Here is a 121,896-nt window from a genome sequence, read left to right as displayed (position 1 = left end):
GTTGTGAGTTTGAGCCCCACATTGGGTGTGGAGATTACTTAAAAATAAAACTAAAAAAAAAGAAAGAAAGAGAAAAAAGAAAAAAAATTATAACTATGTATGGTGATGGATGTTTAAACTAGATTTATTGCGGTGATCATTTTGCAATGATTTCTGTAATACGGGGATCTATGTATCCTTTGATAACAAGTTGATATTGGTGCAAAAATATGATTGTCAGGTCAGAAATTCTGTAGTACAAAGGGAAAAACTAAAACTCTTCCCTTTCACTCTATCAGAGTATATGAATTACGAGAATAATTACTCAAAGGGGAAGCTTAAGCTTCAAAGTGTTAAACCCGTGAAGTCAAGCTACTTTAATGGCGGTAGCTGTGGATAGAAGGGGAAGATCCAGAGTTCACGATCAACCAGGTGGGGGGTGAGGGGGGAGACAGGACTGTAATACAGTGTGAAAGTGACAAATCAGAAGTAATACATAAAGTACAGTGGGAACATATTCAAGGGACACTTGATCCAACTCTCTGTGTGGGTGTGAGGCAGTGGGATATGTGTAGTGTTGGGGGGCTGTCAGGGAACATACACTGGGAAAAGTAGCTTCCAAATTATGAGCTGAAATACAGGATCAAGATTTCAGCCAAGCAAAAGGTAGGAGAGGGGGTGAGCGTCCGCAGAGCGTACTAGACCTATGAACAGCAAGGATCAATTTGTTCAGAGGCTAGAGAGAATGGCCTCTTCCCATAACTAAAAGTAATTCTCTGGAGCAGGATCAGAGTAATTGTGGGAGTGGAGCTCCATCCACAACAGAAGGTTGATGCCGGGGAGGTGTGTGTTGGAGGTTGCGGGTTAGGTGGAGCAGGCCGTGCTAAGCAAAAATTGGACTTAACCCTTAGGGCAATGGAGAGCCAGCAGGAGAGTTTTTCAATTTTTTACTTCGAGATAATTTTAGATTTACAGAAGTGTTGCAAAAATAGTACATAGAGGTCTCATACACCTTTCGCTGGGCTTCACTTAATGTGAACATCTTACATAACTATGGTACAATGATCAAAGGAAGAAATACGCATCAGTACAATGGTATTAAGCAAACTAAAACTCTATTTTGCTTTCACCAATTTTTTCACTAGTGTCCTTTTTCTGTGCCAGGATCCAATCTAGCCACCCCCCCCCCCGCCACATTACATTGATTTGTGCAGCAAAGGATTATTTATTTAACTATTTATGTTAAGGATTTTATTTATTTATTTGCGCGTGCGTGAGAGAGAGATAGCAGGAGAGCACTAGCAGGGGGGAGAGGGAGAAGCAGGCTCCCCGCTGAGCAGGGAGCCCAATGCAGGGCTCCATCCCGGGACCCCAGGATCATGACCTGAGCCAAAGGCAGACACTTCACCAACTGAGCTACCCCGGTGTCCCAGCAAAGGATTTTTTAATTTTAATTTTTGTGAAAATAATCTCTACACCCAATGTGGGGCTTGAACTCATGACCCTGAGACCAAGAGTGGGATGCTCTACCAACTGAGATGGCCAGGCCCCCCTGTGCAGCAAAGGATTTTAAGGGGGAGTGTGAAATGATGAGATTTACACTACCAGTTTGAAAGAAACCTATTTAGATTTTGGGGGACCTGGGAAGGAAAAAGTGAGTCAAGGCCGGAGGCCCAAGGGATAAGCTAGACTGATGCTGTCAGGACACTATGAAAGGTATGATGTGGCCTCTGGGCTGGCACCCTGGCCTACCATGGCACATTAGTACTTTTTTTGATGTTCCAATATGCTGATTTAGAAACATGGCTTAAATAGAGCATGATTTCACTGGGTCACAGTATTCCTTTGTTCCCCTACTGAATTTTGATATGTACACGTCGGAGTGAACTGGAAAGAGGATGGGAACTGTCACTTGGATATCTTTAACTCCAAATGGTTGGAATCGAGGGGGAAAATGTCACTATGAAAGACGAACCATTAAAGACCTAGTTACTGTATTCCTCCATCTTACACATTGTCTGTAGTGCAGCCCAAAGCACCCACTTCTGTGAAGTGCCATTCCTCACATTTCTCTCCTTTTTCAGAGTTGAGTGACGCTGCATATCACAAATTTCATGGTTGAATCTCTCTGTGCACCACTGCTAAAGTTAGCTCCTAACTTCAGGTTCATATGCTTCACTCAAGCTTTTACTTGCGTGTTTCATAGTTGATGTAGCTGTCAAGTTTCCAGCTACATAAAATGAGTTTATTTCTTTTTTATTACCACTTGGTACTTCCTTTTATTATTTTTTATAAGATTTTATTTATTTATTTGAGAGACAGAGAGAGCAGAGAAGGGAGGTCCCCTCTCCCCACCCGCCCGCCACGGGGTTCGATCCCAGAACCCCGAGACCATGACCTGAGCCAAAGGCAGATGCTTTTTTTTTTTTTTTTTAAGATTTTATTTATTTATTTGACAGAGAGAGACACAGCCAGAGAGGGAACACCAGGAGGGGGAGTGGGAGAGGGAGAAGCAGGCTTCCTGCGGAGCAGGGAGCCCGATGCCGGGCTCGATCCCAGGACCCTAGGATCATGACCTGAGCCGAAGGCAGACGCTTAACGACTGAGCCACCCAGGCGCCCCTAAAGGCAGATGCCTAACCGACTGAGCCACCCAGGTGTCCCTGGCACTTCCTTTTAATTCCATTATATTTCAGAACTAAATTAGACATCAGGGGACCTGCTTCCTAGCCTTGACTTGGTCCTCTATTACTGTGTGACCTTGGACAAGCAAACTAACTACTCTTGGCCTCAGTTATCTCACATAAAATAACTACCCTGCCTACCTTACATGGGCACTGGGAGGATCTATGCAGGAACTATGCAGACTCTACTGCTGTAAATAAAGAGGGATTATCCTGGTTATCTACACTTACTCCCATCTTTTATTGCATCCTCTTTTGACTTCTAAATGAAGTAAAATATATAAAAATGCCGCGGCAGTGTAAGTTACATGGCATTCATTCTTCCATCTTTTCATTTATTCTGAATCAATGTATTGTGCTTGATGGGGAGCAAAATTTGACACCCCAAAATGTGTCTCTTAGGCATGTGGATTATTTTAGTTTGATTTTTTTCTTTTCAAAAAAATATTTTAAGTTTTATTTATTTAAATAATCTCTGCACCCAACATTATGGGGCTTGAACTCACGAGCCTGAGATCAAGAGTCGCAGGCTCCTCTGAATGAGCCAGCCAGGCACCCCTAGGCTGATTATTAAGAAACAGAAGAGGGGCTCCTGGGTGGCTAAGTCATTAAGCGTCTGCCATTCGGCTCAGGTCATGATCCCAGGGTCCTGGGATCGAGCCCCCGCATCGGGCTCCCTGCTCCACAGGAAGCCTGCTTCTCCCTCTCCCACTCCCCCTGCTTGGGTTCCTGCTCTCGCTATCTCTCTCTGTCAAATAAATAAATAATCTTTAAAAGAAACAGAAGATTGGGGAAATTTTTCTTTTCTCCTTTTTTTCAGCTTATTTATTTAAGTAATCTTTACACCAAACATGGGGCTTGAATTCAGGACCCTGAGATCAAGAGTTGCATACTCTTCCATCTGAGCCAGCCAGGAGCCCCAGGAAGTTTTTCTTTTTCTTTTTTTTATCTTCCCCTTAACTGCCTAAAAGAATCTTGGGGTGCTGGCGCGAGCCAAGCTACTCATGCTGTTTGACAAGGTCCAAGTATGGGGGACGATCCTGAAAACAGGAGACTTCACAGCTGGCTCCTGCTATTCTCTTTCATTTTGTTTATGGCAATCTTTGTAATTGTGGGAATATTTCTGGGGTTTCATGATAAAGTGACTACTCATCTTAGTTACGCCTATCTAAGCAATCATAATGAAACTAATTCCACGAAGAATTAGTTTCTATAGAACAAAATAACAAGATGGTCACGCTCTGCCTAGCACCTTTCTCTTTGCGTACTGTTTTTTAGTTTTCGCGGAAGTCAATAAAGGTCATGTTAACCATTACAAAGGAAAAATGAAAGAAGGCTATGTCTGTAGTCCAAAAAATGATCTAAGATTATCTCAATAAATTGTAAAAAAAACATAATCACATGTTACGAAAGTATGGAAAAACAAAAATATCCTAACATATAAATAAAGTTCCTCCGAGGCTGTCAGGAGGAGATGCTTGCACCCTGATCCTGTGTCTGTGTCTCCTCATTCGCTGACGCCGTCCTTTCCTACGAGAGACCCACCCCAGCTGGAGCTGGACTCCGGCAGGGTGCCTAGGTGGCTCAGGCAGTGACTCTTGGTTTTGGCTCAGGTCATGATCTCAGGGTCATGAGATAGAACCCTGCATGTTGGGCTCTGCACCTGGGTGTGGAGCCTGCTTAAGATTCTCTCTCCCTCTCCCTCTGCACCCCCCCCCAAAAGAATCTAGATAGAGGACCTGTTCTAGAAAGGGAGCTATAGCGACAGATAACTATAGTATAACAATCTAGGTGTGGCAGACAGAGGAACTTAGCAAAATCTGTTAAAATTCTTTTTTGTGTCCCATTGTTTCTGTATGGCCGGGCAAACATTTGTTTACAAAACATTTGCTCTTTTTCAATTTCTTGTGAATTGCCTGCCTTCCATTTGAATCCCCAGACCCCTACCCCCTTCTCCTTAGTCCAGAATGACATATATACGTCATTTTTCCTGTTTTTGAAATCTCTCATGTTTTGTGGATTCCCCATATGTACATAATTAAATTAGATTTTCCTCCTGTTAATCTGTCTTATGTCAGTGTAATTCTTAGACCAATTAAAAAAACCTTGAAGCATAGAGAAAATTTTTCTTCTCCAATATGCTCTTACCAAGTGCTTGGGTCTGTGCTAGGGATATGGACCTTGAGAGCTTGTTTGGAGGTTCTAGCAGGGGAGCACAGCTACTCGTATACCCTTGACGGAAGAACGGTCCTCCTCTATCGGGGAAGGTCATCCTCTTCGACGGAGCGTGCAGCTTCAGGAGGGACGCACATGGAGCGGTGAGGGAGGAAGGGGACTCCCGCCTAGCTAGCCAGATCAGCCGAATCTACCCTGGCGATCAATGGGGTGACAGATGTCGCAGCCAGATCGCCCTCACATCCTGTGCTAGGAATATGAAGACAAAAAAAGGATCCTGTGCTTAAGGAGCTTACTTTCAGTAGAGGGTGAGAGACAAGTAAGCAAATAAAATGAATAATGTATTCTTCACTTTCCACTAAAATACTCCTAATGGCATAGAAGGGAAAACCCACGTCTCCCCGGAGTTTGGGGCATAACCTACATTAAGAGATTAATTTCTTTGAATTTCATCTCTTTAAAGTTTTTAAGTCCAATTAGTTGAGTGTAATATGAGTTTCAGGTGTACAATATAGTGATGCAACACTTCCATACACCGCCAGGTGCTCATCACAAGTGCGCTCCTTAATCCCCATCACCTGTTTCCCCCGTCCCCCCCACCCACTTCCCTTATAATCATCAGTTTGTTCTCTATAGTTAAGCCTCTGTTTCTTGGTTTGCCTCTCTCTCTTGAATTTTATCTTTTAAAAGCCTTGCAAATTTTGCATTCCACACTACAATATAGCTCCACTTGTTTTTTTGTTTGTTTGTTTTTACATATCATCCAACCAAGTGGGGTTTATTCTGGAAATACATGACTGATTCAACATTTAAATATCAATGTAATGCATCATATTAATAGCCTTAATAAGAAACACTGCCAAAAAATTGGATAAAATTCAATATCTAGTCATGATAAAAACTCTCAACAAACTAGGAAGAGAAAGGAACTTCCTTAACCTGATAAAGGACAAGTATAAAAAAACCTATAGTTTGGGGCGCCTGGGTGGCTCAGTCCGTTAAGTGTCTGCCTTCGGTTCAGGTCATGATCCCAGAGTCCTGGGAATGAGCCCCTAAGCGGGCTCCTTGCTCAGCGGGGAACCTGCTTCTCCCTCTCTCTCTGCCTGTCACTCCCCCTGCTTGTGTGCTCCTGCTCTTTCTCTGTCAAATAAATAAATAAAATCTTTAAGAAAAAAAAAAAGCCTATAGGGGGTATCATACTGCATGGTTAAAAACTGAATGTTTTCCCCTTGAGAAGGAGGACAGGTAAGGATGTCTCCTCTTATTTAATATCCTATTGGAAATCCTATATAGTGCGACAAGGCAAGAACAAGAAATAAAAGGCATAAGAATTGGAAAGGAAGAAATAAAACGGTCCCTAGTTACAGGTGCCAGTCAGGCCTCCCTCTGGAAGAGGTCTTCAAATTGGAGCATGGGGGAGGGGGAGCCTTGGAGTTGGGCAAAGCCAGGCCTGCCTAGTGAATGGCTTGCACATTAGGGGGAGGGGGGGAGGTTGGGGGTGGGGAACAGAAGACAACTCCTGGAGCACAAGGAGCACAGAGAATCCACCAGAAGGAGCCGCCTCCATTTCAGGCCCAGCAGGTAGATGGAGCTGGTGACAATCACTCAGTGGGGACACCGGGAGGGCTGTGTCTTATTGCTGAGAACGGGGACGTAGCCCTCGGTGCTGCTTCGCTTCTTGAGTTTAACAGACACGGCGCGGCGGGGAGCTTTAATGGAAGACCTCAAAGTCACAGTTGGAGTTGTAGATGAGGACGGGGATGGGGGCAAAACGGATCAAGAGCCGGCTGCTCTTTCCTGCTTCTCTGTCTCCTGCGTCTGCGGAGGGGCGGAGGCCGGCGTCCTGTAGGTGACCCGGGTGGCACACCGGTCCCGGGGAGCCCCGTCGCCCACGGTCCCCACACTCGGTGAGCCGCCTGTGCTCGCTCAGTAGGGCGCCCAGTCCTCGCTGCAGTCCCCGCTGCAGTCCCCGCCCGCAGGGCCCTAGAGCAGCCGCTAGACCCCGCGCCCAGGCCTGGGAGGCTGGCCGAGCGTCCCGTTTATTTAAACATGTACACTTTTTCAGCCACAGGCTGCCTGGAGAGGGGTGGTAATGTAGTGGTAAAACGCAAGATTTGTATTCAAGCTCTGGTGACTTCTAATCGTGACCGCTCTACCGCTTCCCAGCTCCTCTTTCCTGTTCCTCTTCGCAAAAGTAGTGCCCCTTCTGATCACCTTCTCCTGTTCTCCAAATCTTTACAAGGGCTTCTCCAGTCCGCGTGGTTAAGTTCGTTCTCCCCTCTCTTACAACGCCCCGGATTCTGATCATTGGTACATTTTCTCCCTGCAACTTTTCCTGCCTCTCTAGTTCAAGAGTTAACTCGCTAAATTCTACAGGCCTCTGCTAACCGCCAGCTCTCTGCCTTTGTTCTGCCTGGAATCGCCGGCTGCCAATCAACAGAGGACGCAGACCTCTCGGAGCGAGGGAACTTGGACAGAATGGCCAGGCGCACTGGGCTCAGCGTAAACAAGTGACCTCTTGTTCTCCAAAGCTCTTGACAGACCAGGAGGAAAAAGGATCAGCTCTTCTACTATCTTTGTTGTATGATACCTACACTACTGCCTGGGTCCAAATACAAGCACTTTGCATTATAGGACAGCACAGGGAGCGGAAGGCGAGGGCGACGAGCGTTCTTACAAGAGGTCGAAAAATAAGATCCCCGCCGCTAAGTGAAACTTTCAAAGACTAAGGGCAACACTTCCCTCTCCCTCCCTCTTCTGTAGCCTTTCCCCCCTCCCCCCCTCCTTCCCCAGACCAATAGAAATGGAAGGCCTTGTGGAATCACTATGTTGTACACCTGAAATTGATGTAATATTGTGTGTCAACCACGCTTCAATGAATATATTTAGGATAAGTCCACCTGGCATTCTCTAGGATGTGATTATTGTGGTTTTCTTTTCTTTTTTTTTGTGGGTGTGTGGTTTTCTTAAGGTGATTTTTATTTTTTCAGATTATCATTGAATCATAATAAACATATTCTGCTTAAGTCATGAATGTAAAATAAAAGTTGTGTCTCCCAGGTAGGAATGATGCCAGAACTTATTTCACATTGAGCGATACATGTATCATCACAGACAACATAAAAATACCGAATAGCTGAACTGGTTAATTGGTAACACTGCATGGCTTTGTTTTGCTGTAGTATTTTTGCAGAATTTATTTATATTAAAAATTGCTTTAACGAATAAAAAAAGAAATATGATGCGAGCCACGTGTCATTTTAAATGTTCTAGTAGCCACGCTTTATTTTTATTTATGTTAAAGTAGGCTCCACGCCCAACATGGGTTTGAACTCATGATCCTGAGATCAAGAGGCCCGTGCTCTACGGACTGAACCAGCCAGGCGCCCCTAGCAGCCACACTTTAAAAAGAAACAGGTGAAATTAATTTTTTTAAAGATTTTTATTTATTTATTTGAGAGAGAGAATGAGAGACAGAGGGCACGAGAGGGAAGAGGGCAGAGGGAGAAGCAGGCCCCCTGCTGAGCAGGGAGCCCGATGTGGGACTCGATCCCGGGACTCCAGGATCATGACCTGAGCCGAAGGCAATCGCTTAACCAACTGAGCCACCCAGGCGCCCAGGTGAATTAATTTTAACAATGTTTTATTTAACGCAACTGACCCAAAATATTACAATTTCGGTATGCAATCAATATAAAAATGCAGAGGTTTGCATTCTTTTTTCCAAGCAGTCTCTGATACTGGGTGTGCATTTGACACTTACGGAACATTAATTTTGGACTGGCGGCATTTCAAGCGCCTAATACCCACCATCCTGGACAGCTTGGCCCCGGAATTCCCCCTCTTTACCCCTCTTGTCCCACCACCCCGCAGGAAGAAGTGAAGATGGTGGGGGGGCGGTAACACTGCTACTTTGGGACTGAGGCAAACTCGGGGAGGACACCTCACCCTGTGAAGTTGTGATGTTGCGATGCTGAGACCTCTTAGCCAGCCTCCCCTGCCCCCCTCCCCCGCTCAGCGAGGAAGCTCCAGCCGCAGGAAAGTACCAGGCTGCGGGTGGGGGATGGGGGGAGTGGGAGAGGTGGGGGGGGTGGAAGACGTCGCGCAGAGCCGCACGCATGCGTACTGCGCGCGCTCATAAACGCAGCCTGGCGCCCTAGCAACGGGTTCCAAGCCACTGTCTCGTCGGAATAAGTGGCTTTCCTCGGAGTTCTAGTCCCACCAGTCGGTCTCGGCTCGTCCCCGTCCACGGTTCTTTATCATTTCCGTTTCTCCCCTCCACTGGTTCGATCTCGCCCGAGCCCTGAGCCGGGCTCCCGAAATGAGTACTCGTGGTTTCCGCGTGGGAACCAACCGTTGCCGCCTCAGGCTCGCCCTCCCCGGGCTGAGGTGGCTGCTGGGGCTGGGGCTGTTCCTGGGGCTTCACGCCACCCGCAGCGCGGCCTTCTACCTCCCCGGGTTGGCTCCAGTTAACTTCTGCGAGGCGGCCCGAGAGACTGCAACCTGCAAGGTGAGGACCAGTGGGAGAGGCAGTGAGATGTGAGGGGAAGGCTTCGGGTAGGGGTATGGGGCACACCGGGGGAGACCACGGTCGCGAGCTCTTTTGCCTCCGACCCAGAATGCCAAAGTCCTCTCTGTGGGTGTGTGTCTCGGCGTCTTTATCTCTGAGCCTCGCACTTGGAGGATCCGGACCTCTCTTTTTCTCAGATTCTCTTTCCCTCTCTTTTGGCTCCTCCCCTTACTCTCCGTTCGTCCAACTCCCGCTCAGCTCTTCCTCCGTCCTCATAGCTCCTCCTTCTCCCCCATTTCTCTTGGCTCCCTCCCTTTCATCTCAGCTTTTCCTCTTCTGCTCTCTCTCCGCTCCGCCCCTCCCTTCCCCACTTCCCTCGCAGCCCCTCCCCTCCCTCTCCGTTCCGCCCCGCCCTTCCCCACTTCCCTCTCAGCTCCTCCCCTTCCCCTCAGCATCTCCCCTCCCTCTCCGTTCCGCCCCGCCCTTCCCCACTTCCCTCTCAGCCCCTCCCCTCCCTCTCGGCCCCGCCCCGGTGTCTTGGCCCCGCCCCTTCCGCCTCTCTTCCCCCTTAGCCCCGCCCCTTCGTTACGCTCTCCCCTCTAGGTCCCGCCCCTTCTGCCTGACTCCACCCCTCCCTCTTTCTCTTCCCTCTGGGCTCGCCCTCTTGCTTTCTCCTTTCTGGGCGGCTTCTCCACCGCACTTATTAGCTCCTTCTGTTCCTCCTTTCTCTGAGCGCCTCCCTTTCCTCCCTCCCTATTGGCTGCTCCTCCACCTTTCTTAGCTCCTCCTTTTCTGTCGCAGTTCCTTTCCTTCTTCCTCCTTGGCTCTTTCCTCTCCCTCTGTCCCTCCCTTTCCGATTGTCCTCCTTGTACACTCTCCCTCTCAGGACTCACTGTGTTTTTTTTTAGTTAAATTCCAGTCAGTGCACATACAGTGTTAAATTAGTTTCAGGTGTACAATTTAGTGATTGAACACTTCCATACAAAGACCGGGAGCTCATCACAAGTGCGCTGCTTAATCCGCATCAGCTCTTTCATTCGTCCCCCCACCCACCTCACTGTGGTCTTAGATACACCCCTACCATGTTTCCTTTCTGTCATTCTTCACTCCTCTGGTCTCCTGTTTTTTACCTCTTTAATTCTTGTTAATGCACTTTTGTCTCCCCTGGGCCCTTTACCTGCAAACACCAAGATATTATTTACCTCTCAGACTTGTGAGAATAAAATGAGACAATGTATGAAAAGCACTGACAACTGTACCTGGCGCTTAGTAAGCTTTCCATAAATGGTAACTATTGTCATTATTAGCTTTCTTTAGGCAGAGATTTCTTTTTTTCCTTTAAAGTTTATTTATTTAAGTCATCTCTACACCCACCTGGGGCTCGAACTCAAGACCCCAAAATCAAGAGTCGCATGCTCCTCCCACTGACGCAGCCAGTCGCCCCTGGGCAGAGATTTCTGACCCAATTCCTCTTCTGTGTGTTCTTCAACACCCAATAATTTTCTGACTCCTTTCTTTAGCAGCTTGGTTTCTGTAACTGTAAGCTGAGTCCAGAAAAGGTTTTTTTTGTGTGTGTGTGTAAGTAATCAATTCAAAATATATTAAAGAATAAGACTTGGGCGCCTGGGTGGCTCAGTCGGTTAAGCATCTGCCTTCAGCTCAGGTCATGATCTCAGAGTCCTGGGATCGAGTCCCGCATCAGGCTCCCTGCTCAGTGGGGAGCCTGCTTCTCCCTCTCCCTCTGCTGCTCTCCCCTGCTCATGCTCGCTCGCGCTCTCTCTCTCTCTCTCTCTCTCTCTCTCGCAAAAAAAAAAAACAAAACAATAAGACTTACTTTTCTGACTCCTCATTGGATGGGGGAGCGTTCTGGCATAAGGCACCACAAAGGCACTGGGAAGTTGAGAACAGTGCTGGGTGTGGTTTAACTATAGACTTAACCAACTTGAAAGTTCCAGGATTTTTTAAAGGCCAGTTTTAGGGGCAGCAAGTTTGCTCTTAAAACCTGGAACTTGCCTTTTCCTGTGTGAAGTTTTGATAGTAATGTTTTGAGCCAACATCTTGCCAAACACATGTAATGTAAGAAATGGCATTACAAAATATTTTTATGTCTGCCTTTTCTCTGGTAATACCTCATCCTGGATCTCTATATTTCATCAGGCTTCCTAGCAAAGAAACATGATCTTTAACCATAACAAATGTCTGGAACTTCTTTTCCATAAGCTCTTTTCTTTTTAGGCTGTTATTGCATCCCTACATGTGTTCTACTTTTTATTCTGAGATTTCATCTTCTGTCTTTTGGTGAGTCTCTCATTTTTAGGTTTAACACTCTAAACTTCATTTGGTAGCATCCAGCCCCTTGATTTTTTTTTTTTTTTTTTAGTTTTAAAATTTTTGCTATTACAAAAGCAGTAGCATGCATCATACATGGTTAGAAAATGCAGGTAGGCAAAAAATAAGAAAAACATTTCTAATAACTAGAGAATTACCACTCTTGCTATCCTAGCATATATTCTAGATTTTTTCCTACACATACTCATACCCGCATGTGTATTTTTAATAGACTTTTTAGATTTTTTTAGAGCAGTTTTAGGTTCACAGCAAAATCGAGCAGAAAATAGAGTTCCCATATACCCCTGCTCCCACACATGCCTAGCTTTCTTCATCAACATCCCTCACCAGAGTGTTACATTCCTTACAGTTGATGAACCTAGATTGACACATCATTCCCACCCAAAGCCCATAGTTCATATTACACTTCACCCTTGGTCATTCTGTGAGTTTGGAGGAATGTGTAATGACATGTATCCATCATTATAATATTATATAGAATAATTTCACTGCTTTATACATTCTCTATGTTCTCTGCTATTCATCCACCCCTCTCTTAATCCCTGGCAACCACTGATCTATCTACTGTCTTCATAGTTTTGTCTTTTCCAGAATGTCATATAGTTGGAATCCTACAGTATGTAGACTTTTCAGACTTGCTTCTTTCACTTAGTAATATGCATTTAGGGTTCCTCAGTGTCTTTTCATGGCTTAATAGTTCATTGCTTTTCAGTTTTGAATAATATTCCATTATCTGGATGTACCACAATTCATTTATATATTCACCTACTAAAGACATCTTGGTTGCTTCCAAGTTTTCACAATGATGAACAAAGCTGCTATAGACATTGTGCAGGTTTTTGTGTAGACTTATGTTTTCAACTCCTTTAGGAAAATACCAAGGAGTATCATTGCTAGATTGTATACTAAGAGTATGTTTAGTTTTTTAAGAAACTGCCAAGCTGTCTTCCAAAGTGGCTATATCATTTTGCATTCCCACTAGCAATGAATGAAAGTCCATATGCATTTTTTACCTACATAAAATTGTGGTATTCATGTTATTTTGTAACCTGCACTTTTCTTTCTTTTTTAATCAATATCTTGTTTCTTTCCTTTTTTAAAAAAGATTTTAAAAATTTATTTGTGAGAGAGAGAGAGCACAAGCAGAGGGAGCAGCAGGCAGAGGGAGAAGCAGGCTCCCTGCTTAGCAAGGAGCCCCATACAGGACTGGATTCCAGGATCCTGTGATCATGACCTGAGCCTGAGCCGAAGGCAGATGCTTAACCATCCCATAACCTGCACTTTTCTATTAACAACTCTATCTTTCCACATCAATACATTTTTATCTCATGTATTACCAAGTTCACAGTCAGATTTCCCTAGTTATCCCTGAAATAACCAAACCAGAATCCAATCTAGGACCACAAATTGCATCTCTTTATTGTAGTCTATGGTTCTTTGAATCAAGCACAGTCCCTGCTTTTTTTTTTTCTCATAACATTAACTTATAAAAGGGATCAGTCTGTTTTTCTTGTGCAAGTCCTCCTGGACTTGTCTCTTTGCTGCCTTTTGATGGCATGTAGATTGGTTTAATAGTTAAACTTGAACCCTTTGGAGAGTAATTTGAAATATATATCAAAGTCTACAAAAATGTTCATCCCCCTGATTGTAATGATCTCACTTAGAATAATATACAAGGATATAGACAGATAAGAGGTTTTTCTCTGTGAAGGTCTCATCTACCTGGGTCTTTTAGTCACATAGTACCCCTCCCTGGAGAGCACCAATATCATCAGTTTCTCATGTATCCTGCTAGGGATTTCATGAATAAATGAACAAATATGTATTTATATCATTTTTGCCTCCTTTTTTTTTTTTTTTTTTTTTTTACACAAATGGGAGCATACTGTTCTCATCTTCAGGTGCCTTTATCATTTAACAATATAGCTTAGAGATCATTTTATATCATTGTATAAAGAACATCCTTGTTCTTTTTTAATGGTACAGCATTCTATTATAAGGATGTGCTATACTTGATTTACATAGTCCCTTATTTATGTATTTAGCTTGTTTCTATTCTCTTGATCTTACCAAACATTGTTGCATATGAGAATATCTATAGAATAAATTCCTAGGACTGGAATTGCTGGGTCAAAGAATATATGCACTTAACAATTTTGATATCCTCAAATTGCTTTCCATGGAGGTTGCATTAATTTACACTCTTAAATCAGGAAACTAGTCCCTTGTCTGTGACATCCTTTTCCCAAGTTTGTCAGTTGTCTTTTGGTTTTGCTTATTGTGGTTTGTTTTTGCTTTTGTTTTTTCGCCATTTAGAAAAATTGGCTTTTATTCTAATATATCAAAAATTTTTTTGGTTTCTGACTTTTTTGCCCTGTTTTGAAAGGTCTTAACCAAGCCAGCCAAGATTATAAAATAATTCTCCCATGGTTTCTTCTATTATTTTTATGGTTTAAATTTTATGGTTTAAATTTTAACAAATAAGATTGATATTTCCTGGTGTAATGTATGAGGTAAGTATCCAGCTTAACTTTTTTTCCCCCCTAGATTGCTGACCAGTTGTCTTAACAGTATTATTGAAGAATTTATCTTTTCTCCACTTGATTTGTGAAACCATTAAGATTCTTTTAATTATAGTAAGCTCCAGATATGCATTTTAAAATATAGTTCAAATCTTATGTACGTTGTGTTTTGGGATTCTAGATGAGAGCTATTATCCTTAATTATCTGCTGTCCTTTTAGAAACTTTGTTCACCTTTATAAAACTCTAACTGATATATGTTGCTACTGCTAAATTTCTGATTAGATTTCATTAAGTGCAGATACAATACTCTTACAGAGTTAGAGTAAGGCTGTTTATATTTGTTGCCAAACTTGATGATTTCCTACATCCTCTTTAAAAAAAAAAACTAACCATGTGGTAAAGATGATAGCAGATGTTCAATTAAAAAAACAGTTTATGGAATTTTGAACAAGAATAAAGTGTTTACCCAAGTTCTGCTGTTCTAGTGGTTTTAAAAATCCTATCTTGGGGCACCTGGGTGGCTCAGTCAATTAGGCGTCTGACTCTTGATCTCAGCTCAGGTCTTGATCTCAGGGTTGTGAGTTCAAGTCCCGTGTTGTGCTCCACGCTGGGCATAGAGCCTACTTAAAAAAAATCCTATCTTGTAAATTATCAACAACACAGCTGAGATCCAGGGAAGTAAGCAGAAGTATTCTGTGAAAAGCCAGAATAGATGTCCTAATGTTCATGCACTAACTCTCATGCTCTCAGCCTTTTTGATATAGTTTTAACAAATCTGTGATTTATTCCACAGATTGAGGGCTTGCTCTCTAGCAGATTGGGGGTGGGGAAGAAGGGAGAAGAGGCATCTCAACAACTGACAATTGAAAAGAAAGACCTAAAATCTACACAAAGAAGTTGAAGTTCTTTGGTAGGGGTGAGAGGTGTGGGTAGTAGGGATGTGGGTAGCATCTATCGCAATGTAGTTTTGGGGCAAATAATTCTCACTTAGTTTGATACTGAGAATGTCACAGAGTCAAAGCTGGTGCAAGGATTGATGTTCAAAATGACCCTGAGCCATCAAGGAAGGTTGAATTGTGATCACCGTGTTCTGTTTAAGATAGGAAAGAGTGAAGTGTATTTTAGAATGATTCTTACAAAAACGGCTAAAATAATACAAGGAGAGCTCTTATGCAGGTAGATTTAATTATCTCAAGTTCTTAACCTGAATTCCGTGGACTCCAGGGGCCCTATGAAGCCTCCTAAACCTGAACAGAGACTTTGGTGAATATGTATGCTTTTTTGAGGAGAGGGGCCATAGCCTTCATCACATTCTCAAAGGGCTCTATAATTAAAAAAGGTTAAGAATGGCTGAGATATCTGAAAAATTTATGTATTCAGAGAATCCAGTGATGCCACCTAAATGAAATGTTATGAATTTATAGCTATACTGTGTTAAAAATTTATAACTGTATTGTTATACATTTATAACACTGTCCTAAGTTATAAATTTATAATTGCACAGTTATAAATTGATGGGAGCAGTAGACCCAATTACCTTTCAGTTACTTCATTATGTATTTTGCAAGTGCTACCTTGTTTTATTTTGTATTATTAATGAGTGTTTTCTTTCCTTTTTGTAGTCATCAATAGCACTATTTGTAAATAGATTGGACTCAGCAGAATCTGTCCTACCTTATGAGTATAATACGTAAGTTATAAGTATTATCTCTGATATAATTGCGGTTACATCATAATTATGATATTATTGTGTTAAAAGTGTGTTTTAAGCTTTTAAAGATAGTGGATGAAAGCCCTGGATATATTAAGAAATACAGTGGTAATTTTGTAATAAAGGTAACAGAACAAAATGATTAAAATAGAGAGCTTTCAGTGTGAGGCAAATGCTTAAAAATTTAGGAAGTTGCCATACTTGATTTTTCTAAGAAAAGCAGATTATAAAGTTACTATATTTTGAACTTTAAAAAAATCATTGCAGAGTTGTAGTTTATTTTTAAAACATGGGATAGGGAGGTTTCTACTAAGGTTTTTATTTTTATTTTTATTTTTTTTTAAAGATTTTATTTATTTGACAGAGAGAGACACAGCGAGAGAGGGAACACAAGCAGGGGGAGTGGGAGAGGGAGAAGCAGGCTTCCCGCAGAGCAGGGAGCCCGATGCGGGGCTTGATCCCAGGACCCCGGGACCATGACCCGAGCTGAAGGCAGACGCTCAATGACTGAGCCACCCAGGTGCCCCTCTACTAAGGTTTTTAATGGATGCCAAGTGCTTAGTTTAGTAGTGAGCTGGTATCACATAATCAAAATTAAGATCAATCATTTTGAGAATAGCAACAAATGATTGTAGCTCGCTTTGGTATTACTTTATTTCCACTAATTAAACAGAAGTAAAATCAGATCTAATTTTCATTAAAATACCAGGTTTAAATGTAGGGTGTTAGCAGGAGCATTTAAAATATTATGCAAGCCTACCATTGATTTTATCTTCTGCCATTTTATATTCAATTTTATATATTCACATTTACTTAAAGGTAGTTGTAATTCTTTTCATGTAGTAACCATTTGATTTGTGAGTGAATCTGTGGGCATGTATTTGAGGAGGGATTTTGTTGTTTAAGTTCCCCTTTGATCAGAACTGATAACAGCAGTTTCTAAATGTCTCAGGTTAGAATTAGTACAGATTTTAAACTATTCTTTGCTTATTTTATGTAATTTGAAGTTTAACCCTGAAAATACTGTTAGTTTTTTTAAGATTGTGATTACCTACATTACAAAAGCCAAGAGCAGTACCATGAGCATTTTAAATAATGAATTCTTAGTTATAAGAAGTTAAACAATTTAAAAAGAAATCTATAATGAGGTCTATAAATCATAATTAGACACCTTCTGGGTCATGTTTTTAGAAGTATCTACCATTAACAGTGGAGAGGCTTGACAAATTGCAAAGATGTATTTCTCTGCTGAGATATATATATATATGTTTTTACCTTATTGAACTTCTCCTCTAGCTTTAACTTCTGTCAAGATTCTGGAAAGAAAAACCCTTCTGAAAATCTCGGACAAGTACTATTTGGAGAACGAATAACATCATCTCCCTATAAGGTTATTCAGATCTTATTTAATATTATTTTAAATTGAATCTTCTCAGAACTGGCTACTTAAAATTGTAGCAAAGAGTCTGTTTTATTTTTTATTTATTTTTTATTTTTAAAAATTTTATTTATCTGACAGAGAGAGACATAGCGAGAGAGGGAACACAAGCAGGGGGAGTGGGAGAGGGAGAAGCAGGCTTCCCGCCGAGCAGGGAGCCTGATGCGGGGCTCGATGGGGGGCTCGATGCGGGGCTTGATCCCAGGACCCTGGGGTTATGACCTGAGCTGAAGGCAGACGCCTAATGACTGAGCCACCCAGGTGCCCCAAAGAGTGTTTTAAAAGGAGGTAGAGAAAAAAGAAAGGAGATAGGATGTGGTGTTGCCAGAAGAATGCATGAGTATGTGGTCTTTGAACTATCTGCAGTAGGGAGTGATTCCACATAAAGATTTTGCCTTTCAAATTTTATTTTTGCTTTGTAAAGAAAAAGTTTACCTTATTGTCCCTGCATATTTCGGGTAGGGTGGTATAAACAGATGTCATTGGACTGTCATTGTCTTATTGATTTTGCCTTCAATATCTTAATAGATAATGGGTATAGAGTAAGGATGTTTTCATAAGCAGTTATGATTATGAAGGCATTAACTTTTTTTCTTCTTTTTTCCAAATTCATTGACATCTACTTGAAGTACAGTAAACTGCTCATATTGAAAGTGTATAGTTTGGGGGCAGCTGGCTGGCTCAGTCGGAGGTGCATGCGACTCTTGGTCTCGGGGTCGTGAGTTTGAGCCTCACGTGGGGTATAGAGATTACTTAAAACTTTAAAAAAAAAAGTATGTAGTTTGCTCAATTTTAATTTATGTATACACTTGTGAAACCATCAGGCATTAACTTCTTTTAAAACTTTTTTTAAAGATTTTTATTCATTTATTTATTTTTTAAGATTTTATTCATTTGGGAGAGAGAGAGACAGAGCACAAGCAGGGGGAGAGGCAGAGGGAGAGGGAGAAGCAGGCTCTCCACTGAGCAAGGAACCTGATGTGGGACACGATCCCAGGACCCCGGGATTATGACCTGAGCCGAAGGCAGATGCTTAACTGACTAAGCCACCCAGGCGCCCTAAGACTTTTTATTTTGAAATAATGCTAGACAGGAAGCTACAAAACCCCCATGAACAGGGAGCTCTCATGTACCCTGTGGCCAGGTTTGCCCAATGATAGCATCTTGCATGACTGTAGTACAATAGCAAAACCCAGGAACGGACACTGGTACAGTGCACAGAGCTTATTCAGATTCCACTAGTTTTACATGCATTCACTTGTGTGTGTGTGAGAGGGAGAGGGAGAAAGAATGGGGGGAGAGGCAGAGGGAGAGAATCTTCAGACTTCTTGCTGAGTGTGCAGCCTGACCTGGGGCTCAGTCTCCCAACCCTGAGATCATGACCTAAGCCGAAACCAAGAGCCGGACGCTCAACCGACTGAGCCAGCCAGGAGCCCCTGTCTCCTCTTTTACCCATTTTCTATTTGGATTGTTTGTTCCTTTACTATTGAGTTTTCAGAATTCCTTATATATTCTAGGTGTGATTCCTTTGTTGCAACAGTAGTTTACAAATAGTTTTTTCCCAGTCTGTAGCTTTTGTTTTCATCATCTTTTTTTTTAAAAGGTTTTATTTTTAAATAATCTCTATACCTAATATGGGGCTCAAACTCATGACTCCGAGATCGAGAATAGTGTGCTCTACCAACTGAGCCAGCCAGGCACCTCTGTGTTTTCATCTTCTTAACAGAGTCTTTGACAGAGCAAACATTAATTTTTATGAGGTCCAATAATCAAATTTCTTTTTTATGGATTGTGTTTTTGGTGTCAAGTTTAAGGACACATGACATAGCCTTTAGGTCTTGAAGATTTTCTTTTATGTTTTCTTCTGAAACTTTTATAATTACTTTATATATTTAAGTCTGTGATCTCTTTTGAGTTATTTTGTATAAGGTATGAGATTTGGATTGAAATTACTGGGTTTTTTTTTGTTTTTGCTTTTTGGGGTTTTTTTTGGCCTATAGATGTCCAGTTACTTCAGCATTATCTGTTGAAAAGACTGTCCTTCCTCCACTGAATTGCTTTTGCACCTTTGTCAAAAAAATCACACGGACATAGTTGTATAGATCTATTTCTGGGTTCTCTGTTGATCTATTTCTTTGGTCTGTGTGTCAGGCATTAGCTTTTCGATGATTAAAGTTGCACAAAATACCTCTGTGGAGTACCATTGTCCTAACAGAAAAGTGAACTTTTTCAAGAAATGCTGTTCCTTGGAATGAAGAACATGACAGTATAAGAAAGAAAGAAAGAAAGAAAGAAAGGTGACAGTGTTCTCAGCTGCCAATAGGGAACTTTTTGGTTAATATTTGTATGATTTCAGGATATGAGGTGCTAACTATAACTCTTTTTCATAGTTTATTCTTGCTCATTATTTCCTGATTAGTAACACCGGTACTTTATCCTGATAGCTAGACTTTGTAAATAAGAGGTTTCATATTAAAAGTATCAAATATTTTATTAACACTTTTTTGTTAACAGCTCTATTGAGAGATATTCACATACCAAGTAACCCACTTAAAGTGTCCATTTTTTTTTAAGTAAGCTCTACACCTAACATGGGGCTTGAACTTATAGCTTGGAGATCAAGCGTTGCATGCTCTATTGACTGAGCCAGCCAGGCGCCCCTTGAAGTATCCAATTTAATGTTTTTTATTTATTTTTTATTTTTTAAAGATTTTATTTATTTGAGAGAGAGCACAAGCAGGGAGGGAGTGGGCAGAGGGAGAAGCAGACTCCCCGCTGAGCAAGGAGCCCGATGCAGGACTAGATCCCAGGACCCTGTGATCATGGACTGAGCCCAAGGCAGATGCTTAACTGACTGAGCCACCCAGGCGCCCCTCCGATGTAATGTTTTTTAGTATATTCAGAGTGTTGTGTGACCATCACTAAAATCAATTTTGTTACCACTTTTCAGTGAAGGGTTCTATATCAGGGTGGTTTTAGGAAGCTACAGTGGATATTATATCCTACCTTCTATGTTACTGAAGAAGGCAAATTCTTCTGCTTAGTGGTGAAAGCATGTTGTGTATGTGTGCGTGTGTGTGTGTGTAGTGTAATCATTTCAGGTATGAATTGAAACTCAAAGGAGATAGTGTTGAGGATGATGGCATACTGAAGTCTCTGAGGAGAAGTTTTATCTGTAAGGTAAAGTACTTATTTTGTGATACTTGTTTTTATAAAATTTAGTCAAGTCTTTTACTATTTTCTTTCTTAACAGTTTTCTTTTAACAAGACAGAAACATGTAAAAAAGTTTGTGTAAAATCCTATGATAGAGAAAATGAGGACCACATGAAAAAGCTGGCTTTTTTGAAGAAAGGAATACAACTAAATTATCAACATCACTGGTAGGTTTGAAATAACACTGAGATAACATGACTTAATTTTTTAAGTCCTTTCAGAAGTAGTTTTTTTAAAAAAGTTGTTTTAATACTTGAAATTGTATACTATTTTTGTGACTTTGATTAAAAATTTTAAGTCCTTTCAGTAGTTTTTTAAAAAAAGTAGTTTTAATAGATATTTGAAATTATATACTATTTTTTGTGACTTTGATTAAAAATTTGAACTTAAATATATGCAAGATGATGTTGCTATTGCTTCATGTGAAATGCTTAAATCTTTTATTTTTAAAATATTTTTATTTAGGATTATTGATAATATGCCAGTAATATGGTGTCACATTATTGAGGATGGAAAGTACTGCACACCAGGATTTCCGATAGGATGTTTTATTACCAAAAGTGGCATAGTGAAAGATGCTTGCACTATCCACGTAAGTGTTGAGAACTTACTGTAGAAATATAAGTTGCTTATAATTTGCTTTCTATTATAATCACTTAGCAAACATTAATGGGACACCTACCATCTCCTAGGTTTTGGGCTAGGTGTTGGGAATACAAACTCAAGTAGACATGGTCTCTATCCTCTAGAAGTTCACAGTCCTGAGTAAGGAGATAGCTCTGTAGACAAATCAATACACTAAAATGTCCTATGATAGGAGATTAAGGGACAAGGAGGATATAATGGAGGGTATGAAAAAGTATATGTGAAATGAATGGGTGGGTGAGCATTTCTAGTAGGGAGATCAGTGTGATCAAGAGCTTGGAAGCCTGAAACAGGATGCTATGATTGGGGGACTGTGAGGAGTCGAACATGTCTGTGGGCATAAGTTTTGGGGTTTGGGTGGTAACAGCTAGAGATGAAGCTAAAATGGGAGGTAGGCAGAAGCCAGGTCATGGAGGGAGGTCCTGTGTGCAGTGGTAAGGAAAATTGTATCGATTGCCTCTTATGTGCCAGGAGCAATGTTATATTACTTTATACAGTGACTAATTTCATCCTTAGAACAGCCCTGTTGCTAGGATCTACTGCTGCCATTTTACAGATGATGAAACTCAGTCTCCGAGAGGCTGTGGCATGACTAGAGACATACAGCTGGTTAAGTGGCAGAAGTAGGACTCCCAACTCGGATCTTTTTAGCTTGGAAGTCCCAGTCACACTGTTCTGCCTTGCGGTTCTCAGTCAGTGTCCTACTGGGCCCTAGACTAACAGGAGTGTCTTGGGGCTGCCATGGAGGATGACTAAGAGGCTGAATGGCCGTGAAAGAGCTCAACCAGGGCAGCACTGCCTTTAATCTGTTTTCTGTGTGGCAACTCAGTGTGGGTCAGCGATGGGGACAAAGGGGATGGGAGAAGGAAGAATATAAGATGACTGCCCAGTTTCTGGCTTGGTTGTCCAACTGATGATACTCTTAACTGTTTCTTTCCAGATAAAAGGGCAGTGCTTCTTAAATTTCACTCATTTATGCATCACCTTGGTGATTTTGGTCAAATCGGAGGCACCTATATTATTATTTATTAAATTTTTTTTGAGTTTATTTAGTTTTAGTAATCTCTACACCTACCTTGGGGCTTGAACTCAGGACTCCTAGATCAAGAGTCCACGTTCTTCTGACTGAGTCAGCCAGGTGCCCCTAAAATTTTTTTTAAAGATTTTTATTTTTAAGTAATCTCTACACCCAACGTGGGGCTCGAACTTGCAACCCCGAGATCAATAGTCATATACTCTACCAACTGAGCCAGCTAGGAGCCCCATTATTATCTATTTTTGATAATCCATAACTTAAGTTTACTTAGGAAACTATAATATCCCAGAAAGTATAGGTTTAGTGCACTACTTATATTTTTTATTCATCAATTTCAAATATATAGATACAAAAGTAGAGTACAAATTGTTTTTTCATCTGCTGCCTAAAATCATCTCCTATATCCCCAGTGATATGTATTCTTCACAATAGGAAACATTTAGGTGGGGAATATGGGAGGAGAAGCAACAAACAAATGCTTAATTGATAATTGATAATTCTTTTAAAGTAAGGGAGGAGGGGCACCTGGCTGGCTCAGGTCATGAGTTGAAGCCCCATGTTGGATGTAGAGATTACTTAAATAAATAAATAAACTTAAAAAATAAAGGAGAAGTGGCAGAAAAGAGGAGTTAATGAATAGGAGAAATTTTGATTAATATAGTCTGTGTTTGATAGCATATATGAAAGTGGGTTCTTTGGGATGATGTAAAGACCACATTTTTGAAGGCGAAGTCTGTGAAGAATAAATGGACCCATAGAATGAAAGAGCTGCAGTTGGCCAGGGTAGCAGTAACTTTTATCAACATTTGTACCTTCACATTGTGCAACCACCTCCCCCATGGTTACAAAATGATAACATGTTTATAAAAACCTCATACAACCCAGAGGTTTAAAGAGTACAAAGTGAGAATCTCTCTATAATCCACCTCAATTTTAATAGATTCTTTTTATGAATACATCATTTCTTAATCTATGTGGGATTATAAAATGTATATATATATTTCTGTAATCTGCTTTGTTTCTTTTAGAAGTTTATAATGGGCTTCTTTCCGTGGTCAATATCTATCTGCCTACCTATCTATTCATATACAGATAGAATACAAGAACAAGAAAGTGTTTATGCTTTTTAGTAGTTTTATAATATTCCATTGTGTGGATGGAACATAATTTTTTAAAGACTCTCTTTTTATTTTCATTTATTTTTAGAAGTTTATTTACTGGGGCACCTGGATGGCTCAGTCAGTTAAGTGGCCAACTCTTCATTTTGACTCAGGTCATGATCTCAGGGTGGTGAGATTGAGCCCTGCTCAGGCTCTGTGCTCAGGAGGGAGTCAGAGCCTGCTTAAGATTTTCTTCCTCTCCTTCTGCTCCTCCCCCTGCTGTGTGCTCTCTCTCTCTAAAATAAATAAATAAATCTTTAAAAAAGAGTTTATTTTTAAGTAATCTCTACACCCAATGTGGGGCTCAAATTCATGACTCTGAGATCAAGAGTAGCATGCTCTACCAACTGAGCCAGCCAGATGCCCCATTTTTTCATTTTTTTGTAAAGATATTTTTTAAGTATTTACTTATTTATTTATTTATGTAATCTCTACACCCAGTGTGACACTCAAACTCACAACCCTGAGATCAAGAGTCACATGCTCTTCCAACTGAGCCAGCCCCTGGAACGTAATTTTTTATCCACTTCACCATAATTAGGTGTTTTCAATTTTTGTTACTTAATAATGCTGCAGTGAACATTTATTTTTTAATAGCTGTTTTCTTCCTTTTTTAAGATTTTATTTATTTGAGAGAGGGGAGAGCACATAGGAACAGGGGGAGGGGTAGAGGGAGAGGGAGAAGCAGACATGGGGCTCAATCCCAGAACCCTAGGATCATAACCTGAGCTGAAGGCAGATGCTTAACTGACTGAGCCACCCAGGTGCCCCTGTTTTCTTTTTTTTTAAATTGAAGTATAGTTGATACACAATGTTAACATTCTTATGTCTCTTTGAGTCTCATCTGTAAAATGGGAATAAGAGTAGTATATACCACATAGGGTTGTTGTGAGGATAGATAGGATACTACTTATAAAGTACTCAGAGGGACGCCTGGGTGGCTCAGTTGTTTAAGCATCTGACTTTGGCTCAGGTCATGATCCCAGGGTCCTGGGATTGAGCCCCAGTCACTCCACGCACGCTCAATGGGGAGTCTGCTTCTCCCCCTACCTCTGCCCCTCCCCCCACTCTCTCCACTCCCTCTACTCTTCCACTCCTCCACTCCTGCTCTCTCTCTCAAATAAATAAATAAAATATTAAAAAGTGTTTGGAGCTGTGTCTAATACATAGTAGGCACTCGATGAATGTTATTGTACAAACATCTGTGTACTCTTGTCTAATTATTACCTTAGGATAAATTCATATAAGGGTAATTGCTGAGTCAAAGGATATGGACTTTAAAAAAAAGCCTTTTTGTTGTGAAATACAGATCTAGAAAACCACACAGAACAGATATAAAGTTTAATGAATTATTACAAGGGGAACACCTTTGTAAACCTCAAGCAAGTCAGGAAATAGAATTTGGCCAGCCACCCAGAAGGTATCAGTGTATCCCTATCCATTTACAACGTCCTTCCTTTTCCTAAAGTAAACACTCTCCTAACTTCTATCCTAATCACTTCCTTAAGTTTCTTTTCTAGTTTTAGACAATGTAGTTTAGACTTGAACATTTTATATGTCTTTTTTTTTTTTGAAGATTTTATTTATTTATTTGAGAGCGAGAGTACGAGCCAGGGGCGAGGGACAGAGGGAGAGGGAGAAGCAGACTCCCTGCTGAGCTGCGAGCTCGATGCAGGACTCAATCCCAGGACCCTGGGATCATGACCTGAGCCGAAGGCAGACGCTGAACCGACTGAGCCACCCAGGTGCCCCTATATATCTTTTTTAAATCTTTTATTATGAGCAATTTCAAATACAGAAAAGCTTAATTCATTATATAGTAGACACTCATATACCCAGCACCTAGATTCTACCATGAGCATTTTAATTTTTTTAGAGTTTTAAGTACTCTGTATACGCAACATGGGGCTCGAATTCACGACCCCAAGATCAAGAGTTGCATGCTCTTCCGACTGAGCCAGCCAGGTGCCCCCAATTAGCATTTTAAAATATTTGATTTATCACATGTTTATCCATTTGTCTGTCCCTGTATCATTCATCCAAATAGTGCTGCATGTTCTCTTTTGTTTCTTGAAAATTGGCAGATGGATCCAGTGGCTTGATCAGATTCAAGTTTGATCTCTGGTGAGATAAGGTAGTGGTGTGTTCTTTCATCAAGAGGCAAATGATGTCTCCTTTTTAACAAATGGATTTATTATTTTCAAATTTTTATTTATTTGAGAGAGAATGGGGGAGTGGGGGGGAGTAGAGAGAGAGGGACAAGCTGACTCTGTGCTGAGTGTGGAGCCTGACGTGGGGCTCAATCCCATGACCCTGAGACCATGACCTGAGCTGAAACCAAGAGTAGGACACTTAACCAACTGCACCACCCAGGCTCCCCCCCAAAATAGATTTATTATTTAGATCAGTTTTAGGCTCAAAGAAAAATTGAGAGGCAGGTACAGAGATTTTCCATGGTCCCCTTGCCCCCACACATGCATAGCCTTCCTCATGATCATCTTCGCTCACCAGACTGTGGTACATTTGTCACAATTGATAAACCTACATTCATACACCATTATCACTCAGAGAGCATAGTTTTCAGTAGAGTTCACTCTTGGTGTTGTACATTTTATAGGTTTGGACAAATGTATAATGATATGTATCTACTGTTATGGTATCATACTGAGTAGTCTCACTGTCCTACAGATCTGTGTTCTGCCTTTTGCCTATTCATCCCTCCCTCCCTCCCCCCCCAACCCTGATGTCTTTTTGTCTCTTTGTTGTGACACATGGATCCATTAATTCTTTAGAGGTTGTGTCCACTGGAGAAATAGGGGAGTGTGGAGTGAGAGCTCCCGTCAACCAGAAAACAAAACTCTCCTCCCTGGTAATGTCTGTCTAGCACCCTCTACTGGCAGCACTTCATTCAATGCCTCCTTGCAAAGAAAAACAATTTTTTTAGAAGATTTTATTTCAGGGCTCAGCTTATTTGTTGCCTTTCTCTTAGCGATCAGTCTCTTTTTTTTTAAAGATTTATTTATTCATTTGAGAGAGAGAGAGAGAGAGGAGGGGCAAAGGGAGAGGGAGAGAGAATCCCAAGCAGATTCCCCACTGAGTGCAGAGCCCAATGTGGGGATCGATCCCAGGACCCCGAGATCATGACCTGAGCCGAAACCAAGCGTCAGTTGCTCAACCAACTGAGCCACCCAGGTGTCCCAGTGAACAGTCTCTTAATGTTCTTTGTTGTCTGAGGTCTAAAAAATGTTGTCTTCCTATATTTTACCCATTTTTTTTTTAGTTGTTTAAAGTGAAAGGATAAATCTGGTCTTGCATTATTCCATCATGTCAGGAAGAGGAGGTCCAACTCCCTTGCTTTCTTTTTGCCTACCTTCCCTCAGTGTAACTTTGCCCAGCCCTTCTTACCTTTTCAGAACCTCTTTGTTTTAGATGTGTCTCTTGTGTACAACATGTTGAGTTTTGCCTTGTGGTATCTTCTGAAAGCCCTTTTCCTCTTAATAGGTGAGTCAAGCCCATTTACATTTACTGATAGACATTTGTTCTCACTTCTGTTATTTTATGCTTTGTTTATTATTTTTATAGTCCACATTTTATTGATTCTAAAACTCGTATTTTCCAATATTTTAACATTTATGAAATCAGGATGTATCCCTTTCAGTTGATGGCTTGTCACAGTTTAATTGGCAATGTTTTTTCCTAACAGCACATAAAATAATGTTTTTTTAAAAAGATTTATTTATTTATTTGAGAGAGAGAGAAAGTGGGGGTGGGGAGGGGAGGGAGGGGCAGAGGGAGAGAGATCTCCAAGCAGACTCTACTTTTTTTTTTTTTTAAAGATTTTATTTATTTATGTGACAGAGAGAGACACAGCTAGAGAGGGAACACAAGCAGGGGGTGTGGGAGAGGGAGGAGCAGGCTTCCCGCGGAGCAGGGAGCCCGATGCGGGGCTCGATCCCAGGACCCTGGGATCCTGACCTGAGCCAAAGGCAGATGCTTAACGACTAAGCCACCCAGGCACCGCAAGCAGACTCTACTGTGAGCGTGGAGCCCAACACGGGGCTCAATCCCACAACCCTGAGACCAGGACCCAAGCCGAAACCAAGAGTCAGATGCTTAACTGACTGTGCCACCCAGGCATCCCTAAAAGAATGTTTTATAATTGGTGGCATTTTAGATTACATAAAATGTAATTATTAGTCACCTCTTTCTATAAAGGGTCTCATACAGTTTCATGATTATGTGTCTAGTTATAGACTTTTGTTTTGCTTTGTTTTTAATCTTCTTTGTATTTTTTTTAGTTTCCTGGATTGGTGCCTCTTATCAGTTCTGGAATTCTCAGCCATTGTCAGATACTTTCTTCTTTCCTTTTCAGACTCCAATTAAAGCTGTGTTAAATGTTTTTATTTTCTGCTCCATGCTCTTAACCTCCCTTCTGTATTTTCCATTTTTTTGTGTGTGCTGCGTTCTGGCATATCTTCTAGTCTAAAATTTTCTTCTTTACTTGTTTCTTCTCTTATAAACATTGGCATTGAGGGCACATGTTGTGATGAGCACCAGGTGTTGTATGTAAGTGATGAATCACTAGATTCTGCTCCTGAAACCAATATTGCACTGTGTGTTAACTAATGAGAATTTAAATAAAAACTTGAAAAAAATGTGTTATTACAATAACATTTATATCAAACATATTGAAATTTTGTTCTCACATTTTCAAGCCCTTTGCCTTGGCATCTGATAATCAATTTATAAGTTATTTCATCCATAAACAGACCTCAAAAATCCTGAAAAAAACCCCATAGGCATTGAATTTTTAATTTCAGTAATTAGCTTTCTCATTTCTGCAAGTTTTATTTTGTTCTTTTGCAAATTTGCTAAGTCATTATTTTATACTTTTCTATTTTGTGCACATACTGTCATGCTTGTATTTTACTTCCTTTAAGTATAGTAAATGTAGTTAAAATTTTACTTATTTTTATTTTTTTAAAGATTTAATTATTTGACAGAGGGAGACACAGCGAGAGCAGGAACACAAGCAGGGGGAGTGGGAGAGGGAGAAACAGGCTCCCTGCCAAGAAGGGACCCTGATGTGGGGCTCGATCCCAGGACCCCGGGATCATGACTTGAGCCGAAGGCAGACGCTTAACGACTGGGCCACCCAGGCGCCCTATGTAGTTAATTTTAAATCTGCTTCTGATGGGGCACCTGGGTGGCTCAGTCAGTTAGGTGTCTGACTCGATTTCAGCTCAGGTCATGGTCTCAGGGTCATGAGATCGAGCCCCATGTCGGGCTCTGCACTGGATGTGGAGCCTGCTTAAAAATCTCCCTCTCCCTCTGCCCCCCAACCCTGCTCTCGCTCTCTCTCAGCCTCTAAAAAAAATTATTTGTGGAGTTTCTTTGAGTCCTAGGATCAAAGTAGTTTCCTCCAGAGAAGATTTTCATTTACTTCTGCAGACATCTTTGGGAAATATCAGTCTGGGACCACCTTAAAGCAAATTCACAACTTGAATTTCCTAGGGCCACTTAGGTGATGGGAATCCACACTGCAAATCTATGTTAGGGCTGGCCCGTGGCCACAACTGTTCCAGGACAGTTCCCCCACTCCCCTTTTCTGTTTACCATCAAGGCCATCTTCCTTGTAGTCCATGGGGGGCTTGTGTGGAGAAGGCTTTCTTCTGGCTCATCTTTACCCTGAGGGTATTGGTTTTGTGAGGGGTCAGTGGTCTCAGCTTAATGTGCAGAGGGTCTCATGTTAGCCTTCTCACCTGGGAGGGCCCTCCTTGAGGTCTCTCCTCCCTATCCCATGAGGCTACCCAAACTTAAGTTCAAGTTTGCCCAGATCAGCAGGTGTCCTCAGGACAATAGCAGCATCAGTGCTCCCTCACCCAGCTTACCTCTCTGGCTTCCTGCTTTCCCTTAGATTTGGCATGGCAGTTCCTTACTTTCTTGTCGGCTCACGTTTTGTTTTTGTTTTTAATTTAAAAGATTTTATTTTTTAGAGCAGGATTAGGTTCACAGCAAAATTAAGAGGAAATGTACAGAGAGTTCTCATATACCCCCAACCCCCATATATACATAGCCTCCTCCATTATCAACCTCCCCTACCAGAGAGTATATTTTATTTTATTTTTAAAAAATTTTTAAAAATATTTTTAAGATTTTATTTATTTATTTGAGAGAGGAAGCATGAGCTGGGGGAGGAGCAGAGGGAGAGGGACAAGCGGACTCTGCACTGAGCACAGAGCCCAATGTGGGGCCTGATCTCATGACCCTGAGATCATGATCTGAGCTGAAACCAAGAGTCAGACACTTAACTGACTGAATCACCCAGGCGCCCCTAAAAAGATTTTATTTTATTTTTTTATTTTTTTATTAACATACAATGTATTATTTGTTTCAGAGGTACAGGTCTGTGATTCGTCTGTCTTACACAATTCATAGCGCTCACCATAGTACATACCCTCCCCAATGTCCATCACCCAGCCACGCCATCCCTTCCACTCCCCTCCACTCCAGCAACCCTCAGTTTGTTTCCGGAGATTAGGAGTCTCGTATGGTTTGTCTCCCTCTCTGGTTTCATCTTGTTTCATTTTTTTCCTCCCTTCCCCTATGATCCTCTGTCTTGTTTCTCAAATTCCTCATATCAGTGAGATCATATGACTTGCCTTTCTCTGATTGACTTATTTCACTTAGCATAATACCCTAGTTCCATCCACGTTGTTGCAAAAGGCAAGATTTCATTTTTGATGGCTGCATAATATTCCATTGTATATATGGACCACATCTTCTTTATCCATTCATCTGTTGATGGACATCTTGGCTCGTTCCATAGTTTGGCTATTGTGGACATTGCTGCTATAAATATTGGGGTGCACGTGCCCCTTTGGATCACTACATTTGTATCTTTGGGGTAAATACCCAGTAGTGCAATTGCTGGGTCATAGGGTAGCTCTATTTTCAACTTTCTGAGGAACCTCCATACTGTTTTTCAGAGTGGTTGCACCAGCTTGCATTCCCACCAACAGTGTAGGAGGGTTCCCCTTTCTCTGCATCCTCACCAACATCTGTTGTTTCCCGACTTGTTAATTTTAGTCATTCTGACTGGTGTGAAGTGGTATCTCATTGTGGTTTTGATTTGTATTTCCCTGATGCCAAGTGATGTGGAGTATTTTTTTCATGTCTGTTGGCCATTTGTATGTCTTCTTTGCAGAAATGTCTGTTCATGTCTTCTGCCCATTTCTTAACTGGATTCTTTGTTTTTTGGGTGTTGAGTTTGATAAGTTCTTTATAGATTTTGGAGTCCATAGTCTCTCATGGTTCGTCTCCCCCTTCGATTCCCCCCCCCTTCATTTTTCCCTTCCTACTATCTTCTTTTTTTTTTTTATTAACATATAATGTATTATTTGTTTCAGGGGTACAGGTCTGTGATTCATCAGTCTTACACAATTCACAGCACTCATCATAGTGCATATCCTCCCCAATGTCCATCACCCCATCCCTCCCACCCCCGTCCCCTCCAGCAACCCTCAGTTTGTTTTCTGAGATTGAGTCTCTTATAGTTTGTCTCCCTCTCTGGTTTTGTCTTGTTTTATTTTTCCCTCCCTTCCCCTATGATCCTCTGTCTTGTTTCTCAAATTCCTCATATCAGTGAGATCATATGATACTTGTCTTTCTCTGATTGGCTTATTTCGCTTAGCATAATACCCTCTAGTTCTGTAAAAAGATTTTATTTTTAAGTAATCTCTGCACCCAACCTAGGGCTTGAACTTACGCCGAGATCAAGATTTGCATGCTCTACCAACTGAGCCAGCCAGGCACTCCAGAGTGGTACATTTTATACAATTGATGAACCTACATTGACACCCAGTGCCTGTAGTTTACATTAGGGTTTACTTTTGGTGTTGTACATTCTATGTTCATGTTGCTTTTATGAAGATATTTGTTATGTTATATTTACCATTTGTAGTTTTCAGCGGGAGATTTAGCCCAAATCGGATTGGAATTGGAAATCTAGTTGAAGTTTTAAAGCATGATTTTGACATCTAGTAGGAAGGAAACTAACATTTAATGATCTCCTTATTCTGTGCCAGGTGCTGTGCTAGTTCTTTCCCTATAATTTCTCACTTAATCCACTTAACAATTTTATGAAGTAAGTGATGGTATCCCCATTTCAAGAAAACTAAGGCCAAGAAAGACTGACATACAAAAGATTATATGTGGCAAAATCTGAATTGCATCCCAGTGTTTTTTGATCCAAATTCTGTTCTCTCTGTAACATATGAAACTACCTCTTGTATTATTTGAGCCCCTGTAGGATATTAGCTCTTAGGGCATAGTTAAGAAGTGCTTGGCACATAATAGATGTTCAAAAATATTTGCTGAATGAATGAATGAGTGAAGCAAAGTTCCTAGCCTTGTGATCTACTGGGGAACACAATTGACTAGGGGATGTAAACATGGAAATACACTGACTACAATTCGAATGAAGATAGGTACTCTTATGATCTCTACATTTTAGGTGTGGAAACTGAGACACTGAGGGGCTAAGCAACTGGTCACACAGGCTAATACATGCCATACCTGAGCTTTCAACCTGGGCAGCTTGACTGTGGAGACCACATCCTTAACCACAATGCGGGGATGCTTCTATTAGTACATACCATGGACATCCGATACCAATACATGGTATACTCCATACTAGGACATGAAAATCTGCTAGCTGCATTTTATTTCTCTATGTGGTTACACCATATTTCATTTAACTGTGTTCATAGACAGTCTTGGTGGTTTCTTGTCCTTTGCAATTATGGACAGCACTGCAGCGAGTAGTACGTACTTTCCAGCCCAAGCTGACTGTGCTGTTCCCCCATAGGATCACTCTTACCCTCTTCTCTGTTATCATTGTACTAAAGGATCTCTAAAATTCCTTCAGGGCATCACCCTCAGTTCTGAGATTTGTGAGCCATAATTCTTAATCTAGGCATACTGCATGTTGTAGATTACTCAATATGGTAATTGACAAGGTTCATTTGGATTCATTTTCTGAAGATTGAAGGGCCTGGTTGATGTAATAGCTAATATTTATTGAAGGCTTCCTATGCCAAGCACTGCACTGAATACTTTACAAACATTATTCTATTAAATCCTCAACCATTCTATGAGCAATCCTATTATAGTTCCCATTTTTTTTTAGTTAAAAAGATATTTTTATAAGTAATCTCTACACCCAACGTGGGGCTCAAACTCATGACCCCGAGATCAGGAGTCACATGCTGTACCAACTGGGCCCCTGTACAACAGAGGAAACTGAGGCTCAAAGAGGTTAAATGACTTGTCTGTGGTCAGATAGCTAGTAAACGCTGTCTGATTTCAAAGCTCATATTGCAAAGCCCTTTGTTTGCTAGGGCTGGCTAAAAATACACTACAAAATGGGTAGCTTAAAACAACAGAAGTTTGGGGCACTTGAGTGGCTCAGTCGGTTAAGCGTCTGCCTTTGGCTCAGGTCATGATCTCAGGGTCCTGGGATCGAGCCCCGCGTCGGGCTCCCTGATCAGTGGGGAGTCTGCTTGAGATTCTGTCTCTCCTTCTGCCCCTCCCCCCTTCATGCTCGCTCTCTGTCTCTGAAATAAATAAATAAATCTTAAAAAAACCAACAGAAATTTATTGTCTCATAGTTCTGGAGGCTAGAAGTCCAAGTTCAAGGTGTAGGCACGTTGGTTCCTTCTGAGGGTTCTGAGGGAGAACTGGTGGTTGCCAGAGGGGAGGGTGATGGGGGATGGGCAAAATAGGTGAAGGGGATTAAGAAGTACAAACTGCTAGCTATAAAATAAGTTATGAAGATGAAAAGCATAGGGAATATAGCCAATAATATAGTGGATCCCATTTTTATTCCATGGTCAGATTTTATATTTTTTATTTTCTGGGAAAAGTTCAAACTTCTTTAAAATTTCTGTGTCTTTTTGCAGCCTGAATTCAACAAAAGTAATACTTTCTACCTCTTCAACCACGTTGATATTATTATTACGTATCACAGGGAAAGTGAAAGAAATTGGGCTATTGCAAGATTGGTTGCTGCTAGACTTGACCCCCAAAGGTAATTATAGAATATCTTTTTAATTAGTTCCTTTAATTTAAAAATTAATTCAGAATGTAGACGTTCTCAACTAGAATTTTCATTTTTAGGGCACACATGTGATGTAACCTTAGACATACAGTTTGAAAAATTAAACAGGCAATTTATTCCCTTCTACCTATAGTTAGAGTTTGAATACCATGTAATGTGAGGAAGAATTGACATATGTGGAAGGGAAATAGACTTATTGAGGGCATCCTAACTCTCTTCTTTACTTGCTGCCATATGACAAAGAGCTTAGATTTAGATTTGTGTTTCTTCAGAGGACGGGTCTGTTACTGGAGTCTATTCGGCAGGTATCAGCTGAATATAAGGAAGAATCTACTAACAATTAGAGTTCTCTAACAAATAAGCAATCTCAAGAATTAGCAGGTACTTTATCCCTGTACATTTATAGAAAGAGCCTGGATGACCTAGCTGTAAATTAGAACTCTTCAATTAAGATAGAGATGGGAATATAGCACACAGTGTATAAAATCATGGTCCATTATGGGCAAAATATTATAAAACCTGAAATACTAAGATGGAGGGAAGAAGTTATCCCTTGAAACCTATTTGCATATATTAAAGGAGGCCCATGTGGTATAGTTTTCTGAATACAGAACAAGGAATTAGGAAATTTGGATTTTAGTCTCATCTCTCCTGGTTCCATTTTGCAAGTCAACCCTAAGTTTGTAGAAATGGATCAGACTTCATTGTTTTTAAGGCTATTGCCCCATTTGACTTCTGCCAAGGTTCCATCTGGCACAGAGATTATTCCCAAAGGGAAAGTAGAGTTAGAGACTGTATTGTGCCAAGCTTTTGACCATTGGGTAGGTTAACTTGATTTGTCATGGGCTTAATTTCCTCATCTGTGAGAGGAGAGGACTGAATTAGGAGTTTTTAATATGGTCCCTGATATATCAAACTCTGGACATTTGTATTGATGTGTATTTTTCTGGGTAAAAGGGCCTATAGATTTCATTAAACAGACCCCAAGTGGTGAGGAACACTGGTATTTTCCAACTCTGGTTTATCTTAGTAAAAGGATATTCTTTTAAAATTAATGTCTATGTTAAAAATTTTGAGGCTTATTTATCTTTGCAAGGTGTTGCAAGTAGGAAATAAAAGAAGGCTTAAAGGGATCAGAGTATATTTGTGAACAACAGGAAATAAACATAGCTACCAAGAGAGGCCAGGAAATACTAATCATTGTCAAGGGCAATCACCTATGCTTTTTGGTGTATGTCCCTTCTGATATCTGGCAAGAGAATGTTAGGAGCATGGACTGTGAGGTCTAACTCGGGATGGCTGCTCATATTCGAAGTCATTAGGTAGTAAACATACAGAGTATGATCATCCAGGCAGCTAGTCCCATCAGCTATATGAAAATCAAACTTAATGCTTTACAGTTATATCTCATATTGTCAGACTCAGAGTAAAAAAGCCAAGAAAATAATTTTTTAGACTTATATTTATTCTACACTGCACATAGCAACAGTTTATGTATGCATGCAATAAAACTTTTATCTAATCATTGTAAAGGTCATTTATGTGGGCCCCTTGAGAACAAGGACTGTGCTATAAATCATTTTTTTAGAATTAGGCAGTCTGCTCAAGGTCATAAGAAGTGAGTTAGGCCTAATGGTATTCTAGGCCTACAGTCTTGTGTTTTCTATTAGGGACTGTACCCAGCTAATTTCCCTGATGGTTACCATAGTTGATCATTTCTTTTTCCTATAATTACTTGCTTCATTTGGCTTTTGGATTACCATACTTTACTGATTTTCTCCTGTTTCACTGGTTGCTTATCAGTCTTCTCATTTCTCCAACATCTTCATATTGGAGGGCCCCAGGACTGAGTCTTTGAACTTTTTTTTTCTTTATATATACTTACACATTGGTAATCTTGTCCTGTCTCATGGCATTGGATCCTACAACGACTCTTAGATCTGTAAACTTGTATATCTAGCTGTCTACTTGACATGACTACATGGATGTCTAGTAGGCATTTGAAATTTTTAGAAAAGATTTTATTTATTTGAGAGAGAGAGAGAGAGGGCACAAACGGTGGGAGGAGGGGCAGAGGGAGAGGGAGAAGTGGGCTCTCCGCCCGGGGCTGGATCCCAAGACCCTGAGATCATGACCTGAGCCAAAGTCAGACACTTAACCCACTGAGCCACCCAGGTGCCCTGGCATTTGAAATTTAACGTGACCAAACATGAACTTGTAATCTTTCCTCCAACCTGTTTTTCCTGTTGTCTTCTCTATCTCAGCAAATGGTAACTACATCCTTCCAGTTGCTCAGGCCCCCAAACTATGGCAGCACCCTTGACTCCTCTTTATCATTTTTCACTCATACCCTGTATCTATTCCAATCCTTTGGCAGACCATGGGACTCTGTTTTTAAAATATATTTAGGATCCACCCCTTCTCATCACCTCCACCGCTATCCTCTGGTCCAAGACATCACTACATCTCACCTGCCTGATGGCAACACCCTCGCTGGTCTCCCGGTGCCATCCTTGTTTCCCAGCAGTCTGTTCTCAATACAGTGTGCAGAGCATTCCTTTTGAAATGTCAGCCCATGTCAATCCTCTGCTCAGAATCTTCCAGTGACTTCCCATCTCACTTAGAGTAAAGGCCCAAGTTTTGAAAATGGCCTAGAAGGCCTTATGCAACCCGTATGTAAGGCTGGTGGTTTAAAATAGGCCTTTTACATTGATTGGAGATCTTAATATACCTTTTGCTGCATGATCTCTCTCATATGAAATGCAGGTATTTCCTGGGCTGGATTCAAGGGCCATACTTAAACATACTTAAACAGTAAACCTTGATATGCGTTATCATTTGGTAATGTAATGTTTTTCCTGTAGATGTTAAGTTTTTATTGGTAGCCTTAACAGTGATCATTTAATTCATAGCTGTTTTATTTTATTTTTTATTTTTAAATTTTTTTTTAAAGTAGGCTCCTAGTGTGGAGCCCAACACGGGGCTTGAACTCACGACCCTGAGATCAAGACCTGAGCCGAGATTAAGAGTCAGACATTTAATTGACTGAGCCACCCAGGTGCCCCAATTCATAGCTGTTTTAAAATATATTTTGGCTTTAAATAGAATTCACCCTACAAACACTTAGTAAGGGCATATCATATGCCAGACACTAGGGTTACAAAAATGAATAGGAAGAGGGGCATGTCAATAACCCCCCTCAATTGTGAGTGAATGGTTTAATTGTGCATAGACATGTAGAAATAACCACCCCATAAGGATTGCATATTGTCCTTTACACAGAAGCCAAGGGATAATTTGTATGTTGAGTAAATAATTCAAAAGGGAAGCGCCACTGTTTCTCCTTTGATTTTTCTCTCTCCCTTTTATTCCTCTTTTATTTTTCAAGTAATATTACAGTCTCTTTATTCCTGACCAGGCACTTGTTAGCTTCATCAGTCCTTAAGTTTAGTTTCACACTTCTTTAGTTTTTGCTTTCCATCTTCTATTTTTTATAATCATCTTTTTCAAATACAAAAGGTTTGCATAGATTGTCCTCGCTACCTTTCATCACTAAGCATGGCATTTTACACACAGTAGGCCCTCAGATCTCTGGCTGCTTATAAATATGATTTCAAAACCTATTTGGTTTTCTAAGCCTACAGCTAAGAATACGAGACAGGTTGTTTAATATATTGGAGAGGGATGAGATGAAAGATGAGAAATAAAGCCATTTGCTAATAGAAGGACTTTAAAAAATCTATCCACAGCCAAAGAGAAGGTTCTTTTTTTTTTTTTTGAGATTTTATTTTTAAGTAATCTCTACATCCAACATGGGGCTTGAGCTTACAACTCCGAGATCAAGAGTTGCACGCTCTACTGACTGAGCCAGCCAGGCTTAGGAGAAGAACCATGAGAAGGTTCTTAGGGTGATATGTTTTCCCCTGCTATCCGAAAGTAGAGTGTTCCTATGAAAGCTTTTGGAAGCTGAAATGCCAAAGCCAAGAAGCAATTGCCATTAACTTATATGGAAAAATTTGTGAGCGTTCCCAGACCCTCCAAATCGCCTCTCTCAGGCTTTTCTGATACCTTAAGACACATCTTGCTAATGGATGCACAAAGTAAACCGAGATAAAGCACAGATGCTCACAGACCCAGTTCAAAGCATTGGTGGCTTGATGCCAAAATGCTGTGTGGTTCCCAGGGAAGGGGCCGGGTGGTGCCACGCTCACTGCTGGGGTGCGAGCTGCCTTTATTATGGCTCCCTGCAAAAGCGATGCTGAATCCTCTTTTTGATTTTTCATAAAAGTGAAAATCCTCTTTGCATTTCTTTCAGTTAGTTCGTGAAAACAGGCACTAATGTAGGTCTTTCGTTAAAGTGAAGTGGCATAAAGTGAGCTTCGGAAAAGCAGGGCTACCTGTATTGCATTTTGGGCAGTATGTTGACTCTCATTTGAGTGTTGGGGACATTTAGAAACAAAAGTATTTTAAGTCATAAAGAGTTTTAAATATGAAATATAACAAAAGACGTATTTTTTCAGTCTGCTATTGTTATATGCCTGAATAGCCGTGAATTGGCAATTTACAGTGGCGGTTTGGTATAAAAATTCCTTTCCCTTCCTCCCCGCCCTTTTCTTAGCTATAAGCATTCGGATGAAAACGACCTAACTTGTAATGGACCCCCTATGGAAATTCCTGGAGAACATACAGATAATTTGAGTGTCACCTACACTTATTCTGTGAGATTTGAAGTAAGTATTCCATGCCATCATCTTACTTTTGTTCCAAATCAAGTATATAAATATCATATACTTCCTTAATAGTAAAGCCTTAATTTTCATCATCAAAGTTTTATAACACAGCTAAGAGCCCAGGAAAGTAGGTTAAGTTCTTTATATTAAAACCAGTCAGAGGACAATCGTGAAAGGAATTCTGTATTAAATCTCCCACATTTCAGGTACTGTGTCAGATAACTTACTTTTTCTTATTTTACGTGGAGGTTTAAAAGAAGTATGTGGGAAACCAGAGGGGTGTCACCTGCGGTTGGCAGGCTGGCAGGCTGCTCAAGTGGGACCTTAAAGGAAGAGTATGTTGTGGAAGAGACAGAGTATATCATGTACTGAAAAGAACATCCTTTTTTTTTTTTTTTTTTTTTTTTAAAGATTTTATTTATTTGAGAGAGAGAAAGGGGGAGCGGGGGAGAGGGAGACAGGCTCAATCCCACGACCCTGAGATCATGACCTGAGCCAAAATCAAGAGTCAGATGCTTAACTGATTGAGCCACCCAGGCACTCCGAATAGAAATTCCTTATTGGGCTCAGACTGACCTGTGGTTCAAATTGAGGCTTGGCCACTTACTAGCCGGTGTGAGCTTAGGTAAGTCATGTGATCTCAGGCTCAATTTTTTTTCCTCATGTCATTTCATCCTCATTTTCAGAATATGTAAAGACCTTAGCATGACACAGAGTAGGTCCCCAACATATGGCATTCATTATTGTTTCTACATCTGTCATTTTTCTTTTGTAAGTAGCTGTTTTTATGAAGTGGTATGTATTTTGGGAAGCTAGACAGATATACAGACTGACTATTAACATTCTGGTGAATAATCTATCAGTCTCTGATGCCCATGTTTCCCAAAGGTTTTTCTGGAAACTCGTTGCTTCATATTTATTTTTGCTTTGTATTTTCAAAAGTGTTATGTGAAAAAGGGATTCTATGACAAGGTTACTTTGGATAATGCTAAGTTAAACAATGTTAAAACAATGGCATCAAGGGTACTCATTATATTAAAAAGCACTGTGAATATTCAGAAGATGATTATGATACATGGTATTTCATAGACCATGGCAGAACTCATGGGGTTATAATGTTCTGTAGAATATATCAGGGAAACACTGCATGTGGTACCAAAAAATATGCCACTTTGTACAAATGAGGTATTACATGTGCTATTTTCACTCCATGTGTACATAGAGTTACATCCTTCTTTTTATTTACTGCCTAATACATTTATTTTTTAAAGTTTTAAAAAAGATTTTATTTATTTATTTGAGAGAGAGTGAACGGAAAAGCATGAGCAGGGGCAGAGGGAGAGGAAGGAGCAGACTCCCCGCCGAGCAGGGAGCCCGATGCAGGGCTCGATCCCAGGATCCTGGGATCATGACCTGAGCTGAAGGCAGACACTTAACGACTGAGCCACCCAGGTGCCCCAAGAATTTTTTTTAAGATTTTATTTTTATTTCAGAGAGGGGTGGGGTGGGAAGGGGCAGAGGGAGAGGGAGAGTTTCAAGCAGACTCTGTGCTGAGCGCGGAGCCCCACATGGGGCTTGATCCCACGACCCTGAGATCATGACCTGAGCCGAAATCAAGAGTTGGACGCTTAACCCACTGTGCTACCTAGATGCCCCTACTACACATAATGTGTAGGCCATAGTTGATTTACTTAGTGTACTTTTGAAAAGAATGACCCAAATGTCTAATTTTTAATTACTATAAATAATGCTTTAATGAACATTCTTACTTATTTTCTTCTGTGATTATCTCCTAAATTCCTAGCAGTAGGATTATTTAGGTAAAAGGGTGTACATATTTTGATAACACATTGCCAAATTCTTGTCCAGACAAGTTGCTGGGGCTGACGATCTGCTGTTCCCTCACACACTCAGCAGTACTAGGTTTTTGTCAATTTTTAAAAATCTTGCTTCAGAATTTTAATTCTGTGACTATACCAAAGGAAGATTGATTCATACTAAGCAAACTCCTAAGGGTCCAATGTATAAACCAGAATACCAATTTATTAATTTACATGGAGAAATATAAATGCCAAGCAGACCACGCCATTCCTGTTAGCTGGTTAGCACATCTGCCTGTTATAATGATATGTGAGAAAGCAAATATAAATAGAATAGAATAAATAGAAAGTTTCTTGGTGAGCATAGGACCCCAGAGCAAAGGGAAATGGCTATTAAAAGATGATATTCATGGCATTCTAGTGCTCCGCTTGCCCATGGACCAAATGTTTATATTCATGGGTTAGGGACTCAGCCCCGCAAAGTATTAGAGGTGCTTCACCAAAAGATTAACTTTGGGGCTTTCCTTTTTTTTTTTAATTTTTTTAAAGATTTTATTTATTTGTTTGACAGAGAGAGACACAGCGAGAGAGGGAACACAAGCAGGGGGAGGGGGAGAGGGAGAAGCAGGCCTCCCACTGAGCAGGGAGCCCAAGGCAGGACTCGATCCCAGGACCTGGGATCATGACCTGAGCCGAAGGCAGACTCTTAACGACTGAGCCACCCAGGCACCCCTGGGGCTTTCCTTTTATAGGGAAAACCTTTTATGACTATATAGATCTGTGCATTTCTCTTTTTAGTTTTTTTTAAAGACTATATCTCATATTTTTGATTCTGCTTTGATCATCCTTGATTTCGTATAAAAGGCTTATTTCTTAAAGCTTTAGATGTGCTTTCTTGAGACCAAACCCTAATCACATTATTTGGGATTAGGTCTCAAATTTCTTCAAATATTTACAAATTGTGCTCAGTTTGTGTCATGTCTATAGGTGGCCTGACAGCCATTACAACATGATTTTTCCTAATCTCATTCTGAAAGCAATTCCAGGTTGGGGATGCCTTGCTTTTGTCCCTATGTATCACTTATGTGGTTATATCCATTTTATAAATGAGGATACTGAAGCCCAGCGAGGTGAACTAATTTTCTCAGGGTCATAGCTGGCCGGAGGTGGAGGTGATATTCAAACTCAGATCTGTCTGGCCCCCAGACTCATAGCTTTTCTACCTACTCTTCTGGCTTTCTTTATTAAAGCTCTGTTATATTTTCTGTCCACAGAGTTACTGTGAAGAAAATGAGAACCGTTTATGTTAGAAATGTGTATGTGTGTACTTTGGATCACCCAGCTAGAGGTCAGGATTACTTGATCCTACATCCTGCTGTTCACCCAAAGTACAGTTGGTAAAAACAGTCAATTTACTAGTCCAATAAGTATAGTCCAGTCAGCCGTCTGATCTCTGGATGAAATGCAGAAGTGTAATCTGAGGGAAGGAATGAAATACACCCTAAAGAAATTAAAATAACCTTTCCCCAGTGATTGAGAATATTATTCAGAGTCTAAGCTACTATCAGAAGTTGATCAAAGAATTGAAGCCCTTCTACATATTTATCTCTTATTCATCAGCTGTTAAAAATTTAAACGTGGCCAGTGGGTGGGGGGGCTCCTGGCTGGCTCAGTTGGTAGAGCAGGTGACTCTTAATCTCAGGGTCGTGAGTTCAAGCCCCACGTTGGGTGTGGAGCCTACTTAAAAATTAAAAAAAAATTAAATGTAGGAACTTTTATGTTTACAGTAAAAGCCAAGGGAGAACACCTCTAAATTGAAGTTCAGATTCATATCAGGAGTCTTATTTGGGGTTATGGCTCAACCCCTGTTTCTTAACAGGTCTCCATCCTGGAAACTCTTCCAGGAGAGGGAATTATCTTCCTCTCCTGTTGAAGCTCATTTAGGGTGCTTAGAAGGCCCTTGGCTTCAAGAAGTGGCACAATGGAAAGAACCACACGTGTCTGAGTTTGAATTCTGGCTCTGACATGTACTAACTGTGTGAACTTAGATAGGGTACTCTGTGCCTATTTTTCCTAATCTGTAAAATGGGCATAAAATCATCACCTCTGGTGATTACTACCAGAGATATGTGAGCTAACATAAGACATTTAGCATGGGGCCTAGCCTGTAGTAGACACACAATATTTCCTATTCCTTCTTGTGGATACAGGAGCACGTGATTCATAAGTGTCTCACACAACAGTAACTCATGCATGCAGCGAGCACACCAAGCCACAATATTCTTGATCTGAACACCAGAACGTTGCTGTTGTAGGTGGGGGAGGGTGTCAGGAGGAGTGGTGGTGTATAGCTCTGGTGCTGTTCATTTTATTGTCTTTAGTTGAAAAATGCCATTTTTTTTTAACCCCGTGACAATGATACACATCAACATTTCCCAAAGTGCATTCCCTAGAACACTAGTCAAACAAGTTTGGAAAATGCTACTTTCTACTACTTCCTTTTTTAGCTTCACAAAGCACATTAGTAAAATATTTAAAAGTCTCCTAGGGTGCCTGGGTGTCTTGGTCAGTTAAGCATCTGCCTTTGGCTCAGGTCATGATCCCAGGGTCCTGGGATCGAGTCCCGCATCAGGCTCCCTGCCCAATGGGGAGCCTGCTTCTTCCTCTCACTCTGCCCCTCCTGCCTGCTCATGCTTTCTCTCTTGCTCACTCTTGCTCTCTCTCAAATAAATAAAATCCTTATAAAAAGAAGTCTCCTAATAAAGAAACATTTTGACTGAGTCTAACCCAGCATTTTACAGCTACACTTGGCTCTGGAGTACTCTTCTGGAGTATAATTTATGTTACATCGTGGATATCACTTTGGGTATCCCACGTGTACATGGTTGTTGCATCTTGGAGTAGCTCACAAAATCTTATTGAACCCATAACACAGCTTGAACTTTCAGAGGACAAATAAGAAGCAAAGCTTCATACATTGGTAACTGTAATATAAAATAAACTGCATTATGGCTTATGAAGGATTTTGTCAACTCACTGGGTTGACATCATCATTTGTTGAAATGCTTCAGTGGTAATGACTATTTGAAGTGGAATTTGAATTTGAAAACCACTATTTTTCACTCTCCAGTTAAATAATTGATTCAGGTCAATGTTATCAGTGGATGTTAAAATTGGAGGTGAATGAGTATTGGGGAAACTGGTTACTCTCACAGTGGCAAAGTTCACCCCACAGATGACTTGCTAATTGCAAATGGGAAAATATAAAACTGAGTGGACAAGGAAGTAAGTGAACATGAGTTCATACCAGTATCTCGGACTTAATCCAGTACTGCAGTGTTCGGGCTAGCCCTCTCCCCTTGCTCACTGGTAACTTCTTTCTCTGACACTGAGAAACCTGGCCCCTATCGTCTACACTACGTTGACTTATTTGTTCAACCCTAGCATACATGTAATGTCAGCACTGATAACCTATAACCCTGTGAGAGACGCATTTATTAACTAGAATGCCATGTTTGTATAGCACTTATTTTGGTAAAGAAATACCTTGTGTTCTTTTATCTTGTACCAAGTCTTTGAAATCCAGCATATATGTTACACGTGCAGCTCATCTCACTTAGGACCAGCCACATTTCAGGTGCTGAATAGGCATAGGGGACTAGGGGCTGCCATCTTGGCAAAGATCTAACCCTCCACACTTCCTGGGAGTTTCCCCTTTGGTCTGTGCTTCTGCATGTTTTCCCTCTTTTTGTTGCCTCTCACTCCCAGTACAGAAGATCCCACGAGGTCCTGTGACATGGATTGATTCCAGGCCCTTGGTTGGGTGAACCACACTGTCTTACCCTCGTACAGACTGTGGAAGCCTTCCATGTACCTCTGGTACACACAGTCATTCTCGGGGTCAGTGGGGGAGGGGTCCGCACAATCCTGACACACGGATGGAGCCAGGGGACATGGACAGGAAGCCAAACTTCATGCATATGTCAAGCCACTTACAGATGTCAGTGCCATGCAGCAGCTGGGGCTCCTCAGCCACCTGGGTTGTGACCTCCCTCCTCCTGGCCTTCCTCTATCGCCTTAGACCTCCTTGTACCTCCTCTACAGCCACCTGCAAACTGCTGTTTGGAAGCAGAGCCCATGGTCATTGGCTGAGATTGTGGGCCTGAGCCCCTGCTCAGGCAGCTACTAGCTACAGAAAGGTCCAGAGGTAATATAATTTTTAGTTAAAAAAAATTCTGTCTTTTTGGTTTTTTAGTTAAGCATCTTGGGCACTTTATGTTTGCAGAAAATGATTCATGTTCCCAAATGGGTATAGGTTGGGAGTTTATATAACAAATTTGTTCAGAAGTTATTGAAGGACGGGTCATAAAGATTAACATTGGAGTAAAGACCTTTCATTCGTCCATTTATGTGACAAATATTTATCGAGTGCCTATTATATGCCTGGCATGGGAATTTTTATAAAGTACTTACTTTAACTTCATTTCTCACAGTAGTCCTCTGAAAGCAGGTACTATTTTAAATCTCCATTTTATAGAAAATAAAACTGAGACTCATAGAGGGAAAGTCACTTGCCCAAAGGATTATAGTAAAGGATTATAAACCAAGATTAGTCTGACTAGAGAGTCCAGGCTCTTAATGCAGCCTCTAAAATACACGGTGTGACTTTAAAATGGTGGGTGAATTGTCCAGGAAGGCTTTGTAAGAGAGGGACCTTGAGCTGGGCTTCTAAGGATGCTGCATGTGATTTGGATGGAAGGGACAGAGGTGTGTGAGGCATTGTGGGAAGGCCAATGGACTGAGTTAAGAGAGCCGGATTTTGGGAATTTGGCGAGGAGCTGGGGTAGGACTTTCTGGGTAAGATTGTACATGGTGTATGTGGAGAACAGCGAACAAACGTCCAATTGAAACAAAATTGTTTTCCTTTGCTTATCCATTCATCAAAGGACATTAAATGCACTTTATGTGCCAGGCGTTAGGTGCTAGGGTTTATAAAGGCCAAAGAGATTCAGTCTAACACTCTAGACTTTAATAGTTTATATAGTATTGGTATAAAGGTTAGAAAGATAGACGTAGGCCAGATTTTGAATGGCCTTGAGTGCCAGGCTAAGGTATTTCTATTCACAGTACTTTTATTTCAGAAACTTACTGTCTTTATACCACCAACCAAACGTTTTTAAGAAGGTTTCATTCTAATCCCAGTACTCTTAGCTATGTATATGAGTTATATAAGTTTTATTTGTGGGCTAGCCTGGGACCCTAGCCACATTTATAGCATTGTTGTTTGTTTTTCCCTCCAAAATATATTCTTGATTTGTAGGCAGCATGGGCCACTAACTGAATTGAGAAGCAGAAAATTTTGGTATTTTGGTTCTAGCTTGCCTCAAACTCATACTGTGACCTTGAGCAAGTTCATTTGCCTCTCTGGACTTCAGTTTCCCCAAAATAAAATGAGAGAGTTGAAACAGATGAGTAGTTCTTAACCCTATCACATCGATGTCCTCTTTTATTTATTTATTTATTTATTTATTTTAAAGATTTTATTTATTTATTTGACAGAAAGAGACACAGTGAGAGCAGGATCACAAGCAGGGGGAGTGGGAGAGGGAGAAGCAGGCTTCCTGCTGAGCAGGGAGCCCGATGCGGGGCTCGATCCCAGGACCCTGGGATCATGACCTGAGCCGAAGGCAGACGCTTAACGACTGAGCCACCCAGGCGCCCCTTTTATTTATTTATTTAAAAGATTTTATTTATTTGAGAGACAGCATGTGTGTGTGTGTTGGGGTGGGGTGGGATGGGGGAGGGGCAAGTAGACTGTGCTGAGCTCGGAGCCCCACGTGGGGGCTCAATTCCACAACCCTGAGATCATGACCTGAGCTGAAACCAAGAGTCAGACACGCTCAACCGACTGAGCCACCTAGGCTCCCCTGATGTCCTATTTTATTTTATTTTATTTTTTTAAAAGATTTTATTTATTTATTTGACAGAGAGAGAGATAGCAAGAGCAGGAACACAAGCAGGGGGAGTGGGAGAGGGAGAAGCAGGCTTCCTGTGGAGCAGGGAGCCCGATGTGGGACTCGATCTCAGGACCCTGGGATCATGACCTGAGCCGAAGGCAAATGCTTAACAACTGAGCCACCCAGGCGCCCCCTATTTTAATATCAAATGTTTTTGCAGCCTCCCTTTACTGTGAATTCACATTTATAGATACTAGATGGTTGAAACTGTACATGTAGTTTCAATAAACATCAGTATAACACCCTAACTATAATATAAAATAAAAAGAAAATAACTTTTAATAACATGTAGTTCAGTATATATTTCAGCCCCTGTCAGATGCATGCACCATTGTGTATAATCACTGTAAATGTGACAGCTGTGGATGCAGATGAAGATGAGAATATTGTACATAGGTAGCTCAGGTACCCCATATTTCCAAATGATGGCATGATTTTCTGAAATGTTTTTTCTTTTAAGATTTTATTTATTTATTTGACAGAGAGACAGCGAGAGCAGGAACACAAGCAGGGGGAGAGGGAGAAGCAGGCCCCCTGCCCAGCAGGGAGCCCGATGTGGGACTCGATCTCAGGACCCTGGGATCATGACCTGAGCCGAAGGCAGATGCTTAACAACTGAGCCACCCAGGCGCCCCCTATTTTAATATCAAATGTTTTTGCAGCCTCCCTTTACTGTGAATTCACATTTATAGATACTAGATGGTTGAAACTGTACATGTAGTTTCAATAAACATCAGTATAACACCCTAACTATAATATAAAATAAAAAGAAAATAACTTTTAATAACATGTAGTTCAGTATATATTTCAGCCCCTGTCAGATGCATGCACCATTGTGTATAATCACTGTAAATGTGACAGCTGTGGATGCAGATGAAGATGAGAATATTGTACATAGGTAGCTCAGGTACCCCATATTTCCAAATGATGGCATGATTTTCTGAAATGTTTTTTCTTTTAAGATTTTATTTATTTATTTGACAGAGAGAGACACAGTGAGAGAGGGAACACAAGCAGGGGGAGTGGGAGAGGGAGAAGCAGGCTTCCTGTGGAGCAGGGAGCCCGATGCAGGGCTCGATCCCAGGACCCTGGGATCATGACCTGAGCCGAAGGCAGACGCTTAACGACTGAGCCACCCAGGCACCCGATTTTCTGAAATGTTGATCAATTTTGGTAAAGTTTCAAACCAGGGGCACCTGGCTGGCTCAGTCGGTTAAACGTCTGCCTTCGGCTCAGGTCACGATCTCAGGGCCCTGGGATCGAGTCCCGCATTGGGCTTCTCGGGCTCCCTGCTCAGCGGGGAGCCTGCTTCTCCCTCTCCTTCTGCCTGCCGCTCCCCCTGCTTGTATGCTCGCTCTGTCAAATAAAAAGAAAAAGAAGTTTCAAACTGAACATAGTAGTTTTCCCTCAATTTACATGGTAGTTGCAGTCCCCAAAAAAGGCAGTGTTATTAAAAACGTGTAAAAATAACTTTATCTGTAAAATGGAATTAGAATCTAGGCACGGACCATAATCATTTTTAAAATTTTAAAATTTTTATTTATTTTTAAATATTTATTTGAGACAGAGAGAGCACGCACACACAAGCAGGGGGGAGAGGCAGAGGCAGAGGGAGAAGCAGGCTCCCCACTGAGCAGAGAGCCCGATGGAGAACTTGATTCCAGGACCCTGAGATCATGACCTGAACCAAAGGCAGACACTTTACCTACTGAGCCACCAAGGCGCCCCACAGATCATAATCATAAGCAGTCTCTCCCTCACACCATATTGGATGGCGCATTTGGAAGTTTTTCTCAATTCCTTGTTGTGTTGGTTGGTCTCCCAGTGCGCTGTAGAAGTCTGGCGTTCTATGCTGCTAACACCAGAAGCATCCCTACACATTTTCATTCTGCCCCCTAGGGGGCGCTGCTCCCCGTGTTGAAAACATCTGGACTAGAAGAAGCCCTCGTTGTCTGCCCATTTGATTCTTGGAGCCCCTGCCTGAATATTTATTGAGTGAGATCCATCGTGGGATACTGTGTCAGGACTCAAGAAGTCCTGTGTGTGTTTCTACCTTTGCTTCTTGTGCCTCCAGTGTAAACAAAATTAAGGGCTTGTTTTAGGAGAATTGCTATGTCTTAGAAAAGACTTTGAAACGCTGGCATGGAAAGAAGCAGAATAACTCATTAGTTTTCAGTGGATTAAGGAAATAGGTTCCACCACTTAGTTATCTGTCTGCATTTGTCATTTTGTTCTCAAATGTGCCTTAGGATTTTTAAATAGTTTCTTATTTTCTTAGGGAAGAGTAATATGTGTTATAGTCTGTTATTTCCAGCAGATGGCAATGTTTGGTGCAAAAACCATTAGGTTTAACAACTGCAGATTTTTCTAGGCTCTCTTTGTATTTAAAATCCAAACTTCATGGCGCATATTTGAAAGTATATCTCCGTTTTTTTTTTCTTTTTTTAGATTTTATTTATTTGACAGAGACACACAGAGAGAGGGAACACAAGCAGGGGGAGTTGGAGAGGGAGAAGCCGGGCTCCCGCCGAGCAGGGAGCCCGATGTGGGGTTCGATCCCAGGACCCCGGGACCATGACCCGAGCCGAAGGCAGACACCCAACGACTGAGCCACCCAGGCGCCCCTATCTCTCCGTTTTGAAAGACTTGATATGAGTTAACTTGCTTAAGGCAATGGATAGGCTGGTGAAGAAGATGCCCATAATTCAAATTTTTACTATGCTTTTATGCAATGAATATTTATCCCTTGATTTGTCTAAAAATTCTGATTTCCTTATAGGTTTTATTTTTTTTATTTTTATTTTCTTAAAGATTTTATTCATTTGAGAGAGAGAAAGCACAAGCAGGTGGAACAGTAGGCAGAGGGAGAGGGAGAAGCAGGTCCCCTGCTGAACAGGGAGCCCGACGCAGAACTCAATCCCAGGACCCTGGGATCATGACATGAGCCGAAGGCAGACGCTTAACCCACTGAGCCACCTAGGCGCTCCTCCTTATAGGTTTTAAATAATAATTTATTTCGAAACAGTTTCAGACTACAGAAAGATTGCCAGAACACTACAAAGAACCCCCATAGTCTCTTTAATCTCAGACGCCCCAATTGTTACTATTTTACTCATTTGCTGCATTGTTGACCCTTATCTGTGTGTCCATTAGCCTTAGTCTTTCTCTGAATCTTTGGAGAGCTAGGTGTTCCATCACCCCTAAACACTCCGGAGTCTTTCCCCCAAACAAGATCACTTTCCTACTGGCATAGCATATCACTAGCATAGAACCCTCCAAATCAGGAATCTGCACTGGTATCACATTACCATCCGGTTCACATCCATCCATTCAAATGTTGCCAGCTGGCCAAACAATGTCACTTTTTCCCTTCGTGGTTTGAGATCCTATCCAGGAGTATGTGTTGTTTAGGTTGTGATCTCCAATCCAGACTGGTTCTTCTGTCTTTCTCTGTCTTCCACAGCCTTGAAATTTTTATAGAGTAAGGACTTTACAGTCTGCAGGATGACCATTAATCTGGGTCTGTCTGATGGTTCTTTATGAGCAGGCTCAGGCCGTACATTGTAGGCAGAGATTATACAGCGGAAGTGATGCTGCACGTTAGGAGGCATGTGATGTCAACCTGCTTCGTCACTGGTGATGTTAACCATGATCTCCTAGTCATCAGGTTTTAGCTAAAATCAACCGTTGAATTAAAACCCAATTAAAATCTGTCCTTTGGATTTTTTAAATTTTTATTTTTTTAAGTAGGCTCCACACCCAATGTGGGGCTCGAACTCACAACACTGAGATCAAGAGTCGCATGCATGTTCTACCAACTGAACCAACCAGGTGCCCCTGGGGTTTTTGTTTTTTAAAACAGTACATATTAGGGGCACCTGGCTGGCTCAGTCCATAGAGCATGCAATTCTTGATCTCAGGGTCGTGAGTTCAAGTCCCACATTGGGCGTGGAGCCTACTTGTTAAAAAAAAAAAAAAAAGCAGTGCACATTGAGTCTCTCCATACTCCAACTCTAAACTTCAGAAAAAACACCTAACAAACACCCACTTTTATTTTATTTTTAAATTTAAATTCAGTTAATTAACATATAATGTATTATTGGTTTCAGAGGTAGAGGTCAGTGATTCATCAGTCTTATATAACACCCAGTGCTCATTCCATCACGTGCCCTCCTTAATGTCCATCACCCAGTTAGCCCGCCCCTGAACCCTCCTCCCCTGCAGCATCCCTCAGTTTGTTTCCTAGAGTTAAGAGTCTCTTATGGTTTGTCTCCCTCTCTGATTTTGTCTTACAAACACTCAGTTTTAAATAATAAGTCATTTCAAACATTACTTGGTCAATTTGTACCAGCATTTTCCCTTTGCTAAGAGCATGTTATTGATTTGAGGGGTGATTACTCTGAATTAATGGTGTAAGTGTTTATTGGGGGTTACCAGTTAAGATCTTCATCTACTGGGGATATTTTGTAAGAAAGCTACTGACAGTTTGAGTTTGATCGCACATCAACAGAAACAGCTTGATTGGTAATTGTATTTTCTTGTGGTTTATTCAGTATTGAAAATTACAATATTTGAAAACAGAACAGCTTTTATAAACTTGTTGCTACTACATCTCAAAATACTTAACGTATAAAAATGTAGGGGTGCCTGGTTGGCTCAGTCGGAAGAGCATGGGACTCTTGATCTCGGGGTTGTGAATTTGAGCCCCACGTTGGGTGTAGAGATTACTTTAAGCAAATAGATAGTCTGTTTTATTGTTTTAATTTTTATTTATTTGAGAGAGAGAATGCACAAGTACGAGGAGGGGCAGAGGGACAAGCAGACTCCCTGCTGAGTGTGGAGCCCAACTCGGGGCTCGATCCCAGGACCCTGAGATCATGACCTGAGCCGAAGTCAGAAGCTTAATTGACTGAGCCACCCAGGTGCCCCTAGATGGTCTGTTTTTAAAAAAGGTTGCTACTTCTGGTGAACAGCAGCAGGCTAAAATTACTTTCTAGTCCCTTTCTGAAATGAAGAAGAATGTCAGTTAATAAAAATAAAATAAAAATGCCAGGGTACATCTCATTATTCCATGAAGTTAGTAGTGAAGAGATTGAGAAAGTACATGCAGAATAACTTTGTTTGTCTTAGGATTATAACCAGCAAAAGGTCAGTGAAAGTTTGGTCATATTATTGTATATTTTTGTTTTTTAGGAAAACAAAAGCATCAAGTGGGCATCTAGATGGGATTATATTTTGGAGTCCATGCCTCATACCAACATTCAGTGGTTTAGGTAAGTACTTTAGTTTTATTTTTAAATTCATTTATTTTTTTTAGTGATCTCTACCCCCAATGTGGGGCTTGAACTCATGACCCTGAGATCAAGAGTCGCATGCTCTTCCAACTGAGCCAGCCAGGCACCCCTACGTAAGTACTTTATGAAACAAAGAATACATAGCTTATGGGGGGGAATGTAAATATATATTTGTATTACATATACATATATATATTTTTAAAGATTTTATTTATTTTAGAGAGAGCACGAGCAGGGGGAGGGGCAAAGCGAAAGGGAGAGAGAGAATGTGAAGCAGACCCCCCACTGAGCATGAAGCCCAGGGCAGGGCTCAATCCCAGGACCCCAAGATCATGACCTGAGCCCACATCAAGAGTCGGAGGCTTAACCGACCGAGCCGCCCAGGTGCCCCGATACATACATATTTTTAAAAATTATTTTGTTACCAGAGATGGTCTTGGGTGACATTTTTTCTTCTCTGTGGCTAGTTTCCCCTCTCAAGGGGACGTTCCCTCAGCAGGTCAGATAATGGAGAGGACTGTGTGGAGGTCAGGTCTTGAGTGAAGGGCCGCTCATTCCACTGGTGTTCTTCCTAGTCTCTGTTAGGTGGCCGGGCACTCTGCTGGGCTCTGAGACAGTGTGAGGGAGGCACACGGGCTTCTGCTCCCGTGAAGCTTACTACGTTCTAGTGGATTCAGGTGAAACTGCTTGATTCCTCAGGCATCTTTAACAGGGCCAAACCACAGAGTTAGAAGTTTCAACCTGAGACGGAGGGATGGACCAGCTGAGAATGTGATGCTTGGGCATGACTATGGCAAAGTGCTGAGGGAGGGGTAAGGTGTTGGCTCATTTTGGAGCGGAAGAAGACTATAAAAGTAAAAATGAAAGTGAGGAAAGGTGTGATTCTGAGTATGGTCTTTTGAGGTGATGATTTTCCTTATATTGCCATGCCTTTAAAGTGAGAAGAGCGGGGCACCTGGGTGGTGCAGTTAGTAAGTGTCTGACTCTTGGTTTCGGCTCAGGTCATGATCTCAGGGTCGTGAGATCGAGCCCCGCGTTGGGCTCCATACTCAGTGGGAGTCTGCTGGAGATTCTCTCTCTCCTTCTCCCTCTGCCCCTACCCCCTGCCTGCACTCTCTCTCTCTCTAAATAAATCTTTTTAAAAAAAGTGAGAACAGCATCCCCCACTCCTGTTTTTCTAGACTTGTTCCTTCTTCTCCTCTTCCTGCTCTCCCTCCTCCTCCTCTTCTTCATTATTATGATCATACCATAGCTTTTCCACAGAGTCTTTTGTTTGGGCAACTGTCCAGGTCCCATTTTGTTACACCTCCAGGAGTCTCTTCAGATAAAATTTATGTAAATGGTTTTTCCAAAGGGATTGTGAAAGCAAGGGGCCTCCGGATACACTGTGGGGGCTAATCTCTAGTAGTAGTGATATTTATAGTGTAATGAGGAATGTACTTTAGTTTCTGTCATGAGCTAATTTACTTACGACTTTTAACAGACATTTTAGACATCAATCATCTTTTTAAAAATTTTTAATTGAAGTATAGTTGACATACAATATTATTAGTTTCAGGTGTACAACATAGTGATTTGACAGTCCTGTACTTTGCGAAATGCTCACCATGATAGGTGTAGTTACCCCCTGTTACCATATACAGTTATTACAGTATTATTGACTATATTCCCTGTGCTGTACCTTTCATTCTCAGGGCTGGCTGGCTGGCTGGCTTATTTATTTATATCCAAAAGTCTAGTCGACACACAATGTTACATTAGTTTCAGGTGTACAACATGGTGATTCAGCAAGTCTGTACGTTCTGCTGTGCTCCCCACAAGTGTGGCTGCCCTCTGTCCCCATACAGCACCGTTACAATACCATTCACGACATCCGCTATGCTGTGCCTTCCATCCCTGTGACTTACTCATTCCATAAACTGGAAGCCTGCACCTCCCACTCCCCTTCACCTATTTTGCCCATCCCCCCACCACCTCCCCTCTGGCAGCCATAGACATCAATCATCTTATTGGCATCTTTTTAAAACAGTGCTGGTCTTTTCATAGATTCTGGTGAAAATTTGTTGACGTGTCTGGGTTTGGCTGGGTGGTAGGATGGCACGTAGGGGTGCCTGGCTGGTTTTGATTTGGGGATAATTTTTAAGTTTTAGTTTAAGTAACAGTAAGAGCTCGTAGGTAAGTTGTCCATGGGGTCATTACCCTGGAGCTCACAGAATGATAAAAAGACTACAACCTTGGTTTATCAGCTAAGAAGTCAGTCAGCCATTAGTTCAACCTTGATTCCTGAACTTTCGTTCTCAGTGCCATGCTCTGGAACTGAGTTTCTGTTATTGATCTTATTTACTTCTCCTTGCTTCTTTTTGGGAATGTACTCTTAAAAAAATTCTAAAATCACCTTAAGAATAGTGTTGCTTCTATTGCTTTGTTTGTAATGCACTTTTTGTGGTAGAGCTTTAAGTTCATTTAATATATTGATGTATTCAGCATTTGATCTAAGTTTAACCTTGGAAAACTGATCAACATAAAGATAATTTGCATGTCTTTCTTTTATACATACACACATTTTCTTTTCACTGTTCAAATAAGGAGCTTGAGATTTAACTTCTCTCTTTTTCTTCCTTAAATTTTCTAGTATTATGAATTCCTTTGTTATCGTTCTCTTCTTGTCTGGGATGGTGGCTATGATTCTATTAAGAACTCTCCATAGAGATATTATCAGATACAATCAGACGAATTTTTCTGTAAGTAAAAATGCACATATTTGATTCAGTACATATTTGAATGCCTATGCTGCCCAGTTGTCAATGTTATATTTGTACTTAGAGTATAAAATACCTTGAAAACAGCACATTTTCGATGTCTAGTCGTTTTGCCCATTATACCAAATCAGAAGTTATGGAGTTGTGTAGATTTTTAAAAAGTACAAGTAAGTTTATTAGAGAAGTATTTGTTATCAACTCTGGTTCTATTCCTTTTTATATGTTTCTGAACTCTCAGGATATTATTATTTAAGGTTTTCATTAATTTGGAGCATGAGAAAAATGTACCAAACATTGCAAAATGCTATCATTTAGGTTAAATTTAGTTTTATCTCATTTATACTATTTTGACTCTTATAATCATTTGCGTATTGGTGAATTTTAAATGTCTATAAAATTGGTTGAATCCCTTCTGTATGTCAAATGATTTTGCTTTCTTCATGAAATTAAGCCAGGTGTGTGCCCTATATGATGAACACATTCCCCCTGATGCAAACCTTGGAGTAAGGGAGCAGCTTATTTTACAACAGGATCACATACCTTCCAGAGACCCGCTGTATCCAAAATGAGCTATTGGTTTCCAGTTAATCTGTCTTTAGAGTAAAATTCATTTTCGTCTACCTTTCAGAGTTTTGGTAACTTTCTGTCATAGTGTGTTTACCAAAGACTTTCTTATGTGCAGGAAGAGGTCCAGGAGGACTTCGGTTGGAAGCTGGTTCATGGGGATGTATTCAGACCTCCAAGGAATAGAATGCTGCTCTCAGCTTTCCTGGGTCAAGGAACACAAGTTTTGATTATGACGTTTATTACCTTATGTGAGTAGGCTCAGATCAATAGGTGTCATCTTAAACATTCTTAGTCAACTGCTGACCTATGTTAAATTTTGATCCATGTGCACAAAAGGACTTTGAAAATACCCTGAAGTTTAAGAAAATGATGTTTTCTAGTACTTACATTTCCATCTTCTCAAATTAAGGAGAGGAGTCTGAATATGTTCCTATGTCAAGGACCTTTCATGGCTTCTTCAGTTCTGAATAATTTATTGTAATGTCCAATACATATATTCCTCGCTTTGCAAAATAGATGCTTGCTTGAAAATCAGTGTGTGGGTAGAAGCATATTTAATACATGGACTAAGGGAATTCATAATTAACCACTAGCATTTTGAAATGCTATGGCAAGCCTAGGCACTGGTCTTTAAATGTATAAACACAATGGCATCTTCAGTAGTCTTTCAATGGCTGATAAACCCTGGCTGCCTTCATTTATAAAGTAAAAAATGGAGCTTGTCAATTTTTGATAGCCAGAGTGTTGATTTTCGTAAACAAAGCTGCTGTTAAAAAAAAAAAAAAAAAGGAAGGCTTATTAGGTGTTTCACATGTCAATGATAATTTCAAAATTCAGCTCTTAAGGTTATATTTTCCTGAGACCAAGTCTTGCTTTGATTTTTTTATTCCTCACCTTGAATAAAGGGAAGCAGAAGGAAATTTTTGTGGGGAAAAATGAGTTGCTGTTTAGGGTGTGATCCTGGAGTAGGGAAGGGGGATTTAGTTTGTTTAATTTTGATTTAAGCAGTGAGATTAAAGACTAGACCCCACTTGGAAACTGACTTCATGTGCCCAGTATTGAAAATCACACCTTTTCGTTAAGAAAAAAATTGTCATTAGCTAAGTGAATAACAGTCATTCACAGTGTCACTTAAGTACTCACACCACAGAATTTCCTCGTGTGCTGTTACACATAATGTGTCTTAATAAGCAGGTCTTTAATTTATTATAAAGTCTTGCATGCTTCTGGGGCTGTTATTGTCACTGCTTTGATATTTCTTTTTTGTACCTTTAGTTCTGGCTTGCTTCGGTTTTCTTTCCCCCGCCAATCGAGGGGCCTTGATGACCTGTGCCGTTGTGTTATGGGTCCTCCTGGGAACCCCTGCTGGATACGTGTCGGCTAGAATGTATAAGAGTAAGCATTGCAGCTGTTATCATTCCAGTTAGTTGGTGTGTTAAATGTAGACATTAAGAGGCCGTAAAAGAAAACATTTAAAAATTGCATGGGGCATTTTAGCTGGCCTATCAAAATGTAATTGGGCCCTGGGTATAAAGTAGTTGAAAAGTGGACTAAATAAGTTGCTACAGTAACTATTTCTGTCTTTTCCTTCCTCAGCACTTAAAGGTGTTAACTGGAAGACAAATTTTTTGCTGACAGCACTATTATGTCCTGGGTTAGTATTGCTCGTTCTCTTTTCTCTACACAATTATACTCTTTCTTAGACTTCCTCTTGGAAAAAAAATCACCGTACCCGATAATGAGGAGTAGAAAGGAGATGAGCGACCACTGTTTTCTGTAGTGCCAGCGTTCTCTCTCTGTGGTATCTGCATGCCTTTCATCTTTTTGTACCGTATTTCATCTTTTTGCCACTGTATTCGATTTAGATCTTTGGTTTGGAAGCAGATTGCATAAATGCGATCTCAGTTATATAGCTTGCGTTATATATCATGTTAGAATGGCAATTTCCGCTCTACCTTGTGTTGTTCCCCTTGTCACTGGCTTCCGGGATCCTTTCTTCCTGTCTCCCCTAGGTCCTGCGGTGTCATTCGTGACTGCAGCTCCCAGGTAGAGTCATGGTCCCCGTGGGAGTGGGCGGGGCTGTGCGGTGGCAGGCCAGTAGCTCCCTCCGCCCCCTCATTATAGAGATGTGGGGTTGGCGGCCAAGCCAGGGAGCAAGTGTTTGAGGTCACGCGGGAAGTCGGTGACAGAGCCCAGGCTATACATAACTGAATGTCCCCCCGGCATCCCGTCCAGGGCTCTTCCCACAGAACCTCACTGATGAGGTGCTGACTCACTTTGGGTTTCTTTCTTTCTTTTTTGTTTTTTTTTTTTGAGATTTTGTTGGAATTCTTTTTTTTTAAAAGATTTTATTTATTTATTAGAGATTGAGGGAACGAGTGGGAGGAGGGGTAGGGGGAGAAGCAGGCTCCCCGATGAGCAGAGAGCCCCACACGGGACTCAATCTCAGGACCCTGGGATCATGACCTGAGCTGAATGAAGGCAGACGTTTAACCAACTGAGCCAGCCACCTGGGCGCCTGGGACTTTGGGTTTCATCTCCTTAGTTAGCCTGGGCTACCATAACAAAATACCATAGACTGGGGTGGGGGACGCTTAAACAGTAGAAATTTGATTTCTCACAGTTCTGGAGGCAGGGATGTTGGAGATCAGGGCACCAACAGGGTCGGGTCCTGGTGAGGGCTGTCTTCCTGGCTTGCAGATGACTGCCTTCTTACTGTTTTCTCACATGGCAGGCAGAGACGGTGAACTCTCGTGTCCCTTCTCAGAAAGGCACTGATCTCATCATGAAGGCCCTACTCTCATGACCTCATCTAAGCTTAATCACCTCCCAAAGGCCTCACCTCCAAATACCATTACATAATGGATTAGGGCTTCAACATATGAATGGGGGGGACACAATGCAGTACATAACACGTTTCATTTCTAATATTCTTTCCTTGATATGTTATAAAGGACAGTTTTTTTTTAAAGATTATTTATTTATTTATTTGAGAGAGAGAGAGAATGAGAGAGAGAGCACATGAGAGGGGGGAGGGTCAGAGGGAGAAGCAGACTCCCTGCCGAGCAGGGAGCCCAATGCTGGACTCGATCCAGGGACTCCAGGATCATGACCTGAGCCGAAGGCAGTCGCCTAACCAACTGAGCCACCCAGGCACCCAAGGACAGTTTTTTTAAAGGAAAAAGTAGTGGATTATGTCTTAATTGTCATGTGGTACTTTAATTCCTATTTGTTACAAAGTTCCCACATCGTGATGCTAGGAGTATGTTGCAATAGTGGAAGAGGTCCTATAGTGAAAGTTATACATAGTAAATTCAGTTGCGTTATGTTCTGATTAGTGACAAAGTGAGAGCAAATGCTTTAATAATGCTCTGTGGCTGTGTGTCATGCAATAAATCATGCAATGCAGTGATGGGTTCTGTAGACCCATAATCATTCATCTCCATGTGGCTGGTTTCCCTCAAAATTCCAGGGAAAAAGATTATATCATTGAAAGGATTGAACATTACAAGTTTGCACATCAAATACAGGAACCTCAGAATTTTTGACTTATTTAAAATAAGGACAATGCACACCCCTCCCCTTCCCCACCTTGAATAGAGCCATCTGCTTTTCCTATAACTCTTTTCAAGGGAACTAGAATGGGTGGTCTTTTCTGAGGTGAATGCTTTATTACATTTCTGTAAGAAAGCGACGTCCTTGACAATACTTCAGATATTTGTTGCTTCAAGTTCAAGACTCAAATGAATCCAAAACTGAATAAATTTGGCAACAAAGTGCCATTGTGCAAAAGTCATTACACTGAATTGTAATACAAGGGATATTACATGCAAGAGTCAGTCAATAAGCCATTCACTATTCTCTGGATTATTTAGTTACTCATTCAACATACTTATTGTGGTCTTTTTGGTTTTGTTTTGTTTTTGTTTTTACTATATTTAAGGCATTATGCAAGGCACTATAGAGGAAATAAATACAAATTGCCCCTGAATCTTTGCCTTCGTGGCTCAAGATGAATAATAGTGGCCCATTTTTCATCACACAGATGTTTCATCTTACTGCAGTAATAAGTTACATCATTGAAATAGAAGATGTAAAAGAATTAGAATATACCATATCACTAAGCTTGATTAGACAAATTAAACAATTAATGTCTGAAAAGCATTAGCATTTGCAATGCACTATGAGCGGTTTTCATCATGTTTTCTATGGGATCAATTTTGAAGAATGTTTTACACAGAAAAATTTAAAAATTTGAGTAGAAATCCATAATAACATGGCTCAGGTTTACATGGACTATGAAATGATGCAGTGTCAAGCCACGGTTTTGTAAAAGTAAAAAAAAAAAAAAAATTAAATTTGAAAAGCAAATTTAAATAATGGTGGTTGTGTCCTGGGTGGGTTTTTGGGTGGCTGGGGGACAGAAGTGTGAAGGAGACTGTTTATATCAGACTTACTTTTCACTCTTTTTTTTAACCTTTTGCATCATATACCATATGCATGTGTTACCTATTTTTATTTTATTACTTTTATTATTATTTTTAAGTAAGCTCCATGCCCTGAGATCAAGACCTGAGTTGATATCAAGAGATGCTTAACTGACTGACCCACCGAGGTGCCCCACCTATTTTTAAATAATTTCATTATAAACAACAATAACAACTCATAACCATATATTAAAGTGGAGAGGTAGTGATAGAAGCTACTAGCACAGGCTTTATTTTTTTATTTCTTATTTTTTTTAAAGATTTTATTTATTTGACAGAGAGAGACACAGTGAGAGAGGGAACACAAGCAGGAGAGGGAGAGGGAGATGCAGGCTTTCCGCCGAGCGGGGAGTCCGACACAGGGCTCGATCCCAAGACCCTGGGATCATGACCTGAGCTGAAGGCAGACGCTTGACGACTGAGCCACCCAGGTGCCCCTAACACAGGCTTTAGAGTCACACACACACACACACACACACACACACGTGCACACATGCGCGCTCCCATGCACACATACCCTACACTCCGCACATGCATAGCAGTTCATTTCCCAGTTCTGCCTCCTTCTAGTTACCAGGCCTTGAGCAAATTGTGAATAATGCTGAATGAACATAGGAGTTCGGGCATCTCTTTGAGATTTTTGCCTTCTATTGCATTAAATAGATGTTTTCTACGGCACCATTTGTATTCCCTTGTCATTTCTTCTATTATTTCTTTTGAATTATTTTCTTAGTGGTTACCTTACAGATTACAATTAAATTAATCAATGTATACTAATCTGATTTGGATTAATTCCAATTTAATTTCAGTATTATACAAAAACTTTGCTCCCATATAGCTCCTTTCCCTCCTTCCTTCTTTGAGCTGCTGTTGCCATACAGATTACATCTTAATACTTCGCATGCTTGTCAACACAGATTTATAATGATCGCATTATGCAGTTGTCTTTTAAATTAGGCAAAAAAGATCTTCAACTAATATTTACTAATCATGGGTTGTTGGGCAAGTGGTTTTACCTCTCTAATCTTGGCTTTCCTCATCTGTAGAATGCAAATCATGGTATTATCTACTTCATGGTTGCTGTGAGGATTAAATGGGATAATGTGTGTAATGGATTTGAAAGAGTGCCTAGCATATACTGAGTGCTCAATAAATGGTAGCTGTGGTTATCAGCTACTCTTGACTTCTGCCGTCATGCCTTTTCTCATGCTGTTCCATCTTTTTGTAATCACCTCTTTCCAATCCTCCAATGCCAAATTTCTATTCTTTTTTATGTCCCAGCTCAAATGCTACCACTTCCATGTTCTGGAATTTTATAGTGTCTATTATCATTACTATAATACTTATCACAGTGTTCCTTAGATTGGAGTTATTTGTGATATGCCTTATCTTATTGTGCATTCTAAAACTCATGAGGGTGAGTACTATGTCTTATTCATTTCTGTATCTTTCACAGCTTGTAACCAAGTGCCCTATATGGAGTATAAGTGCCTTCTATGGAGTAAGCACTCAGTAAATATCTACTGTATGATTGAATCAAGTGAATAATTTAAAAATGCAAAACAGATTCAGTTTCCTAGTTCTGTTAGTAGAATTGAATACAATTTTAAAGCAATAAACCAGGCATGATACGAAGGACGTATTTCCCTCAAGTGGTTTAGGGGCTCTTTTAGGTAGATGGGAGAGAGAATTGTAAGGTACTGGCATTCTTATTTCTTAGACCGTAGTAGGTTGAAAGAGAAGTTCAGTGCCTCATGGTATATCAATGTGCAAGTAGCTCATGTGGTGCCATAAATGGGCAGTATAAAAATGGCTTTAAATTTAAAAGAAGAAGCATTTAGGCTAATGAACATAGATGTTCCCTAAAAGAAATTGAAGAAAGTAAGATTATTAAACCATATACTTTTCCTTCATGTAACCCCAAAAGTGGTAGGTAGGAAAAGGCAGAGGTAGCCTAGTTTGATGGGCATGTACCCAAACTTTACAATTAGAGACAAGCAAGTCTGAATTCCAGCACTTACTATTAGGCTCTCGGTATTAGGTAAGTGACTTTGGGGGAAATCCTATAACCTTCCTGATTGTCCATTTCCTTGCCGGGTAATGCCTGTGTCACAGAGTCGTTTAGAGAAATAAATGAACTAATAGATTGTGAAATTTTCTGAGCTATAACGTACTTTTGATCACTCTTTTCTTCCATATTCCTAGTGCTCTGTGTTTATCATCTGCTATAGTATTTCCCATGTTGTATTGTAATTTATTTGTTTATCTCTGTCCCCCACTAGACTGAGCTTTTCAGAGCAAGGGTTCTTATTTATCTTTGAACACCAGGGCCTAACACATAGGTACTCAATAAATGTTTGATGAATGTGTGAATAAATGTTTCAGGTAGGAGATGAACCCGGATGACCTCTTAAATTTCCTTTTAGTTTTGCTGTTTAAGATTCCATGAAAAGGTCTAGAAATAATTAGAGATCAACAAAGGAAGAACTATTTAGAATATAAAAACTTGAAGCTGAAGGGCAGTTACAGAATTGTTAAACACATATTAACATTCTAGAGTGTACTTTCAAGAGGGAAATTGTTGAGACGGGTTAATTGAGTTTATGTATAAGAAGGGAGGTTATGATTTGTCAAGTGAGAAATAATTTTTCTGGCCATGGAATGATAACAGCTGAAATGAATCTCTCAAAAGCTAGGAAATTTGGCAGAGGAATATTGTGGCTGAACAAATTCATTAGAGCAGAAAGGTATTAAGAAACATTTGAAGAAGTATGGTTAAATCATAGGAAACCAGATTCCCTTATTAAGATGCCAGAAACTAATGAGACCTAAGGTGGAGGTTTACTGTTGTTGCATTTATTGTTGTTTGAAAGAGCTTCGAACCATGTCTCTGGCAGGAGCATGTGTGAGCCTTTAAAAAGCACAATAGAGGTACCTACTAACATAGGTTTTAGTAGGGAGAAGAGCTCGTACACACAGTGGGGAGGGTGGAGCAGAAATAGTAACATGAAGGAAGAAATGGCTGAAGTTGGTTTATAATGAGAGATGAGGAACATCCAAAAAAAAATGATCTTGAATAAGAAATTGGCGAAAGGTGGCAGATAGGAAGGCAGCATTATATCCTAGAATTGGAATGGACCTTGAGAGAACTTCCAACTAAAGAATTAACCAGAGCCTTAGCTGGTGTGTCATGATGTGGCTGATGCCACATTCCCTCTCTCTGGTCTTTGACAAAATGTCTGGGGGAAGAGAAGATAGACCTGATTGGCAGGGTGGGTTCCCACCATAGAGGCCTTAGGATGGCACAGTGGCATGGAAACAGCTTGCTTGTGAAGAATCACACACACCTGAATTAGAATCCCAGCTCTGCCTCTTATCCGTTGTCTGACCTTGAGCAAATTACCTAATACCCCTAAAAGACATGAAGAACTCTGTCTATTCAAGTGACTCCTATTTCTCATGTGCCTGGGTTGTTCATCTAATTTTTCTTTCTTTCTTTTTGACCTATTCAATTTTTTCTTTTTTCCTCCAGTTTTATTGAGAACTAATTGACATCCATCACTGTATAAGTTTAAGGAATACAGCATGATGGTTCAATTTACATATACTGTGCACTGATGACCACAATAGGTTCAGCTCACATCTGTCATCTCCTATAGCTACAATAAAAGGCAAATAAAGAAGAAAAAGGAAAAAAATCTCTCCTTATGATGAGAACTCTTAGGATTTACACTCTTAACTTCCCTATCTATCTATCACGCAGCAGCATTAGCGGAAGCCGTCATGTTGTACATTAGTCCTTCATACGGACCTTTTGACCACCTTCTTCCCCCCACCCTGGCCCCAGTTAGCCACAAGTCCGATTTCTTTTTCTATGAGTTTGGTTTGCCTTTTTTTTTTTTTTTAAAGATTTATTTATTTATTTGAGAGAGAAAGAGAGCGAGCAGGGTATGGGCAGAGGGAGAGGAAGAGAATCCCAAGCAGACTCGCCATTGAGCGCAGAACCTGACACGGGGCTCAATCTCATGACCCTGAGATCACGACCCTAGTGGAAACCAAGAGTCAGATGCTAAACCGACTGAGCCACCCAGGTGCCCCGAGTTTGGGTTGCTTTTGTTTTTGCTTTAGATTCCACGTGTAAGTGAGATCATATGGTATTTGTCTTTCTCTTATTTCAGTTGACATAATGTCTTCAAAGTCCACCCATGTTGTCACAAATGATAGGATTTCCTCCATTTTTAGGCTGAATAATATTCCAGCGTATATATACACCACAACTTCTTTATCCACTCATGTTTCAATGGGCACTTAGGGTGTTTTCATTTCTTCTCCTCCCCCTCCTCCTCCTCGTCCTCTTCCTCCTAATGCTGCTTTCTAAGACATACTATTAGCTTTATGTTCTAACCCTTTTACTGAGGTTTTTATTCCCCTTGTCATATTTCTAATTCCAAATAGCTCTTTTATTTCTCACCAGTCCTTAAAGTGTCATCTTGCTTCATGGCTGCAGTGGCTCTTCTAATCTCTTTGTGGATGTCAATCATAGATTTTCCTTTCTAGAGTTTTCCTCTGAGCTGCAGGGACCCTCTCTAAGAGGCTAGACCCTCCAGTCTTCTGCTGGGGTCGGGAAGGGAAGGTCTTTGGCTCTGCGGTGCAGGGGAGGGAATCTGCAGGTCTGTGAGTGTCTTGGGCTGACTTTCAACCAGTCCTGGTTTTGGCCACTCCTTCCCGCCCACTCACAGGGGTACCTGGCGCTACATATCCCTGAACCTTTTCTGGAGTTCTGTGGTATAACCTGAGTGGCCTCTCAACTTTTCCTACAGATGACTTGGGATACAGTTTTCCCAGTTGTACTAACTCAGTTACTACTTATCCATCTGCTGTTTGCTTTCCAAAATTTGTTGCTAATGTCTTCTCTCCTGTATCCCCCATCCTTGTGTATTTGTGCCCTTTTAAAGTTCCTTTACTATCATTTTATCGGAGTTTTGAGGAGGCAGCAGAACTAAATGTGTGATTTCAATCTGCCATCTTTAACCAAAAGTCTCTCAGTGCTTCATGTCTTTTATATACATCATTTACATTTTAACCATCACCATCTTATACAGATTCGTACCACTTTGTATCTGGTCTCCTTGTCTCTAGTTTCTCTTCCCTTAGGGCTGTCCTTCGCCATGCTGCAGACTCATCTGCCTGGAAGGCTGCGCTGTGTACCCCAGAGCTTTGAGTGTAAAACCCCTTCAGCTGCCTCCTGATGCTGCCAGGAGCAAGTCTACCTTCCTTACCCTGACGTTCAAGGCCTTCCACAATCTAGCCTCTGCCCACTTCTTCACCCTCATTTTTAGGCTTTCAGAAGCACTCACATCCATACCCACATTCACCTGTAGCTTTGACCAAGCTTATCTGGAACCAATAGGGGCACAATAGCTGGGCTTGCCTGGTGATTTATCCAGTAGATTCAGCAGCTGATTTTTTTGAGTGACTGATTTAAAGCTCTTGTGTTAAGTGAACACTTGTTGGACTTGAGACTCATAGCCCATTTCAGTCTGGAATTCTGTTTTCAGTATATGCATGTTCTCAATTGTGTTCACTATATTGCACATTGAGTTTTTCCGTGGTATATTACTCTACACTTTACTTATTTTCTGCTAGACTCTGGAGGTGCGAAGATGAGTAGGATGTAGAAATGATGTCTTATAATAAACTGCTGCCTTATTATATGGTATTGGGTTTAAGCCCCAGCTCAGTGGCTGGGTTTCCACAGTGAGACTTCATATTCTTCTAGGGTTTAGCCTTGTCATTTATTATATCCTTCTCACCAAAAGAATGTTCTGACATTCACATCAAGTATGATTATAACATTTTCCTGAAAGCATATTGTTTCCTGATGATGTTTTTTTCTCCCTAGTGTCGTCTTTGTCGACCTTTTCTTTATGAACCTGATTCTTTGGGTGGAAGGGTCATCGGCTGCAATCTCCTTTGGCACCCTGATAGGTATCCTTGCGATGTGGTTTGGAATTTCAGTACCATTAACATTTTTGGGTGCATACTTTGGAAGCAAGAAAAAGGTAAATTTGTAAAATACTGCTGTTGGCCATTGACTGATGTCTGAAATAATATCTCAATGTGTATATTACTATATATGGAATGCGAAATGTACCATTGGCAAAAACTACAAAGGATAATCATTTTGGAATAAAAGATTTAAAAAAATTTTTAAAAATGAAACACAGTAATACTTCAAAAGACACTATTTAATGTACTTCCCACTTTATAGGTTGTTTATATTTCTGTCTATCTCTGTTAGATGAAATTAAAGGGACATATTGTCAAAAGGGGCACCCACACCCCAGTGTTTATAGCACAACGTCCACAATAGCCAACATATGGAAAGAGCCCAAATGCCCATCAGCAGATGAATGGATAAAGATGTCATATGAACTACATATATATATATATATATATATATATACACTTTTTATATTGATGACAAATTTAACTGATAACATTTGGAGGTCTTAGATGAAATGAAATGTATTCATAAATTGATTCTGCCTATTTGTTTTAAAAATTTTTTAATTTATTTTTTCTGAGAGAGCAAGAGAGAGCACGAGTGGGGTTGGGGGGATACTGAGCAGGGAATCCGATGCGGGGCTCGATCCTAAGACCCAGGGATCATGACCTGAGCTGAAGGCAGATGCTTAAGTGACTGAGCCACCCAGGTGCCCCAATGTTGCCTATTTCTTTTCACTTTTTAAAATGCAGCTTCTAAAAGCTTTAAAACTGCATATGTGGCTTGGATTATATTTCTATCACACAGTGGTCTAGGCTCTGCCCACATGACTGCTCTTGGAAGTGTTCCATGTCATGTTCTGATTCAGGATTCTGTGTTGTGATTATATGTATATAAATTCACTTCAATTTCATTCATTCTGATTTTCACTTGATTTCTTTTCGAGCAGTTTAAGTGTCCAGTTCACACAAACCAGATTCCCCGTCATATTCCTCAGCAGAATTTCTTCACCAGACCACTTTTTGGCATCATAATCGGTGGCATGTTACCTTTTGGCTGTATTTTTATTCAACTCTTTTTCATTCTGAACAGTATCTGGTGAGTATTGGATCTTCATAATCTCAAAAAAATCTTAATTGTTGATCAATTAATTTTCCTGTATTTCATGGAGGTTAAATTCTGGTATGGTAAAACTTCATTTGAACCCCCCCCTCCCAACGCTTTTTAATCCAGGAAATGGCAATCTGACCCCAGGGGAATTTCCTAGGGAACTTTGACTTAATTCACAAGTTTTTCAAGACACTTTTTGATGGAAATTTCTATGCAGGTTTCCTTTTTAAAAAGTAATAACCTCTTTTTAAGCCTTTCCAGATGACTTAGAAAGTTGGCTCACACTGTACTTCTCTGAGCCTTTGCAGGGGGTGGGGCAGGGGTGTCCCTTGGAAGGAGGCGCCTAAAGATGGGAAGAGGCAGCCCTGATGTATCTCTCTTTTCTGTACTGACCTTCCATGCAAGATTTCAGAGTTCCTCTGCTAAAAATACTTTGAAGACCACTGACTCTGGGTCTTCATCTGTCCTGAGCTGTAAGTAATGTTTTTCTGCTCTCCTGTCTGTCAGCTGTTAGCTCTGTTGTCAGCATGCCTGCTCCTTACAGCGTTCCTCTTTCTATTTGTTACTTTGAAACTGTCGTGATTTAAGAATTCTGATATGTAAAGTAAGAACCCGTGCTCTCTGATGCAAGTTCGACAGCTTCAGCTTCTCCAAGTCCCTTTTTTTTCTTAATTCCTGATTCTTGACTGCATTCTCGTTTCAGGGGCGGGTCGAGTGGGGTGGTGCTGCAGAGGGAGTTTTGGAGATGGGGCAAAGTCCCCATAAAATCCAAGGCAGTAGCCAGCTGTGTGTGTTTAGAATGCTTTTGTCCCAAAGCAGTCTTTCAGACACAGCTTTCAGGTCCTCAAAAGTTAGGCTTAATCATGCACATTAATTGCTCACCTTTTAAACAGCATTGTGCCAAATTTGTTTAAAAGATAAGCAATAAAATTTGTTACCTTGTCAGCAACTAAATATTTAACCTGCTGCAAAATAGATTATAGTAACCGCATTTTCCAGATGTTTTTGATGGGAAAATAATTTTCAAGTGAAAACTAGAAGAGTCTTCAGACAAGTTTTATTTCAATGAAACAGAGTGTGCTTGCTGTATGCAACTTTGTATATGTTCATTATCTACAGATGATTTTCCCCAAGCCCCGTCGCTCGCCCTTGTGCCCAGGGATACATTCTGCAGGAGATTTTAAAATGGGGTATCGATTGGTTCCTCAGTTTCTTTTCTTTAGGAGGCTTTTAAAATTGCTCATCCCAATTTAGTCGGCTCGGCTCTGTAATAATGAAAGAAATGACTTTGTTCCTCCAAAGTCTGGCAGAAATGTAATCCACACACAGAGCTTTAAGAAGATGCACGTCTGAAAGTATATTTGATAGAATTTTGTGTGCTGTGCTATCAAGACCTATTGGGGGGAGGCTGCCTGTCAATAGAGCTTCAAAGGCAAAGCAGTATTTGATTCTGTGGTTTTGTGTTATATAACGTAGTTGCTGGCATTTTTGCACTTACAACCTTCCGTTGCTAAAAAGAAAGCACGGTTTAAAATGTGCATAAAGAAAATGACAGAGATACTGATGGGTCTCAACTGAATACTGAATGACGTGAGCAGAGAATTATGGGTAAGTAGCCACACAGATACGACCTGGACAAGATCAGGCAGAACTCTGAAGCCGCACAGGTCAGGGAGTATCTTTTGGATACTGGATGGATAGATAAAGGTTTGGAATGAGTTGCTAAGGTTTGAGAAGCGTGGTCGTCTCTTGTATGGATTTGGATTGGGCTTTCTGTGTACTGTGAAGTTAATTTTAAAGCTGTCATTTTTATTTTCAGGTCTCATCAGATGTACTTCATGTTTGGCTTCCTTTTCTTGGTCTTTATAATTCTCCTGATTACCTGTTCAGAAGCTACAGTTTTGCTGTGTTATTTCCATTTGTGCGCTGAGGTAAAGACCTAAGAAACGAATGTATCTTGTGCTTCCAAAACTCGTGTTATTGGAATTAGAAGCCTGTGTTGAGAAAGGAGTTGAAACAACTGTTAACTGCATGGTTTCTAGAATGTGGGATCAGTTTTATATTGTGTTTTCCTGATGACACATTTTGATTTTGATGCAGCTATCAAGTTCATGTGACTTTGATGGAAAATTTAAACAGAAAGCAATTTCTCTCTGGCTAGTTACTATAATTGCTGCATAATATTCAGTTAACATAGAAAAATATAGGGAACTGATTTGATATTTGGACATATAAAAGATCTGGTGCAATGTAGCTTTTTTTTTTTTTAACAATTAAAATTTTCTCCGCTTAGGCCAGCATTGTGTTTTATGGGTTTGAGATTGCTGCTAAAGGCCCTTTCTCTTATTTTCATTTCATGCCTTTTGGTTACCATGGACATAAATAGTTCTTTTACCCCACTCCACCCCCATTTTTTTTTCTGATGTCATTCTGGATAATTAAGGTGGTAGTGAACATTATTTTCGTAAATCCCGTACATCCTTCTTGTTTTGGTAGTTAAATGTCACTCTCTAAAGGTGACAATAGAGAGTTTAGGGAATGGTTATCATATACATGATGTCTGAGAGCATTTTCATAGGCATATGATGTGTATATTTCTATTTCTTAGATGGGGTGCCTGGGTGGCTCAGTCAGTTAAGCATCTGACTCTTGATCTCAGCTCAGGTCTTGATATCAGGGTCATGACTTCAAGCCCCACTGGAACCTAGTTAAAAAAAAAAAGAAATGTTTTGGAGGCTCCCAAGACCACCCACATATTTGGCAGCTTACTGGAAGGACTTATGGGACTCAGCATAAAGATGTATGCATGGCTAGGGCCTATTATAGCCAAAGGATACATAACAGAATCAGCAAGGGGAGAAGACACAGGTGGAGTCTGGAGAAATCTACATACAGTCTTCCTATGCTTTCTCTTTTCCACGAGAGGATACATCAGTTGTGCTCCTTTCTCCAGCAGTAAAAAATATAGTAATAGATGTGTGATGTTTGTGCCCAGGGAAGCCCATTAGAGACTCTGCATCCAAGGTCTTCATTAGGAGATAGTCACATAGGCACCCTCTGCCTAGCAACTACAAAAATTCCAGACTCCCAAAAGGAAAGCAAGTGCTCATCATAAATCACATTGTTTGTACAGTCTAGGTATAGCAAACCAGTCTTATCAGTCAGGGAATGATTAAATGCCAAATTCCCAGATGTAAGCCAAGGGCCAACCTTGCAAGCAGACCCTTCTAAAGATAGTAACTTCAGACCTGCTATGTTAACTCTTTTCTGTACTGTAGGTCTCCTTGACCCTCGACCACAGTGCCTTTACAGTAAAATTTTTTTTCTGTCTTTTTAAAAAATTTTTTTAAAAATTTTTATTTATTTGAGAGAGAGAGAGAGAGAGAGCATGAGCAGGGGGCAGAGGGAGAAACAGACTCCCTGCTGAGCAGGGAGCCTGATGTGGGGCTCGATCCCAGGACCCTGGGATCATGACCTGAGCTGAAGGCAGATGCTTAACCAACTGAGCCACCCAGGCGCCCCATCTTTTTTTTTTTTTTTTTAAGTAGGCTCCACTGCCCAGTGTGGGGCTTGAATTCAACCTTGAGATCAAGAATCGCATGCTCTCCCCACTGAGCCAGCCAGGTGCCCCTACAGTAAAATTAGCATCATCAGGAGCCCGTAGAATACGCAGAACTTGCGTATTGACCTCAGTCATGCCTCCCTGGGTCCCAAATTCAGCTGGGTAAAACAAATTGCATTCGCCATAAAGCTCTATCTGAAGTTTCTATACTAATCTTTTCCTACCTAGCCTGAGGCAGCTCTGGCCAGTAAATTGAAGCTGACCAGAAAACCACCTAAGGCTGAGGCAGCGTCCCAATAGAAAGGATGCTCCTGATAGAAAGGATGCGTGCATTACAAGTGCAGACCCTGAGGGCACACATGGTCTCCCTGGAAACAAAGAGTTTATACATGTTAAGGCACTCCAAGCAGACGTACATTAGTCAGACAGTGTATACCACATTGAATTTCTTTTTTAAAAAAGATTTTTAAAAATTAATTTATTTGACAGAGAGAGACACAGCGAGAGAGGGAACACAAGCAGGGGGAGTGGGAGAGGGAGAAGCAGGATTCCCGCTGAGCAGGGAGCCGGATGCGGGGGCTCGATCCCAGGACCCTGGGATCATGACCTGAGCTGAAGGCAGGCACTTCACCAACTGAGCCACCCAGGCGCCCCCCACATTGAATTTCTTATAAAACTTCCTCTTTTATTTCTTTTACTGCATAATCTAATGAAGCCTATTTTAGGACAATAATTCCTAACCCATTTATAGTTAGATTTCACCTAAAAAGTTGTTTTTGCTATTTCTTTTTGCAGGATTATCATTGGTGGTGGAGAGCCTTTTTTACCAGCAGTTTTACAGCTGTTTACCTTTTCATATATGCAGTTCATTACTTCTTTGCCAAACTTCAAATCGCGGGCATTGCAAGCAGCATTTTGTACTTTGGGTACACAATGGTCATGGTCTTGATTTTCTTCCTTTTCACAGGTAACCACAGAATTACTTCATGCATTTTAGACTCTGAAGAGACTTGGAGATAGCCATAATGTAATAAGCATCAATTAACAATTAATGGAAGGAATCGGGAACAAAGTCATCATGTTCATTTTTATGCTTTGGGGATAAAAGATTGCAAAGCCTGGGGAACTGGAGGGACCTTATGTACTTAGCTTCAAGGTTGTCCCTTGTGAGTGTTTTTAAACAGTAGGGATGTGTTCCAAAGCACAGAAAGGGTTATGTGTAATCACCTTTGAATAGCCTCCAAGCATAAACATTAACTGGCTTGAATAACTTTTAAATTAGCAAAAATAGATTAAGTAAATGTGTAGTCATATAAGCAATTAGATGCGAGGGACAAGATGTAGACTTCTCAGGATTATTCATTTGGGGTTGTTACTTGGGTTCAAGATGTGATGGCAACTCTTGTTTAGATTAATGCTTAAAGCCATAAAGGTGGCAAAATGGAGTGGTTTATAAAATGATCCAGTTAGAGAAATAAGGAAGTTGGAGAGCTTGGAACCCTTTTCAGGACGAGTGAGGCAGCTTTCCATTCTATCTGCTTCACTTTTTTTTTTTTTTTAAGATTTTATTTTTAAGTAATCTCTACACCCAATGTGGAGCTTGAACTCACAACCCTGAGATCAAGAGTCCTGTGCTCCACCAACCGAGCCAGCCAGGCGCCCCTCTACCTGCCTCACTTTTAAGTTCTGGTTTTCGCTCAAGTCACATGACTTATCTACATCACTTGGGCAAATTTCAAGTATTCTCTGATTTTAACTCTCAGGTTCAATAGATACGTAAAAATCAACTATGGAAATTTGTCAGAAATCAAAGCCTTAAGACAAGTGTCTTGTCTTGGTGTCTCCTTACCTGAGAAACCAAGGCATCTTGGTGGGTCTCCTTGTGTAATATTGTATTACCTATAAACTGCCAGTCTTAACTCCTCAGTACACAGAAGACTATGCTGGACTCCTCACATCTCTCAGCCACCAGACGTTCTATTTAAAACTGAAGGCCTGAGGATGTCTCACCATCCTAGTCTAACCAGGCTTTTCATGTGTTTTGTGGTTTTTCTAACTTCGTATTTAAAATATGCATACAGAGAAGTGCACACAACATACACCATACACCTACAGCTCAATGAGTTATCGCAAAGTGAACCCACTTTTGTAACTATTGCTGGTGTCAATGAACAGTACATGATCAGTGCCCTGGAAGCCACTTCTCTCCACTCACCTTCCCCAAAGGCAGCCACTCCCCTGACACCTAGCATCATGGATTAACTTGGCCTGTTTTTTTTTTTAAAGATTTTATTTATTTATTCATGAGAGACAGAGAGAGAGAGACAGAGGCAGAGGGAGAAGCAGGCTTCCTGCAGAGCAGGGAGCCCGATGCGGGACTCGATCCCAGGACCCTGGGATCATGACCTGAGCCGAAGGCAGACGCTTAACCAACTGAGCCACCCAGGCGTCCCAAACTTGGCCTGTTTTTGAATTGTGCATAAATGGAATCCTACAGGATGTCCTCTTTTACGTCTGCTTTCTTTTCCTTGGTATTGTTGGTGAGGTTCCTCCACGTTGCTGTATGTAGACCTTGTCTACACCCCTCATGTCTTTTGTTTTGGATTTCTCCCCCAGTGACTGACTGGCTTTTATATTTGGGTGATGTGCAGTTGGATGTGTCTCACACAGTAATCTCAGGCTTCTGTTTTCTTCAATACCTAGCACTTTGACTCAGGTTGCTTTTTTCTGAGAGTCTTGTATGACAACAGCTTCTTTCAGAAGGTAGATGGAATGCTGAATGGTCACATTGCTGATAGAAATCTTCTCCCATTGGTTGGCTCCACCACTTGTCGTCTCTTCTGTCACACTCCACTGAATACTGACTTTTTTTTTTAATAGTAGGATTGTTTTCTTTTTTAAAGATTTTATTTATTTATTTATTTGAGAGAGAGCAAGAGTGAGAGCACACAAGCAGCAGGGGAGCAGCAGAGGGAGAGAAGCAGGCCCTGGTGAGCAAGGAGCCCGATGTGGGGCTCGATCCCAGGACCCCGAGATCATGACCCGAGTCGAAGGCAGACACTTAGCCAACTGAGCCACCCAGGTGCTCCTGAATACTGACTCTTAAATCTTTTTTTTTTTTTTTTTAAGATTTTATTTATTTATTCGACAGAGAGACACAGCAAGAGAGGGAACACAAGCAGGGGGAGTGGGAGAGGGAGAAGCAGGCTTCCCACGGAGCAGGGAGCCCGATGCGGGGCTCGATCCCAGGACCCTGGGATCATGACCTGAGCTGAAGGCAGACACTTAACGACTGAGCCACCCAGGCGCCCCTCCTGAATACTGACTCTTGAAGGTTCCCAGTGATCCCTTGCCAGATCTAATGGCCTTTCCCTAGCCTTCACCCTCCTTGGCTTCTGCAGCTGACTACTCAGCACCTATTCTGTGAAACTCTCTCAATGTAATTTGCATCATTCTCCTTGTACCTCCCTTCCTCTTCCTGTCACCTACCTCTAGCCTTTATACAAGGTTCAGTCTTTAGCATTTCAGGCCCCTCTTTGTACCCTCCCCGTTTCAGAGCTCATCCAGTCCCATGGCTTCATCTACCTCCTCAATGCTGACAGCTCCTAAGTCTATGCAGTTAGATTCTGAACATTTGCCTGTCCCATTGGCACTGCCAACTCAACACGCCAACTCCAGTGAGTGTAGTGCTTCCTTTCCCAAGACTGACTCATTTTAATTTCTTTCTATCTTTGATGTGTTTATTTATTTTAGAGAGACCTAGTATGGAGGGAAGGGGCAGAGGGGGAGGGAGAGGGAGAAGCAGACGCCCCACTGAGTGCAGAGCCCAATTTTGGGGGGTGGGGACTTGATCCCACAACCCCGAGATCATGACCTGAGCCAAAATCAAGAGTCGGACACTCAACCGACTGAGCCACCCAGGCATCCCATGAAGTGTTTTTGGCATCTGTTTTCTAGAACTGTTCTTTAAGAAGCCCTGTCTGCTTATAGACCCTTAAATGGCATCTCTTTACATTTCATCATCATATATTTTTTTCCTGTTGAATTACTTTTATTTTTTCATCATCATTATATTTTGAGGTTCACAGCAGGAAGTGAGGCTTATTGCTTATGGTCATGTTGTTTCACTTTTGAGGAAGACATCCTTAATTAAATCATTAGTCTTGAGAATATGGATGTACACAAAAGTACAGTTATTAATTGCTGATTACTCTTTCTTGCTGTAGACAAATGCTTCTGAGAGGGTTTTTTTTTAAATGGCAACTTGAAAATTAGCAATATCCACTCATGTTAAAAATGCCGAGGAGTTTCACACTCATTTAGAATAATTATGCATTCATCCAAAGCTCTTCCTTGTGGTCACCACATTGTCTTTGGTATTTGGATTCATCTGTGTCATCGCAGCAGAAGGATAAGACTTCACAGCTGTCATCTTTCAATATTGAGTATTGTGACTGTAGGGAAGACTATTTATATACTAAGTATATTTCCATGTTGCTACAAATCCTTTATTTTTATTTATTTTTTTAAAAATTTAGTCTCTACACCCAACATGGGGCTCAAACTCATGACCCCGAGATCAAGAGTCACACGCCCTTCCGACTGAGCCAGCCAGGTGCCCCAACTATGAATCCTTTATATTTATCATTTGTAAGGCTGCTTAATCTATTGAGCAGATTATTTAACCATTTCTTGCCTATCGAACTTTTTTCTGTTTTGAATTATTTCCTTAAGACAGTCTGTGAAATGGGATAGCAGGGTCAAAAAGCATGAATATTTTTATGATTCTTTATGCTTTTCTGCCATTAGCACAGTGTATTGGTTTCCCCACAACCTTGGCTGGCACCGAGTATTATTTTTGAACAAACCAACAAAACAAAACCCCAAAAGTGGTTTTCTTTTTTGTTAACACAGTATGTCTAAAATGGCATCCCATTGTTTTCTTCTTCTCATTTTTTGAGCCAAAGGAAGTGATGTGCATTGTGGCTGGTGTTCCTCTACCCAATTTTTAGTTGGTGGCACACTTACAGATGTGTAAACAACATGTCGACTTAGGATTCAAGGGACAGGGAGAGGGAAGATAAGCCACAATATACCAACAATATCACCAGAGGGTACCAGGACGGAAACCTTGTATTGTATAGACTAAGATAAATAAATTTCAGTTAAGTGTGGGTGACTTGCCCCAAATCTTAACTGGTTTTAAAAAACTAGTTTATCAGCTGGTTAAGCTAGTTAAAAAAGAAACTAAGTCTGTGCATTACCAACTAGGCTATGCTGTCTTCCAATTTGATTGTTTTCCTCCGATTTCTAATGGATGCTCATTGATGGTTCACTTATGGATACTTGGTCTCCATTGATGGTTCGCTTATGGATACTTGGAGGATAGTTAGTGATTTTTATTTGCATCAAGTTTTGTTTTAGATATCAACAAATGAATTAAAGTCTTTTTTAAAATTTTATTTTTAAGTAATCTCTACTTGAACTTACAACCCCAAGATCAAGAGTCAGGCTGTGCTGACTGAACCAGCCAGGTGCCCCAAATGAGTTAAAGTCTTAAGAAAATGAATTGAAATAATGTAGTTTTGTAGATTTTGATAGGAAGGATATAAAATCACAATAACCAATTAAGATCTAACACTTAGGATTCCTTCTCTAAAAGTCTAAAGTGCTATGTTGTATTATAATAATGGCATTTATAGCCTAATGTAAACCTTGAAATCTTTTATGTGATGATGTATATTTTAAGCAAGCAATGAAAAATGTTTGCATTTAGCCGAGGTCTATTATTTAGCCACAGTCTATTATTCTAGAGCAGTGTTTCTCAGCCGGGGTGAATTTGCTCCCTAGGGAACATTTAGCAATATGTGGACACGTTTGTAATTGTCATGACTGGAAGGGTGCTAGAGACATCTAGTGGGTAGAGGCCAGGAATTCTGCTGACCACCCTACTGTGTGCAGAACAGCCCTCTACAAAATAGAATTATCTGGCCCAAAACATCAGTAGTACCACTGTTATGAAACCCTGGTCTAGAGTGAACTATTTTCAAACCTTACTTTTCCTTAGGAGTTAATGCTATTTTCAAAATACAGTTTTGATTGTCTCAAAAATCAAGATTATGTTTAGAATCTGAGACTCTGAATCACCAGTCACTGTGTGGTGATTGAAGCCAGTTTGGTACCAGGAGCTTTTAAGACCCAGAAGAAGTATTAGCCAAGTGCCGAGTGCTTTACTGGTGGCTTTCTCACTAAGTGTCTGTGCTTTGAATATATTTTTATTCATTAAAAGAACCTAATGAAGCTCAATATGTTTTGAGAATGTCTACTGTGTAATATTTTATCACTAAATTAAAGTGAAGAATCCATGTTCTCACACAGTGTAAGATGAAATACACTGAAGGAAAAGGCCAATTACCTCAACGCACAAATGTTAGCCGTAGTGGGCCTTTCGTGTTTTGCTATACCGACTTGTCTCTGCCTTATTAAAAATTTCAGTTCTCAGGCACCTGGCTGGCTCAGTCGGTTAAGCATCTGCCTTCGGCTCAGGTCATGATCCCAGGGTCCTGGGATCAAACCCAAGCCCCACATTGGGCTCCCCGCTCAGAGGGAAGCCTGCTTCTCCCTCTCCCTCTGCCTGCCGCTCCCCCTGCTTGTGCGCTCTCTCTCTCTGGTAAGTAAGTAAGTAAGTAAGTAAAAGTAAGTAAGTAAGTAAGTAAGTAAATAAATAAATAAATATCTAAAAAAATAGTTCTAAAGGGTAAAAGATCAAAAAGGGATAAAGATATATTAATGCTAATTGTTAACCAACCAAGAAATATTTATTAAGCTTCTATGGGCTTGGCAATGTGTTAAGAGGGAATATGGAAACATAGATCTAATACTATCTGGTTTTTGTTGAGTTGACTATGTGCCAACTATTTACATGTATTTATCTCACTTACTTTTCACCTAATTGTCTAATTAGCATGAGATGTTAAGTCATATTACTCCCATTGTATGGATGAGGAAACTGAGATTAAGTGACTTGTTTGAGGTCACTCAGCTAGTAAGTGTTGGAGCTCTGATTCAGTCGAACCCAGGTTGGTCTGACTCCAAAGCTCATTCTCTTAACTACAACTCTCCATGTCCTCCTCAAGAGAGAGGCACTTTCCTTGAGCTGAGGCCAAGCCAACAACCAGAGAATGCCTGTGGAATCTCCTCCGTGGTCCTCTGTTTGATCAGGTGGACTGCTCTGAATTGGGAGAGCTAAGATTGGCGCATCTAAGAGCACAATATTGCCCTCGGGAATAAGATGATGGAAACAATATCTCAGTCTTTCCCATACCCTTTTGACCCTTCTTTCAGAAAATGGAGGCACATTCTTCCAGTTTTTCCTCATTACTTCTTCAAGCCCCGCTCATTTTGGTTTCAATTTACACTTATGGATCCACATGCCAGGTGCTGTAGGAATGAGCAGGACAGAGTCCTCTTTCTTCTTGAGGGTATGGAAAACTGGGGCTCCCATTGTTTTTCCCAGTGCAACTCGCTACACACCTACTCTAACTCTGGGTCCTCCAGTAGCCAGTGTTCTTCTAGTTTTGAGTAGCCTGCTAAAACTTTTCAGAGGAAGGGAAGCCTCGCTTTCCCCGGCGGGAAGCAGAACCTGCATTCTCTGGCATATTCTTGTACTGTGTGGTTTACCCTCTCTAGCATCTCATACCTGAATTGGTTTCTACTCCCGACACGCCAGGCTTTTCCTGTCCAACTGCTGCTCATTCTCTGCGGTCTTTCTGCACAAAGCAGTTCGTGGTCACCTCAGCCCATATTGATCTCCCTATCCTAGAACAAAGACTTGGCTTTGAGTCCCAGCTGAATCGCTTATTGGCTGGGTGTTGTAAGGCAAGTCAACAGACTCTCTGAGCCCCTCTTTCCTTATAGAATGGGGAGAATCCTAGTACTTAGCTCAGAGACTTCGACTCAATCTGATCGCACGTGTAAGCACTTAACCCAGAGCCAGGCATAGAAATTTTTAGTAAACAACAGATATCGTCCTCATCATTATTATCATCATCGTTGTTGTTGTCACAAAATAGAAATTTGGTCATCTTATGCTCTGGCTTATGTATCGTCACTGGCCCCCCCACCCCTGCCTGCTTAATCAAATCCCAACTTCTTAGCATTCACTCCCTGGCTCTCACCTACTTTTGCAGTCTTTTCTCCTATATGCTTTCTTTGATATTCCCTTAATTCTATTTTTTCTTTTAATATTTTAAAGAATATTTTCAGTTTCTTTATTTTTAAGTAATCTCTATGCTCAACATAGGGCTTGAACTCATGACCCCGAGATCAAGAGTCATGTGCTCTTCCAACTGAGCCAGCCAGACACCTGATGTTTCCTTAATTCTTCGGTCATACACCCTTAATGTCCCAATCCTTCTGCCATGGTTCTCACTGTTTCTTACAACTGTCAGGGTTTAATTGTTCCAGGCCTTTATGGGTACTTTTCGCTCTGTCTGGAATACCTGTCTCCCATCCTCAAATACCTCAGAGTCCAACTTTAGAGGACCTTCTCTGTGATGCCCTCTCCAAATTCTTGCCATTCATTCAAGAAGTATATATTGAATACCTACTGTGTGTCAGGCACTAGCCCTAGAGGCCGGGGCTTTGGCAGTGAACAAACCTTCATATGAAGGGATAAAGGTTTCTATCCTCAGGGAGCTTACATTGCTATGCAGTTTATCCAGACAGTTCAGTTTAAACTTTGTCATCTGCCTACAACGTGCTCAACACCATGCTAAGCACTGGGGGTACAAAACTGAGTAAGCCTTAACCCCTAGCCTCACAGCTATAGTCTGGAGAGAGAAGGCCTCTAAACAGATCATTCTGGGGCGCCTGGGTGGCTCAGTCAGTTAAGCGTCTGCCTTCGGCTCAGGTCACCATCTCAGGGTCCTGGGATCGAGCCTCATGTCGGGCTCCCTGCTCAGCAGGGAGCCTGCTTCTCCCTCTGCCTCTCCCCCTGCCATGCTCTCTCTCTCTCAAATAGATAAGTAAAATCTTTTTTTTTTAAAGATTGTATTTATTTATTTGAGAGAGAATGAGAGAGAGAGCATGAGAGGGGGGAGGGCCAGAGGGAGAAGCAGACTCCCTGCTGAGCAGGGAGCCCGATGTGGGGCTTGATCCCGGGACTCTAGGATCATGACCTGAGTGGAAGGCAGTCGCTTAACCAACTGAGCCACCCAGGTGCCCTAGATAAGTAAAATCTTAAAAAAAATAAATAAACAGATCATTCCACGCATTGTGGCAAGGAGCCTAAAAATGAAGCTCAGGGTTTTGTGAAAGCAGTGAACAGGGGCGCCAGGCCCCGGCATGGGGAGGGTGAAGGAGGTCAGAAAAAGCTATGCTGGAGAAAGTGATAGAACTTCCTTGAGGGAAGACTGAGTCTTACAGTTTGAAGGTGGAATTGACAGGATGAGCAAGGCATGGTATGGGGAGATCTGTAGGTAATTTGGGGCTGCTGGAGTTTGAAATTTTAAGGCACGGAGTGACAGGAACAAGTCCTAAAGGAGGAGGCTGGGGCCCCGTCCTGGAGGGCCTTATGAGCCGACACCAATGTGGGCGTGCATCGCATTCATTTGTGGAAATGATTGAAAACCAATACAGCGGATGCCCAGGGCCCATCCCGAAGCCCTGAATCAGAATCCTTGCTGATGTTTATTTTTAACAGCTTAAAAGGTTTCTGATACACTCAGGGGTTTGAGTGCTTTTGCCATGGGGAGCTATTAAAGGTTTGCAAGTAGAGGCATGACGATATAATTTGTGCTTTGGAAATCTCACAGTCACTCTGACCAAGTGCAGGATGGATTAGAGAGAGAGACTGGAGGTAGAGGTGAGCCGAGAGTTTTCTAGATGAGAGATGAAGAGAATGTGATGTCTTTGTCAGTGGAGATGTGTAGGATAGCCATCACCTGAGATCATTCCCTACAAGAGCCCTGTTCTGTCCTCCTCATTACCCACCCAGCAAGGGCCAGGCCCAGAGAAAGTGCTTCATGAATACTGAATCAAATATGGCCGAAGGGAGTCAAGGCCCCCAAGACTCTTTTCTCCAAACAAGCTTTCTCTTTGTTCCTTTGTGTAATGGCTTTCATTCCAACTTTAAGAAAACCTTTTGCCTGCATGTCTTACTGGTGCAAATTCTGAGATTAATGTGTATTGGAATATAGCCCCCACAGTGGCTGTGGAAAGACTCTTTAAAGGTTTGATCCTATCAAGTAGAATGCGGTAGACTTTCAAAATGTTTTATTTAGCTAGTTTCTTCTTCTTTTTCAAGTGTGCATATATAATGACTACTTTGGGAAAGCCTCAGAAGAAATGTGTATTGGAAAGCAGTCCCAGGATCAGGCTGTGCATTCTTTACCTTATAGAATTGCAATTAGGGCCAGGACAAGGGGAAAAATGGGCTTCTCTGCTTGGCTTGGACTGCCTCATCAAGATCCTGTATCACCTGACCTAATGATAAAAGGTTATGAAGCTTAGAAAGAAACTAGGACATTTCTAGTACTGGTTTAGTATTTTCTCTGACCTGAGGCAAAAGTAGACAGAGACACCAAAGTGACCATTCTCTCCCTTTTTGGCCCATCTCTGTTTTTCTACCCGCAAATTGTAGTACAAGCAATTGGGTTGTAGAAAAAAATATTTCCATTTTTCCAGATCCTTTAAGTTGCTTTTCAATTGTATGGTTCAGTGGCCCTTAGAAGAGAAATTTCCCCACCTCTCTTTATACTTAATGATGTTTGTTTACAGGAAGGGAGGGAGGGAGAGAGGGAGGGAGAGAGGGGGACAGAAAGGCAGGCTAGACCAGAGGCTCTGAAACCCTGGTTGCATATTAGAATCACCTGGGGAGATTTTAAAAATCTTGGTACTGAGGCTGCATCCCAGATCAATTACATCTGGGGGATGTGACCTAGGCGATAGTAGCTGTTAAATCTTCCTAGATGATTCCAGGGTACAGGCAATGTTGAGGACTACCACACTAGTCAAATAAGCCCCATGTGACTATATTTTTCAAGCCCCAGATCAGGACGCGAATGCTAGCTCTCATTTCTTGAGTACCTCCTCTGATGGGCACCCTAATGTATCTTACCTTTTTCTCTCAGGTCAATCCTGTTAGTTGGGTGGGGGATAGAATTCCTTTTCACTTAGGAGGAACAGAGATGGGTAGCTTGCTCTATATCCTATAAGTGTCTGCCTGACTCCAGAGTCAGCTGACTTAGCTCAGCTGCCTATCAGAACAGTGTGAGAGTTGATGGAGCTTTGTGTTTCGGGTAGGAGACAATTTGAGTATTGTAAGTCGAGCATCAAAAAGTTTGAGAATTCATAGACATTTCAGTAGTGTATGGGGATAATATGCAGCAAATTGAAATCAGGAATGTCTTAGATTCAGAGACATGTGTTAGCTACACACTGTCATCTCCTGAACCTTTGAAGTTGTTGGATTCAGAAAAGGAAGCTTAAAATGGGAATAGGTATTATCATCCCCATTTTTCAGCTGAGAAAATGGAGGTTTGGCAAGATTATCACTTGCCCAGATCAGACAGCTAGTAACCAACAGAGCAGATTCTGGGGCTCACTCCCAGAGCCCATGCATGGTCTTAATCACTATACCACACTGACTCCTGACAAGGAGCTTTGAAGGGTGGGAGGGAGGTGGCATGATGGTATATTGGATAGCTTGGAAACTGGCAAAGAAAAAGGGACCAAACCCTGCCTAAAGCCTCCTGTGATTAACATGTTTTGCTAGATGATTGAATTGTCTTGAGTTACCCCATTAGATTATAGGATCTGGAAAAGACAACTCCTATTAGAGTTTTCTTTCAGTTACTGAACCGTAATATCATATGAGAATTGTTTTTATAACATGAACATCGATGAAATCCTATGTTAAAGAAAAATTTGCCCAGAATTGTATCACCCTACATATAAAGGTATCTTCTTTGGTCCATGCTCTGCTGTATCTAGTGCATGGGTTTAAGTGTATACAGTGTTCACACTGGTGAGTTACAATCTGGCTTACCTAGCACCATATTATAAAGATTGTTCCATGCTGCTGTATAGTCTTTAAATTTGTCATTTTTGATGACTATCTTATTTCATTGAGCACTTAGTCCATCATTTAGCTAAGTCACCTATTGGGGGGCATTTGGTTTGTAATTTTTCAATATTATAAATCATAGTATTATGAACACCTTTTTTGCATGTAATTTTTTTCTTCTATGGGGTCATTTCATTTTTTTTTTTTTTGAGATTTTATTATTTATTTGAGAGAGAGCACAAGCCGGGGAAGGGAAGGCAGAGGGAAAGGGAGAAGCAGGCTCCCCACTGAGCAAGGAGCCCAATGCAGGACTCAATCCCAGGACCCTGAGATCATGACCTGAGCCGAAGGCAGCTGCTTAACCCACTGAGCCACCCAAGCATCCCTACGGGGTCATTTCTTTAGGATATATCCCCAGAAATGGGATATTTCTCAAGTTTAATAAGACAAAACTTTGATTTATAAAACTGTGTCCTGAATATGCAAGTAAATGATTGTTGCCACTTTTGTTACATCGAGTGATAATGGTTACATTTTCTAGATTGAAGCAAGTTATAGGAAGTTTATTATATTAGAAACTAGCCTTGGACCTCTTTGTATCCTTTTTGAAATAGAGAACTTAAGCTACTCTTTTTTTTTTTTTTTTTTTTTTGCTTTGGTTAGAGACCTGCAGCGTTCAATCAAATGGATTCTCACACCTGTTGCAGGTGGCTGCATCCAGCCCCGCTGCTCATCCTCTTTGCTCAGCAAGAGAGCCTGGTGATTTTTTGTTTGATAATGTGGGAGTCCTGAGATTTAGAGAATCAGTAGTCCACCTCAAAACTGACATGCTTTGCATTTTTGAGAAAGCTACTTTGATTTGCTATAGTGTCTGGTTAACAAGGATCTTTTTCATTTTGTTTCAGGGACAGTTGGATTTTTTTCCTGTTTCTGGTTTATTACTAAAATCTACAGTGTGGTAAAAGTGGATTAAAGAATGTCCCCCAAAGGCTTCCAGGCATGTCACCGCTGCTTTTGAATACATACATCTATATCTATATGAACATCTATGGAGATACATGTGTATGCTTCCTACTACACATTTTAAATATATATCACGTAAAAATCTCATTGTCTTGCCTCAGTTTGTATGACACAAAATACTGATTATGTGGAAAAAAACAGGTTGGTTTGGAAACAGGTTTATTCTAAGTCAGACTGTCCTGAAAAGATACCATAAAAAGGTTTAATTGAAAGCACTTAGAGCAAGGGAGGCACATTTCTTTAGGAAATGAAAGCTGAGCACACGGGCTTTTCAGATGAAATTTTTTTTTTTTCCTTTTTCTTCTTCATTTTGTTTACAGCATCAGAACTATTGTCAAATAAATCTTAGGTAAAATGTGAATTTTTCTAACTTACGTGGATTGTACAGACTGTATTCCACCCTTGTATTTGGATGACCATTTTATTTTATGTATTTATTTATTTTTGAGAGACTTATTTATTTATTTTAGAGCAGGGAAGAAGGAAAGGGGGAGGGAATCTTACTTAAGCAGACTCTGCACTGAGCATGGAGCCCGACGCGGGGCTCGATCCCACTACCCTGAGATTATGACCTGAGCCGAAACCAAGGATTGGTGCTTAACTGACTGTGCCACCCAGGAGCCCCTATTTTATTTACTTTTTAAAGGAAGCTCTACGTCCAACATGGGGCTCAAACTGACAACCCTGAGATCAAGAGTCACTTGCTCTATTGGCTGAGCCAACCAGGTGCCCCTGGATGACCATTTTAACAACGCACATCATTTTTTTAAAAGCTTTTATTTATTTGAGAGAGCAAGAGAGAGCATGAATGGGGGTAGGGGGAAGAGGGAGAAGCAGACTCCCCACCAAGCAGGGAGCCTGATGCAGAGCTCCATCCCAGGGCCCTGAGATTATGACCTGAGCCCAAGGCAGACGCTTAACCGGCTGAGCCACCCAGGCGTCCCTGCACATTGGTTTAGTATATAGAGTTTATGAAATACCAGGTACTGCTGCCTTATTCCTTAATTAAATCTGCACATTTCTGGTTGTTGGTTGTCTTTTTCTATTTGCTGTCCTTTGGAGGCTGAGAATGTTCAAGTTTGACTTAGCTCTTCGGAACCAGTTTTCTGGGATTTATTTGCTTTGACTGAACAATAGTCAGGTGTCATAACTCCCCAAATGTCAGGAATTTGTATGACAATATTCTCCAAGCTTGCAATTTTGGGAGGCAGTCATGAAAATCATATATTTTCTGTGATACATTTTATTGATAAATATTGGCCTTGTTGAGGAAAATGTTTGAAAACTGTATATGCACAAGCTTCAATTCATGAACATTCTCAAAGCCTTAAGCTGAGGAGTACTTGTTTGTGTGTGTGGGGATCAAAGAAGCTCTGTTGCTCTTGAAGGGGAGATTGGGATGGTGAGGGATGGGGTCAGAGAGTTGCATTCTGAAGGAGAGTGGTGGGGGGAAATGGAAGTTACTAGTTGCCTCAAGGAGGAAGGTAATTACCTAGCCAGTGGGATGCCTTTGTCTATATTGAAGGATCAGGGCTCAGACCCCAGGCAAATAGACCTGGGGCCTGGAGCGGACTGGCCAGAGAGGGAGTGGCTATAGAAGGTCAAAGGTGTGTCTTGAATGGAATTTTCAGATCCTCTCTACCTTCTCCCATTCAGTCTTAAAATCAGGCCGAGCCCTAGGCCCTACCTGAGAGGAGTAACTGCTGTTCTGAGATTCATTGGAACCAATTCCATTCTCCTCTAAATACTTTGAACTAAGCAGTGTTATAGTGAGCTTTGGGGGACTCTTCCCACCAGGTTGGCTGCCTGGGAGTTTTATCTAAGCTCACAAGCCCTCCTATTTGCACTGATGGTAGTAGTTTGCTCGAAAGGCAAATTTGTTAAAAGAAGGAGCTCTTGCCATTTGTGACACATGGCTGGACCTTGAGGGTATTATGCTGAGTGAAATAGGCAGAGAAAGACTGGTACCATATGATTTCACTCATATGTAGAATCTAAAAAAAAATGAACAAATGGAAACGGACTCATAGGTACAGAGAACAAATTGGTGGTTGTCAGTGGGGAGGGGGGTGGGGGGGATGGGCGAAATAGGTGAATGGGATTAAGAAGTACAAACTGCCAGGTATAAAATAAATAAGTGATGGAGAGGGAAGGTACAGCATAGAGAATACAGCCTATCATGTTGTAATAATGTTGTATGGTGACTGATGGTGACCATACCCATTGCGGGGAGCAGCGAGTAACCTACAGAATTGTTCAATCACTGTGTTGTCCACCTGAAACTCATATAGCATTGTAGGTCACCTATACTTCAATAATAAGTATTAGAAAGAAATAGGGCAAATTTATTTTTGCAGCCGTGTGCAGGTCTCATGGCAGCCATCTTTGAACATCTTGAAATACAATGTGTACATCAGTGTTTAGCTTGATTTTGGAGTGAAAAATGGAGAAGAGCACTTTACTTTGATTGAAACGGAGATGAATAGCTCCCTGAGCCTCTGAGCATGGGCCATGAATGCCACTCGGGAAGCACGAGCTGTGCAATTCCTTGAACTGCTGATGAGATGACAGAAGAGCCACTAGCAGGTCAAGCACGTCAGCTCCGGAGGAACTAGGGGGCTCTTATGTTGTAGACATATTTGACTGTCTCGTCTGTGTCCTGTGTGTGCATATGTCATGGCTGGTGTTCAAGGTGTAATTTTCTCACCCCGGGGCTCGAGGGAACGTGCGCCCACCCTCCTGTTCTGGAAATCCTGGTGAACTGGGGCTGAGCTGAGGTGGCTGGGACTGGGTTGTGCCAAGGGAGGTGTCCTGGTCATGGGTAGTGGGGTGGTAGGGGCAGGAGCCCAGTGGAGGTGACCTGGGTGCTGGGCAGTATTGTTTCCTAAAATGGAAGGCTACTCCTTCCCCTCCCCCTGGTCAGACCTCATGGCCTTGGGAATCCCATAAACCACCTGGCCCTTTTCCTACTCTGCCCACCCCACTGTCACTTTGAAATCCTTTTCATTCATAGAGGACTGAGGCACATGCCCCTCTTCCAGCAAGGCCATCAGGATGGCTCCCCCATCCCGTTGCATATTTCTTGTATTGGGGCAGCACAGTATGAAATCTTGGAGCCCCTATGTTCCATCCTACCATGTCATACAGTTAGTTTATCCTGTCTCCTCCCTTCCAGCAAGACAGAACGCATGGAGACCTAGCTGTGTGTCTTCCTCGCTGTTTTCCCACTGAGCCCGGCATAATAACCAGATACGCACATTAAAATTAGACTTTATTTAGCATATTTAAGAAGAATACCAAGGACAGATTAACAGCACCTATTTAAGAAACACAAACATTACTTAATAATATTTAGTTAAGCCACAAACATCAATCTCTCTGCCTTCCTCAAGCAGGAGTCCATTATTCCTGTCCTGCAAAAAAATGCATTGTAACCATTTTAGAAAGGATCCAATTAAAACCAACCAATATATGAAACCTTGTCCTTGGGCAGAGTCTCTGAGACTACTGGCCCGTGTAACAGTATTGATTTATGAATTTGACTGGGGTGTGAAGGGGTTTCTCTTCTTGCTGGGGCAGGAGGGTAAAGCCCACCCCTTTTGTGCACCTGAAGGTAAGTTGTGCCAAGGGGAGCTTGGCCCCAGGATCGTAATGTGGCAATCCTTTGAAAAGGCACTTTTAAATTACAAATGTTTTTTTTAAAGGAAAAGGAAAATTTTAAATTCAAAATTGAACATATTAAAGAGATCTGCTTTTGACTGAATGCATCTTTCTATGGTTTTCAGTCTCAAAGCACATAAAGCTTGATTTTAAAGGCAGTTTTAGAAATTACTCAATGAGGGTATATGTATATACATAGTCTTCTGTTTTCATATGTTTGTTTTAAAATATAATAAACTCATAGTTCTCTCTTTTTCGTCTGATGCAAATGTTGATACATGACTGTAATATTCTCAAACACCTTAGCTGCGAACCCCAGAGGAGTCCCACTACGTTATTTACCCATCCGTGCTCTAGCTCATCTCTCAGGCAACCGATCAAAGGAACAACCCAGAGCAGCCTTTTTCTGGGTTTGGGTGCTGCTCTAGCCATGGAGGGATGGGCACAATATAGATCTGCTAAATGTGCATCCTGTCAGTTCACAGTCAAGTACTGGTTGGGTCTTGAGAGTACAGTATTTTTTTTTTTTTTTTTTATCCTGCCAACAGGACTCCAATAGCCTCTCCTGGGGTCTGTGCTCTTTGAAGGGGAAAGGATTGTCTTTTTTGATTTTGCATTCTGTACATTCACCCTAATGGACAACAGGCCTACCAGTGCCAAGCATGTTGTGGAGAACCGCCAGGGAGGACTTCAGCCAAGATGATTAATTCACACTACTGATCAACTGTACCAGAATAAGTTCTCCCCTGTCAGAGACTACCAGGGATTTAAGGAATGAAAGGCACCTGTTACCTGCTACCCCACCTTGGAGCCATCTTATACAGCCTGTAGTGTACACTTTAAAAATGAAATTTTAAAAACGAATGTACTATGTTCTACTTCAGAAACTGACCAAGGTGTGGGTCACACATAAAATTGTGCATGCATTTTATTAACTTTACATGTACGAACTATCCATTGTTGAGGATGACACTATCTATGAACACATACATCTAATATCTAGCACCTTATCTCCAAGAACACTGGTATTTTATATACAGTTACAGCTTAGATTTAGGAGAACTACCACAGAAAGGAATACACCACTGAAACAGACCAAAATATCAAATTTTTAACATTAAAGTTGTAACACAGATGAAGCAGGGTGGGGAATCCACTCAACTTTAAAGCACCAAGCTAAAACCAATCTTGTTTTCGTCTACAGTTTGGAACAAGGGAGATCCAGTAATGAGTCTTCAAACATAGCGAGCCTCTCGTGAGTGTAGAAATTATGTGGTTTCCTCTTGGTGTGTGTACTTTGAGATCTAAGAGCTTTGGGAGGCAATGATGGGAACATTTGATTTCTACTGGCAACCTTCATTTTTACTTCGAGGATTCTTATTCTATTTACCAAAGAGCAGTGAACTTGCCAGTGACGTGGCAATCAGTGGTCAAGTTCAGTGGACTGTAGCTTTCCTACTTCTTCCTCCAGCCAGTCTTGTTGCTTTTAGCAGAAGACTGCTGTAAGCAAGCTGGGCATTTGCCATCGAGGAAGAGATCCTTTGTAAGTAACTGGAAAGAATTTATGACAAGGGCTTCTTTTCTTTTCAAGTTTTAGGCTATGGTCTGCTATCTGCAGCTCACTGCTTCCATCTCCTTGTGCCTAAGCTGGGAGGGGCTTTGAGGGGGGTCAAGAGCACCTGTCCAGCCCACAGAAAACGAGAGAGACAGAGATAAGGAGGGAGAGGGTTAAAAGCCATGACTGACCAGATTTTCTCTCCTTATCTTGGTAACTGGCTGGCAGCCAACTGTTCCTTTAATCTTTTGTCTGCTCTAGAAGGAAAAGACATTTTGCTTAGAGAAGCCTCTCCTGACAGCATGGGGTTTGTCTTAAAGAGGAACACAGCAAAAACAAAACAAAACAAAAACAAAAACAAGAAACCAAAAACAACAACCAAAAAAAGCCGTTATGAGGGGCAAACACTTCTTTTGTTTTTTTTTTTCCTCAAAATATGGGTGAGGGCAGTTGTGAGAGAAAAAACCAGTCCAGTAGTTTAAATTGTTATTCTCTGTGTTTCATCCCAACAACCTCTGAAGGTTTTATTTTGGAGAGTTCCAATTACCAGATGATGCATAATTCTTCTCTTCCAAGTGGTGTATTTCAGACATTTTTAAGAGCATTTTGGCAAAGTCTAAGAAAGAACGCCTAGGTTAATCTTGTAAATTATTCTTCAAGGTAGTACGAAAAAAATCTTTTGAAGTAACTTTAGCTTAATTGGCTAATTATGTATAAAATAAGGCAATGTTAGGCACCTTATAATTTTATAGGTAAAAGATGTTTTAGTGTTTTTATTTTTCCTGCTGCAATCAGTGGATAGTATCTACAGGACTGAAGGTGTCCCCAAAGATGGATTGTATTGGGTGCTTTTTGGGTAAGAAATGAGGTGCCTACCTCCTCCTAAGCTATAAAATGGCACTTTTCCTTACCTGTTGAATTTGAAGTTGATATCCCGTCATCTCTAAATTGGACTGGAGTTGGGGAGGAGACAGAAAAATACCTTTTACTGCTGCTCACTCCTACCTTTCACTTCTCTCCCCTGCTTCCACGGGCCCCCAGGTTCCTGCAAATCTGTCAGCTCTGGGTGCGGGAGGGGACAGGCCAGTGGGGCAAGGGGAGGGAGGGGGAGTGAGACAGGTGGAGGCAGGGGCCTGCCAGCAAGAGGTAGGCAGGGAGCTGCTCTTTGTGGTGTCTTCCAGAACATGGACCCTTGAATCACAGAAGCCATGGAAGCCCAAGGCTTGCTCCTTATTACGGCCTTCCCAAGCTTTTTGAAATTGGTGTGTTAGTGAAAGCACCTGCGACTCCTTGGCAAACTAGATGCTTTATTATTTTTAAATAAGGAAATCATTAAATTGGAAATCACATCATTTCAAAGTCTGATTTGTCTGGCCCCTGTACTTTAATGGGATTTTTACTGCACATATGAAGTGGCCTTGGCAAAAGAATACATCCTTTAAAAACATTTAGGGAATGCTATTGCACATGAGGATCTGTGAGGCTAATGATGACTTTTTTGTGTGCTTTCAGATTTTTAAATGACAAAACAGTATGTGCAGTAAAACCTCATTAGGTTGATAGTGTTCTATTCAAAAGAGCACAAAATTTGAAGCAGTTGCTATCTCGAGCTAACCAGAGGCCCTATTGTTCATTAAGTAGAAAATGTCAGCAAAGCAGAGTGCTCTTAATTCAAAAGTCCTCTTTTCCAGTCTCCTAATTTTCAAAAGGTTTTCACCTTTGAAAAATCCAATTTGCTGTAAGAATAGACGATGACTAAAATAGGGAAAAGAGGAACTTTATAAAGGAAATTGGTGAGTCTTGGTGGCCCGGAGAATGTTGCGTGTGCTGTTAAGTGAACTTACCACACTCGGACAGGCTCTGGTTCCATTTTGATTTGGGATTTTGGCAAACAATTTTCTCTGATACACTTTGAAGGGGTTGAGCTTTAAAAAATAAAACAAGAAGTTCAGTTTCAACAAAATATTTGGAGACACGTGTGTTGGAAATCCTGTTTCCTACCCAGGTAAGCATTTCTACTCAAAGGACAGGCTCTCGCTACTTTGAACTGTTTTGACCATGACAGACCTTCAAGGCGATACCCTTCCCCCCCTAAGAGGCCTGGCCACACGGGCCATTTCTCCACCCAGATATCCTTTGAGGACAGGTCACTATGAGAGTTTGGCAATAAATTGGTATAATAAATTTATGACTATTAATTCACTTTATACATTTTAGTAGAAAAATAAAGGATAGTGCAAGGGGAAATTTCAGCCCACACTTCTTGTCTGAATTACCACACGTTCCAGGGTAATGATGTTGGAATTGATAAGATTTTCACGGACACACTGAGTCCCATTTGCATCTATACCCCTCTCCTTTCCTAAATTCTGAACGTGGCAATCCCAAGTTTCCACGCAGACTTATTCATAGCCCACATACACTGCTGTTTACCTCTCCCCCTTGAGAAGCTCATGTTGGAATCTGTGAGGAGGAAGAGATAAAAAAATTCAATGAGTTGGTCCTTTACATGAATGAAATTTGAGTTCTAATATAGACATGGTAATCACACAAGAATGAGGCTAAACTCTGAATATGGCCATCTTTATGTACAACCACCCGATGAACCATTTTTCAACCAAATACCCCCTCCTCTCCCTCCACCCATATTAATGTTGGCTTTCTGCATGAACAGTCGACTGGCCATGGAGTTGCTTTAATTTGATCATCAGGAGGATCAAAAACACTGTCTTGACCATTTTGGGGGTCCATGTTTATTTGGTCATGTGAATGTGGTCTGTGCCCTCAGAAATACACAGGCATATCCTGACCCAAAGTGATTTTGGGGTTTGAGATGTGAAAGAGCCTTCCTCTATATTGACCCTGGGGATAATTCAGGTATTGTAAAGTCTTTGCCAAAGCAATGTATTTCAGTAGCAATACTTAGGATATGTCTGACCTGAATGCTTTCGTTTAGGATTGTTTGAAATAGGTCAGATGCTTGCCAGGTATTGTGAAACCACTGTCTCTGCTATTTCTGACTCTCTTGTATTTCTCTTCCACATCTGCAGGGAGCTTAAAGGCTTTAGAGAGAGCCACAGGTGGAAAAGACACATGGGTGTGCCTGGAGGAAGGAAAATGTTTAGCCTGCCTTACTTGCTCCCCATGTGGAGGTCATGTCACTTGTCTATGATCCCACGGACACAAAAGAGATTTCTAATGAGCATATCACTCTTGATTGGCAGTGTGAGTTTTGTAAACTTTTGGCCACTCCCAGTCACGTTTCTTTTTTTTCCCCTGGAAATACTGTTTGACCTAAAAGGCCTATTTGGGAACCCCCACACCCCCACTCCCGAACAAGTGACTGGCAGAGGAGATTTGGAGGATTCTTATGAGCATCCCAATTCAATCACAAAGGGAAAATTGTAAAATTGTGGCATGCTTTCCGTCTCACTATTATTCGAATAGGAGACAGAAAATAGTTTTAGTGTCAATTGACAATTTTCCATTTGCGTGGAATGACCTGGGTCCCAGCCCCAGCACAAACCCAGGGTTTTACGGAAAAGAGCCAACTGTTTAGCCTCATGGATGTGTGTTATTTCTCTACCTTTTCCCTTGGACTACCTTCCCATTTCAAACATGCCCTAATATCCTGTTCTGCTTTTCTGGATCCCTTTCGAGGATCTAGAAACCTTCTTGGTATTTTAACTACACGATGCTCTTTGCCTTAGTTTCCATAATAGTCTTTACACCAGATCGTGGGTCTCTTCAGTTTAGAACTTGACTCGTACATTGATCAGTCAGCGGGGTTCTGCTTCTTGGGCTCCATGAAGGATTTGGTCCGCTGCTTTTCTTTCAGTTGAACACAGGCTGTAGCCCTTACCCATAATCTCTTGACCTGAGGGCCTAAAAGTCCTTAAGTTCACAGGCATCATCTTCCTTTTTCCTCAGAGCAAAAGCTGACACGCTGTAGCTCTGGGGAGACAGACACAGGTCCAAAGTGGATAGCCCTTGTTGCTTTAAGAAATTTAGAGCCTAATACTTTTTTGGGGGGAAATTTCAGTCAGAATCCTCAAGTCTGTGCTTTGAGGGGCACACTTCTAAGGGAAAACTCCAGTTCCTACCTCTTCCATATGTTTCTCTATCTTGCGGCGAGAAGAATGTGTGCAAGGCCTTTGCCTGAAATGGTATGGGTTGGCGTCACCGGGATTGGGGGCGGTCCACGGAAAACAGCACTGCTCCTGTTTGTGCACTGTGCACGGTTCAAGCTTTGCCTTCGAACTAGCTTCAAGGCGAAATGGCAGAATCATGGGAAGGGACGGTCTTGCCTTCGGTCCCAGCCTCTGTGCCGGCTTCTGTTCCCGGCAGGTCTGGGTGGCTGTCTTCTTTTGGGGGCTTTTCCTTGCAGAAGAACTTCTTCAGCATATCCTGGATTTCCTTCTTGATGGTCTTGTGCATGTAGCCATAGATGTACGGGTGGATGCAGCACTGCAGGAAGAAAAGCCAGATGATGATGGTGATCACCCACTGGGGTACCCTGGTTTGGACATCCACCCACACGGCCAGGACCGCTAGGAAGCAGTAGGGCCCCAGAGACAGCACGTAGGAGAAAATGATGAGGAAGATCACTTTCGCAGCTTTGCACTCGTAGCACCTGGGCAGAGGAGGGTCGCTGGTGCTGTTTCGGCGACTGGGCGGGAGACTCTCCGGGATGTTCACGGCCTCGATGTCATCCTCACTGAAATTGATGGCTTCCTCGCCAAACTCCATGTCATCTTCACCCAGGTCGATGTTGCACTGGCCTTCCTCCATGCGGCCCTTGTCTGCCTTCAGGCTGCCCTGTTCCTTGCCCTCCGCGCTGCCTTCCCCGGCCACCGAGCTGCTTTCTCCGACCCCCTCGCTGCCCTTGGCGGCCGTGCTCCCCGCACTGCTCTCCACGCTCCCTTCCTTGGCCTCCACGCCGCCCTCCTGGACCTTGACCTCACCTCCATGCTGGCCACGGAACGCATCCTTCCTCTCTCCCTCTTCATCCTCATTCTCCACACGGTCCTTGGCCCGAACCTCCAAGCTGTGGCTCTTGACGTTGTAGAGCAGAGCGTGCTGCCGCCGGGCCGCCCCGAACACCACGGAGTAGCAGGCAATCATGACCACCAGCGGAATGATGATGAAGGACACCACGCTGAGAATGGTGTAGCTGGGGCTGGCCCCCCAGATCATGGAGCAGAGGGCATTGCGCTGGTCAAAGGCAGCCTGGCCCCAGCCGTAGAGAGGGGGTGTGCTCTGCAGGATGGCCACGATCCAGGTGCCGTAGAGGAGCATGTACCCCCGGCGCGGGGTCATCTTGGCGGGGTAGGAGAGGGGGTGGATGATGGACAGGTAGCGATCCACGGACACCACCACGATGGTGTTGACGCTGGCAAAGGCGAACAGGTGAGTGAGGCTCACCAGGGCCGTACAGAAGTGGCTGTTGAGGGGCCAGAAGAGAGGCACGGAAGTGGCCACCACCCAGGGGGCCACGAGCGAAATCTGCAGCAGGTCAGTGACGAGGAGGTTAAAGATGAAGCGGTTGGTGACCTGCAGCAGCTGCGGCTTGCGCTGCAGCACGAGCGCCAGCACTATGTTGCCGACGAAGGAGGCGGTGAGGAAGATGAGCAGCACGCTCGAGCGGATGATGCCGTGAGCCAGGCTGATGGGCATTTTGGAAAGGGGCACGCACGTGTGGCTGCTGTTGCTCTCGCGTGTGCTGTTGGTGCAGGTGGACGTCATGGCGGCGGCGGGCGGGCCGCACGGGCCGTGGCCAGTGCCTGTGCTGGGGCCGGAAGAAACACCCGGGGCCCGGTTAGTCACCCCGCTTCGGGGACCCCGCCCTCCCCGGGACCCCCGCGCCGCCTTGGCCCGCGGGAGGGCAGTTTCTCCGCACCTCCTCTTACTCTCCCGGTCCCTCGGCTCCGCTCTCTCTCGGGGTCTCGGGGTCTCGGGGTCTCGGGGTCTCGGGGATTCCCCCCCGCCCCGCCCCCGCCGCTCCCGCGGGCGTGCGCGCGCTGCGTCTCTCCCACATCGTCTCTGCGTCTCTCCCGCGATCTCTGGCGCTGGCGCATGCGCGCGCGCCGTCTCATGCCCGCGCGCTGTCTCTGCCTGTTTACGTGTCGCTCTCTCTCCCCCCAGTGTCCCTCACTAGCGCACTTGCCCTGTCGCTCTTGGGGGTCTGTGGCCGTGTCTCACCGTTCTTCTCCAACTCTCTCGCCCGGGTCTCTCACTCCGTCTCCTGTCTCTCCTTCCCAGTCTCTCGCTAGCACGTGCGCGCAGTCGTTCTCCGTCAGTCTGTCGTTCTCTCTCCAACCTTTCCGTCTCTTTGTCACTCCCGTCAGTCCCTCCAGGTCTCAGTCGATTTCTCAGTCGACTCCGTCCCCTCCCCCGCCCCCCGCCCCGTTACTCCTTCGCCAGCGCACTTTCTCTGTAGCTGTGCGCGCACGTCTCTCCCTGTCTCTCTCCGCCTGTCTCCCGGCCTCGTCCCCGTCTCTCCCTGCGTCTCTTGCTGATGCGCTCCCATCTCTCTGTGTCTCTGCCGGTCGCGGTCTCTGTCGCTCGCTAGTGCGTGCGCTGCTCCGTCCTTTCCCGAGGCGGTCTCGTCTCTCCCGGTCTCTCCCAGCCTATCTCCCTGACAGTCTCTGTGGGTCCCCAGTGCCCCTGTTCAGTATCCCTCGCTGCCTGCGTGTCCCTGGCGCTCTCCGCGTCTCCCCGAGGCTCTCGCTTCCGCGTCTTCCTCTGTCTGCCGCGTGTCTCCCTGCGGATTCTGTCTCTCCGCGCGTTTAGTTCCCTCTTGACCGCTGTCTGCCCGTCTCTCGCCGTTGCCTCTGACGATCTGCTGCTGTCTCTCCCGGCTCTCCCTGTCTCTCGTGGCTCGGGCTATCTCGCTAGCGCGCGCACTTACACACCCGGGTTCTCGGTCTTGTCCCTCTGTCCCCGGGACTCTCGCGCGACACTTTCTTCGTATGTTTTCAGTGCGTGTGTATCTCTGTGTCTCTCCGTTTGCCTCCGACGATCCCTCACCTCGGTTTTTCTCTGGCCGGATCTCTGTCTCCGATCTCTATCTCTGGGTTGACTATTTTGCCATGGAAACCAGCTGCCGCCCTGGCTACCGCGGGCTCCGGCAGATAAATCTCCTAGTTTCTCAGCGGCGCGGCCGCCGCGGGAGGCAGGGAGGATGCCTCCTGCGACCCCCTCCCCGTATCCTCCAGCCCCCCGCCCGCTCTCTCTCTTATCTCTCGCGGCGGCGCGGCTGGGGAGGGGGAGCTCGCGGGGAGCTCGGGGAGAGCAGGAGAGGAGGTAGGGGTGCCGGGCTGGTGGGAGAGTCTGAGAGAGGCAAAGCGGGAGACACCGGGAGGCAGAGAGAGAAAGGGAATGAGAGACAGAGAGAGCAAAAATGAGACCCGGAGAGACAGAAAGAGAAGGAGAGACGGAGACAGGATGACAGCCACCCGGAGAGGCAGAGAAAAACGAGAGGAAGAGGAATGGAGACCACGAAGGAGAGGCAGGGAGAGACGGAGAGAGGAAGATCGAAGAAAGACTTAAGGAAGAGAGGATGGGGAGCAAAGGGGAGAGCGCGGGTCCGCGCGCGAGAAGTGCGAGGGCACAGGCGAGGGCTGCGGCCGGGCGAGCGGGGCGCACGGGGGGCTCGGCGCGGCCCGGCCCGGAGCGGCTGCCGTCGGGCCGCGGCGGACTGGGCGTCCGGGGCGCTCGAGCGCGGGGCCAGGTGGGCGCGGGGGCCGCGGCGCGGGCAGCGGCGCCGGGCCGCTTACCTGTTGCTGGCGGAGGCGACGCTCCGCGGGAGCTGCGTGCCGCTCCTTCGGGGACTCGCCGCGCTCGTCCGGGCTGCCTCCCGAGGCGCCGGCGGCGGGGGAGCTCGCGGCGGGAGCGGGGCGCCTGAGCCCGCACGTCCGGCCGGCGCGCCGCGCTGCAAGCTCTGAGCGGCGGCGGGGGCGCGCGGCGTCTTAAGGCGGCGCGGGGCCCTCACCTTGCGGCGTCCCCCTCCCCTCGGCCCCCGCTCGCGCCGGTGACGCACGAGGCCGCGGGCGCCGGGAGGAGCGGGGCCGGCGGGTGGGGGGCGCCGCCGCGGACCCCGCTCCCATCTTCTCACCCCGCGGCCCCCACCGGGGCGGCCCGAACTCGCCGACACCTCACAGGCTGGGGATTGTCACCGGGACGGATTTGCGTGCAAACCTGTGCCTTCCTGGCCCCCGGATTTCGGGCCAGGCCCCGGCCACAGACCTGCACAGTTCTTCCCAGAGGAGCAGAAACCTGGGCCCGGGCCTCGGGCCACGACCTTTGAAGACCCCCCCCCTCCCCCCACCTCCACTCCCCTAAAGTAAGAACCACCCGTGGGCCCGAGAGAGGAATCGTGACTCTGAGGTCACCAGTTTTCCAGTTTTCTCTAACCCCCAGCAAGGGCTAAACAGTAGTTCCTTTCCTGAGGGTTTTGGGAGCATTTCGTCGAGGAGAAGCTGCTTAATTATCCACTATATTATTTGATTGAAGTCTGTCTATAAGTCCGCCCCCCCCCCCACCAGGTACTGTGGTACTGTGTTAAGCTGTTTACACGGAGAATACCACCGAATCCTTACCTCAGCCTTGTGAGATAAGTCCTGCTATTATCTTCATTTTATAGAGACAGAAGCCGAAGCTAAGAGAGATTACCCTACTTGCCCAAGTTCAAGTAAATGTTGCACCTGCTTTATTAACCAAGACTTTCTGGTCTCTCCCAAACATACGGAGAGTTTGCTCTGTATCATGCCTGGGCAGACACCAGGGCATAGGCTGTCTCCCCCCCCCCACTCCCCCCAAATAAAAAGGGAGGGCCAGGCCTGGGAAGGTATCCCATATCCCAGTCCAGGGGTCATTTGCATGTGGTTTCCAAGAGATAAGGAAACGTTTTCTAGGTAGGAACGAAGGGAAAACATGTTCTGCAAGAAGGAGACACACTGGCAGAGATAAGGCTTCGGGAGAGAGCTGGGTGCCAAGAGAGGCTACAGCATGGTGAGTGTCAGGAGGTGAGCTGGAAAAATGGGGCAGGGGCAGGTCCTGAGGGACCTTGAATGCCAGCCTGGGGACTTTGGACTGTAACCTCAGATGCCTGGAGGGCTGGCGAGGATTTGTTTTATTATGAACAATTTCAAACGTACGCAAGTGTAATGAGAATAATAAAATAAGCCCCCATGTTCCCACCATTCAGCCTTAACAATGATAAATATTTTGCCATTATTGTTCATTGATGGTTTCTGTGCATGGCGATGTGATGAGATTTCTGTTTTTCCAGGGTCTTCTAGAAGCAGGGCTGAGGTGGGGGTGGGTGAGACATTGAATGGACGAAGATCAGAAAGGAGGCTGTGGCAGGGGACAAGTCCGGTCTTGACAGGTCACACAGAGGGGGCTGAACGGAGAGACCCACAGAAAGGCAAAATTGACAGAGCCGAGGGATAAGGGCAGGAGGTGTTGGAGAGAGTCTAGAATGAGCACAAGATTCTGAGTCGGTTCATGGGCTAGAGAGAGACGCCCCCTACTCCTGCATCCCTTGCCTCCCGGACAGGGAGACAAGGCAGGTGTCTAATCAGGCTCCAGGACGCTCTTTGGATTTAAAGTCCTACATTTGCTGTAGATCATTTGTCTTTTTTCTGCTAGACCTGATTTTATCTTCCCAAGGTTGAATGGTGTAAACCTGGTCGTTTTTCCTGGAGACAGTTTCCATGATAATCGCTCACAGTTATTAATTTCTAGCCTCACGCTGGCCATGGTGCAGAATCCGGGGTGGCATGCACTGTCAAATGGCAGTTCTCTCAGACGCCGGTATTTTAGAATCACTTGGGAGGCAGTCAAGCTGTGACAAGTGGCCAGAGACCAAGGCCAGTTCAGTCCATCCCGCCCTTTCCTCCTTTCCGCTGTGGTCCCCAGAGTTCTCTGGACTGCTGGGATCCATCAGAGACAGGGTGCAGACCTCGAGGTACATATTAAAGGTGGGTGCCTCGGAATGGCAGGTACATGGAGCCTGCGGCTGCACCCCTGGGCGCTAAGCGGGATGAGGGGAGTGGGATGAGGCCTCTGCAACTGAGGCCAGTCTGCCTGCAGGAAACAGCAAGAAAGCCAAGGAAGCTCTGGGAAAGAAATGAAAGTCACTTTTTTTTTTTTTTTTTTTTTGTACAGGGAGATATTTGAGGGTTGTAAATCCTCAGGTGTCTGTTTCCTCTTATTCCCTCCAGGCATGAACAGAGTTGGTGTCCTTGAATTTCAAAGGCATTCAAGTATCAGCACCCCAACTGGAGGTATGTGGGGGGCCTTGGACAATGTGGATTTGGCTTCAGGCCCTGCAGGCTCTGATTCTGATGGCCTTGGAAGAGCCCTTCAACTGACAAGCTTCCTTAGATTCTGGAGAGGTTCTTTGGGATGAGACAGGGAGAGTTTGGGGTGATGGCGCAGAAGTCACCTAGTCCTTTTCCCTACCTTCACGATTCTGTGGCAACAGAAGTAAGCTTGGGATAATGCTATTAGAGAACAAGAAGCTACTAGAAGAAAGGGCTCTAGGGCCTGGCGACAGTCACATGCCGCAACATTGGCCAGCAGCATGCCAGCCTGATCTTCCCAGACTTGTTCACCTCATCATACCGCCCTGATGGATGTATCAACTGCTGCATGAGGGAAATCACAGGCCCACGACCCAACCCAGGTATTGATTCTGGTAACAATGGAGGTGCAAGGGTCCTTGAGTGCCTACCATGTGCCAAGCCCTATGTTTGCTTTATCCTCTTTAATCCTTGAGGAAACTCTGCAAGTTAGAGATTAGTACAGTATTTTTAGAATCCAAGATATCAGATATCATTAAGAAAGAAAAGCTGCAAATTTAACTGTCACATCACTCATAGCAATATACCTCTTGATTTCAAAGATGCTAAAATGTAAAAAGAAAAATTAAAAAAGTGCTTTAGAAGCCGTGTATGATAGTACCATCCCTGTCCTAACAGAGAGGTTAAATAACTTACCCAAGGCCACACAGCAAGTACGTGTTGGAGCTGAGAGGTAAAACCTGTTCTACCTGACTCCAATGCAGGGACCATTTCCTAGACTGCTTCTTGGAAGGCTCAAGAGGCAAAACAGAAAGGTTCCCAGGGACCCAGCTCAGAAAAAACGTTTGGAATCCAGGTGACTTGCTAGAATTGTGGGAAGACAAATGCAGGTGCGGTGATAACGGCTTCTCTTAGTGGGATACATGGCTCCCATAGGTGGCGAAGTGACCAAATTAGTTAATCTAAATTCTAAGTCACACTCTTTCTTGCTTAGCGAGTTTGTAATAAGTCAGTGGGGAATAATATATGGTTTTGTTCTGGAGTGCCTACCCATGGGGGCGTTTAAAGTTTGTCCACGTTATGAGCTGCTCTGGCATTCACTTTAGGCCAACCCTAGGGGTTGTGTTTGCAAAATCCAGAGGAAATTAAGTACCATCTGGGTGTGAGCTAATATTGCCCACTCCGTGGGCTTGGGCAGGACAGAAGGTCTGGATTTCAAAGCTATGTCTATCTAAATCAAATGATTTTGGAAGAGAGTATTGGCAGAAAATAAGTGGATGGATTAGAAATGAAGAACAGGAGACCTGATTTCTAGTCCTAGTTCTGTGGCTAACTTGCTGTGTGACTATGAGAAGATCCTCTCCCCTCTCTGATCTCTGTTTTCTTAATCCACCAAATGAGGGGAGGGAAGTGTTAGGTAATCTCTAAAGATCTTGTCAGTTTCTGACTTTTGATTCCATCCACTTTCTATCAGGGTATTATTAAAAATCCCCCAAACTAATCCAACTCAAATATTTAAAAACTGAAATCTGGACTTCTGCTTCTGGCCGTGAAAGAATGACAAGGACTGGATTTACCCTTCCACTCCAAACAACTAAAAAAGTGGACAAAATATATGAAATAATGATTGTCACACACTGGAAAACAAGAAGTACAGGACAGTAATCCTCAGGAAAAGAGAAATAAATGAGGTGAGCCCAGTTTACTACATAGAAGAGGTTTCCAGTTAGGGAACCCAGGCTGAACCTGAAAATCTGCCTAAATTGAGGAGACAGAGTTTAGAATTCAGGGAGGTGAGGGTGGCTAGATTTTACAAGGTAATATACTAGAGAGGAGCTTCTGAGAGAGAGAGAGAGAGAGCACACACGTACTCCAGGGATCTGTAAAAGGTACCTCTCAAATTTTTGACCAAATACTGATCAGCACATGTGTGTGAGAAAACTACCTATGGCTGGGGAAATAATGACTCAAAAGGAATAGGTGGAGGGATTTCTAGAGCTCACACGTGGCTGGCTAGAGCTCAGTTTCCCAAAAGCCAGAGAGAAGACACTTCATAACATACAGGACAGCAGACTGACTACTCAGAAGATTGCCTTAGTGGTGGAGCCACATTAACCTTAGTCTAAAGTTTGTTCTTTTTTAAAAAGATTTTATTTATTTGACAGAGAGAGAGAGAGAGAGAGAGCACAAGTAGGGGGAGCAGCAGGCCAAGCATGGGGAGAGGGAGAGGGAGAAGCAGACTGAGCAGGGAGCCCGATGTGGGGCTCGATCCCAGGACCCCGGGATCATGACCTGAGCTGAAGGCAGACATTTAACCGACTGAGCCACCCAGGTGCCCTTAAGGTTTGTTCTGATCCCACACAGCAAAGCTTAAAATCAAGCTTTGAAAAGATTGAACAGTTTCCAACTATCTTTACCACAACTCAGAACAAGGCTCAAAAATATTTAAAGGAGTACAAAAATTATCTAGCATCCAACAAGATAATATTTGCAAAGTCTAAAATCCAATAAAACATGACAAGTTGGGCAGAACAGGAAACTATGACCCCTAATGAGAAGAAAACTCCTTAAATAGAAACAGACACAGATGATAGGATTGGTAGACAAAGACATTAAAATGTTTTTTTAATAAACAGACTTCGTATGTTCAAGAAGGTAGAGGAAAGCATGGGCGTGTTAAGGAGAGACACAGAAGAGAGAAAACAGACTCAAATCTTACTTCTAGAGATAAGGAACGTTAATGTCTGAGATAAGAAATACACTGATGACATTGCTCACATGTTAGACGCTGCAGAAGAAAACTTTAGTGAACTTGAAGACATAGCAATAGAAACTGTCCAAAATGAAATTGAGAGAAAAAAGAGAGAAAAAAATGAGATAAGCAACAGTGAGCTGTGGGACAACTTCGGATGTAGTTGAAGTCCCAAAAGGAATTAGGGAGACAGAAATATTATTTGAAGACATAATGGCCAAAACTCTCCAAAGGGTAATAAAAACTATAAACCCTCAGATCCAAGAACCTCAATAAAATTCAAGCACAAGGGACATGAAGAAAACCGTATCACAGCACATCATAATGCTTGCTTCTCCAAATAGTTGGTGAGGATTTGGAGAAACTATAAGCTTCATGCACTGCTTTTGGAATGTAAAATAGGGCAGCCACGTTGGAAAGTGGTTTGGTTAAAAAAATGTTAAACATACACCTACCGTATAACCCAGTGTTTCCACTCCTAAAGGAAATTAGAACATTTGCCCATGCAGTGATGTACATGAATGTTTATAGTTCCTTTATTTGTAATAGATAAAAACTGGAAACAATTCTAATGTCTACCAACAGGCAAATGGTATCTTCACACATTGGAATACCATTCAGCTAAAAGAGAACAAATTGTTGATATAGATATGACAACATGGATGAATGTCAAAATAATTATGCTGAGTGAAAGAAACCACACAAAAAAGAGTACATCCTGCATGATTTCATTTACATAATGTTTCAGAAATGCAAACTAATCTAAAGTGACATAAAGCAAGTCAGTGGTTGCTTTGGGATGGGGGAAGGGAGGGATGCGGGATGAATTACAAAAGGGATATGAAGAATCTTTTGGAGGTGATGCAGATGTTCATTATCCTCATGGTGGTGCTGGTTTCGTGGGTGTATACCTATGTCAAAACTCATCAGGTGGTACTCTTCGGATATGTGTGGTTTAATCTACATCTATTATACCTAAATAAAACTGTAAATACAAAAGAGCCCCAGGGAAATAAAACCCCAAGGCCAATGGTTTGTGTCCCCAGGATCTCACCTCAAGCATTAGTACACTGGCCTTTGTCTGAGGGAACCATCAGGCCTCCCAGCACCCCTGTCTTGGCTGTCATCAGTCCAGCCTTGTGTTCTAGTCATCAGTGTCTTTGCTCCGCCTTCCTTCAATGATGGGAACGCAACGTGAACTCTTCCCGAATGCTTGCAGAATCGTGTCCGTCCCCTAATGGCAGGCTAAAAGCGCCCATTTCTTGAGGGCTTACAACATATCTAGGACTTCACCTCTCTGAGCTCGTTTAATGAACGCTGGGAGACAGGTGCTGCCATCAGCTTCATTTAATAGGTGGGGAACCGAAGCCTCAGAAAGGAGGCATGACTTACTCAGAGTCACTTAGGAACAGGCAAGGCGAAAATTTGATTTAGGACATAGTCTGACTTTACAAGGTGGATGCTTAGCTGCTACAAGATTTTGCTTCCCTATTCTAAGCAATTTTTAAAACATATCACTGGTGTGCGAGGAACTTTATACACCTTATCTCATCTAACTTCCCAACAGTCTTATGAGATGGGTATTGCCAATATTCCTTATCTTATAGGAGAGAAGACTGAGGCTCAGAAAAGCTAAATAATTTGCTCATAGTCATCCCAGTAGCATGGGGAAAAGGTCAGAGCTCACTCCCTGGTACCTGCTTTGCTCAGTGTCACTCCCAGAGCAGGAAACCCTCTGGTCTTTGGAACCACGTGAAGTCAACTTGCCCAGAGGCTCAAGAGTTTCACAATGTGAGGTTGGTGCAGTATCCAGGGCCAGGAGCCCTGGGCAGGCCTACCCCATTCCACAACGTGTATTCCTTGAGTGGAGGGCTTGGGTGGTTAGAATCGACCCACTGCTAATTAGTAGTGAATATTCAGAGTACCAAATACTTCAAACCTCCCGACTCTGCATTCAATATCAGGGTCTGTGGAGTTTTCAAAGGTTGATTTATATTTTGTTTCTCACTGAAGTAAGACATTTAGAAGTTTGACTTCATAAAACAGTACAAACACTGAGCTCGATGACAGTTAAGAATCAGAAGAGAGCTCTGGAGCCAGCAGGTTGACCAGAGAAAGGCAATTCTCATGTGCTCAGATGCCTTCCTTGAACAGTTCGTGTTGCTTGTGGGTTGTAGCGATGTTGCCATAATGTCTCAAAATGGAGTCTACAGAAAATAGGACTATGTTTCCACATTTAGGAAAATATTTCTGCCATGCTCGGATATCAGCCTTAGGGGGGGAAACAAATCAACCTCTTCAAGCCAAACTGTAGTGGCCATATATGTTTTTGAGTTTTTGCCCACATGAAGGCAAAAGGTGGCACTTTTCTAGAAGATGCTTCTGTGAAATGCTTTTTTTTTTTTTAAGATTTTATTTATTTATTTGACAAAGAGACAGCGAGAGAGGGAACACAAGCAGGGGAGAGCGAGAGGGAGAAGCAGGCTTCCCGCGGAGCAGGGAGCCCGATGCGGGGCTCGATTCCAGGACCCTGGGACCATGACCTGAGCCAAAGGCAGACGCTTAATGACTGAGCCACCCAGGCACCCCGCTTCTGTGAAATTCTTCACAAGGAGTATTCAGTGGTTACAGTGAAGTACCTGGAGACAGTGTGTACTGGTGTGTGAGGGCTGACCGTGAAGTTTTCAGGAATTTTGCAAGTGCTCGTTAAAAGTGAAATTATATAAACCTACAGTTAAATGAATTACATTCAAAACACAGGTAATAAATACTCAAAACACATCACTTCCTAATTATTTTATCACCCTTTACTATGACCTGTGATCTTGAGGTTATTTATGTCCATTCTATCTGTACGGCATCAATACGTTATAATGGTGTGCTTTCTACACATCTCTTCCCAGTACTGCATCCGCTGATACCACATTGGTCACTTGAAATAGGCCACAGGAATATTTTCACCATGGAAATCATCAAACACTACAAATTAGGACATTTTTCTCTGAGATCCAGATGTTAAACCTTTACCAACACATCACTGTCTGTAGAATGCATTCAATTTTTTATATAGCTTTATTGAGATATAATCCTCATGCCATACACCCATTTAAAGTATACAATTCAACTGATTTTAGTATGTTCACAGATATGGGCAACCATCACCATAGTCGATGTTTGAATATTTTCACGACTTCAGAAAGAAACCCCGTACCCTTTAGCCAATAGCCCCTTATCCCCCACTCACACCTCTCAGCCTTAACCAACCACTAATCTCCTTTTTGTCTCTATAGATGTATCTATCCTGGACATTTCATGTAAATGGGATTACATAGTATGTAGTCTTTTGTGACTGGCTTCTTTCACTTAACAGAGTGTTTTCAAGATTCATCCATGTCGTGATATGTATCAGCCCTTCATACCTTTTTATGATCAAATAATATTTCATGGTATGGATAGACCGCCATTTGCTTATCTGTTCAGTAGTTGATGGACACTTGAGGTGTTTCTGCCTTTGAGCTATTGTGAATAGTGCTGCTGTGAACAGTCATGTACAAGTTTTTGTCTGAACACCTGTTTCCAGTTCTTTTGGGTGTATGCCTCGGAGTGGAATCGGTGGGTCATATGGTGATGTCATTTAGCCCTGGATCTGCCAGATTGTTTTCCACAAGAGCTGCACCACTTTACATGTCCATCTGCAGTGTATTGGGGTTGTGATTTCTGCACATCCTCGCCAACACTTGTTAATTCCCATTTTTTGATTCTAGCCATCCTAGTGGATGTGAAGTGGTATCTCATTGTGGTTTTGATTTGCATTTCCCTAATGATCTTTTCATGTGCATGCTGCCATTTGTATATCTTTCTTTTAGAGAAATGCCTATTCAGATCCTCTTGTAGAGCACTTCTAAAATATCTCTGATCCTCATAACAACCTTGCATGATTCCCATCTTATAGTTGAGGTAACCGAGACTCCGAAAGATTGAGCGACTCACTTAATTTGTGCACAGCTAGAAATGGAGCTGGGATCTGATTTGCTCGAAAACCCATATTCCTCCATTACACCACATTGTTTCCATGATCTTGATCTGTTAGCTGATGCTTAGAGACTAAATACTCTTGTCCAGTGGATGTGCTCCTGGTTCTAATCCTGGCTCTGTCCCTGGGCCTCCACATTGTCATTCCTCAAAGGAAGAGTTTGAGTAGATGACCTCTATGTCACTCCATTGGTCTAATAGTAAAATTGGCCCTTTCATTTTGTATGCAGATGTCCCAAGGATTTGTACAAAGGAGGCTTGATTGCTCCGTGTGTTATTTTGAGTGGTTAATGGGATTCTTTTTCTCAGTGCATTATGTTGCACTTGCCTACACTGACGCTCACCTGCTACTTTTCAGCCCACTCACACAGCCTCTCAGCATCTTCCTGCAGTTTAATCTAAAGAGCTTAACATGTTACTACCCAGAAGGGTTGGGTGTTGCCTGGAAACCTGAAGTTTTTACTAGGCTGACTTTCTTCCACATAATTTTTGAGTAAATCAAACAAGTTAGATCTTCTTCAGTCTTTGGGGGAAGGCCATAGTGTCTACACTTCTCTCCCTAGAGAAAGTCGGGTTTATCCCTGTTTCCTGTCCCTATGCCCATTGCTTATCCATGATGCAAACATACTCTCAATCCCAGGGTGATTTGGCAGTATATCAAAAAGCTTCTGTTTTCATATTCCCTTTTTATTCATGCTTTTTACTGCTTAAAAATTTCTGATAGACTGGTCAGGCATGATTTCATCTTGTGTAAACTGTTGTCCACCTGGCCATTGAGCTCATTCTTTGTTATAAAAATTATGTATTTCCCAGCCTGTGCCCCAGGTCCTTTTTAGGACCCTACCTTACCAGTGGAACTCTTTAGGACCCTACCTTACCAATGGAACTCTTTAGGACCCTACCTTACCAGTGGAACTCTTTAGGACCCTACCTTACCAGTGGAACTCTTTAGGATCCTACCTTACCAATGGAACTCTTTAGGACCCTACCTTACCAATGGAACTCATGTTGTCAACGTGCCAGCCTTTGTCATGGGGCCCTTGGTGAGGACAAGTTGTCCCTTCTGGCCTAGTTTCATGGGGACACTTTACCACTGAGTTCTAGTGAAGGCTGTACTTTTAGCCTACTCTGTAGGCCTTGGACATCCACAGCATTTGCCACTATCTAGTCTAGCAACTTGGACACTTCCAGTGAGAGCTAGGGAACAGACGTCCCAGTGATATCCTGTATGGTATCATCTGTTCACTTCTTGGCTTCTCAAGCATGGCTGTTATCCCACCTGTCAGTTGTCTTCACTGATCATCTTGCTGGCATTCTTCCCAGACCATACCTCAAGGGGCTCTTGGCTTTGGCTTTCAGGTACTTTGCCTGGTTTCTCTCCAGTTCCCTTGGTCCCTCCTGATTTTTAGTTTGCCTCTGTCCTGCCACTCTTGGATAGTGTCTTTGTTCCCTTTGCTTGAGCCACCTTTCCATTTGGAGAAGGAGCTCTTTTCACACTGCTCATCTCTCTCTTACTTGGCTACTTATTGCTGGAAGATAGTTCTTTCCAAGTTTCTGGTATTTTATTTTATTTATTTTTAAAAAAGATTGTATTTATTTGTCGGAGAGAGAGAGAGCAAGCGCACAAGCAGGGTGAAGGGTACAGGCAGAGGGAGAAGCAGGCTTCCAGCTGAGCAAGGAGCTTGATACGGAACTTGATCCCAGGGTCCTGGGATCATGACCTGAGCCTAAGACAGACGCTTAACAGACTGAGCCACCCAGGTGTCACCCAAGTTTCTGGTATTTTAGTGGGTTTTTGTGTGTGTGTGTGTGTGTGTGTGTGTGTTTTGCCACATATTACCCTGGTTTTTCAGTTAGGTGCTTTCTAAACCATTACAGGCCTCTTGAGGTTCTTGACTTACTTAACTTCTTCAAATCCTCTCCTAACTAATGCTCACATTCGGTCAGGGCTCCCTTTGCTAGAATGAAGTAAATAAGTGTGTGGTGGATTTCTTTGGCTTTCCCTGTCCCACCGGGATGCTGGCCCTGGTTATTCTGGGATCAGCATTTCTGAAGGCTTTACTCGCAATAACCTGATCAGTACCTGTTACTAATTCTAGGCCTCCATCTTCCATAACGGCCCGGGGTGCAGGAGGAGGACAGATGAAACCAGTGGGGGCTCCATGCCAATCTGTGGTGTCAGAGAACCTGGCTTCTGGCCTGTCTCAGTCACAGTTTCCCTGTATGATAATTAGAAGGCCATTTCCCTTCTCCGGGCTCGCTTTTCTCTTTTTCCTGAGGGGACGACCCACAGGAAGGACAGGGATCTGTAACTGTGGTCCCAATGATTCAGTTTGCATTACCACCTTTTTAACGTGCACCCTTGACCGTGAGTAAGGAGTTAGGTTGAGCCTTGGGCAAGAGTTTTGGATCCCTCCAGTGTCTGAACCTTGGAGTCAGCATTTCGATCTGGATTGCTGGCTGTGGCTGGGCTCTCTGGCTCTGGGGAAAAAGGGTCCTGAAATATCACTCTCAGTTCTACCAGGCCCTGCCCTGGACTCTGGCTTTCCAGTCTTTTCCACAATGGTCTGAGGAGAACCGCCGACCAAGCCTACTGTTTCTTTGACTACAGTGATTCTTAACTTTTTTTTTTGGATGAGGGGCCCCTTTGAAAAGCTGGTGAAAGGGCGCCTGGGTGGCTCAATCGTTAACTGTCTGCCTTCAGCTCAGGTCATGATCCCAGGGTCCTGGGATTGAGCCCCGCATCGGGCTCCATGCTCAGTTGGGAGCCTGCTTCTCCCTCTCCCACTCCCCCTGCTTGTGTTCCCTCTCTCGCTGTGTCTCTCTCTGTCAAATAAATAAATAAAATCTTTAAAAAAAAAAAAAAAAGCTGATGAAAGCCAGGGCCCTGTCCACCAAAAAATACACATACCCACATCCACACCCGCACATTACACACACCAGTCTGAACCCAACTGTAGCGTGTTCATGATCTTTGAAGGCAATCCACTGAATCTGGAGTCTAGGGAGTCTTGGTTAACCCCTGCTCTAGAAAATGGCTCCTGGCCTGCCCTGAACTTGGCATCCTCCATTGCAGCTTGCTTGTGCTCTGACTTTATGACCAGTGTGGGTGATCAGCAAACCACCAGAATTGATCCAGAGCCTTGACTGTATCTGGAAGGAGCCATTTCCCCTTGGACAGTAACTCTGGAGCTGAGAGGTTGTGCTAAGCTCTGCCAACGATAATTAGGAGAGGGAATGAGGGCCAAGTGGGCCGATTCTCACAGCATCTCAGGTCAAGGGGCTTCTCTTGTGGGAGGCTTGCTGGCGGGTGTGGAATGGCTGGAAAGTGCTTCTGTGGTAGGCAAATGAGGAGGAGAATCCATGCTTTCTATTATACCAGCCAGAATCTATGAAAAAAAATGGCCAAGTACAGAGTAAGGTAAAGAGGGAAGTATGTTCAGATGCAAAGGACGTTTGAATGAGGGTGAAGGACTAATGGGTGAAATGAGTAGACTTGGAAAGCCAGTGACCTAAAAATGAAGCGAGCCTCAGGACAGGTAAATGGTGGAGGAGAGGGAATGTTTTTAGGCAGACCCTCTCTCACACGGATATTTTAGTTCTTGATGGAGATGTCATTATTTCCTTTGGGAGAGCAAGCTCATCTGTGCCGGGGAGCTGCGGAGAAAGGTCAGGGGGATGCTGGCATCCAGAGAAGGTGCTGGGCAGAGGGCACTGGTGTTGCTTGGCGCGTGCCCCGGAGGGTGTGTCTGGCCCATTGTGAAGCACAGTGTCCCTGCTGGAGGCTGAGCAGCATTGCGTGCAGGCCGTCCGCCCCCTTCGTGGTGAACGTTTATGGAGAGTAACTACCCAAGATATGGAGCTTGAGAGAGAGCTGGGGCTAGACTAGCACCATCAGAGAAAAGCTTCTTTGGAGCCAATAGGCTGAAGAAAAAGGGGCCAGCTAACTGGAATTAATTGTGTCAGCCTTGGATATCTGCTTGGCATCATGAATTTACCCTTGGCATTGACCCAGCCAAAGAGCTGGAGTGGCGGCTGGAGTGTAACTGTGGCAGGAGGAGAGTCCTACTTTTCCTGTGGTGTATTCAAGTGGGACAAGCCAATGGGGCTTGGAGGCTCAATAGCTTTTTTTTTTTTTTTTTGCTCAAATGTAGCACTTTCCCTGCCTAAGGCAACATGCCGTTTCTGTGGGTGGTTGTAGGTGTGCTCATGGGGTAATAACCAGGGAAATGTTTATAATCAACCACTTCGGAGGCGGCAGGGGTGAACTGCTGCTAATGAACCACACACCGTCACTTACTTGCCCCACTACAAGTAGGCAGAGAGAGTTTTGGCTGCCCAGAAGTTTTTTTTCTCTTTCTTCTTGGACCTCTCTTATCATCTTTATGGTCAAGGACTTTCAGGACAGAACCTTGAGAGTTGGCCACCAGAATGAAGGTGCTGAGGATGGGTACCAGGCCTGCTGAATTAGTGAACCCTCCAGGTTGCTGGGAGCTCTTTGAGTGTCTTCAGTCTGCATTTAGGTCCACGGGCCCTTCAGAAGACTTTGACTTGTTCTGTAGCTTTTGCTATCCAGTGCTAGACTGGGGTACCTGCCATCACTTTTGCTCATTCTTGTTGCCAACCATGTTCTGAGTCTCAGACTCAACTGCCAGAGCCACATCCAGAAGAGGCAGTTCCAGAAATGCAACAGCTAGTGTTATGTTCTACAGGAAATAGGGATGGGAGCTATATGGAACATGCTAGTTAGTGTCTGCTGTGCTGAATTTCTGCTTCTAGCCCGAACAGCCTATTCCACGACCCCCTTTCTCAGGGAACTAGGCTCATATCATTGTATGTTTTGTTTTGGTTTTTGTTTGTTTGTTTGTTTTGGTATGGGCTGTTCGGACCAGGAACAGACACCTGACCCAAGAGTGGTCCCTATCTAGGCTGGCACCAAGGGCTTGGCCTAAGAGTGGCCTTGGCAATCAACCAGGTAATGCAGAAAGTGCCCTCTGGGATTTGGGCTAGAGAATATCAAGAGGCTTGGTCAGTTGGTTGTTAGAGGGGCATGGGCAAGAGAGCAGAGACACCAGGAATGTGACACATGAGAAAGGGAAATGGTGGGAGTAGCAGGTTCCCAGAGAAGCCTTAGCTCCTGATGACTTTCAACTTCCAAGCTCCTCCTCTCACTTTTTAATTATTTTTATTGTGGAAATTCTCAAGCATATGCAAAATTAAAGACAATAGCTTAATAAACCCCTATACCCATCACCCAGCTTAAGCAATTATCATAGCCAATCTTGTTTCGTTTAATTCCCACCCGCTCCCTTCTCCCATCCCCTGGAGCACTAAAAGCAAAATAGCTTTATTGAGGCATAATTTACAAACTATAAAATTCACCCATTTTAAGTGTAAAACTCAATGGCTTTTAGTAAATTTACAGAGTTGTACCAATATCACCACATCCAGTTTGAGAACATTTTTATCACTCCAAAGAGATTCCTGGTGCTCATTTCCCTGCACTCTCTTTCCCACCCTGAGCCCCCTGCAACCACTAATCTGCTTTCTGTATATATTTGCCTTTCCTGGACATTTTATATAAATGGAATCATACAATATGCAGATTTTGCATCTAGCTTCTTACACTTAGCAAATGTTTTTGAGGCTGTAGTATGTATCAGTAGTTTGTACATTCTTTTTTGGTTGAATAATATTCCGTTCTATATGGATATACCACATTTCGTTTATCCATTTACCAGTTGATGGACATTTGGGTTGTTTCCACTTTTTGGCTGTTATCAATAATACTAATATATACATATATAGATATTCACTCCTAGAACATTTTGAAGCAAACCTCTGATATCATTTCATCTGTGAATAGTTCAGTATGTATCTCTGAATTAAGCCCAGGAGCCTTTCAAGAAAACAACCATAAACACAGTGCCATTACCACATGTGAAATAATCAACAATAATTCTTCAATATCACAGGCTATCCATTGAGTATTAAAATTTCTAATTATCTCTTAGATGCCATAGGATTTTTAAAGTTATACAGTTTGTTGGAATCAGGAGCTAAAAAAGGTCTTCAATTGTGATTGCTTGATATGTATTTAAGCCTTCTTTATCTACAGGTTCCCCCACAGCCTCTCTCTCCAATGGATTTGTTAAAGAAATGAGATCATTTGTTCTGTAGAGTTTCCCAGAGTCTGGATCTTACCTTTGCATCCCTGTGATGTCTTTTAATATGTTCCTCTGTCCTTTGTGTTTTCCTGTAAATTGGTAGTTGGACTGATGCTTCATCAGACTCACGTATGCCTTTTGGCAAGACTCCTTCATAGATGGTGTTAGGCGCTTCCATCAGGAGATGCATGGTGTCTGCTTGTCTCTCTCTTTGTGATGTTAACAGCCACTGGGGATCAGGAACTAGATTCAGTTATTCATGAGGTGGACCATTTTCTGAAAGGATCCTGAATGGGACTCTGTCCTTTTCAGCCAAAGCACATTAGCTAGCTTGAGGAACTCATGTTCAGGCTGAGGCAGCAGCTCAGCATGATGGGGTGGATCTGGAAACTCTAGAGCTTCCGCAGGTGTGTGTGCTTTGGATGGAACTACTTGGGTGGCATACCATGGTCTAGCAAGAAGTCCCAATTCTTTAGGCCTTCCTCTGTGTCTTAGTCAGTTTGGGCTGCTATAACAGAGGAGAGATTAAACAGCAGACATGTATTTCTCGTAGTTTTGAAGGCTGGGAAGTCCAAGATCAAGGCAGATTTCGTGTCTGGGGAGAACCCATTTCCTGGTTCATAAACCTCTGTCTTCTCATTGTGTCCTCGCATGATGGAAGGGGTGAGGGAGCTCTCTGGGGTCTCTTTTATAAGGGCACTAACCTCATTCACGAGGGCTTCAGCGTCATGACCTAATCACCTCCCAAAGGCCCCACTTCCAAATACCATAACATTGGGGGCTAGGATTTCAACATATGGATTTTGGGGAGACACAAGCATTAAGACCATAACACTCCATCTCTTCAGTTATTGGGCTTTGTAATATCCATACTGCCTTGTTGCTTTTCCAATTTCCAACATCCCCTCTAGTGTTCTGCCTTTTTCATCATGTTCCTTCATCAATCCTTGCTTCCTCCCCCCTCACTGCTCGTCTTTCCATTTCTTACCAGTAACAGCCAGTTTGGGTTCCACATTATGGGGAAGAGAGAGAGAGATCCCGCCCAGCACATCTGACTGCTACAGGACACTCTACTCTAAGCACATTCTAGCAAATGGTGGAGAAGATGGGAATTTGCTGGACAGCAGTGTTTCCTATTAGTATGAATTTGTATTTGGCTTTCTGTAGCATATATGCCTACAAAATACAGGTCCAAAAAAAAAAAAAAAAAAAAAAAGAGGAAGAGAGAAAGAGGCAAACCAAGAAACAGACTCTTTACTATGGAGAACAAAGTGATGGTTACCAGAAGGCAGGTGTGTGGGGGGCTGGGTGAAATAGGTGACGGGGAGTAAGAAGGGTGCTTGTTGTGATGAGCACCGGCTGATGTATGGAAGTGTGAATCACTACACCGCACACCTGAAACTATTACACTGTATGCTAACTAACTGGGATTTAAGTAAAAACTTGGAGAGATGGAACAGGGATCCGCACGAGAAGAGAGGGTGCCGTGAACATTGTATCGTGCAAAGGAGATGATTCGCATTTTCACAGTTACTGTTGTCTTTTTATAAACTATACCTGTCAGCGGGCCTCACTGTTTCCAATAAACAAACGTAAAAACCAGAAGAAAAAGCAGACAGGGTCACCTTGTTTAATTGGTGGAAAGTGATAGATGGCGTTAAGCAGAGAGGCAGTCATAATTCACTTGCACAACTCTCCCAGTGCTGACATGGCCTCTGCTCTTGTGGTTGTCGCCAGCTCACCCGTGAGAGAATCAGAGACCAGGACGTGGCAGTAAGCAAGTTGCTCCGGGATGGCTCCTACAGCAGGCGCTGTGGGGAGGTCCGAGGCAGGAGCTGCTAACGAGGGCCCAAGGAGCAGGCACAGGCTTCCGGAAGGAGGTAAGACCCTGGCCTCAGCAGCTCATACCAGTGTGCTTGGTGTCACCTCTCAGCCACTGGACGCTTTCCCCTTCGGCTGGGGGCTGAAGGCAGATCTTGTAAATGCTGCCAAGAGCCCATGGCTGAGAGTCTGCAAGAAGAGGCTCGAGGTGTCTGGGGACCAGTGTGTTTCCTGTTGTGTGTGATCACTTCCTAACTCAAGTGGGGACGTTTCCTTCAACCAGTCTGCGATAGGGCATTGAAAGGGCACCAGAGGAAGGTTTGGGGTTTTTTTTTTTCTCCCCCTAAGTGCAAAGGGATCAGAGCCTGAGTTATTTTTGATGAATTCATACGCATACTTTGAGCTCTGATATTTCCTGCCGGCTTGAAGAAGTGTGCAAGCAGCCATTTGGACAGCTGTGTTCCCCATCAGGGAGGCCTTGCATGCAGTGAGAAGAACGTGGTTTCACTGTGAACTTGGACACGTTCCTACGACCCTGTGAGCTGCAGTTTCCCCATCTGTAAAGTGGGGCTAAGAATGCCTTGTGGGATTCTTTTGGGGATCGAGTAAGACGATCGATGTGGAAGTCCTCAGCAGCCACGGCAAGTAGTAGGTGCTATTTCGAGGACTGTGCGGCCGTTCTGTGGCGTCCCACACAGGAAGCCCCCGTGGTGTGGGGCGCCGTTGCATCTCTGAGGCGGGGTGTACCTCAGGACAGAGCCAGCCCTGAGGGGTTATGGGGTGCGGCGGCATGGGGTCTGACGGCAACTGCTCCTGCTCCGCAGTTTAAAATGACATTTGGTTGAGCGCCCGTAGGTGTTAGGGATGCTTCCCCCTCCTTCATTTGCGTTTTGCTGGCTTGTCATCAGCTAGTGTCTGATCGGCTGTTCCGGAGACGTGCAGGACTGCGCAGGGCGGCCTGGGGGCGGTGCAGGCGCCGCGCGGCGGCTTGCGCGCGCTGGGGAAGACTCGCTCGGGTCCCCACCGTCCCGCAGGCCCCCGACTCCGCGACCTTGCCGGGCTCGCGGCGCAAGCAAGCCGTGCGCACGGCGCCCTCTGGTGCCCCGGCGCTGCCAGTGCGCCGGTGCCCGCGCCCCGAGCCGGCCAGACCCACAGCCGGGGATCGCGGAGACCTCGGCACCGCCCCGCGCCGCCTCCACCTCCACTCCCGGGGATCCTGGGTCCCCCTGGGCGCACCGAACGCGGACCCGGGAGGGGGGCGGAGCGCATCAGGACTTTCATTTCTTTAACAAAACTGTGCCTCTGACGGGGCGCTCCCTGGGCGCGGGGCTTGGCCGCGGCCGTCCCCGAGGGCGCCATCTCCTGCCGCTGGCCGAGCCTGCAGCACGGCGAGGCCGAGGCGACCACCGCGCCCTGACCCCAGCGGGGCTGCGGGCCCCTTTAGGCGGCGCCCCTGCCAGCCTCCATCTCGCAGCGCCCCAGCGGCTGTCATCTGCCGCCCCCACCACCATGTTCGTTTGGAGAGAGGGGGGCTTCTCTCTCTGCAGCGTGTTCAGAGCTCAAACGTCATCTGCAGCCCCGGGGCATAGCCCCATCTCTTCGGAAGCCAGGAAGATGCCCGCGTGTCCGTAGAGCGTGGGCGCTGCTGGTTAGAAAACCCGGTATTTGATCAGAAGTAGAAATTGATTTCCACCCCCACGCAGCTTCTGCCTATTGCATGGCAAACTATTAAAGTAAACTAGATTTAACAAAGGGAAAATAAATTTGCAAGGGCTTGCTGTGCCGAAATGCGGGTTGCTTTCGGCACCGGCGCTTAATAAGGACTGAATTATTGTTAATACGCGGACAAAATTTATAGGGCATCATTAATACTTTTGAAAGGCAACATTCCAGGCGTTGTTACCTCTTCCTTCTGCAAGTGTGGATGGGATTCAAAATGTGTGCCTGGATCGCCTGTGCGTTTTGATCGGCAATCTGATTATCATTCACTTCTGAATTTGGCCACGGGGCTTGTAACACCGGCCTTCATTTCCCCCTTGCTCAGTGTTGTTGTTGTTGTTGTTGTTGTTTAGATTTATTTATTTATTTATTTGACACAGAGAGAGACAGCGAGAGAGGGAATACAAACAGGGGGGAGTGGGAGAGGGAGAAGCAGGCTTCCCGCGGAGCGGGGAGCCTGATGCGGGGCTCGATCCCAAGTCGCTGGGATCGTGACCTGAGCCAAAGGCAGATGCTTAAGGACTGAGCCACCCAGGCGCCCCACCCCTGCTCAGTGTTCTTAATGCAACTGAGATTTCTCTTTGCTCCCTCCTAAGGAGTTGTGTTACTGAATAGCAGAGACTAAGAGGATATGTCTTCATCCCTTCAAATGTTAAAATGTTTTTAACAGCAAAAGTAAGAAGAAGAATTATTATTGTCTCAATTATGGCATTATCTTCTCTTACTTGATTTCCACCCCCCCCCTTTTATATAAACTCAGCAGGACAGGTTTATCACAAGTAGAGCGTTCCAATTCAACACCCATCACCAAATGTGTTTTCTGTGAAATGCAGATCTGTAAGACGTTGGAGAGAGAAAATGATAAGAGAAATACAATTGCAAGAAACAATTGCATGTCACATTTAAGAAAATCCAAAGCTTACAGAAGCATTTGCATTGTGTGGATCTTCTTAAATGTGTTTCTTCTTTTTCTTGTTTCCTTACATGGCCCCTATATTTTTAATTTTATTGTTGCACATGTGCAAAGTTCAGAGTTCAAACTTGATTTCTTCTGCCAGTGTTCAGATGCTTGCTTCCCATTGTAACTGTGCAACCTCCTTGTAGTGGGGAGAGCTAGGAGGGAATACCAGGCTCAACAGTGAAGAAGATTCCCACTGCTCAGGATTCAGCCGAGATCTGTACATCTTTAGAGGAAAGTGGGCAGGACCCCTGACAGAAGTAGGTAGAGAGCCCTAGGGGTAGAACTCTGCTTTGTTTGTTTGTTCTGTTTACTTGGTCTTTTTGGAAGATTGGGTTAGTTGGTAAACCTCAGGCTGGACTCCCAGAAAAGACCACTGGGTATTTTCATGGTGTTATTAGTACTTTTCAAGGTGGGAGGGATGAAGGGAATGGCCTGGCCTCCCTGTGTTCCTGATCTTGATCTCCAGGCCTGATGGTGGGGAGCTGGGCCAGCCTGAGGTCACTGGGGCACTGTGGGCACCTAGGAATTAAAGCTTGGCATCTCATTTCCGCCAAGTGCTAGTCCTGCAAGTAATTCTTCTCTGATTCTGAGCTTAAGTTTCCTCACATGGAAAAGGAGTACAACTATCTGTAGAGCTGAGTGGGGATCAGAGGGGTTCATCAAATTGGTAGCTCATAGGGAGAGTTCAAGTTATTTTTGTTTTTTCTGTTTTGTTGAGATTGTGAATCCTGAGAAGTTGTGCATACGTGTGTGTGTGTGTGTGTGTGTGTGTGTGTGTGTGTGTGTAGGAGGGGAGAGGAAAGAGGGAAGAAGAAGTCTTCCATTAGAAGGAAGACATAACATGCTCATGGATTGGAAGAATTAATATTGTTAAGATGTCCATATTACCCAAAGCAATCTACAGATTCAATGCAATCCCTATCAAAATACCAATAGCATTTTCCACAGAACTAGAACAAATAATCCCCAAACTTGTATGGAACCACAAAAACCCCTGAAAAGCCAAAGCAATCTTGAGAAAGAAGAACAAAGCTGGAGGTATCACAATCCCAGATATCAAAATATACTACAAAGTTACAGTAATCAAAACAGTATGGTACTGGTACCAAAACAGACACATAGATCAATACAACAGAATAGAGAATACGGAGATAAACCCATACCTGTATGGTCAATTAATCTACAACAAAGGAGACAAGAATTTACAATGGAGGGGTGCCTGGGTGGCTCAGTCGTTAAGCGTCTGCCTTCGGCTCAGGTCATGATCCTGGGGTGCTGGGATCGAGCCCCGCGTCGGGCTCCCTGCTAGGCGGGAAGCCTGCTTCTCCCTCGCCCACTCTCCCTGCTTGTGTTCCCTCTCTCGCTGTGTCTCTCTCTGTCAAATAAATAAATAAAATCTTAAAAAAAAAAGAATTTACAATGGAGAAAAGACAGTCTCTTCAACAAATGGTGCTGGGAAAACTGGATGACTACATACAAAAGAATGAAACTGGATTACTTTCTTACACCATACATAAAAACAAACTCAAAATGGATTAAAGATCTAAATGTAAGACCTGAACCCATAAAACTCCTAAATGAAAACATAGGCAGGAAATTCTTGGACATTGGTCTTAGCAAAATTTTTGGATCTGTCTCCTCAGGCAGGGGCAAAAAAAGCAAAAATAAACAACTGGGACTACATCAAACTAAAAAGCTTTTGCACAGTGAAGGAAGCTATCAACAAAATGACAAGGCAACCTATTGAAGGGGAGAAGATATTTGCAAATGATATATCCTATAAGGGGTTAATATCCAAAATATATGAAGAACTCATACAACTCAACACCAAAACACAATCCAATTTAAAAAATGGGCAGAGGACCTGAATAGACATTTTTCCAAAGAAGACATCCAGGTGGCCAACAGACACATGAAAAGATGCTCAACATCACTCATCATCAGGGAAATGCAGATCAAAATCACAATGAGATATTGCCTCACATCAGTCAGAATGGCTGGTATCAAAAAGACAAGAAATAACATGTGTTGTTGAGGGTGTAGAGAAAAGGGAACCCTTGTGCACTGTAGGTGGGAAGGTAAATTGGTGCTGCCACTGTGGAAAACAGTATGGTGTTTCCTCAAAAAGTTAAATAGAGAACTACCCTATGATCCAGCAGTCCCACTTCTGGGTATTTATCTGAAGAAAACAAAAACACTAATTTGAAAAGATAAGTGCACCCCTTATGTTCATTGCAGCATTATTTACAAGAGCCACGATACAGAAGCAAACTAAGTGTCCATCCATAGATGAATGGATAAAGAAGGTGTAGTACACACACACACACACACACACACACACACAGAGTATAATATGACTCAGCCATAAAAAATAATGAAATTTTGCAATTTGCAACAACATGGATGGACCGAGAGGGTATTAAGTGAAATAAGTCAGTCAGAGAAAGAAACATATCATATGATTTCACTTATATGTGGACTCTAAGAAACAAAACAAATGAACAAAAAACAAACAGAAACAGACTCATAGATACAGAGAACAAACTGGGGGTTGCCAGGGGGGAGGGAGGTTAGGTGATGGGCAAAAAGGTGAAGGGGATTAAGAGGTACAAACTTCTAGTTATAAAATAAATAGAGGATGAAAAGTGTAGCATAGGGAACATAGTCAATAATATTGCAATAACTTTATGGTGACAGATGGTAACTAGACTTATTGTGGTGAGCATTTTGTAATGTATATAAATGTTGAATCACTATGCTGTGCACCTGAAACTAATGTAATATTGTATATCAAGTATACTTCAACAATAAAAAAAGGAATCTTCCATTAGAATTCCTTTCAGGTAGGAAGAATGAAGTGCAGTGATTCCTAAGACAGAGAGAAGAGCAGTTTGTGTTCAGTGGGGACTAATGCCAGAGTGAGCACTGTGATAGAATGGAGGAAATATTTCTGAGTTTATCAACCCATGGACTAGGCTGGATTAGATTGCTGAGGACTTTTCCTGAAGCCGACAGGATGCTGAACCATCATCAAGTCTACCAGTAAGGCATAAGGAAAACAATCTCCAAAACAATGAGAAGCACTGAAACCAGGGCAGGAAGAATGGAAGTTAGACCCAGAAATAACTCTGTGAGTGAGGGCTGTGATCAGCGTTTGGCAAAGGAAGAAAATGAAATACCATTCTGTGGGAATACAGTATTTCCAAAGAGCCTTGCCTGGGAGCACAACCCTGTTGATGGGTGGGTGATGCAGCCGTTGCCTCTGGAAGTGCCTTTTCGCTTCACATTCTCACATAAATACAGATTTCTCCTTTCTGTTATCACTGGAACCTAAAATGGTTATCTTCTATGTAGGATTAGACTGAAAAAGAGAGACTTCCAGAATCAAAGTTCCCTCTTTCTTGAACAGTATTAGCAGCCCTGGAGTGGATTTTATTCTGAGGGAAGCTTTTTTTTTTTTTTTAAGATTTTATTTATTTATTTGAGAGAGAGAGAGAGAGAGAGAGAGAAAGAGAGGGAGCACAAGTCGGGGGAGGGGCAGAGGGAGAGGGAGAAGCTGACTCCCTGCTGAGCAGGGAGCTGGAGGCGGGGTTCGAATCCCAGGACACTGGGATCATGACCTGAACCGAAGGCAGCCGTTTAGCTGACAGAGCTACCCAGGCACCCCTGGGGGAAGCTTTTTATTCATATGTTCACTTACAGACACACGCCAAATGCCTGAGCATCAGGAAGATTTTAATCTTCACAAGGCGACAAGCAGTTTTGGTTGCTATGGCATTTGTCAATATCATTTCCACTCTACAAGGTTCTTACAGAACCTTTACTTCTATAAAATCTACTCAGGGTTTCAATCCTACTGCTGCTACTTTTTTGTTGTTGGTGATCAAATGTGTGACTGTTATAGTATTAACAAAGCTTTCCTGGGCAACACCAACTCCCTTTTTCAAGGATTAACAATACCAGGGTAGCTGTAACAGTGCAGCTCTTTAAAACTCTTTATCAGGATTTCTGTACATATGATGGCTTTGAATGTTGCATTCTTTTCTGCCAGGCTAGAAAAGTAAGCTTTTGCAAATATATTTAAGGGGAAATTAATTTGTAACTAAGTGGGAGTGGGAGAGGTATGTGATATGTTATATAAGCTTCTAAAATGTCTTATTCCCTCATGGATACAATTGTGAAAATCCCCTTCTGTGACTAAAAGTTGATTTCTTCCAGAGGTGGGGTTAGTTTTCATTAGAAATGTGATGGTATGTCTTATATTAGTTATTAATTGATAGAATCTCTGTTTTGTGGTTGCCTTGAGGAGCTGGGATCCACTCTTTGTCCCAAATTGGTTTTGAAGTTGGGCTGATGACCCCGTACATGCACCAGTGTGGTATGAAAAAGCTGTTATTCATATCATGAGGCTTTCTGGGAAGAGCAGGGCAGGCTCCCAAGCTGGTTCATTGGCTAGTGGCTTTGGTTTTATCATGGTTAGGGTGTGGGGGTAGGGGTGAGGGTTCCCATGCATGGGCTGAGATTTTGATGGTTTGATCTTCCCTGTCAGCACAAAGGGAGGGATCATCCAGGCTCCTTATGGGCTTGCTCAAATGTGAGACGAAAGGCAAAGGGGAAGAGGGGCTTGAGAGGTGTCAGCAATCAAACACACAAAATGGATTTGAGCTCTATTACAATTCACCTCTGATGTTTCAAGATGACTGAATTGTGCCCTATTTTATTTATTTGAATTTGAACTTGTTTAAGTAAGCCATTATGGTGCTCTATGAGGGTTGCAGCCTGGGACCAGTAAGGGAAGTGAACGTTCCATTGGATACCTTGTTCAAAAGTCCGGCATTGTATAGTCTAAGAAGTGACATGAATGCCTCGTTCACTATCCATTGATGTGTGGAACTCTGAAGAGGATAAGGAGTGCCTTGCTGAGACCTTGTATTGTGGTATTAAATACATGCAGTGATACGTGTGACCTTGATTTATATTTTGGGTATCTGTGAGGCAGTAAATTCCCAGCATTCCTTACCTCAAAGGGGGCAACCTTGGATAAGGAATTGTTGTCACTGGTCAGACCAGATAGCCAGACCATTGGCAATAGCCCAAGAGTCTATAAAAATGTGCATATGGGACTGATTGTTGGCCAGGTATCGTCTAGTGCTAGGATGATTCCGTGAAGTTTGGCTAATTTTGCTGACAGTGGAGTCCTGTCTTTGATTATGGACATCCAGGTTAGATGATGGATGGCAGCTCTCCAGCGGCACTGCTGAATGAAGGGTACAAACTCCCTTCTCTGATCACTCAGTTGAACCTAAGGAGCTCCCCTGGTGGTCCATTGAGTATAAGAGAGGGATAATCTTTTTCAATACCATTGTATCTGTCCAGAGAGTGAGGACAGGGGAACCCCCCTTCTTATAGGTGACATATACCAGAGGGCTTGGCTCCATCATGTAAGTATCATTTTCATTTCATAAGGAGGGGTGTTGTCTCCACGATCAAAAGAATACTGAGTCACCTGTGGGAGTCTCCCTCTTCAGGAGGGCCCTATGCAGCCAGCATTAGTTGCTGTAATGGCCTGTAGCATGAAGCTGAGGAGAACAGGTCTTTTGTACCAGAGAAAAAACAGGTTTTTTTTTTTTTGTACAGACAACTTTTGGACATCATGGGTGGTCCAGAGACTCCAGAAGTCACAAGAGGAGGTTGGTAAAACCTCTACAGTGAAGGAATCTCTGGAGGACACTAATGGGAGTGTGCCTGTTGTTTTGTAGAGCCTTCTGTTGGAGGGAGCCCCATTCAAGATGAGCTGATTTGTAAGTAACAGCATAAAGTGGGCTTAAGTAAAATTTTTAAACAAGGAGTATGTTGCCTCCAGAACCCCAACATGTCCAAAAGATGTTTGGCTTGTTTTAATGGTGTGGGTGCTGAGAAGGTCAGTGGTTGT

General features: G+C 42.8%; 2 protein-coding genes across 4 annotated transcripts; one reads left to right on the top strand and one right to left on the bottom strand.

Moving 5' to 3' along the window:
* The first annotated feature begins 8,986 nt into the window (after positions 1-8,986).
* On the top strand, positions 8,987-83,069 carry LOC118542091 (transmembrane 9 superfamily member 2-like). Of its 3 annotated transcripts, XM_078064083.1 has the most exons (17): positions 8,987-9,347; positions 15,843-15,910; positions 17,228-17,321; positions 20,623-20,750; positions 21,049-21,175; positions 33,387-33,514; positions 38,163-38,274; positions 51,305-51,384; positions 54,038-54,146; positions 54,847-54,979; positions 56,007-56,126; positions 56,328-56,385; positions 65,121-65,280; positions 66,175-66,323; positions 68,155-68,266; positions 70,693-70,864; positions 82,870-83,069. In XM_078064083.1, exons 1-17 carry the CDS (start codon positions 9,159-9,161, stop codon positions 82,935-82,937), a joined length of 2,007 nt encoding a protein of 668 aa, XP_077920209.1. In that variant the 5' UTR covers positions 8,987-9,158; the 3' UTR covers positions 82,938-83,069. The 3 variants fall into 3 exon arrangements, 2 of the variants coding, with proteins under 2 accessions (XP_077920209.1, XP_077920210.1); XR_013444535.1 differs by lacking the exons at positions 70,693-70,864; positions 82,870-83,069 and adding an exon at positions 66,741-66,808 and having other exon boundaries at positions 68,155-68,235; XM_078064084.1 differs by lacking the exon at positions 70,693-70,864.
* Positions 83,070-92,468: 9,399 nt separating this feature from the next.
* Positions 92,469-93,947, bottom strand: GPR101 (G protein-coupled receptor 101). The gene has a single exon (XM_036118951.2). The coding sequence runs from the start codon at positions 93,945-93,947 to the stop codon at positions 92,469-92,471; it is 1,479 nt and encodes a 492-aa protein (XP_035974844.1).
* Positions 93,948-121,896: the final 27,949 nt, after the last annotated feature.

Source organism: Halichoerus grypus, chromosome X (assembly GCF_964656455.1).
Source record: "Halichoerus grypus chromosome X, mHalGry1.hap1.1, whole genome shotgun sequence".
NCBI lineage: Eukaryota > Metazoa > Chordata > Mammalia > Carnivora > Phocidae > Halichoerus > Halichoerus grypus.
Note: the sequence above shows the minus strand (reverse complement) of the source record. Positions and strands in the feature narration are given on the sequence as shown.

What these genes read in the sequence shown, in the direction of transcription:
- GPR101 (XM_036118951.2), bottom strand. Translation starts at nt 93,947, where the DNA reads ATGACGTCCACCTGCACCAACAGCACACGCGAGAGCAACAGCAGCCAC.
- LOC118542091 (XM_078064083.1), top strand. Translation starts at nt 9,159, where the DNA reads ATGAGTACTCGTGGTTTCCGCGTGGGAACCAACCGTTGCCGCCTCAGG. An exon ending in TAACATCATCTCCCTATAAG is followed by an intron (nt 17,322 to 20,622) that starts GTTATTCAGATC and finishes CTTTCTTAACAG; the next exon opens with TTTTCTTTTAACAAGACAGA. An exon ending in CTAAATTATCAACATCACTG is followed by an intron (nt 20,751 to 21,048) that starts GTAGGTTTGAAA and finishes ATTTTTATTTAG; the next exon opens with GATTATTGATAATATGCCAG.